This window comes from Eubalaena glacialis, chromosome 1 (assembly GCF_028564815.1).
Source record: "Eubalaena glacialis isolate mEubGla1 chromosome 1, mEubGla1.1.hap2.+ XY, whole genome shotgun sequence".
Taxonomy (NCBI): domain Eukaryota; kingdom Metazoa; phylum Chordata; class Mammalia; order Artiodactyla; family Balaenidae; genus Eubalaena; species Eubalaena glacialis.
The window spans coordinates 25,235,653-25,379,831 of NC_083716.1; the positions used below are offsets into that span (position 1 = coordinate 25,235,653).

General features: G+C 38.5%; 2 protein-coding genes across 3 annotated transcripts; one reads left to right on the forward strand and one right to left on the reverse strand.

The window, feature by feature from the left end:
- Positions 1-6,421: 6,421 nt before the first annotated feature.
- On the forward strand, positions 6,422-109,921 carry CFAP43 (cilia and flagella associated protein 43). Its single transcript, XM_061193573.1, has 38 exons — positions 6,422-6,575; positions 7,961-8,214; positions 14,129-14,225; positions 19,470-19,637; positions 22,747-22,897; positions 28,282-28,441; positions 31,760-31,827; positions 33,503-33,634; positions 37,744-37,860; positions 44,319-44,399; positions 48,720-48,868; positions 50,445-50,548; positions 54,089-54,229; positions 55,055-55,227; positions 56,360-56,509; positions 58,568-58,698; positions 60,657-60,804; positions 63,275-63,376; positions 64,136-64,213; positions 73,280-73,405; positions 78,689-78,793; positions 80,956-81,072; positions 81,964-82,191; positions 83,774-83,980; positions 84,909-84,998; positions 85,296-85,376; positions 86,002-86,127; positions 91,741-91,860; positions 94,708-94,815; positions 96,381-96,467; positions 97,153-97,241; positions 98,857-99,070; positions 100,156-100,268; positions 101,503-101,662; positions 106,174-106,338; positions 108,139-108,219; positions 109,415-109,568; positions 109,755-109,921. The coding sequence occupies exons 1-38, from the start codon at positions 6,511-6,513 to the stop codon at positions 109,919-109,921; spliced, it is 5,007 nt and encodes a 1,668-aa protein (XP_061049556.1). The 5' UTR covers positions 6,422-6,510.
- Positions 109,922-113,893: 3,972 nt separating this feature from the next.
- SFR1 (SWI5 dependent homologous recombination repair protein 1) lies at positions 113,894-117,614 on the reverse strand. 2 transcript variants are annotated; one of them, XM_061193583.1, is made up of 4 exons: positions 117,586-117,614; positions 116,604-116,719; positions 115,583-115,993; positions 113,894-114,540 (listed from the first exon to the last, which is right to left on the reverse strand). In XM_061193583.1, the coding sequence occupies exons 2-4, from the start codon at positions 116,697-116,699 to the stop codon at positions 114,349-114,351; spliced, it is 699 nt and encodes a 232-aa protein (XP_061049566.1). In that variant the 5' UTR covers positions 116,700-116,719; positions 117,586-117,614; the 3' UTR covers positions 113,894-114,348. The 2 variants fall into 2 exon arrangements, with proteins under 2 accessions (XP_061049566.1, XP_061049572.1); XM_061193589.1 differs by lacking the exon at positions 117,586-117,614 and adding an exon at positions 117,264-117,349.
- Positions 117,615-144,179: the final 26,565 nt, after the last annotated feature.

A 144,179-nucleotide genomic window follows, 5' to 3' on the forward strand; every position in this document is an offset into this window, starting at 1 on the left:
TCAGACCTAGGGACACTGACAGACTGAAAGTGAGGGGATGGAAAAAGATATTCCATGCAAATGGAGATCAAAAGAAAGCTGGAGTAGCAATACTCATATCAGATAAAATAGACTTTAAAATAAAGAATGTTATAAGAGACAAGGAAGGACACTACATAATGATCAAGGGATCAATCCAAGAAGAAGATATCACAATTATAAATATATATGCACCCAACATAGGAGCACCTCAATACATAAGGCAAATGCTAACAGCTATAAAAGAGGAAATCAACAGTAATAATAATATAATAACAATAATAATGAGGGACTTTAACACCTCACTTACACCAATGGACAGATCATCCAGACAGAAAATAAGGAAACACAAGCTTTAAATGACACAATAGACCAGATAGATTTCATTGATATTTATAGGACATTCCATCAAAAAACAGCAGATTACACTTTCTTCTCAAGTGTGCACGGAACATTCTCCAGGATAGATCACATCTTAGGTCACAAATCAAGTATCAGTAAATTTAAGAAAATTGAAATCATATCAAGCATCTTTTCTGACCACAATGCTATGAGATGAGAAATCAATTACAGGGAAAAAAACGTAAAAAACACAAACACATGGAGGCTAAACAATACATTGCTAAATAACCAAGAGATCACTGAAGAAATCAAAGAGGAAATTAAAAAAATACCTAGAGACAAATGACAATGAAAACACGACAATCCAAAACCTATGGGATGCAGCAAAAGCAGTTCTAAGAGGGAAGTTTATAGCAATACAATCCTACCTCAAGTAACAAGAAAAATCTCAATAAACAATCTAACCTTACACCTAAAGGAACTAGAGAAAGAAGAACAAACAAAACCCAAAGTTAGCAGAAGGAAAGAAATCATAAAGATCAGAGCAGAAATAAATGAAATAGAAACAAAGAAAATAATAGCAAAGATCAATAAAACTAAAAGCTGGTTCTTTGAGAAGATAAACAAAATTGATAAACCATTAGCCAGACTCATCAAGAAAAAGAGGGAGAGGACTCAAATCAATAAAATTAGAAATGAAAAAGGAGAAGTTACAACAGACACTGCAGAAATACAAAGCATCATAAGAGACACTACAAGCAACTCTATGCCGATCAAATGGACAACCTGGAAAAAATGGACAAATTCTTAAAAAGGTGTAACCTTCCAAGACTGAACCAGGAAGAAATAGAAAATATGAACAGACCAATCACAAGTAACGAAATTGAACCTGTGATTAAAAATCTTCCAACAAACAAAAGTCCAGGACCAGATGGCTTCACAGGTGAATTCTATCAAACATTTAGAGAAGAGAAAAGAACACAAAAGAACCCGAATAGCCAAAGCAATCTTGAGGGAAAAAAATGGAGCTGGAGGAATCAGACTCCCTGACTTCAGACTATACTACAAAGTTACACTAATTAAGACAATATGGTACTGGCACAAAAACAGAAATATAGATCAATGGAGCAGGATAGAAAGCCCAGAGATAAACCCATGCACCTATGGTCACCTAATCTATGACAAAGGAGGCAAGGATATACAATGGAGAAAAGACAGTCTCTTCAATAAGTGGTGCTGGGAAAACTGGACAGCTACATGTAAAAGAATGAAATTAGAGCACTCCCTAACACCATACACAAAAATAAACTCAAAATGGATTAAAGACCTAAATGTAAGACTGGATGCTATAAAACTCTTAGAGGAAAACATAGGAAGAAAACTCTTTGACATAAATCACAGCAAGATCTTTTTTGACCCACTTCCTAGAGTAATGGAAATAAAAACAAAAATAAACAAATGGGACCTAGTGAAACTTAAAAGCTTTTGCACAGCAAAGGAAACTATAAACAAGATGAAAAGACAATGCTCAGAATGGGAGACAATATTTGCAAATGATTCAAGGGACAAAGGATTAATCTCCAAAATATATAAACAGCTCATGCAGCTCAATATTAAAGAAACAAACAACCCAATCAAAAAATGGGCAGAAGACCTAAACAGACATTTCTCCAAAGAAGACATACAGATGGCCAAGAGGCACATGAAAAGCTGCTCAACATCACTAATTATTAGAGAAATTCAAATCAATGAGGTATCACCTCACACTGGTTAGAATGGGCATCATCAGAAAATCTACAAACAACAAATGCTGGAGAGGGTGTGGAGAAAAGGGAACCCTCTTGTACTGTTGGTGGGAATGTAAATTGATACAGCCACTATGGTGAACAATATGGAGGTTCCTTAAGAAACAAAAAGTAGAATTATCATATGACCCAGCAATCCCACTACTGGGCGTATACCCTGAGAAAACCATAGTTCAAACAGACACATGCACCCCAATGTTCATTGCAGCACTATTTACAATAGCCAGGATATGGAAGCAACCTAAATGTCCATCAACAGACAAATGGATAAAGAAGTTGTGGCACATATATACAATGGAATATTACTCAGCCATAGAAAGGAACGAAATTGGGTCATTTGTAGAGACGTGGATGGACCTAGAGACTGTCATACAGAGTGAAGTAAGTCAGAAAGAGAAAAAGAAATATCGTATGTTAATGCATATATGTGGAATCTAGAAAAATGGTATAGATGAACCAGTTTGCAAGGCAGAAGAAGTTGAAAGCAAATTTACTGTGCTAGGAAACTACAGCTCTGTAGTACTGCTCTGCATTATAGTGAATCATCTCCAAGGCCTTTGTGGTTGTGTGTATAAGATGTGAACATCTAGATACACACTGCTGTTAGCCACAGGTAAAAGGGCACAGTAGCTGTAATTTTTGTAGCTGTAATTGTCAGTAATATTAACCTGAGGAAGCTAAACTGAACTGATTCTGCTGGTTAAAGATAAAGAGTTAGAGGTCCTTGTGGTAAGAAATAGTTTTCTTCCTTCTAAGTATCACCTGTTTTTATTGCCCATATACACCCACTTGGTAAGAACATTCTTCTGTGAATTTTCAGGAATGCAACTGGAATAAGTTTATACTATCTAATATATAAGAAATTGATATTAATGAGGTGTTTTTATACATGCTCAGGTCATGCCAGGTTTCTACCAGTAAAAACTTATAGCCACAGTACACGTTGTTTTTTGGAAAGCATTATTTCTTTTTCTCTAGTCTAAGGGAACACAGTACACAGACCCTAAAGGCAAAGGAAATTGAACGGAAGTCAGATAAAAGGATATAAAATGGAAGGTACTGATGGATTTTAGTGCTTTTAAACTTTTACTTTTGTGAGAAGTTTCAATGGAGAATTTAATGCAGATGAGACTTGAAGCTTTTGAAGAGGATCTTAAGTCTTGATGAGATCATTCAAACTCAAATCCTGAACATGTAATGATGGTAAACCACGGTCTTCAAAATTTTTTGTACTTAATGCTCTCCTAAAGTGCTATTTTAAATGCTATTTGTGCCACAATGCAAATTGTCTCCTGTTTTTGCCCATGAATGGCCCTTGGAATTCTTTAAATTATGTCCGTGTTAGAGTCCATAGATACCAGTTCTGCAAAATTGCCCCAAGCAACTTCACAAGCCTCCATGGTGAAGCCCCTCTACCTCCAGGTACCACCCGCAGGGATAAATACCTAACTTTTTGTTACACTGTAATGTATTTTATCATACTTCTTAAAAATAACCCTGTTTTCCCCTTTTATCAGCCGCTACAAAGTCTTCCTCTGACATTATTTTGTCTTTCACTAAGTACATGGTTTGTCAAACACATGTGACATAGTGCCACCCACAAATGCAGCAAGGGGTGCCCTGGCCATGGGTCCCCTGCTTTAAAGGACTCAGGCCTCTGTCATGGTAACAGCAGGTAACAGCACCCAACACTCCGCCAGCACCACTGCGACCCTAAAGATATACTGCTGTGACTAACCCCTTTCTGGCTCCAGAGTTCTCAGCTTTTTTCTCTTGAATGCTGTGAGGTTTGTGCTTTGTGCCTCTACCGGTATCAGTAAATCTTTCACAGTGAGAACTGGAACTCATTTTCCTTATTTATCTCTCCCAGTCCATTCTCTGGGATAGTCTATCTTTCCTCTTCCCGACTAAGAAAGAAAGGCCACTCATCTTCCTCTGATCTGCATGGTGCAGAGGTCAGGGCACCTTCTCCTGAATATCAGCCACAGATATTTCCCAGAAACCCAGCTGGAGACCTCCGTTTTCATCTAAAACCCAGTCAGGATTTCATGGAGTAAGATAGCCACAAGATTGCTTTTTCAGTTTGATTCTGTTCAGTTCCTCCTTTGCTCTAGCACAGGGCAAGTTCAGATTCCCAGAGTCATAGCTGATTGCAGCCAAGGTCAGTATTTGTTTCCCAGAGTCCACACTTCCTGCCCACCTTACATCTTCTACCTAACATTTACTCTGGGAGCAGTGGCAGGACTTGCCTCATCACATTCTTCTCTAGTGGTGGCTTTAAAATGCTCAGGTTGTAGTTAAAGGTATATTGTGTTTTGGGGGGTGGTGCATGGAGAGCTTGATGGAAACACAAATAAGCCAACTAGTGAGGGAGTAGCAACAGAAACTGCCCAGAGCTTAAGAAGCACTAGAGGAGAAAGCTTGACTGTTGTCCAAGACACTTCCCCCTGTGACTCAGCAATGTGGGATTTTGTCAGCCAGTTTTGTGTTTGGCACTCGATCTAAGCACTGCCTGTGTTTGGCACTCGCATTTCAGCAAAGAAATTCTTCAGGGCAGAAACACATAGCTCCACTCCTTCCTCATGCCACCTCAGCAAAGGACACAACCATCTCTGACTGTGATAATCAGACACCCAGGAGCATCCTGGATTCTTTCTTCTCTCTTACCCCTCTTTATCAATCCATCAACAACGTCTATAGGTTTTTACCTTTAAGATATTTTTAACACATGGACTCAACAGTAGCTTTCAACTGGGTGTGATTTTGTCCCCCAGGGGACATTTGACAATGTCCATAGATAATTTTGATTGTCACAACTGTGGAGGTGCTCCTGGCAGGGATGCTGCTAAACATCCCGCAAGGCATGAGACCCACCCCCACCCCCATCCAGTCCCAAATGCCAGTAGTGCTCATCCTGACAACCCTGCTTTGCTTCCCTTGTTGGGACCATGAAATCGACTCCTAGCAGATCTTCCTATTTCTAGTCTCTCTACTCTCCTACACAATTGATAATCCTCCTGCAGTCAGAATGATCTTTAATAAACATAAATCTGATCATGTCATTCCTCTCTTTAAAACCATTTAATGTATTTCTGTGGCTCTTAGTATAAAGACCAGAATTCTCAACTTGGCCTTTACCTGGTGCTTTGCTCCTTCTCCAGCCTTCAGTGTTTTCTACTGATCACCCTCTGTTCCAATCACACTGCCCTTCCCAGTTCATACCATCTGTTTTCCTGCCTTAATTCCTTTACAAAAACTGTTCTCTGCCCATTCCCCATCCTCTACCCGCAGCAATCACTCCTCATCCTTTAAATCTCAGTGAAAACAGCACATGCACACGGAAACCAGCTCTGACACTGCCCATCCAACCAGGAGAGGACCACAACATAAGCCCTGTAATATCATGTTCCTTTTCTTCTTAATTCAATCTGTGATTCCTACATTTGTGTAATGGAGTGGATGTCTATCCCTCACTCCCTGGGCCCCACCAAGAAGGAAGTTCTTCTAAGTTCCATGAAGGAAGGCACTGTATCTGGTTTGCTCACTATTTTGTTCCAAGCAACTAGCACAATGCACAGTAATACTGGGTAAATATTTGTGAATGAATTGAAGAGAAGGTGGCAAGATGGGAAGGAGAGACCTAAAGAAGGGAAGAGGAGAGGACTGGAGAGAGGGGAGGGCAGAAGGAAAGTAGAGGAGGGCAAGAGAGTGTATGAGAGGGAAGGGAAGAGGCAAGGAAAAACTGCTGACCTTTTGATCAGTTACTTCCAGAAGCTTTCTGCCTCCTTGAAATAGTTGAGGGTCCATTAGAGTGTGTAATAAGTAATTAAAGGCTTGAAGCTCTAGATTTAGACTAGATCTGGCTTTAAGTCCCACTCAGTTTTGTAGCCTTGGACAAATTAATTCTCTTATCCTGTTTTCCTTTTCTATAAAATGGGGCTGATTGGGGGGTTTGAATATTAAATGAAATAATATCTGACCGCGCTTGGAAAGACGTCTGGCACGGTCACCACTCAATATTAAAGTCTGCTACTGATATTTATTAATTTTGTAATTATATGACCCGTAGTGGGCCACTCCAGCACCCACCTTGGGGCCAGCCCCTCGCTTCGTTCTACGCTCTCCCATTGGTCAAGGCCCGTCAGCACTTCCACCAATCCGCTTGGCTCGAGAGGGAGCAGCTGAAAGGACAGAGCCAATGGGCGCAGGTGTTGCGGTCTCCCGGATACGGTGTAAACAGTGGAGACCGCCCACCCAGCAGCCAGGGGCCTCGGTGTAACCATTGCAGACACTGGCCTGGGTCCGGCGTTTGCTGCCCCCGGCCCGGCTGAGAGACACACGGACCATGGCGCAAGGCCGGGAGCGAGATGAAGCCCAGAACGTCGCCCTCGGCGCGTCCCTGTCCGTGAGGTGCGGCGTTCGCGGCCCCGCGACTGACTCGTCTAGTGGAAATTCTTCCCTCAGAACTGCATCCTCTCCCTATCCTCCGCTTCCTCCCGTCCCTGTAGACCTGCTTTCACGCAAATTCGACCTCTTTTCCTTCAACCCCCAACGCCTTCCTGCAGGCTTCCTTTCTCTGTGACTTCTCTCCATTCCCCTCGTCCCCTTATTCAATGACCACATTTCCAGCTCTTTCCACGCCCCCCCCCCCGTCCCTCACTATTCTGTGACCCCAACCCTCGCTGGCTTACCCAGTACTGCTCTCCTCCACTCTCCATTTCTGCCTCCTCTTTTTGACTATTACCTTCAGTGATCCGTTTTGCTTTCATATATATTCCCCACTCCCCACCCCCATCCCAATGACAGCCCTCCTCCCATCCTAGTGGTCTTTGGTGATTTTCCCCGAAGTTAGGGCCATCAATCCCTTCCTTCTATCTCCTATCCACCGACTCTGGATTTGTTTGCACTTATACTGGCCTTTGAAAAGCATAAAGCGCTGCCCAGGTGTAAGTTAGTATTGCTCTCCTTCCACATTCTAGAGTGTTACCTGCACTATGTTCACACAGCAACCTCCACCAGTCCTGGCTGTACTCTCCATTCCCATGAAGTTTCTCTCCAAACCAGTGTCTTTCTCTTGCCCTCTCCACCATCTTTAAGCATATCTTTACTATTTAAATAGAGGTAGACTCTCCCCCTCTTCTCAGTCCCTCTCTCCTTGGTCTAGCTTACACTCACCAAACACTCCTTACTTAAAAATATGTTACTTTTGTGTTCAAATCTTTTCATTCATGTTGACTTATTCCTTTTACTTTCTGCATTTATCTCTACATTTTAGATCTAAAATATGGCTACACATGCTCCATCTTTGTAAAGAAGCAATTTCCCTACTGGGCTCACAACCATAAAGCAGGCAGTCCTATTCAAAGTTGTTTTTTTAACGTTTATTTTAAAAATCAAAACTAATTTTAAAGGTAAGGACCAGGATGCAACCTGTTTTCAATTAGGATCAAGCTCTTTTCTCTCTCTGTTGTTTTTACTTTTTCTTTTCCAAGTATACAAGACCCCAGAAATCCTTCTGAGATTTTTTCAAGTTTGAACAGAGGTTGTGCTTCACTGGAAAAGCTCTCTGAAGAAGGTTCTTGAGACCTATGGAACTTTAGGTGGCATTTAAGTTTCTGTAGTGCCTGGACTCAAACTGGTCTCACAGCAACCTTGTGTGTTTGGGCAGAAAGGGGGTGAAAAGAGAATAGATATGTTTCAAAAATTTTGATGATCTTTTGTTTACTTTGTTTAAAAAAGAAAAGAAAAAGTATTTGAAATGTATTTTATTGATGTTGATGTGTCTTTTCCCAAAGATGGGTGCAAGGATTCCCCAGGCAGAATGTTCATTTTGTCAACGACAGCACCATTTGCTACCCTTGTGGGAATTTTGTAATATTTATTAATATTGAAACCAAGAAAAAGACTGTACTCCAGTGTATGAATGGAATTGTGGGTGTCGTGGCAACTAACGTTCCTTATGAGGTTGTGGCTTTTTCTGACCGGCGGCTGAGACCCCTCATCTACATATACAACTTTCCTGGATTAACCAGAAGGACCAAATTAAAAGGTATCTTACAAGACCCTTCCTCTGCCATGACTGAAGGATTTTGTTTTAAGGTGTGACCAGATCTAGCTCTTATAAATGAAGTTTGTTTTTTTTTTGAAGGATTGTTTTTTCAGTTTTGGTGGGTTTTTTATTTGTTTTGTTTTTTGGTAATACACATTTATAAGGAAGGAATCAGGCTGATCACTTAGAATTTAATTAAGTAGGCTAGAACCTTGCTACTTAATATGTGGTCTGCTTACAATTAGCATTGCGTTGCCTAGGATGCTTATTATAAATGCAGAAACTCTGCTCTCATCCAGGACCTACTGAATTGTAATCTGCGTTTTAACCAGATTCCCTAGGTGATTCATACGCACGTTAAACTTGAGAAACACTGGGCTAGAACACTCTATTAGAGCACTAAATGTTGTTCGTAAACCTTTTTCAGAACAGTATTTTCTTTCCTTATGATTTATGGAAAATCTAACCGAATGGATGTTGTATAACTTCTAAAGATAAGTCTCTGAGCCTCAATTTCCTTATCCATGAAATGGGGATAATGGTATCTACTGTTAAGGCTGTGGTGATAATAAATGAAATTATGTGTAACATATGTAATTATATAATACATTTCATATATATATATGAAATGTATATATGTATAATATATATGTCATATATACAATGTCAATCAGTGTTTCCTACCATTTAAATTATTATTGACTCATTCATAGATACAGCTGACCCAGGCTGGGCTGTTGCACATATACTAGGGCCTCCATGTAACGATTCCCTCATTTAACACATCTTGGACAGAAAGCTTAGGAAGGCTTGAGGCTGGTCTCAGTTCTGTAGCTTATGATAAAAGAAGTGTTTGGATCATGCCAAGGATATTCACTGTAATTTAACATTTTATTTGTGGGGAAATTTGTCTGTGTTCTTAACAGACTAAAACAACATTTAAAACATAACCCATTCATACATTGGGAACCGTCTACAGGCATGTCTTGTTCTATTGTGCTTTGCTTTATTATGCTTCATAGATACTGCATTTTTTACAGATTGAAGGATTGTGGCAACCCTGCATTGAACAAGTCTATTGACACCATTTTTACAATAGTATTTGCTCACTTCTTGTCTCTGTGTCACATTTTGGTAATTATTGCAATTTTTCAAACTTTCCCCATTATTATTATATTTGTTTTGGTGATCAGCGATCTATGATGTTACTATTGTATTTGTTTTGGGGTGCCACAGACTACACCCAGATAAGATGGCAAACTTAATCTCTAAATTTTGTATATGTTCTGACTGTTCCATCAAACAGCCATTCCCCTGTCTCTCTGCCTCTCCTCAGGCCTCCCTGTTCCTTGAGACACAACAGTATTGAAATTAGGCCCATTAATAACCCTACAATAGCCTCTAAGTGTTCAAGTGAAAGGAAGAGTCGCACATATCTCACTTGAAATCAAAAGCTAAAAATAATTAAGCTTAGTGAAGAAGGCATGTCAAAAGCCCAGATAGACCGGAAGCTAGGCCTCTTGCACCAAATCGTTAGCCAAGTGGTGAATGCAAAGGAAAAGTTCTTGAAGGAAATTCAGAGTGCTACTCCAGTGAACACACAAATGATAAGAAAGCAAAACAGTCTCATTGCTGATATGGAGAAAGTTTTAGTGGTCTGGATAGAAGATCAAACAGCCACAATATTCCCTTAAGCCAAAACCTAATCCGGAGCAAGGCCCTAACTCGCTTTAATTCTGTGAAGGCTGAGAGAGGTGAGAAAGCTGCAGAAGAAAAGTTTGAAGCTACCAGAGGTTGGTTCATGAGGTTTAAGGAAAGCAGTCATCTCCATAACATAAAAGTGTAAGGTGAAGCAGCAAGTGCTGATGTAGAAGCTGCAGCAAGTTATCTAGAAGATCTAGCTAAGATAATTAATAAAGGTGGCTACACTAAGCAACAGATTTTCAATGTAGATGAAACAGCCTTATATTGGAAGAAGATACCTTCTAGGACTTTTATAGCTAGAGAAGAGAAGTCAATGCCTAGTTTCAAAACTTCGAAAGACAGGCTGACTCTCTTGTTAGGGGCTAATGCAGCTTGTGACTTGAAGTTGAAGTCAATGCCCATTTACTATTCTGAAAATCCTAGGGCCTTTAAGAACTGTGGTAAATCTACTCTGCCTGTACTCTACAAATCCTGGATGACAGCATATCTGTTTACAACATGGCTTACTGAATATTTTAAGCTCACTATTGAGACCTACTGCTTAGAAAAGAAGATTCCTTTCAAAATATTACTGCTTATTGACAATGCACCTGGTCACCCAAGAGCTCTGGTGGAGATGTACAATGAGATTAATGTTGTTTTCATGGCTTGCTAATGCAACATCCCTTCTGCACCCCATGGATCAAGGAGTAATTTCAACTTTCAAGTCTTATTATTCAAGAAATACATTTTGTAAGACTGCCATAGATACTGACTCTTCTGATGGATCTGGGCAAAGTAAATTGAAAACCTTCTGGAAAGGGTTTACCATTCTAGATGCCATTAAGAACATTCGTGATTCATTGAAAGAGGTTAAAATATCAATATTAACAGGAGTTTGGAAGAAGTTGATTCCAACCCTGATGGATGACTGAGGGGTTCAAGACTTTAGTGGAGGAAGTAATTGCAGATATGGTGGAAATAGCAAGAGAACTAGAATGAGAAGTGGAGCCTGAAGATGTGACTGAATTGCTGCAATCTCATTGTAAAACTTGAAGAGATGAGGAGTTTCTTCTTACGGATGAGCAAAGAAAGTGGCTTCTTGAGTTGGAATCTATTCCTGGTGAAGATGCTATGAGGTTGTTGAAATGACAAGAAAAGGTTTAGAATATTACATAAACTTAGTTGATAAAGCAGTGGCAGAGTTTGAGAAGATTGACTTTAATTTTGAAAGAAGTTCTACCCTGGGTAAAATGCTATCAAACAGCATTGTGTGCTACAAAGAAATCGTTCATGAAAGGAAGAGTCAGTTGATGTGTCAAACTTCATTGTTGTCTTATTTTAATAAATAGCCACAGCCACCCCAACCTTCAGCAATCACCACCCTTATCAGGCAGCAGCCATCAACATGGTGGCAAGTCCCTCCACCAGCAAAAAGATTATGACTCACTAAAGGCTGAGATGATGCTTAGCATCTTTTGGTAATAAAATATTTTTAAATTAAGGAAATTATTTTTTTAGACATAATGATTGCACACTTAATAGACTACAGTACAGTGTAAATATGACTTTTATATGCACTGGGAAACGAAAAAAATTTGTTACTCGCTTTATTGCAATATTTGCTTTATTGTGGTGATTTGAAACCAAACCCATATCTCCAAAGTATGCCTGTACATGGACCATAACTACCCTTCATCTTTAAAATTTCCGCAGGGACTTCCCTGACGGTCCAGTGGTTAAGACTCCACGCTTCCAATGCAAGGGGTGCAGGTTCAATCCCTGGTCGGGGAACAAAGATCCCACATGCCACACAGCACGGCCAATAAATAAATAAATAAATAAAATTTCCACAGCTTTACAGAAATAGAGACACAGATGTAGAGAACAAACTTATGGATACCAAGGGGGGGGTGGGGGTGGGATGAACTGGAGTTTGGGATTGACATGTATACACTACTATGTATAAAATAGATAACTAATGAGAACCTACTGTATAGCACAGGGAGCTCAGTGCACTGTGGTGACCTAAATGGGAAGGAAATCTAAAAAAGGGGACGTATGTCTACATATAACTGATTCACTTTGCTGTACAGCAGAAACTAACACAACATTGTAAAGCAATTATACTCCAATAAAAATTTTTTTAATTAAAAATAAAAAAATTAAATTAAAAATAATTTCCCCAGCTTTATTATTTGGCTGTAGCCCTGTACAAGCAATTGAAAGTTAATTCAAACCAATAGCCAACATTAATATTGAATAATGAAACTCTAAAGGCACTTATAATAAAATTAGGACTAAGTCATCAAGGATGCCTGTTGGTACCACTAATATTAAAACCAACGTGAAGTTTCTAGCCAACACAACAAAATATGAAACTGAAAAATTATACCTATGGGAAAGGGGTTAATGCATAATAGGGTACTGGGACTAATAAAATACTCAGTAAGATGCTGGTTTCAAAATAAATAGATTATTAGAAGTATACAATTAGAAGATTTAAACACTTAGGAATACTCCAGAGAAGAAATGTGACTGACCTTAATGAAGAAAACTACAAAAATCACTGATATAAAATATTTAAACATAGGCATATTCCTGCATGGAGAGTCTGGTTATTATAAAAATATTTCTGATATCTTCACAGAGTATAATTCATAGGTTTATCATATGTTTTAGAGAGCCAAGAGTACTTAAATGAAATGACTATTCTTCCAGAACAAAAAGTAGAGAATGGGAATAATTTGAAAGAGATTGATGCCAAGGCAGAGGGCCCTCTTAGCATTATGGTGCTATAGTCATGTAGAGTGTTGTATTGGTGCAGGGATCACTCCATCAATGGAAGAGTTGAAGGCTAAGGACAGAGTCTAGAATATATACAGCTAAGTATATGATGAAGATGCTCCCCTACACATACACACACAGTAGATGATATGGATCATTCAACAATGGTATTAAAACTATGAGAACAAAAGTATCAAGTTAGGTACTCATGTCATACTGTACATCAAAACATATATCAAACAAAAATAAGAGTTCATTATAAACAACAAACCCATTGAAAAGTAGAAAAAACGTGGTAGAAAACTGAAATAATTTGAGGATGGGAAAGAACTTTTCACACGAAGGATAAAATTTTAAATAGAAAAACTTATGTTTTTGATTACATACAAATTTAAATCTTATGAACATCAAAAATACATGAAAAATTAACAGGCAAATAATAAACTGAGGGAAATATTTGGAACAAGGATGACCAAACATTTTCAGAGCATTTATGAAACAATAAGAAAAAAGACAGATATTCATTAGAACAATGGAACTTGCCCAAACCACAAGACTACCAACGACCAAAAACATAAAAACTCTTCCATCTCAATATTCACTTTAAAAAGTGTCTTTTAAACCAAGATGAGGTTTTTCTGCTTATCAAGGTCACAATTTTTTTAAAGCTCATAATTGCTAGGCAGAGTGCAGTGAAATTGATAGCATTCTTTTTTGTTGAAGGTGGGGGTAAAAATTAATACAAAGACATGAATGTAAAGACAGACACAGGAGAAGGCAAAGCTTGCATCTATGGAACCACACTGAAGAAGAGCAGTTAAAGGAGGGGAAACCAGAGGCTCGTATGCAAGGAGTCAGAAGCCGACACTTCCCTGTTTTAGCATCCTCATGATGCACATTTTAAACACGTTGTTCCTAAGACTTTTAATGTCACGTTTCATTTCTTCAACTGTAGATACAAATGAGAATAGACCTTTTATAGTTGTTCTAAGAACTGGAAGATACTAAGCTAAGGGCCAGGTATGGCCTAAGAGTCAGAGATATGGAAGTAAGGTAGAATTACTACAACTCCCCAGTGTTTTTCAAGTTGTTTGAAAAATTTTTCTAATTACCATATTTCATATATTTATGGAATATTTTATGGTTCTTGGGTCGTTTCAAGCCAAATGGGGACATACATGGTGCAGTATGCTCAGTTTTATACTGAAGACTAGAGAGAGTGATCTTGTGGTCTTAATTCACTCTAAAATCTTTTAAACATGGATCTGAACTTAGCTCATAGCTTTCTGTTAATAGTGTTAGAAATCAACCAAGACATCTCTTATTCCAGAAGCCAAATGCTTTTGAATTACGTAAAAATTATTAGATAAGGGAAATTAAACTATAAGACTGTAGTTAATCTGAACATAATGATTAAATCCTTGTAATGGATTTTGTATTTTAGGCAATGTTCTTCTGGACTACACTTTACTTTCGTTCAGTTACTGTGGCACCTACCTGGCTAGTTACTCCTCCCTCCCAGAATTTGAACTGGCCCTCTGGTAAGTTGCAGCCTCCTGCAGAATTCCTTTCATTGGGTCACATTTTAATCTTGTCCTTCTGGATTGTATCAAAGGACATATACATGAAAAATCCAGAACAAGGAAAAATGGAAGGAATAAAAGTCCTAATCATAAGGTTTAATATAGTCACTACTTTCAGGCAGAAAATTGGCAGCGCAAAAGCTAAAAGAGATTAATTACCATCTTTCTCTTTTTGTTAACCTGTTAAAATATTTCCTTTGTCAGGTAAAGAACACATGGATAAGTACATAAAGTTTCATCTTTTCTTAAAACAATTGGTACCTTTGAATTATTTTCATATTTTCCACTAATGTTGAAATTAAGATTGTCTCTATATTAGAGCTCAGTTTGAGTAATTGTTTTTAGGGACATTGGAACAATTATATGTTCAGAGAATGGAACATTATATCCCATTTTCCAGCTGTAGAGGAAATACTTGTGAATAAGACACATTTTTTTTTTTTTTGGTTTTTGCAGGGTCACTTTATGTGGCCACCTTCAAAGATGCACTCACTCTTCCATCCATAATATAAACTGCTTCAGGGGGGAATTTGTCTTATTCAGGGGAAATACAGAATGTTCCACGAATGATTGAGGACACTCCTTACATACCAGCATTTCTCAGGAAAAAATGTAATAATCTAGATTCCGAGAACAACATTTAGTTTATGCAGAGTTACTTTTTTTAAAAACAGCTTTACTGAGGTATGACTGGCATATAATATACTGCTCAAATATATATATACACACACACACACACACACACACACACACACACACACAACTTGATAACTTTTGACTTACCCATAAAACCATCGCCATAATCAAGATAATGAATATATCCATCATCTCCAAAAGTTTCCCTTTGCTCTTCAGACCCTTCCTTACTGGCTCTTGCCACACATTCCTGTACACCATCGTTGCCCTGCCCCTTGCCCCCAGGGAACCACTGATGTGTTTACTCACATTCTGGATTACTTTGCATTCTCTAGAATTGCACATACATTATATACTCTTTTTTTTGGTCTGGCTTCTTCCATGCAGCACAATTATTTTGAAATTCTCTCATGTACTGTGTGTTTCAATAGTTCATTCCTTTCTATTCCATGGTATGGATGTACCACAGTTTGTTTACCCACTCACCTGTTGATGGTTGTATTGGTTTGCTAGGGCTGCCATTAACAAAGTACCACAAACTGAGTGGCTTAAACATAGAAATTTATTGTTTCACAGTTCTGGAGGCCAGAAGTCTGAGATCAAGGTGTCAGCAGGGTTGGCTCCTGCTGAGGACTGTGAGGGACAATCTGTTCCAGATTGTGAATAACTGTCTTCGTGTTCACATGGTGTTCTCCTTGTATGTGTATCTGTCTCTTAATTGCCCCTTTTTATAAGGATACTAGTCATATTGGAGTAGGGCCACCCTAAATGGCTTCATTTAATTCAGTAAAGACCCTCCTTCCAAATAAGGTCACATTCTGAGATGCTGAGGGTGAGGATATCAACCCTTGAATTGTGGGGGACGCAGTTCAACCATAGCAATACTTAAAGGATGAGTAGGAATCAGCTTTGTGAAGAGGAAAAGGAAGAGGATTCTAAGCAGAGGACAGGCATGTGCAAAGGCCATGAGGTCAGAAAATATGGAGAGTTTGCAGATTTAATTAAGAGATCATAATGATGAGAACAAGAGATCAGCCATGAGAGGCAAGCCCAGAGGGACAGTCTCAGGCCAGCTCATGAGCAGCCTTGTAAATATGTGACCATGTAGTTTACCATCCAAATCAGGACACTTGTGAGAGTGAAAGGGGTATGTTATCAATAATTAATACAGAAGGATACTCACCCTATGTATAAGCCATGCTAGTAGGCACGTCCTTTATCCTAGAGACATTGGGAGACTATTAAGGATTTTAACCAGGGATGTGACATGATTAGATCTGCATGTAAGGAGACTCCTTCTAGTCACATCATGGAAGGATATTGGAGGGAAGTAAGCCATGAACATCAATTAGGAGGCTGTGGTGGTCCAGATGAGAGGTGGCTGTGGCATGGATTGGGGTGGTGAGTATAGGGACAGAGAAAAGTGGAGATGTTTGGGAGGTGTTTAGGAGGCAGCACCATGAGGCTTGGTGACCGACTGAATGTTGGGCGTGGTGCTGAGGGAGAGGGACAGTTGAGGGTTTTACCCAGAGTTGTGACTTGGGAAACTTGAGGACATTGTGGTGCTTTTCAGAAAGATATAGAGAGCATGGGTGGAGGGAGGTTGGACGAGGCAGTGGGGAAGATGAGTTGGGACAGCTGAGTGTGCCTGAGATAAAGAAATGGGGATGTCTAGTTGGCGGTTGATATATCAGTTAGGATTTAGGTTCAGTTGCTGTCACAGAAACCCAAATCACCCTAAAGAGGTGGCTTAAACAAGACTGAAGTTTCTTTCCCTCCCATGCAGCAGTCCGGGTATGAGCAGCCCATGGCTGGTCTGGTGGCTCCCCAGTGTCTGGGACCCATCCACCCTATTTTGTTGTTCTCCTACTCCTAGCGTGTTGCCCTCATCTCTAGTCTGAAGTGGGGCACCAGCCATGTATTCTGGGGAGCCATGTGGAGAGGAAAAGCATAAGGGGAAGGGCACAGACATTTGTTGGAATGCCTAGCCTGGGAGCTGCACACGCCACTGCCACTTAGATCCCACTGGCCAGCTTAGTCACAAGTCAAATCAAGCTACAAGGGAAGCTGGGAAATATGGTCCTCACTGCGGGTGACATGTGCCTGGCTAAAAACCAGGGGTTCTGTTACTCAGAGGAAGAAGTGGAGAACAGATGTTGAGAGACACAATTTGTCACTGTCCTAGATAGCCAGACCCAGAGCACAGGAGAGAGGGCTGGAGATTAACACTTGGGAGTTGTTAAATCAGATTAGTAATCAAAGTGCGAAGAGTGGATTAGAGCACCTACAGAGGAACCTCAGACAGAACCTAGAAGAAGACCAATAAAAGGGACTGAAAGAGGCAGAGGAATCTCATAGGACACTCAGAAGGAGCAGTCATGGAGCAAGGAGGGGCAGAGGCATGGAGGTTCCAGAATATGCCTCAGCCTGGATTCCAAAGAAAGCAGAGCCTGAGGCAGAAGCTCACCAGCAACTTCTTTAGGACGGAGTAAAGTTCCAGGTGGGAGGCAAGCTGGAAAAGGGGGCAGGGAAGGGGATGAGCCAGTGTGAATGCACATTACTTTACTGGGCACCACTTGGCTGCTCTGTCCCGCGGGTGGTCTTCTGAGAGGCCGTAATGGACTACTGTGAACATGGACAGTCCCTGGGCAGTGACGCAGGGGGCTGTGGAAGGGAGAGGAAGATATGGGAACTTACCCACCTACTGCTGTTACCTATCGATCAAAGTTTCCCTGCCCAGGGTATTAACTCCGCCACACTTTCAGATTTATTGCAACCTGGGATGGCCCTGGGCGTGTGGAGCAGGCATGAGGTGTGCCTGTGAAGTTAGTTGAAGCCTACACTGCTGGACAGCCACCGAGTCGGCTAGGCAGAACAGGTGGTCCAGGTCCCAGAAACAGTGCGAGGCCGACAGGTATGGGGTGTCCCATAAGAGCTGTGTGACAGAGAGTCCAAGAGTCATCCCAGAAGGTAGTTGTGGTGAGCAGAGTCCAATCCTGCAGAAGTGAAGTTAGACAAGGACGGAGAAGTGCCTGCTGGGTTTGAGATGAAGGTGGATGTCAGTGGATCTTGGAGACACATAGCTATGTCGATGGAATGGTGGTGATGGGATGCAGATTTCCTGGAATGAGGAGAGAGTGGGAGTGAGAAAGAGGAGGCTGTGAGTTTAGAACAACTCACTCAGGAAGTCTGGCTCAAAGGGAGGGAGAGAGACGTGGAAAGGTGAGACTGAGGGAGGGCTTTTTTTTTCCCTTAAGATAGTACAGATGAGCGCTTAACTTAAGTGCTGAGTGGGAGGAGTCAGAAGAGAGGGAGAGTCTGAAGATGCAGAAGAGAAGGAATAATGGATAAACTAACATTCCTAAGAAGTCAGGACCTGTAGGGTCCAGAGCACAGGTGGTGAAATTGGCCTTAGGCAGGAGGAAGTATATGCCTTCATTGTAACAGAAGAGGAGAGGGAAAGAATGATACAGATCCTGGCAGGTCATTACACTCGATAGCAGAAATTTGGAGGAATTCTCAGCTGATGGCCTCTGTTTTCTTTGTGGAAATCAAAGCCATTTACTGAGAGTAAGAAGGAGGTGGAGGAGTTTGAGGCTTCAGGAAAATGGAGAGTATTAAAAAATCAGCACTTTAGAGAACAGGAGAGAAAACCAACCAGAGAAACACAGCAGGATTGGAGATGGTATAGAGGGTCCCTGGGGGTGGTAACCACGAATTTATAATGTCACTGACACACATAGTCCTGTGATCTTTCTTCTTTTCTCTCAACTGCCCAGGCTTTCAGTCGTATCCATCCAGGGTTGATGGGTTTTCCCAGGCATCTGAGGCAGAAAGTCAAAAAATCCAGGGAACTGGTGATACCAGCAAGAGAATGGTTGATATTGATGAATGGGACCTTTGTGACTGGGATGGAAAGAGGTGGAAGCAGCAGGGAGCTGATAGACAAGACGAGCTCCACACCTTTTAGTTCCAATTTGCATATCACAACCCTGAATGGAGTTCTGGCTCCATTCAGGAGCCAGACAGCTCACATTAATTTTTTTTCTGTATATGTCATCTAGCAAAGGGACTTGCTCATGATAGGCATTCAAGATATTCTCTCAAATAGGTAAATGATTTAGTCTGTTTTAAGGTACTAGTACTGTGATTTTAAAAACTCAGTAAATGATCTACTGGCATCAGTGTGTACAGCGCGTCTCGATCTATGAGGAGTACTCATGTGTACTAAGAGGTTTAGGTACCTACACTTACTTTTCAGCAAATGTGATGATATATTCCATTTTCTACATTTGAACGGGTCAAATCCAAATTTGATAAGGAGGATAAAACAGCCTTAGTAGCATATTGAAGAGTAATATTTTAAAATAGTTATTTTGCCTTCCTAGGAGGGCACACTATAATGATAAGCATAATTATTTATAAATTTGATATTAAGATCATAGATTAATAAATTATATCATAAATTCTCAATTTATGTAAATTGTTTTCAAATAATTAGATAAATGTTCTCAAGATATGAAATTCAAACGAATTATTTTTCACCAAACTCAATTTTCCTCTCAGGAACTGGGAATCAGGTGTCATTTTGTGCAAGAAATCACAACCCGGTATAGATGTGAGCCAGATGACCTTTAACCCCATGAACTGGCACCAGCTGTGCTTGTCAAGTCCAAGTGCAGTGACTGTGTGGACAATCGAAAGAAGTAACCAGGAGCATTATCTCAAAGCAAAGTAAGAGACTTCATTACAACACAACAAAGTGGGGATTTTTGTTTGCATTCATGTAACGTGATTGGATCAGTTTGGTGAATTAAGTGGCTTTATACGTGCATCCTTCTTTTTGTTTATTTGTTTTTTAAATGTTTTTAAATTAAGTTTTATTGGAGTATAGTTGATTTACAATGTTACGTTAGTTTCTGCTGTACAGCAAAGTGAATCAGTTATACATATACATATATCCACTCATTTTTAGATTCTATTCCCATATAGGTCATTACAGAGTATTGAGTAGAGTTCCCTGAGCTATACAGAAGGTTCTTTTTTTTTCCTTCCTTATTTATTTATTTATTTATTTTAAGCAGGTTCTTACTAGTTATCTATTTTATACATATTAGTGTATATATGTCAATCCCAATCTCCCAATTCATCCCACCACCATCACCCCACCCCCCTGCTTTCCCCCTTTGGTGTCCATACGTTTGTTCTCTGCATCTGTGTCTTTATTTCTGCCTTGCAAATGGGTTCATCTGTATATACGTGCATCTTAACTTAAAACGTTCTTTCTACATATATCAATATAATTTCCTTGGGGTGGTTGTTTGCATTTCGAAAGGATTCTCTGTGCTTTGATTTCCCACTGAGTTTCTTTTAAATATCAAGCTTTTCCCACATGGTTTAATTTTCCAAAATTGTATTTGCTCTTACTATTTCAAAACATGCCTATTGTGTATATATATATATATATATATATATATATATATATATTAAAATGTCATGTTTTCACTTTTTGCTCCTATTACTTTGATGCCCAATTGAAATCTCAAAAATAAGAAATTTTTATTTCTTACTATGGGAAGTGTGTAGATTATACCTTCAGCCACATTATCTGTAAACAAAAGGGTAGTTGCATGTGGTGAAGTTATGGAATTGCCTGTTTAAATAGAACTGGGTCAAAGAGAAGTTCTATGAGCAATGTCCTGGTGATAGCTGATAATAATGGTACCTTTGTTGAAAAGAATTCAAAGACTCAAGGTGCCCCTGAGCTGACCATTCTCATCATACTCCCCAAAGTCAAAGACTAAGGAAACGTTGGACATACACATCCTTGAAATTGCAGTTTTTGAAAAACTGCCTTCTTAAAGAGCAATGTAAAGCTAGTAAATGAAGTTTTCGAATGGAGAACCCTAAGAGAGGCACTTCTTTCTCCTCAGTATTCTTTATGTCTCAATTTCATTTTTACAAGAACCCACTGAATAGCCAAATCTGTCTCAAGGCAGAGTTGACAACATTGTACCTTTCTATAAAGTGGGTAATGTCTCTATCAGATCCTTGCCACGGCAGGCAAGTAATTTATCACATCTTTCTCTCCTTTTGCTTCCCTTGAATATTCTTCTTCAGTTCTGAATGTTGAGTTGTGATTTTTCTGTAAGCAAATAAAGTGGGAGGCAAAGTGAGTGGATTGTCCTGGATCAGAAAGCAAGCAGGATTTGAAAATACTTAGTTAAGTCTTGCATTTCAGTAGTTAGTACTGTTTTTGTGTGATCATTTTTCAGAATTATTCATCATTCATAAAACATAACCAAAGACATTTTGAGTTTAACACATAAAGCCATGAATTCTCTAAACTCACTTTTACAGCCATGTTGTGGTTTAAAAGTAAATATTTGGCAAATCTGAAAATAAATTCTTGATACTAGAGGTTGTAAAGGTAGCTGAATACAACCTACATTTACGTTTTTTTTTGGTCCATGTGTGTTGCCAATATTTAAAATTTGAGAAATTTCTCATAAATATACAGATTATGATTTTCTCTTGAAATTTTGGAACCAAAGTTCTCACAAGTCAGCAAACCGTCTTGGTTGGAACTGAGTGGTGCCTGCCAGCTTTAGGGGGTGTGTATAGAGAAAAAAACTCAGATTTTCTTTTTCTATGTAGGGAAAAGCCTAGTTCTTCCCTACTGTGTTTTTCTTCCCCATGAGTCTCCTTTAGTACTCACAGTGAACACTTCAATTCTGACATTTGTGGAGGAGGTTTTTCCCGGCACCAAGCAAGTCTCCTCAATACCAGCTGGGTGTCTTAGCATTCAACTCAATTCTGACGCTATCTACCCAGAGACAGAATCAGATTCCACAGGCCAAGGGTTCAGTCCTACAAGACTGTCCTCCCCTTTCTGCTTCAGATGCTAGCTGCAGCCCAGGTTGTTACCTGTACTTCTGACTAAGTGGCTATAGATTAGAGGTTTCAATGACCCCCTCCTTGGGTTCCATTAATTTGCAAGAGCAGCTCACAGAACTCAGGGCAACACTTACTTACATTTACTAGTTTATTAAAGGATATGATAAAGGATACAAATGAGCAGCTAAATGATGAGATACGTAGGGCGAGGTCTTGGAGGGTCTTGAATGAAGGAATTTCTGTCCCATGGAGTTGGGCTGCATCACCCTGCCAAGTGTATGTGTTCACCAACCTGGAAGCTCTCCAGACTCCCTACCATTGTGATTTTATGGAGGCTTCCTCATGTCGCATGATCAATTATTTGCTCCATTTCCAGCTCCTCTGCTCTCTCTGGAGGATGGGAGTTGGGGCTGAAACTTCCAAGCTTCTAGTCATGGCTTGGTCTTTCTGGTGACCAGCACCCATTCAGGAGCCATCCAGGAGCCCACCTAGAATCGCCTCAATAGCACAAAAGATGCTCCTAACGCTCTTATCACTTAGGAACTTACAAGGGTTTCAGGAACTCTGTGCCAGGAAACTAGGAAGAGACCTATATACATATTTTCCACTGTCTCACAGGAGGGAAAACACTTTGCCATCTGCCACAATCCTATCTGGCCACACATCACCTGCTTAACGCCTGTCAGTGTTCAAATTTACAATTCCTGCTTTACATATTAACTTTAAAATTTTTTGAAAAATCCCTATATACTTAATTTATGACTGTGTATTACTTGTACTTTTATGATATATATTTTTAAATCTAGTATTTGGTTTCATCTGGTTTTTCCTAGGTTTTTTTAATGAGTTGTAACACCTCCCATTTTGCTTACCACTGGTATGCAGCAGTTCCATCAGTGATTTGTTTCTGTTAATCTGATTATTCTGATGTCTCTTTTTTCCACAGGTCAGTAAAACTGCCTATGGAAGATGGGTCATTTTGTAATGAAACAGATGTAGTTTTTCCCCAATCATTGCCCAAAGATCCTATCTATGGACCTGTGCTCCCCGTGTCAGCCATTGCCGGACTAGTGGGCGAAGAGGCAGAAACTTTCAGGGTAACGACCTGGCCCCTCTCCGTGTTTGCCTATTTGCGTTCATGACCATCCCATGAGACGTGCAGGATAGAGAGGATCTTCCTGGTTTTTATTTCAGGCTAGCCCTGGAGGCCACGAGAGATGAAGGCTCTGGAGTTTTGAGTTTGGGTGACTAGGAAGATGATGGCCTTGCTAACTGAAACAGGGGGCCCAGATGTGATTTCAGTTTTGGACATACTGACTTTGGAGTGCTGGGCAGCATCCAGGTGGAGATGCCAGGTGGAAGCTGGCAACTTGGACCTAGTGTCAGGGAGGAGAAGGCAGGGCTGGAGACACAGTGTGTGGTCAGAGTCATTTCCCCAGAGAGGATAGTGGGAGCATGGCGGCGGGCAGGGGATAGGGGGTGAGGAAAAGGAGAGAGAGGGTGTCAGGGAAGAGAGCCGGAGAGGAAGGAGTCAGCCAAGAGACAGGAGGAAGAAGAGGAGCCTCAGGAGGAACAGTCACAGAAGCAGGAGCAAATCCAGGAGAAAATGAGGCCATGGAAAACGGTGGAAGAAAGCTTCATAAGGGAGTTTGCCAAGTTACTCATTTTTTTTCATTCAGCAGATACTTACCAAGCTCCTTGTAGGTAGCAGGCACTGTTTCAGGCAACAGGGTCGTATGGCGACCAACCAGGCATAACCCTGCTTCTTGGAGCTTCCATTCTACCAGGGAGACAGAGCGGCAACGCCACCAACACCAGAAGTAAAGAGATACAGCAAATCGTTGCGAAATGTGACAGTTATTACAACAGGATAAATGAGAGGTGGGCGTGGGGTGAGGGAGAGATTAACATGCTGCTCAAGGAAGGCCTCTGGGGAGATGACTCTGAAGGACAAGGAGGCGTTCCTCCGACTGTAAGCAGGGTAAAGAGTGTTCAGGCAGAGGGAACTGTGCCTGCAAAGGCCCTGGGGGAAGAAAAGAACTCAGCATGTTTGAGGAGCTGAGAAAAGAGCCCTGTGGCTGGAGCAGAGTAAGTGAGGGGGAATGAGGTGCCGTGATGGTCGAGAGCGAGGCAGGGAGCAGAGAGTGACACATGCAGGGCCTTTGGGATGAAGGTAAGGAGCTGGATTCTGCTGAGCCTCTGGAACTTGCGTTATGTGAATGCTTGTGTGAAAGCTCCAAGCCCAGGAGAACAGAAGTAGAGTTTCCCCAATGTTTCTGAACACTGCAGAGAATTAAGCTATATATGTTTAAAATAGTTCCATGTGATAAGTAGTTTATCAAAAAATCTCTGGCCAGCAAGGGAGAAGGTTGTATGCTCTTAGTATTTCCTCTAAAGGATGACAATTACTCACTTTTTTTAAATTACAGAAAATAACTAATTCCTTTTAATAGTACAGGTCTTACCCTTGGAAATGCAACCACATTCAGCCACAGTGGGGCAGCAAAGTAAAAACAAACACATCAGCCATCAAGGTTTACAACTTGAAACAATGTTTCTATGCTTAGTTTTTGATGCCAAAGAACATTTGATGCCCACATTTTCAACCATCTCAAACTTGTGTGTGTGTGTGTGTGTGTGAGTGTGTATGTGCAGCAAATTTCTGTGGGAGCCCCCATCATTCACCCTTTGTGCCAACTTGATGGATACTACATAAAACATTTAAAATTCAAGCAATTGTTCTTGTTATTTGAAAAATGCTATGAAATGCCTCCTTTAAATAATTAAATGTGGAGTTACAATTTTTAAAAAATGCTCATAATAAACAGACATCTTTATTTCCTAGGACTTTTGTAACTCAGTGCATTTTAACCTTTTTCTGAAAACAGAAATTTAATATTAAAGTATGACATCTCTAAATCATACAAGGAATATTATTAAAGCCATTTACTTTACATTTAAATTAGAAATCAACTTTCCCAGTATTTACTTCTTTCATCTTATAGACAAATAAGGTGAGAAAAATTGCTAAAACATTGAGTAATGTCTATACAATGAGTGAAAGCATAACTAAACTTAGATCTCAAATGTCTTGATTCTATTTCTTCCTTTGAATGAAATTTCTTGTGACCCAGTACCAATGGCAAAGAAACCAGTAATGACTTGACCTATTTAAGGGTCTTAAAAATTGACAAATGTGGATTTTTATAAAATTACAAATATTAAATACTCCCCTTATTTCTCTTACAGCTAACACTAGAAAGGCACATGATAGGACTTTAAATAGGCCCACATCACGTTACACAACTTATTTGGGGCATTAGAAATGGTATCCAGTAGTAGCATGGGGGAAATCAAAGGCAGATGTTATCTGGGAAGAAACTGGATCCAAGATAGTGAATTTAATCTCAAGGGTCCAGTTTTCTTTTTCCATCTACTTTTCTTTTTTTTTTTTAAGCAGAAGTTGCTAAATAGAAATTCCTTTTAAAACTCAAGTATTCTGACACATATTCAGATGCTTACAATTTCCAAAGCAATATTAAGTTGGGCTTGAGTTTTTTATATTTGGTCCTCAAGTGATCAAAATGTTTGATTCCAGAGGACTGAACAAGGAGGTGGTGTTACCAACAAATACTTTTAAACACTATTGGCACCTTTTCTTTTAAAATTCTCAATTTCCAGGATTGAAAATTATTGTTTCTGCTTGCACCACATAATATTACATTCATTTTTAAATGGCACAGAACATATTTACTGATGAAAGAAAGTAAAAGGAATACAAGCCCAGGTTTATCTTAAAGTAAGAAAAGCCACACACAATACTAGTTTAATATACCAAGGCAAGAAAATTCCAAGTTTTAATCCTCACCCTCTATGGCATACATACAGATTCGCTGGTATTGTGAGAACCAGATATGTGTGGTTTTTTAAAGATTTTTGAGCCCATTGCCATACGAGGTAAGAGTCTGTCTTTTTGTGATTTATTGTCTAAGGTCATCAAGACAACCCTGGCAAATTTTAAATAATGATGATTAAATAATGGTAGTCAGTGAGTAACTCTTTTCCCTCTGAGTCAAATCTCAGTTTAGATACCACAAAAATGTCATTAATCAGCAACAGTTTAATCCTTTCCAGTGGTTTTGTCCCCTTTTTTTTCCTGCCCACTGGGTGGCGAAATTGTTACTCAAGTATTTATTTTCTAACAATCCAAGGCTATGAGGGCATGAAATAGGCCAATCATACAATTAAAGACAATGTATCCTTTAAAAAAATTATCATGCGGAGTGCTCCTATGTATGATTTCTGCCTTAGTCATATTTCCAGGTCCATCCCAAATGATAATTCTCTCTCTGTCCACTTCCTTCACTCCACCAAGAACAAATTGCTTTCTCATAGATTCTCTTGTAATATTTAAACACTCTTCTACTATAGCCTACTATGTTTTCTGATTCTGATGTTTGTTGATACTACTTCTTCCCTCGATAGGTGATTATCCTATTGAGAAGAGGGTTCTCTTAGCATTTGGCACAATACCTGCTATATAATCAACACCCAATAAATGTTTGTGGAAATATCAATTATGCAACAAATTTATATCAGTTGGGAATCCAGCAGAGTAGTTACTTTGGCAGTGCTACACCTGCTTTACCTTGAACCTGTAAACCTTTCCTAAATTAAAGAGCAGTATATATTATTCAAATAACTGAGTATTTATTACAATGGTGGCTTGCATTATCGAAGAGTTTTGAATGAAAAAATGGCTGTTTATATAGGTTTACAGTATTCCCCAACTATGAAACCTATTCCACCTTCCCCTGCTTTATTTTTCTCCCACAGCACTTTCAACACATAACATTCCATATATTTAACTTCTTAACTTATTTTTACTCTGTTTTCCCTCACCAGGATGTAAGCCCCATGAGGGCAGGTTTGTGTGTGTGTGTGTGTGTGTGTGTGTGTGTGTGTGTGTGTATTTTGTTCACTGCTACATCCCTGTAATTAGAACAGTGCCTGTTATGTAGCGTAAGTATTTGTCAGATGAATGAATAAAGGAATGAAATACATATGGAGCTCTCAAGGAATTTAAGAATTCTGTTAATTTGGCCATTAGCTTATTAAAAATGTTTTCTGTCCCAAATAAGGATGTACCACTTTTATAATTAGAAACAAATAAAAATATTATTAAAAAATGTTTTCTGTTCCTATGGCTGTAAGGATGCCTAAAGAAAGCAAAGATGTTATGTTGTAGCTAATGCAATTCTAAATAATAGTATAGCATTAAAAAAAACTAATATAGTACTAAATGTTATATTATAAGCAAATACATCTGTAAATAGATAAATAAAAGTAAGGTAGTATGTTTGACTTGTTTAAATAGAAAGGAAAGAATGCCATGTTATGTTATGGTATGGTATGGTATGGTATGGTATGGTATGATATGCCATGTTATGGTACCCTGAATTCAGGATCTTAATGAGTGCTGTGGAGGGCACATGCCCAGAATAGCTACCATGGCTATTTTGACCTCTGGAAAGGAAAGCAGGTGGTCCAGGACTTACAAGGAGGCCTGCCCTGTGTGGACAGAAAGGAGGAGTGACCTCTCCCCTGCTGGACACAGTGTTTAAGGCTGCGGGGGGCATAACACTGAGATATTATCATCTAAGGCACAGATCAGCAAACTGTCACCTGCTTTTACATGGCTTCAAGCTAAGACTGTTTTTTACATTTTTAAGTGATTAAAAAAAAAAAAGGGATATGTGACAGAGACCTATGTGGTCCGCAAAGCCTATTCTCTACCTGGTCCTTTACAGGAAAAATTTGCCATAGACCCTTGGTCCATATTATTTTTAGTTCCCCAAACCAACATTTCTTCTAGGTACGTCCCAAAGATTTTGTGCATTTCTCTCTGAGTTTTCCATGGAATCAAAGTCAAGTAGGATGTTTCATGAACTAGAGAGGCTACCAGAGGCAGACAAAGTGTCCTCTTATTCCCCGTGACAGTTAACCAAGCCGAGGATCGAGGCCAACCTCTCCATAGCCACTCAAGGAAAATCACATTCATGTCCCCCTGCAGAACCAGGAGGGGAAAGGTTGACCAAAATCTTCCTCAAATGGTGTGATTTTAGCTAAACAATGACTTTCTTAGATCCAAGATATCAAAAAGTCCACCAAGAAACAGTGTAGAAGTTATTACTCAAGAATTTTGTGGGACTTCCCTGGTGGTGCAGTGGTTAAGAATCCGCCTGCCAATGCAGGGGACACGGGTTCGAGCCCTGGTCCAGGAAGATCCCACATGCTGCAGAGCAACTAAGCCCGGGCACCACAACTACTGAGCCAGCGCGCGTAGAGCCCGTGCTCCACAACCAGAGAAGCCACCGCATATTCATCTGTTTTGTCTTGGAAATTGTTTTTGCTGAGTATTTCTCTGGCTCTTAAGCTATGACTGTTGTCTTAACACAAGGTTTTAAATCTTTCCTTGAAGCCTAAAGATGATCTATATGCTTTGCTTCACCCGACTATGCACTGCTGGACTCCAACAAGTGACCTATATGTTGGCTGTGAAGAGGGTCATCTTTTAATGATTAGTGGAGAAAACTTGAAGGTAACTGTGCTTAATAAGATAGAAGACGGACCACCAAGGGGTAAGAAACTGCTTTGCTTTATCTTCCCAGAAGTGTAGCCATTGGTGATGGTTTTGCACTTGACAATGGATGTTGTGTTCACTATTTTTCTCTTTCTAGAGACATCTTTGATTCCTCCTTCTTTATCCTCTAGTTTATTACCGAGCCCTCTGGATGTTTCTTGTAGCTAACATGTTTATTGAGTGCTCTATGCTCTAGGCTTTCTGCTATCACTCTATATGTGTATTTCACATAATCCTTAAAACAAATTTGTAAGGAAATACATTTTTATCTTCATAATATAGATGAGGAAATGGAGGCATTAAGAGGTTAAGAAACATGCCCAAATTCACATAACTAGTAAATTATGGAGCTGACACCTGAACCCAGACAATGACTTCAGAGTCCAAGTTCTTAGCTACTATGCTATATCCTTTCCCATACATATGCCTGTTGTGTTTAATCAGCTAATATGCCTTCCACAATGACCCTTTCTCCACAAGACCTTCTTTTAAGACCAACTGCCATCTTGAAAATTACTTTTTGTTGCTTGGTTAGAACTTCTGAGAGAATCTGACCTATTCTCCTTGGATCTGGTGTCCATTCCTGGTCCCATCAGCTGTGGCCAGAGTTGGGCCTGAGTCAGAGAAGCCAATGTCACCTTGTGGGGGGCTACGTGTAGACACTTTGAGAAGGGATTCTCACCAGGGCAAGTTCTCCAACCTGACCAAGGCACTCTCCACTCCAATTCCTCTTATTATTTCACACCTTGATTTCTGCAGCAACCTTAGGGCTGACTTCATTGACCTTAATCTGCAACTGACCCAAATCAGGCATCTCATCCCTGCCAAACTGCGTTTCTTGAAGACCATTTTCAACATATAACTCAAGGACTACTTTGCCTTGATTTCAAGCCCTCTCTAATCTGATCTTACCTGCGCCATTAATATTATTTCCTGCTACTCCCCAGTATGAGTTTCCTGATCTAGCCAGTCATTTCTTCCCATCATTTTACAGACATAGCACCCAGCTCATTCCCTTGCCACCTTACTCTCTGAATCCTCCAGTTCCCAGCTCAAACACCACATCCTACAGCAAGTTTTCCCCAGCTGCATATCCCTTATCTGCTCCCTCTCCTGTTCCCTGACTCACTCCACGGAGAAAGTGAAGCCATTAGGTTCAACTTTCCTACCCCAGCCCCCATCTCTCTTCCCTTTACTGTCACCTGTACTCTCCAGGCCCAGTCCACCCTCTGGTCTCATGTCCACAATGCCATCCCTCAGCTCTCTAAAAACTAAGCCTCTTTTCTGGCCTATCTTTCCAGTTTCAGCTCTCCCGCTTGATCCTTTTAGAAGTTCTCATCATTCCTGCGCTCTCTCTAAATTCTGCCTGCTGGCATTGGTAGTTACCTTTGTCTAGGATGCCCTTCTCTTCCTTGTCTACCTGGCGAAATTATCCATTCTAGAGCCTTCCTCTGTCCTCACCCCAACCTACAGGCAAAATCAGGTGCCCCATCTGGGGTTCCATCAGACTCACTTCTTTGTTAGAGCCTCATCCTGTGCTGTTACAATACAACGCCCCATGTGCCTGTCTGTCTTTGCCACTAGTCACCAACTCTTTGAAGTTAGGAACTGTGACTTACTCAAACTTTGGCTCTATAGTTTAATTCCAGAGATTGCTAGGGAGTAAATTGGCACTTCTGCGTGTTTGTAAAGTGAATTATCAAACAATGTTTTGCATTTCCAAATCCCTATCACACTTATAATATTTTATACAGTTTAGGACTTAGTTGTATGTAGTCTTTCTTCTTTTGGCCACACCTCGCGGCATGCTGGATCTTAGTTCCCTGACCAGGGATCAAACCTGCGCCCCCTGCAGTGGAAGCGCAGAGTCTTAACCAATAGACCACCAAGGAAGTCCCTGTATATAGTCTTATATTGTTCACTATTTCCTTCCTGTACACTATTTCTTATTATTTTCATGATACATTATAAATACTTTCAAATAAATACTTATCTAGCTTCTACAATGTGGAGGACACTAAGCAAGGTGCCTCCGAGTTGACATAGGTGGCAAATATATAATCTCATAATCAGCACCTTCAAGGTGCTGATTTATATTTTATTAAAGAGAATAAGACAAGTTGACAAACAATTGCAGCCAGGAAAATTAAGATGTGAGGAGAACTTCATAAAGTGCTATGGGAATTCAGATGAGGGAAAACTGCCAAGTTAAGTCATTTTGTAGGTGGCATTTAAAATAGCCTTTAAAGGATGGGTTCACAGACAGAGATGAGGGTAGGTGGAATTTGGGGCAATGGTATCTGCATAAACAAGAAAACATGGGGAAGGCTGAGAAAAAGAAGTGGTCCAGTTTGTCTGGAGCATCGAGTGTTATGCAGGAATAGTGGGGAACAAAGGGACATCTATCTGATACCATATCTGACCTTGAATGTCTGACTAAGGCATTTATACTTAATTCAGCTGACAGTGGACTGACATCAACTCCTGAATGGGGATGTACCCCAGTTGGAATTGTGCTTGGGGAGATTAATTATCCATAGTTCAGGGAAGCACAATCCTAGAAGCGGGTGGCTATTAGTAGCAGGCACCTAGACTAGGCCAGGAGTCATAGCAACCTGGACTCTAGTGGCAGTTGGATTGGAAAGAAGAGACTGCTGGGGTGAATAGTCTTTGGAGAAAAGGACAGTATGTGTCTTAGCATCTGGCAAAGTGCCAAGCATGTAGTGTTCAGTAAGTAAAAGTCTGATACATGTCTCTGAGCCTTTGATCCTGTAGTTCTTGCGGTTTATCTACATAAAAGGTAATATGCTTTTTGTTACTTTCCCCAGGACAATATTTTATTAATAACAAAGTTCTTATAGATCACTTTTTCTTTTTACTTTTTTAAGTCCACTGTGTTTTATTTACTGAGGTATAAATTTATGTACCATAAAATGTACAAATCTTAAGTATACAGCTTAATAATAATATAGTTTTTGTCTTTTTTCTTTCTGACCCCTTAAAATCTCTGATAATTGCTTTCCTAAAAAAGAAAATATATTAACTATATAATTCCACAATGTTACTTCCATAGATCTGATGATACAGAACATTAAAAAAAAAAAAAACTTGTGTGATTTACATCAGTAGTCATTGCAAAGCAGCTTTTATTCTTCATTGTTTGAGAAGCATAGCACATATCCTGATAGGAAGTTGATTTGTGGAAAGAAGAATTACAAAGAAATGAATAGTCCTAGGAAAGCAAGTGAGATTAATTACTCTGCACAGCACTTTTAATTACGTGTCACCTGTTTTACCTTGTTTTTCTTTTCCAAAGTTGGAAGAAATCTTGTCAGTCCAGTCACCATGGCATATCAGAAGGGAGGCGTGCTTGCTTCTGGAATTGTAATGTATTTTTTTCTTCAAATTTAATTGCTTTCAAGAAAATATACAAACATCTGAAGCTAACACAACGTTGTAAATTAACTATACTTCAATTAAAAAATGGTTAAAATTTTATTTCAAATAGAGAAAAAAAGAAAATATACAATTTCCATTTGCTGCCATTTACTATGATGAGCCATAATTTGGGATGTCAAGTTCTGTCAGATTATTAATTAAAATTCTGTTTGGGGAGATGTTTATTGTAAAACTTTTTATTATGAAGAATTTCAAATATATACAAAATTAGAGATAACAGAATAATGATCTATCATATGTCTATCTTATTGCAAATAAGCAAAAACAGGATTAAAAAATCCAACCCCCCAAACACACACACACACACACACACACACACACACACACACAAAGGAGTCAAGTCTTACAGAGTTCACCAGCCAGTAAGTGGAGAAGCTGGGACTTGAACCCAGGTGTGGCAAACTCCAAAGTTCTTGCTCTCATTTATTAGGGCACATAGCCTCAGTAAGTATGAAAAGAGGTCAGATCAGGTTACATTTCCATGTGGTTGTAATCAATGCTAAGGTTTGGTGCCGACCTACACTAAAATCTCAGGTCTACTGGTAGCCGTCCCAGAACACTGTTAGCTTTGTGTCTTCTTTTGCCACAGATCACATCTCCAGGAACCTAAGGGCAGCTAGGCAATGATGTCAGAATGAGAGATGTAGCTCCACCAACAAGAAACAATCTGGAGCTCATTAACCTACATGTAGCTTGTAATCTCCTCTCCCCAACCTTGCAACGGACTACTTCCTCCTACATTTAGTCTGCATTTGTCCTTCTCAAGGCCACCCTTGGTGTGTTTTTTAACCTAGTTTAAAGGAGAGATTGGAGCATCTGCTCTGGTGAGGGATGGAGAATGATGATGGGCTTGGAGAAAGCACCTTGCACATTTCTCCCCCCAGGTCTCAAGTCTGAACCCAGCCATCTCACAAATGCCTACTCTTAGTTATTATGGGGTCTAATCTAGAAATGATAGGTGAATTTGCCCAAAGCCTTTTCATTACTGTAAAAATAACTTAAGTTTTTCTTGAGAGTAGTTAAATTAACCTAAAGCTGTTTACAACTAACTGATCAACATTTAACCAACCTTTTTTTACTGGATATTTGCCCTGTTTCTAGCACTGTGTGAAAAACTAGAAAAGAAAATAAACAGCACACTCCCTACCTTTGAGTCATTTAGAGATTTAGGAAATGCACATAATGATGATTATACATACATTAAGGCTAAGGTCTTTGAAGTAAGGAGACTTCTGGATACCAGCCACACGATAAACTCTGCCTCATCTGCCCCACCTCCTATATAATGAAGAATGTGTTAAGAAGATAAATGCTAAAGAAGTTCAAAGAAAGGAGAGATCAGTAAAATTTTAGGTAATTGAAAAATGTGTCACAAAAGAGATAAAATTGAAAATTGACCAGGAAACATGGTTAAAAGTTGGCTAAATAAAGGTAAGAAGCCAGGGCATTCTAGATAATGTAAACATAGATGATGATTCCAAAAATGAATAGTAGATGGTAATCAATAATTCTTAGCTTGTTTGATGAGGAAAGTATATTGAATACTATGCATTGATCAAGACTAATTTTATTCATTTATCTCATTGTTTTTGGTCTCTAGGATGGCTTTGTGTATTCTTTTCTTATTAAAGATACAAATTACAAAGTAGAGGATTTTCTTGAGGTTGAAGGGCCTGTGGAACATTTGATGTTTTCTCCCAGTTACAGAATGTTGCTGATTCAGACAGACAAGGTATGCTAGATGGTGGTTTCTTGACATGAAATTTCAGATATTATTATTATCATCATTGCATGACAGGAATGAAGGGCAGAGTGTGTTGCAGAATGATACACTACTAGTCAGGACTCTTTAGCTTGCAAATGAAAAAATACTCAATTTAAAAGACCTAAATAACAGAGGGATGTTTGTTTGTTTGTTTTTGTGTGTATAACTGAAAGCAAGCAAGGAATTGATATAAATCCAGGAGCTCCCATGGTGCTGCATGCCTTGTTTTTCTGCCATATCTTGGCTCTGTTTCCTCTCTGCTTCCTCCTTTTCTATGCAGACTCGCCCCTGTGGTGTCAAGAGAGTCTTCTGCAACTCCAATTTTGTATTTTTATCCTCTTGGTGACCCTGGTAGAAAGATACCAGTTGGAAAAAAATGTCCTGGAATCTAGACTCATTGTACTAACTTGGGTCACCTCTCTACCCCTGGGTCAAGTACTATGTCCAGAGGGATTCTAAACTCTCATTGACCAGGCCTAAGTCACATGTCTACCCTTGGACCCTGGGTAGAGTCAGTCCACCCAAACATGAACTGAGACTGGGGTCATGGGTGGTTCTCTAAGGAAAACACAGGTTCTGTAAGAGAAGAAGGGAGGGAAATAAATACAGGATAAAATCAAATGCCACCTGAATTATACTGTTGGGAAGACTCCTAGGTCAGGATGTATTAGTTTATATTGTTAGGCAATGATTTTAGATGAATTACAAGTAAAGTTCAATGATTTTCTGCCTAAAAGAAATTTAAATTTAAATATGGAATGACTTAAGTTTCTGTAATTACCAGAAGTTAAACTGTGCTAATGATGTTTTAATAAATGACAAATTTAAAATATCTATGGAGAACAGGAAACAATAAAAAAGTAACATAACAGAAGGGAGAAAGACAGAAATAGAAGTTCTAAAAAAGAAAAATATACTAACAAAGAAAAAATTAAATGAATATGTCTGACAGAAGACTGGAGAATCAATGAACTGGAAGATAGATCAGAAGAAGTTGTCCAGAATGAACCCAAGAGACAAAAGTATGAGAAATACAAAAGGGAGGGTAAGAGAAATGAATGATACAGTGAAAAGATCTAACATGTATTTGATTGGAATCCCAAAGAGGAGAGAGAGTGAGACAGAGGTAATATTTAAAGAGATATTTTCCAGAACTGATTAAAGACATGAATTTACAGCTTCAAGAGGCCCAGTGAATCCCAAGCAGGAAAGATATACACACTTAGACTTAACAAAGCGAAAGTTTTGAAAACCAAAGACAAAGAGAAAATCTTAAAAGCAGTCAGAGGAAAAAACAGATTATTTCAAAGGACTTTCAGTTACACTAACAGCTGACTACTCTGGCAATATGTAAGTAAGAAAGAGTGGAATGAGATCTTCCATGTAGTGCAGGGGTCAGGAAACTGTGGACCCATGGGCCAAAACCAGCCTGGTGCTTGTTTTTGTAAATAAAGTTTTGCTGGAACACAGTCAGACCCACTTGTTTATGTATTGTCTATGGCTTCTTTCACACTACAATGGTAGAATTAAGTAGTTGTGAGAGACCACATGGCCTGCAAAGCCTAGTATATTTACTAGCTGTCCTTTTATAGAAAATGTTTGCTGACCCCTGATTTAGTGAAATAAGGTTACTACCACCTGGAGTTCTATACTCAGGGAAAATACTTTTCAATACAGGGGTAAAAAAAGACTTTCTAGACACTCCAGAATTGAGAGTTTGTTAGCACATCATCACTAGAGAAAATTCTAAAGAATGTACTTCAGGCAGAAGGAAAATGACCCCAGGTGGAAGGACTGTGATGCAAAAAGAATGAAGAGCAGTAGTAAATGTGTAGAGAAATGTAAGTGAACACTGACTGTATAAAACAGCACAAATAATTCAAAGTTGGGTTTAAAAATAACATTGAATTAAAATTCCAGACAACAAAAATGTAAGTTGGAGGGAAAGGAGTAAATGGAATAATGTATTTCAAGTTTATTTTATTGCCTGGGAGGAGAGTAAATGTTTTAAGTAACTTCGATATTTATAAGTTAAGTATGTATGTTCTGACTGCTAAGGTAACCATAAAAGAACTGAAACATCATATGAAATTTCCACATCATAGAGGGGGGAAGTGAAATGTTAAAAAAAAAACAACCCAAAACAAGGTAAGAAAAGAGAGAAAGAGAAACACAAAACAAGTGAGAAAATAGAAAGCATAAATTAAAATGTAATGTTTAATCTCAAATATACTAGTAATTACAATGAAAGCAAAACAGAATAGTTGGTCTAGTTAAAAGGCAAAGATTACCATATTTGATTTAAAAAAAATCCAAACCTAACTGCAGTGTTTTCAAGTGACATATCTAAAGCATAAGATTGAAAGTAAACTTTTAAAAATACAGTAACATTGAAAGTAAATTAAAAATTGAAAGTAAATTTAGAAAATGGGAAAAGATATATCATGCAAACATTAACCAAAAGAAAGCCTTTGGAGATATGTTAATATTAGGCAAAAAAGACTTATGGGCAAAAATCATTACTAAGAATAAATGGGCTTATTTTAGAATAGTAAAAGGTTAAATTCACTAGGAATACATAAACTTTTAAAATATATATGTACCAAATAAAATAGCCTCAAAATATGTAAAGCAAAACATGACAAAATGACAAGGAAAAACAAAATCATGATCTCAATAGGAGATTTTAATATACTTTTCTCAGTACATGATAGAATAGACTATGTGTACTCAACATAGCAGCCGAAGTAAGCAAAGCATCTCTCTCTACTACTCAGAGCCCTCCAGTGATTCCCCATGTTATTCTGAGTAAAAGCCAAAATCTTCACTATGCTTTACAAGGCCCTTCATGATGTGGACTCCATTCCCCACACTGGCCTTATTTCCCATGACTCTTCTTCTTATTCACCCTGCTTCAGTCATGCTGGTCATCATGCAGCTTGCTTATACGCACCAGGCATGCTCCTCCCTCAGAGTGTTTGCACTGGCTGTTCCTTCTGTCTGGAATGCGTTTCCCACAGAATCCACATGAATCCCTTCCTCATTTCCTTCAAGTCTTTTCTCTAAACACACCTTCTCTGTAAAGCCTTTCTTGGACACTCAGTTTAGAATTTCACCCTCTTATTTTGCCACGTCATATCCTCTTTCCCTGCTTTATTTTTTTCTTCTTACAATTATTGCTCTTTAACTTACAATATATATTATTTGGATATCTTATTCATTGACCAAATTACCCAGTAGAATGTAAGCTCCATAAGGGCAGGGAACTTTTGTCCATTTTGTCCTCTGATGCAGCCCCAGCATCCAGAGCTGTGTCTGGCACAGTGTATCCACTCAATATTTGTTGAAGGAATTAATGAAAGGTAAATGAATGAAAGGTAAAATCAGTAAATACCTACCAAATTTTAGACCTTACAGAGTTGTATTTTTTAGATAAACAGGAATGAAAATATTCATGTTTAACCCAAGTAAACTTGAAGAACTTGTGATCAGTTGAAAGCAGACTTCTTATTGCTAGTTAAATAAACATACCGTACTACAGTTACTTGGCAGGGATGCATAATGTACAGGATAGATTTTTTGGAGAGGTGAATTTGGAACCTGAGAATGATAAACAAGTCATAAGTAACAGCTTCAGCCACACCTCTACAATTTTCACAAATGTACATTTAAAAGTTTTTGTTAGTGCCCACCATGGTCTAGTATGTGATAGAAGTTAGTTCATCTTAACAACTTTTCTGGTTTTCTACATTTTCCAAATTTTCTGCATAAATAGACATTATTTTTAAAGTCAGGAAAAAGTGCTTTGTTATGTATTGTAATCTTAAAAAAATGCTTGGAAATGGAGAAAAGAAGAAAGTCCTATTAATTGATTATTTTAATTGAGGAATGAATGAATGAATCAATAAACATTTATATTTTAAGCTCCTCAAGGTCAGGGCCTTACTGAGTTTATCTCTACTTTCCCACTACCTTTTCTCACACAGTGCCTTATTCACAGTAAGCATTTAATAATTATTTGTTGAACTGAACACACAACAATTGCATTATTTTTTTCTTCTTTGGTATATTTATAGGGATCTATTTATATTTACACTTTTGATGAGGAGCCAACCTTTGAAAAACTCCTAGCGGCTTGTGATGGGAAATTTCAGGCAACAGACTTTATCACACCTGGAAATGAATACTGCATGGTAAGGAATATTGTATTGTTTCACAGTACGATTTATGGGTAAGATTTTGGAAGTTCATGTGCAACCTGTTGTAAATCCCTGCATTGGGATTGGAAGCACGACGTCTTAACCACTGGACCACCAGGGAAGTCCCCCGAGGGTACTCTTGAAGATGTGGTAGAAATGCCAACCACTTCCATCATCAAATCTACTCCCCAGTTAGAATGACATTGTCATATTGTGACTTCATAATATTAAGTCTCTGAACATGACCAAAGCAATTAAAATCTTAGGAGCCATCCTGTTTGTTTGTTTTTATTTTTTAAACTTTTTATTTTATACTGGAGTATAGTTAACAATGTTGTGATAGTTTCAGGTGTACAGTAAAGTGATTCAGTTATACATATACATGTATCTATTCTTTTTCAAATTCTTTTCCCACTTAGGTTGCTACATGATATTGAGCAGAGTTCCCTGTAGGAGCCATCCAGTTTGTATTCACCATCCAGGCTTTCCAAGCCAGATCATCAAACACATTCATTGCTAATGAGTTGTCAACACTTATTAAACTATTAGTGTTTACCCTCTCAGAGTGATGCAGCCCGATTTGAAAATGAAAATGAAATAGTTACCGTGCACAAAACATGTATTCAGTCTACTTAGAAAAAAAAAAACAAAAAACCTTCCCTCTACATGCAGAAAAGAAATTTTTTTTCTGGTGTTTAACTGCTTACTTTTAGTTGATCTCAAGAAACATATTTCACTTTTCATATGATTCATCAACAAATCCATTAAGATTTTGGGAGTTCTAGCAAATAAAAAAACACATAGACTATGGAATAGGAAACACTTAAGGTTTCTTCCAATCTTCAGATTCTGATTATGTGATTTTTCTTCCAGATGTTCTCTGATAAGAATTATGTCTGTTTTTAGGGTTGTTTCAACTCAATAAAAAAGTTTAATACAAGATTTTCATGTTTAGGATTTAGATACTTGATCCACAGTATCATGTTACCCACTCCCTAGTGTTCAAGAAACAGAATTTAAATTGTATCACATTGCAGTTACTTTAAGCTGGTTTCAGTCTTGATCCTGTGAAAGAGTAAAAATTATCTGTAAAAATGAATATGAACTTTGGGTTTCCAGTCCAGCATGTAAAGAACCTCACAACAAGAAAAAAGCTGAATTGGGCTTCCCTGGTGGTGCAGTGGTTAAAAATCCACCTGCCAATGCAGGAGACACGGGTTCGAGCCCTGGTCGGGGAAGACCCCACATGCCGCGGAGCAACTAAGCTCGTGCACCACAGCTATTGAGCCTGCACTCTAGAGCCCACGAGCCACAGCTACTGAAGCCCATGTGCCTAGAGCCCGTGCTCCGCAACAAGAGAAGCCACCGCAATGAGAAGCCCGCGCACCGCAATGAAGAGTAGCCCCCACTCGCTGCAACTAGAGAGAGCCCGTGCTCAGCAACAAAGACCCAATGCAGCCAAAAATAAATTAATTAAATTAATTAATTAATATATCTTAAAAAAAAAAAAGAAAAAAGCTGAATAAATTTAAAATCAACAATTCCTCTTAGACCCATCAGAGAATTGAGGTCATAGGGAAAACCACTCCCCCCAAAATTATAGAGACAGACAGGCAGATGCAAAGAATTACAGCTTACTGGAGCAGATGCCCAGAAGTAGAAACCACCACTGGAGCCAGTACCCAAGGGGATTACAACTGGAGAAACTGCACATCTCAGACCAAAACAAGGACACCAGAGGAAATTTTAGTTTCTGACACATTCAGCTACAGCAAACAGTAAACACAGTCTAACTCCTAGCCAGATAAACATAAAACCTCACACTACAGCCTATTTAATTCATATTCTTTTACCCAGTACATCATGTCCAGCTTTGAACAAAAATTATAAGGCATACTAAAAGACAACAACAGAAGAGACAGAGCAAGCATCAGACAGAGCAAGCATCAGCTAGACTCAGATATGACAGACATGTTGTAATTACCAGGCCAGAAATTTAAAGCAAACTATGATTAATATAGTAGGGATTCTTATGGAAACAGCGGACAACATGAAAGAATGACTGGATAATATGAGCAGAGATATGGAAACTCTAAGAAAGAAAAAAAGAAATATTAGAAATAAAAAGCACTGTAACAGAAATGAAGAATACCTTTGGCGGGCTCATCAATAGACTGAATATTGCAAAGGAAAGAATCAATAAGCTTAAAGAAATGTCAGTAGAACCTTCCAACACTGAAATGCAAAGAGAAAAAAGAATGAAAAAGAAAGAACAGAATATCCAAGAACATGGGACAATTATAAATGGTATAACATACACATAATAGGAATACCAGAAGGAGAAGAAAGAAAGGAAGGAACAGGGAAATGTTTCAAGTAATAGTAGCTGAGAATTTTTCAAAATTAATGACAGATCCAGGAAGCTCAGAGAACACTAGCGGGATAAATACCAAAAAATCTACACCAAAGCTTGTTATATTCAAACGATAGAAAATCAAAAACAAAGTAAAAATTTTGAAAAAAAGCCCTTACCCTTGAAGAAACAAAGATAAGAATCACAATGGTCTGCTCTTCAGAAATCATGTAAGCAAAAGTAGAGTGAATATCTAAAGTGTTGAAAGAAAGAAAGAAACAAACAAACCCAGGATTCTATATCCAGCAAAATTATCCTTCAAAAATGAAGGAAAAAATATTTTCTCAGACAAATAAAAATTGAGGGAATTTGTCACTAGCAGAACTGCCTTGCAAGGAATGTTAAAAGAAATTTTTCAGAGAGACAGACCAGCAGGCAGAAGATCAAAATCATAGGTGAATTGAACAATACTATCAATCAACTGGATCTAATTGACATCTATAGACTACCTCATCAAATGATAGCATAACATACATTCTTCTCAAGCTCACATGAATTATCCACCAAAATAGATCACATTCTTGGTCATAAAACATACCTTAACCATTTAAAAGAAATACGTTCTCAGGCTACATGGAATTAAATTAGAAGTAAATAACAGAAAGGTAGCTGGAAACTCCCCCCACCCCAAAATAACTGGAGAGTAAACAACACACTTCTAATAACACATGGCTCAAAGAAGTCTTAAGAGTAATTAAAAATTAGAACTAAATGAAAATGAATGTACTACATATCAAGATTTATGGGATTTTGCAGTGAATACAGGGCTTAGAGGGAAATTTATAGCATTCAATGCATATATTAGAAAAGAAGAATGTTTAAGATCAATAATCTAAGCCCCCACTTTAGGAAATAGAAAAAAAAAATCCAAAGTAAGCAGAAGAAAAGAAATAATAAAAATGAGAGCAGAATGCAATGAAACTAAAAATAGGAAATCAGTAGAGAAAATCTAAGAAACCAAAAGCTGGTTCTTTAAAAAGATCAATAAAATTGATAAACTTCTAGCCAAGTTAACGAGGCAGTGGGGGGAGGAGGGAGAGAGAGAGAGAGGAGATACAAATTACTAACATCAGAAATGAAAATTAAAGAGGGGTCATTACTACTGACCCCAGGGACATTAAGAGGATAATAAAAGAGTACAGTCATCCTTCAGTATCCATGGGGGATTGGTTACAGGACTCCCCGTGGATACCAAAATCCACGAATGGTCAAGTCCTTTATATAAAATGGCATAGTACAGTCAGCTCTCTGTATCTGCAGATGCAGAGCCCACAGATAAGGAGGGCCAACCATATTATGAACAACTCTATGCTTACAAATTTGATAATTTAGATGAAATGGACCAATTCTTTGAAAGATACAATCTACCAAAACTCATACAAGGAGAAATAAATAATCTGAGCCTATATCTATTAAATAAATTGAATAAATAATTAATAATAACATTACAAAACAAAACCTCTCAGCAAACAACAAATAGTGGGTAACCTCTTCAATCTGATAAAGGACATCTTTAAAAAAAAAAACCTTAATGAAATCAACTGGAAGTCCTAGCTAATGCAATAAGACAAAAAAAAAAGGGGGGTGGGGAATAAAAGGTATTAAGATTGTGAGGGAAGAAATAAAACTTTGTTCTTAGATGACCTGATTGTCTATGTAGAAAATCCCAGAGAATCAATAAAGAATCCTTCTGGAGCTAAGTGATTATAACAAGGTTGCAGGGTACAAGTTTAATATACAAAAGTCAATTGCTTTCTTATACAAGCAGTGAAGAATTGGAATTTGAAATTTAAAACACAATACCATTTACGTTAGCACTGAAAAAGTAAAATAGGAATAAATCTAACAAAATATGTACAAGATATATATGAGAAAAACTATAAAACTCTGATGAAAGAAATCAAACAAGATCTAAATAAATGCATAAATATTTCATGTACATGGGTAAGAAGACTCAGTATTATTAAAATGTCGATTCTTTCTAACTTGGCTTATAGATTCAATGCAATTCCGATCAACATCCCAGTAAATTATTTTGTGGATATCAATAAACTGATTCTAGAACTTACTGATTCTAGAACTGATTCTAGAATTGGGTAGGACTAACACTACCCAATTTCAATATTTACTATAAAGCTACAGTAATCAAGACAGTATGGTATTTGTGAGAGAATAGACAAACAGATCAATGGAACAGTGTCTAGAAATATAGTCAACTGACCTTTCACAAATATGCAAAAGCAATTTAATTGAGAAAGCATAGTTTTTTTCAACAAATGGTGCAGGAGGAAATGGACATTCACGTGCCAAAAAAAAAAAAAAAATCTAGTCACAGATCTTACACCCTTCACAAAAAATTAACTGAAAATGGATTGTAGACCTAAATGTAAAATACGAAACTATAAAACTCCTAGGAGATAACATAGGAGAAAAATGTAAGTGACCTTGGGTTTGGTAATGACTTTCTAGACACAACACCAAAAATGCAATCCATGAAAGAAAAAATTGATAAGCTGGACTTCATCAAAATTAAAGACTTCTGCTCTGCAAAAGACACTGTTAAGAGAAAGAAAAGACAAAGCACAGACTGGAAGAAAAATCTTTGCAAAACATATATCTGATAAAATACTGGTATCCAAAATATACAAAGAACTATTAAAACTCAACAATAAGAAAATAAACAACCCCACTGAAAAATGGGAAAATAGATCTGAATAAATACCTTAACACAGAAGATATACAGGTGGCAAATAAGAATGATGAAAAGATGTTCAACATTTTTCGTCATTAGAGAATTGCAAATTAAAAGAATGCTACACACCTATTAGAATGTCTAAAATCCAAAACACTGACAATACAAAGTGCTAGCAAGCATATGGAGCAACAGAAACCCTCATTCACTACTGAGGCAAAATGGTACAGCCCCTTTGGAAGACAGTTGGCAGTTTCTACAAAATTAAACATACTCTTACCATATGATTCAGCAATTGGGCTTCTTAGTGTTTACCCACATTAGTTGAAATCTTATGCCCACACTAAAATCTGCACGTGAATGCTTATAGCATCTTTATTCATAATTGCCAAAACTTGGAAGCATTCAAGATGTCCTTCAATAAAAGAATGAATAAACAAACTGTGGTACATCCATACAATGGAATATTATTCAGTACTAAAAAGAAATGAGCTATAAAGCCATGAAAAGACATAGAGAAACCTTAAATGCATATTGCTATGTGAGAGAAGGCAATCTGAGAAAGCTGTATGGTTCCCTCTGTAAGACATTCTGGACAAGGCACAATTGTGGAGACACTAAAAAAAAATCAGTGGTTGCCAGAGGTTCAGTGGGGAGGGAGGGAGGGATGAAGAGGTGAAGCATAGAGGATTTTTAGGGCAGTGAAACTATTCTGTATGATACTGTGATGGTGGTTACATGTCATCGTACGTTTGTCAAAACCCATAGAATGTATACCACAAAGAGTAAACCCTAATATAAACTATGGCTTTAGTCCATAACACTGTATCAATATTGGCTCATCAATTCTAACAAATATACCACAATAGTGCAAGATGTTAGTAACAGGGAAAATTGTATGGATATTGGGAAGGGCAGGGAGGGAAGTGCAACTCTCTACTTTCTGCTCAAATTTTCTATAATCCTAAAACTGCTCTTAAAAGCAAAGTCTATTAATTTTTTAAAATACCAATTGTGATTTTCTATTTCTAGGCTTATTCACTAGGAAATTCATTGAATTTCCAAGTAACTTATTTCAATTATGTTACACAGAAAAAAAAAACTTTATTTCACTTTTCTAATCCTAATTAGTTATTATGTGTTACTTAAATTGCATTAAAGGTAATAGTTAATATTTGTTCAAATCAGAAGTATTGACGTTGAAATTGTAAAGTAATTTTGATCCACATAAATAAAATGAAATTTTATACTAAATCATCAGATTGACATACTAGAAAGGAATTTAGGACATACTCCCATAGCAAAGTCTTGTTTTCCATTTGAGATTTCTTTTTCTTTCTTTTACAGACTCTCACACAGTCAGGAGAAGTTTGTGTTTGGGGTATAGAGGATGGTGCTTGTGTCAGCAGGATTTATCTGAATATCCCAGTAAGTGTGCCTTATAAATGAATTTTAAAATATATATATTGAATTCTACTCCAACCTACTTTTTCATATTCACATGTCAATAGTCTGTGGAAATACTCATTACAGAGGCCTTATTGCATTTTTACCTTATATATTAGAGTAATTCTTGTGTATAAAGTATATTCCACAGCCCAGAGGGTGGAACATAAGATACTGTATAGGTGTGCGGGAAAGAACAAGATTTTCTGTGGTGGCAGTTATTCCTGAAACCCTAATGGTTTATATCTCACTCAGGCTGTAAGTTCATTGTGGATTGACAGGTTCTCTGCTCCACACGGCCTTTCAGGGAACAAAGTCGACAGAGGCTCCACCAGCTAATAGCTCCTCAGTGCCATGGTATGGGAAGAGTGCTGGAAGGTCTTGAATTAGCAGTTAAGCACTTTTACTAAAAAATGAAACATCTCCTTGGCCATAACTAGATAAATGGCCCCATCTAACCTCAACACGATCCGTTAGAAATGAAAGAAAGGGACTTCCCTGGTGGCGCAGTGGATAAGAATTCCGCCTGCCAATGCAGGGGGACATGGGTTCAAACCCTAGTCTGGGAAGATTCCACATGCCGCGGAGCAACTAAGCCCGTGTGCCACAACTGCTGAGCCAGCGCTCTAGAGCCCGCGAGCCACAACTACTGAGCCCGCATGCCACAACTACTGGAGCCTGCATGCCACAACTACTGAAGCCTGCGTGCCTAGAGCCCATGCTCCACAACAAGAGAAGCCACCACAATGAGAAGCTCGTGCACCGCAATGAACAGTAGCCCCGCTCGCTGAAACTAGAGGAAGCCCGCGTGCAGCAACAAAGATTTTGGCGTGTAGCCAAAAATAAATAAAATAAACAAACAAATGAAAGAAAAGTACCACTCTAACCAGCTTGAGCCAAAAATTAAAAAGTGGGGGTTATTGACTCAATCAACTATAAAGTATAGAGTTTGTCTGGGCTCAGCTGTGGCTTGATCTAGCGACTCAAATGATATTACCAAGGATCTTGTTTTCCTCTCTGTCTGTATACTATGTCTTTAGTTTCATCTTAGGCTTCATTTAGTGGTACCCAAATGCCACAGGTATCAACGTCACATCAGATCATCAGGGAAGAAAGCCTCCTACAGTGGGAGGAGGAAGAGAAGAGAAGTTTCTCCTTTTCAGAAGTCTTAGTAAATACCTCCTAATGTCTTAATAATAACCCTGAACTAATCACTATAGACAGGGGGATGAGAAATGCTAACTGGCTTAAAATCAGCCATGGAAATGGGAGTCAGATCTGTTCCACTCAACCCTGAAAATAGGGGAGAGATGGTTTCTCAATGGATATTCAAGAAATTTTCCAGAAGGAAGGTGTATTGATGCTGGCTGGCAAACCACAATTCCTTACCTAAACCTAACCCTAACCTACCATAAGGTGATACCATTCTTTCCACCATGTTCATGGTGCATTTTACATAACATAATATTTTTAAAAATATAAAAAGACCAAGAAACAGTGGTAATGCTATTTTTTCTTAAATTATCATTTTCTGTATTACACAGTTCTAGATGAGATATGGATCTTGGTAGTAGGAAGAGAAGTTACAATCCTTCTCTGTTATAAATTAAAATCTCAGTTATAATACAAGATGAAGCGTCATACCTCACATAAGAGGATTACAAGATGCAAAAGGATGCAAGAGGATTACAAGATGCATAAAATTCAATGAGATAAAAAACTCATCCTAAAAAGTAAAGATAAAAGTTCTTACCTGAAAGAATATGTGTAGACTCCATAATCTATGTGACAAGGTTTATATGTATTCATTTCTGTTAGAATTACTAGAACTAGAAAAATCTTAAAGCTCATCTGATCACACCTCCTTTTACAGATGAGAGACATACAGATGTTTAACAACCCACCCAAGGGTCTGTATAATCAGGACTTACCTTGCACTTCCTGGCTAAGGAGGGATATAGGTACCACCAAAAGGCCCTCTTTCTGCTTCAGATATCTTCTCTTCCTCTGATCGGAGGGGAGAGATTCGGACGACTGTCACAGTTAATTAGACAACCCTTCACTGAGCTCCAAACCAGGCATTGTACACTCATGTAGTTCAGCTCTTATTGGGGAGAGTCAGTGGTTTCTCCTTACTGGAGGATACTGCTGCCCCATGGGGAAATAAGTGGATTGACCCAGCAGTGCTGAGGCCAGATCTCCCTGCCTGTGCCGGGGACTGTGTTCCCCGTGAACATTTTAGGCAGTGGTCCTTAGAGAACCCTGCTCAGTGTCATGATGGCAGGATGCCTGAACACTACTAGCTTCCCCTGATGGTGCCTGCTAGGGTAACTAAGACCCCTCCAAATATTGCTGTACGTATTTAGCCTAGTCCACAATAGCCCTGGAATGGAGGGTAATTTCAACTGATTATTTTGAGGAAACACAGACACACAGGCACACACACACTGAGATCTCCCATAAAGGCTTTTAGCTAAAAAAAACAAACCCTCACCACTTCGTTTCCAGTTTCATACTGAGATACCACTAAAGACTCAAACTGGTTAAGGCTTGGAAAATTCACTTTAAAAAATAAAATGAAAACCTGCTCAGTGGGGAAACCATGCATTCTAATGGGGCAGGACACCTGAGTTTTCCTCTGAGCTTTGTTACAAGCTATGGGATCCTGGGGCAAATTGCTACATTTTTCTTTGCCTCCATTTTCTAGTCTGCAAAACAATGATCTCTTTAAGATCTTTTCTATTTCTAACATTCCATTATTTTATTCAAAATAAACTACAAAATGTAATTACGTTACCAACCCTTTCGAGTTGGGCCCCAGTAGGGGTCCTCTTCTCTGGCGTTGCCCGTGCCGATAGATTGAGACTGAGTTTGGTTCAGAAACAAAGGAAAGTTTTATTCTTTGATCAGAGAACGGAGAGGTGGGAGCTCTCGCTCTAGAGCACATGTGTTTGGGACAGGGGATGGGTGGGGATGCTCTATAGGGTTTTCCTCATTGCGGGGACGGGGTCGGGGGTTGGAGCTCTCGCGGGGCTAGTGCAGCTGTGCTGCTCTGGCTTCACATCCAAGTTCTGGGTGCAGTGTCTCTGCGCACTGCCTGCCACTGCCACCATCTTGAATTGAGGTGTCATTGGCAGCACTTCTCCACACGGCCTCGGAGTTGAGGTGTCACTTTCCTGGTCTGAAGTGCTGGGTGCAAGACTGCTGCACACAGCACCCTATGAGCAAGTGAAACTAGATGAAGCACAAAAGAAGAGGTTAGACCTTATCACCTAGATTCCATCTTATTTTTCCCAGGAAACCCAGTGGGCTTTGTCAGTGACAACTATAGAGGAATGAATCTGATTCCTTAAGTATCATGACAAAAAATTTATTCTCTTAGACATCATCTTCTGTAAATGATTGTGACATAAGCAGGAATCTGTGATGCATTTCTTTGGTGACAAGCCACATGGTCCAGTGATATATTGGGTTGGCCAAAAAGTTCTGTAACATCTTATGGAAAAACCCAAACAAACTTTTTGGCCAACTCAATAGTTATTTTCTTAAGTCTTCCTCAGTTATGCCAGCATCTCAGGATCTACCATTATCCAGCAGATGAATGCTGATTTTTAAAAATCGCTAACATTCTATAAAGATGTCCAAAAGATGCTAGGAATATATTTTAAATTTCTTATTTTATTTTTCATTATTATCAGGTATAATCATTTCGCAATCATTTAAGGATAAAAATGAAGCCATGGTTTAAAGTTCAAGCAATTTCCTTATATTTTTATCATTCTAATTTTAGGATAAAAGAGTATGATGTACAGATTGCTGTGACTTCTTATGCTATCGATTAGCTGAAGAATGTTGAGTGTATAATTTGTAATACCACACAACACTTGCCACTCTTCTTGTTCTGCAGGCTTTTCAAATAAACTGTAGAATTCTTATGTGAGGGAGAGCAGGTTTCATTTTCTGGCACAGTGAAGTTGAGCATCTGGGGGGTTATTTTATTTTATTTTATTTTATATTGAAGTGTAATTGATTTACAATACTGTGTTATTTTCAGGTGTACAGCATAGTGATTCAGTATTTTTGCAGGTTATACTCCATTATAGGTTATTACAAGATAGCAGGTATAATTCCCTGTGCTCTACAGTATACCCTTGTTGCTTATCTGTTTTATGTATAGTAGTTTGTGTCTGTTAATCCCATACCCCTAATTTGTCCCTCCCTCCTTGTCTCTTCCCTTTGGTAACCACAAATTTGTTTTCCATATCTGTGAGTCTGTTTCTGTATGGCGTTTATTTTAAACAGGCAACAGTTCTGGCTTGCTCTCCCTCCTCCCTCTCTGCAGCCGTGGGGACCGAGGGTGGCTTTGTCCACTTCCTCGACATCCAGGACGTTGAATCCCCTCACTCAGTTCATACGGCCTATCTCTCTGAATCGCCCGTGCAGCATCTTCTGTAAGTAATGCCTGCTTCTGGCAGCAACTTTGTCAGGCCTGTCTGTTGAGAATTCCAGTGAAGCCCTAATTTCTTTTAATTTTAAGTTTTACATGTGTTGTTTTGAAAATTAATATATTGACTCGGTTCTACCTTCAAGAAGTACAGAGCAGTGTATGGTACAGTTTCCCACGCTTGTCCCTGAATACCCAGTTCTCCTCGCTGGAGGCAGCCTGTTACCAATTTCTCATGTCTTTTTTCTGGATATATTTTATTCACAAACAAGCAAAAAAGATAAGTACTTCCTTTTAATTATATGAATACATATCAAGCATTTAGAGTGTGCCAAGCACTTCTGTTGTATTAACTTCATGAGATAGGTATTCTTATTGTGTCTATTTTAGAGATAAGGAAGATGATGCACAAAGAATTTAAATAATAATTAATATTACACGCATAGTAAATGGCAAGTTTTAGGATTTGAACCGAGGCAATTGGGCTCCAGAGTCATTGCCTTGGCTCTTACAGGGCAGCAAACCATATACAATGTTCTGCACCTCAATTTTTTTTTTTTCACTTAATGGTATGTCTTAGAGAAAGTCTTCTATCCACACATGAAGACCTTCCTCATTCTTTTTTACAGCTACATAGTATTCCATTATATGGGTATACCATAATTTTTAAAAGACAATATACTGATGGACATTTAGTTGATTTCAAATTTTTTGAAGCAATACTTTTAAGAAGACAGCATAGAGCATTGGATTTAGATTCATGTTATTATTCTTTCTTTCGTTATATCATAATAGTAAGTATTAATAAGAAATGACATTTATGCCCTGCTTTACAGCTTGAGGTGCTGTCACACATTGTAGCTTATTGAGTGTGATATTTGCCACACATTCAGAAAAGTATTATGCTTGTTCCTATTTCACAAGCGAGATAATTTAGGTTCAGAGAGGTTAAGAGAAGCATTTGCCCAAGATTACTCAACTAGTTCCGGGAAGGGCTGGGTTTCCACCATCTGCGTTGTTCCTACAAGCTCTGCTGCCTCTGGCTCAGTGGGGAAGGATCCGTAGTCTCCTTCCATTTACATTCTGCTCCTCTGTACCATATTTTTTGGTGCTCCTTTTTCAGATCTTTCTCTCACCCTAATTTGCATTTCCCACTTGTTCCAATTTGATGAAAGGATAGAAACATTTCACTACATTCTTCCTCTTTCTGCCAGGATGGGTACTGAGAGGCATTGGAATGTTCCACTCATCACTAATTTGACAATTGCTTATGTCCACTTGCAATATTAAGAAAGCTTTACTGTCATATTTCATTTACTTATGATGAAATAGTCACCCATTTTTAGTGAATCTTCTTGACCATGTACTTACAAGTTGCAATTGGGAAACAGTATTAGCCTAGAATGTAATGATTATGTTTATATATAATCACTTGCCTTTTATAAGGTCTGATAATATTAAAAATCACAAACCATAAGAATAAATGGTTTTGGATGTATCTCCACGCTGTCATTCAATAAATTTGTTTACCATCTTATTAGTGAAACAAGTAGAATCTGATAATCAGATTTCTTCTTTTCTAGGTATGACCAGAGAGGAATGTATCTATTAGTTGGAACATTAGAAGGACACGTCTTTGTTATCAATGCCAAACCCTCAAGCTTATTTCAGATTCTTGGATTCATAGGTACTTACGTAGAATGCTTATTAACTTAAAATATTGGTCACTTTATTCCAAAGAATTTAAAGTTGTGAAAATGGGGCTATGGTGAAACAATTACTTGTAGCATGTTTTCTAAAACAGAGACATTTAAATAACTGTTCAAAGTTACTTAAGAGAATTCCCACATCATATGTAGAGGTTTCGGTACATGTACTTGATACACAGTTGATGGTAAATAAATCTTCTTGAATCAATTAATGAATTAATGAAATGGCTAAATGTTTCTAATGTTACTACAAAGGAATGTTGGGTTGGTTTATCCCTGAAATACTTTTTAAATAACATTTGATCTCTATTTAATTAAGATATCTAAAGAAAGTTTTGTTCCATGTATCTTTATAGTTTCCTCTTTAAACAAAATGTCATCCAGCTTTTGCAGTAATGTGCATCCAAATGCCCAGGTAAACCACAGATTTGGTAGGTGAGATAGCACTTAGGTGATAAATAATAAGAACTAATACTTTTCTTTCTGACTTTACATACCAAATATGTATGTATATTTTAAAATCTATGTATTGATTTTTTTTTAATAATGTGCTCCTGTCCTTTGCCCAATATTCTGTTTTCTGTTAGATTTTTTAAAATTAATTAATTAATTAATTAATTAATTATTTTTGGCTGTGTTGGGTCCTCGTTTCTGTGCGAGGGCTTTCTCTAGTTGCGGCAAGCGGGGGCCACTCTTCATCACGGTGCGTGGGCCTCTCACTATCGTGGCCTCTTTTGGTGCGGAGCACAGGCTCCAGATGCGCAGGCTCAGTAGTTGTGGCTCACAGGCCTAGTTGCTCCACGGCATGTGGGATCTTCCCAGACCAGGGCTCGAACCCGTGTCCCCTGCATTGGCAGGCAGATTCTCAACCACTGCGCCACCAGGGAAGCCCTATGTATTGATTTTTAAAAATTGAGTGCCTGCTAGGTGTAAGATGCTGAACCTAGGCTCTGTGGGAGCATGGAAAGGTCAAGGAGACAATTTAGTGGAAGAGGAATAGCAGAGAGCTGCGTAGGCTCAGGGAAAGAAGCAATTAATTCTGCCATGTGTGAAGAAAGGAGTGGAAGTGATGGGGTGGCACAGAGGACTGGGGGAGAGTTTTCCAAAGACTTAAAGTAGTGGAGGATGGGGCTTGTTGGTATTCTACCTTGGGACAAAAGTTTCAGCAAAGGCACTTGGAATGGTAAGAAGTCTGGTGTAACAGGTAAATAAGAGTTTACTAGATGATGATCATGGTGACAAAGTCTGAAAGGAAGTGGAGCACACTGAACATCATTCCAAGGAGTCTGGACTTTGTTCTGTAGTTAATGACACATCATCAGATGTTTTCAAGATGGGACTGGTGTGATTTGGCTTGGTTTTTAGAGGACGACTCTGGCATCACTGTGAAGGCTGGAGCAGAAAGGCAAGAGAATGGAATAAAAAAGACGAGTTTAGGAAACTATAATATTATAGTAACTTAGGCAAGAAATGATATTAATCATAACAATAGTCAACATTTGTTGAGGGATTCCTTACCATGTGATAGCCAGTATTCTAAGTACTTGGCACGTGTTCATTCATTTAATTCTTACAGACAACTTTTATGAGGTAGAGACTACTGTTATGCCCAATTTAAACATAAGACAACTGAGACACAATGAGGTTAAGTATTTGTTCAAAGCCATGAAGGTAGGTGGTGGTGGAGCCAGGACTCAGACTCAGGAAGACCGGCTTCAGGGCTTGTGATCTTATCCACAATGCACGAGCCCATGCAGCAGTCATGGGAAGAGAAAGGAGGGGACAGCTCTGAGTGATGGAATTGGTAGGACTTGATAATTGATTATATGTGAAAGGGAGTGATCAGCAATGACTCCAAAGTTTCTAACCTGGATGGTGGAAGTTTGTGCTGTCATCAATTGAAGTAAAAACTCAGGGAAAAAGAAAGTTATGGAGGTAGAGGGATAGGGTGAGCTGACAAGCTCTGTAGAGTTGAAGCCAATAAACTCTTCATTTGGGAATCTTTACCGTAAATTTGGAAATGAAGATTTGTAGTTCAAAGTTTAATGATAGAAGTCTGATCTTGAAATCATGGAAGCTGATGAGATGGTTTAAGACAGAGTTGAAGCAAATCCAATTGTTTAATGAGGTCAAACAGGTAACCTAAATATGTAAATTAGATGACATGGAGTGTGGTAGGACCTATGGCTGACCTCAGAATGGGTACCAGTCCTGCCTAAATGTTACATTTTTCAACATATCTGGTCAGTCAGAGTGTGGGATGGGAAAAGCTACCTGCTCTGAAGTTGTGGGCAGAGGAAGACAAGGCAGTGAAGAAAACTAAGGATGGGCCAGAGTAAAGAGAGAACTGAGAGTCACCCACTCGAGGAAGAGCTTGAAGAAGGAGGGCTACGTGAAGGGGTGGATTATGGCAGAAGTGTGAGTGGGGTGAGGGCTAGGATGAGGCAGTCACTGTGTGAGCCCAGGGACAGCTACTCCTCTGGAACAGAGAGACAAAGAGGTTCAGGAGGGAGTGGAGGTCAGAAAAGGAAGTCAGTAAGTAGCAACTTCTGTTCTTAGAAGTTTGCAGTGGAGAAAAGAGAATTAGTAACTTCTAAAAGAGAATTAGAATTAGCAGGGTTGAAGGAAGGTCCTAATTTGAAGATAGGGGAGTCTTGAGGACTGAATAGGGGAAGCCATACAAGACACAAGAAAATTAAAAGAGGTAATTGATAGCACGTGGTGTAATAGGATATTGGAGGTGTGGGCTCAAAATCACAGATGGAAAGGGTTACATTTTGTTCCTACAAAAATGTCAAGAAATGAAGCGGGAAGATGGGAACAAACAGAGAGAAAATGTGAGATTCAGGATAAGAAAGTTGAGGTCAAGTTTGTGTCAGATGTTTTCTGTCTTCCTCGTTAAGTAAGAGGAAAGGTCATCCAGTGAACACCTGAGGGGAGGGGCTGAGATGGGGCCTGAGAAAGTGGACACATGCTGAACAGTCCCTGGGGAGAGTGGCAGTAGTGAATCTGGAGAGAATCCAAGGTGGGCCCCAAGCACCTTGCAGAGGTCAGATTACCTGGGTTTCTGGAGGACAAACTCACAAAGGCATGTGTAATCCCACCACACCCGCAAAACCTTGACTACAAATGCAAAGAACACTGATGCCTGAGTTTATTCAGTATCGGGAATGGGCAGATGGCTGGAGTGGACATTCAAGAGGCCAGAGCATGCAGGTGCTGCTGAGTGGGGTGGACATGGCAGACTCTGGAGGCCTCTCTGGCTGGAAAGAAGCTGAGTCCAACCGAGCTGGATTGAATCTGCCAACCCAGACATCTAATATGGAGAAGCCCCCATCTGTTCATCAAAAATGTTTCCATCACTTATGTTTAAAGGTCACTTAAATATCCAGTAAATAAATTTGGATCTAAAGATTTAGTGAAGGCAGTTCTATAATGTGATATCTTACCTGGGAGTATAAAAGATTCTATGAACTTATCAACGATGACTTGTGGTGTTGATTTCCATTTGCTTTCAGAGGTGGGCAAAGGCATTTTACAAATATCCACAGTGTCTCCTTTGGAAACAGATGTAGTAGAAGTGATGGTGCTTTCCCCACTTCCAGAAACAGGAAGAAGCAGGCTGGAAATATTTACTCTGCCTAAAATACTACCACAAGGTAAAGAAAAAAATGAGCAACAAATTCTGTCCTGTGCGTCCAGTTGAATAGCTGCTATAGCTTTCCTTCTTTTTTTTTTTTTTTTTTTTTTTCTGGTGATAGCATTTTTTTTCGTTTTAACATGTGAAGAGGTTAAAATGGCCACCACCTTTTCTGTGTCTTACAAAGTGAAATTGATGTGGCTGCTAAATAACATGAAATGTGGACTTTCCTCTAGGTCCTGTCATTCATATGAATCTGTCTTATTATCAGAGAAAAAACAGGATCAACTGTCACTTTTGTCAAATCGATTTGTCATTTTGTGATGTCTCTTTTTTGTAGCCTTAAACATACATAGTCAAATTCAGATAGGTTACTGTGTAGTTGCTTTCACTGATAAAATTATAAAGAAAGCTTTCGGGATAAAAAGGTCTGATAAAATAGACACTTTCTTTGTTTTATCAATAGATAACAAATATATCTGGTTAGCTATTTTGCAAATATATAATTATAGAGTATAAGAGAGTCAAAAACCTCAAAGTACTTTTGTGTCTTAATTAAGACTCTCTAGACCATCATGAGTTTCTTTTAATGCTGTGTCTCTACTTAACTGATAAAATTAACCAAGGCTTTATAAAAGATATTTTACTCACTATTAGTCATTTAATACTCAAGTATTTCTAACGGAGCCAAGTTGCTTTCCAATCATTTTTATCTCCTAATAGTTTCTACATTAATTGAGCATTTAACTTTTTTATTTTGCTTTTCATAGTTTTCATAACAATTTTTAAAAAATAAAATCAATATATGGTGCAAGTGATTTCTCTTCTTCCCCAAATCTTATAGTTTCTGCAAGCTTTGCTGATGAACGAGGGAGGCTGAGAGATGCCTTCATTCATAAGTTCGTGTATGAGATAGAGCACACTCTGTCCTCCGCTGTCTTGAACTTTCAAAGTAACCGAATATATGGCTTCTGTAACCAAGTGCCATACATCTGCAGCTATCTTCTTCCTGAAAAAGTATGTCAAAGCTTAAGCGTGCTATCATTTTTCTTAGCCGTCAAGATTGACACATCGTATCAATTAGACGTGATCCATGCTTTAACACTCTAGTCCAGTTAACAAATGTCTTTATTATAGTAACATAATTTCTTTGAATTAGATATATGTTAGCATGATTTGTTAATTCATCATAAAATACATTTGAGCAACCTCACACAACATCATACTTGTCAGATAAAAGTGCAGACGACACGATATTAGTTTAGTGCCTTTCAAAACTATTTTTAAAGAATCTATCATTAGAAAATCTATTCCACAGGTGTCAGGAGCTACAGGATTGATGATTTTCGGTGGAACTTTGTACCTGAGTCCTAAAGAAAATTGCACAAAATACCTAAACTATGTTTCTGGCATCCTTTTATCATACTCTCTTCAAACTTCTCCCATACTGTGTCATTTCCTGCTACATACACTGACCCAGATTATCTATCACCCTTCCTTTTCTAAATCCTTCAATCAAAGGGCTACTCTCCCAGAGTAGACAATGTCAGCAAGGTCTGAGACAAAGACATTCAGAGACAGAAGAAATGGTTTATCGTAAGGAGGATTCAAGAAAAGCTTCCTGGTGGAAGTAAAATTTGCACTGGACTTTGAAGAATAGGTCAGATTTAGACATGAGAAATATTGCGTACAATCTTGGCAGGGAGGTGGGGTTCCTGACGTAGGGAGAGGGGCCAAATTGGTGGGGATGGGATGGGGAAGGGCATTCCAGACAAAAGTCACAACACATGCAGAGGTTTGAAGGTGGGCATACATGAGAAACATGGGGGGAAATTGACTCATTTATTTTGACTTGGGCACAGGGGTATATGAAACAGATTAGTGAGAAATAAAGATTGTCAGTTGTAGGCTGGGATTTTTAATGGCAGCTAACATACAAAGAAGACTTTTCTTAGTTGGCCAAAACGAACTTTTACTTGCAATCAGAGATGGAAAATGTGGTGCAAATACAGGTGCCCACTTCATCATGTATCAGTTTCTTTCCAATGACAGTGTTTTTGGATTTGAATCTGACTATATATGCACAACTGCAAACCCCAAGTTACCGCTCCCCTGATCTTTTCTATAATGTGGTCATTTTCTTTGGCAGGAACATAGTGGTATTTGCATTCTTAAGTCATACCAAAAAGTACAAAGCAAACAATATGGACCTGGAATGCTCTCTCTGTCTCCACATGGATTGTGGCTCATAACAATAGCTAAATGTGGAATTCTGTGTATCCGAGATATTCATACTTTGGTAAACTCCTTTTTTTTTTTTTTACAGTTATGGGATGTGTGTCTTGATCTCATATAAGGAACGAAAGCTCTTACAATAGGAATTGGAACTCTTAAGTAAATTGACTCACAACTTATTTAGCCCTAATGGTGTTAATGATTCCAACACTGGGTGTATTTACGTGCTAAGGTTTGAGTCTCTAAGGGAGGAAACGCCAACAAATAGACTGAGATCTTGCAAAGAAGGAACACGGGGCTGGGGTACAGTAGGTGAGCTCCATCCCAGCTCCATCACCACTTACTGTGTGTCTTGGAAACTCACTGAGCCTCACTGAGCTTCAGCTGCTCCTCTGCAATTTTAGGGAAGCCTTGCTTGCTCTCACCCTGTGGGATTCTGGTGAGAGCTGGTGAGAGGGTACATGCAAAACTTCTTTGGAAATAGTGAATTGCTGTGCAAACCTAGGGTTGATTACGGCTAGCTCCCTGGCCTGGAGGGCCTCTAGGCTGGTTGCTGCCACCCCCCCACCTGACTCTTCATGTGATGCTAGAAGAGCATAAGGGAGAAGGGTGTGGCCCTTACTGAGTCCTCCCCTATCACTTGCAGACCTCGACGTCACCAGTACCACTACCATTTCTGATTTCCATTTTTCTCAGATCTCTGAAAAAATAAAAATAGTTTCTTCTCCCAAAAAAGTGAAAGATCCTTTTCTAGGTTTTGAGACCAAGTAGTACTGGTTGTCAATTTAATTTAATTCGGTCAGTTATTTTTACCCAGGGATCTACCCCACACACCTGAAGCATCACAATCACCCCACATGACACTCTCCCATGGGGCCACAGGTAAACTGGGCCCTGGCTGTGCATATCCAGCTCTCCTTGCTCACTTGTGCAAGAAAGCATATTTGGAATACAGTTGGGCAAAAGTAATATTATTATTATATAGGAAAAATCTTAAATCCCTTAGAAATTATTTTTAGGTGAACAATGTGCAAACTCTGCTACATTGTCTCTTATTCAAATGATTTGTAAATGTATGCTACAACTGATAGTGGCAAGATGTCAGAGTTTTTCTGGGTGATTCTATGCAAAGTACCTCATATAGGAGGTTATTCATGGCAGTACTGTTTGTAAAAGCAACCTAATGTCCATCATCAGAGGACTGGATAAATAAATAATGGTACATAAACAGTATATAAATAAAGTATGGAATATTACGCTGTAATACAGAATGAGGAAATCTTTATGAAACGATATGGAAAGAATCCCAAGATATATTGTTAAGGAGGAAAGGCAAGGTGTGTAATATACGTATTATGTTATAATTTATGTTAAAAATTGTTTGTATAAAAATTTGTTTATGTACATTAAAAAAACTGAAAGGATATTGAAGGTACTAATAATATTGATTGCCTTTGGGAGGTGTTGGGGAATGGGGGCAGGAAGGAGATTTCACTGCATACTCTTCTATAGTTTTTAAATTTTGAAACATTTGAATGTATTGCCTATTCAAAAAATTAAAAAAATTTTAAAGGCATCATGGTTGATAACTAGTGTGACAAAGAAATCTCAGTTTTTAGTCAAAGAATTTAAACCATTGCACTGTATACCAATTAGTGATTTGTTCAGGTTCTAATTAAACTGGTTTAATTGGCATCCTCTGTCATTCTTCACAGAACCCATCACCTTCTCTCATCACACTCAGCCTCTCTGCACATAAAGGGAACTTGCCTAATCCTTGAAGGCATCTGAATTTGCCCGCACTGCTTGCTCAAGGCCCCTTCTCGTAGTCTTCAGCAAGTCCATTCACTCTCTGTGTCTGATTTTCCTATTATAAATTGATGATAATCCCTCTTCTTCCATATTACACAGAAGGGAGAACAAACCAGTACTGGTGAATGTATTTTGTACTAGGAATTTTCAGTGCTATGTATGATTAAGAGGCTACTCCATACCAACTAAAATGCTGTTAACAAATAGAAAAAGGTTTATCCACAAGCAAAAGTGCACATAACCCCCTTAGAAAAACCATGTGGTAGAATCACATTTGTAATTTCTGTACTTTGTTCCTAAAACTATTAAGGAAACATTTGTTTGGTGTCGGAGTCATTCTCACCAGGGGCATGGAATTCAATCGGTGAGAATTTCAATGGATGGACAAAGCATTCTGGTGAATGGGAAGTATGACAGCACCCTTGTTAACCTGAGATGGAGGTAAGTTCAGTATACAGTAAGCAACCTCACATGATACGGTGTTTTAAAATAAAGATGTTGTTATTATTTAGGTAATAGCAAGACCAACACAACAGGAGACAACTGCCATTGAAAAGATTGTTATACTAATGATCCCAAGAGGAGGGGATATGCCATGCTATGGGGGGGGGCCACATGGGGAAGCACCAGGGAGGGTAAGGAGGCAGAGGGAGCAGGGAAATGTGGGCAAGTGTCTTCATTATGGTTTCTATGGGAAGGAGCAGGCAGGTTTAGGATTGACTAGTTTGGATAATTTCAGTGGGTTCTGGGCCATAGGGGCTGCTGCTAGTTTTCTGGCACTTGACCCAGGGATGATTAGGATAGAAATAGTGGCCCCAAGTGTGAAAGCCCAATAGAGGACTTGGTTGGGGATGTGGGCTCTGAGTTAGTGGGTTTGCATTTGAAAGGTGAGCTCCAGATGAGTTGTTTACCATCTCTATGAATTGCTGGTCCTGGGAGGGGCATTTCCTCCAAGGTTATTAGTAAGACCCCAGATGTCAAAGCATCAAAATACAAAAAATAAAAAGACCCAGTTAAGACCTATGAAGTGACCAGTCCTCCCTTTCATAACATCTGTTGGAGGAGCACAAGGAATGAGGACAATCCTGAACAGTAGATCATTTTTAAAACTCCTATTTATCCCTAAGAAACCTGACATAGGTATGTATGTATCTGTAAACACATACACGTTTACTTTCCTAATTAGACTTTGCCTAGACAATACTAAATTATTTAGACTTTGCTTAGACTAAAATTAAAATCCTAAATAAACAAATATTAGCCAAGCATACAGATAAGGGCCAGGGCATAGAGAACATGAAGGTGACACCCTGGACTTGAAATGTTACCTTGTTTGATCTGCCGATGCACATCACTAGTCAATGTGCAATTCATTTCCACAAAAATACTATTTCACGGTGCCTCCTGTGAGCAAAACAATAATAAAACATGGCGTATCTCAGTGACACTGTGAAATGTTACATATTATGGAGATTCTATACCATAGCAATTTTGGTCGCCACTTACTTCAAACACCCATTTGACGACTGACTGTATCATCATGCCCATTTTATACGTGGAATCCTGAATAAAACACTAACCTGTATCTCACTATATAAATCCTAATGCATTCTTTGTAGTAAGGGATCACATAGCATCTCAGGCAACAGCAAACATGTGCTGGAGCCCTATTCACGGCAGTGAGGTCATTTCCATCCATTGGCAGTTAATCTCATGGACCTCTGACTCAAAAAAAGTTGAGTTTGAAAACTTGGTCCAGCACTTGTGACCTTAGGGCACCTGACAACCCCTCTAAATCATCTGTAACCATGTTATTCAAGGTGGGATCTGCAGCACCTGTGAGCTTGTTAGAAATGCATATTCTTGGGCCTCATCCAGACTTTTCGAATCAGAATCTCTATGGGTGGGGCCCAGGAATCTGTTTTAACAAACCCTCCAGGCCATGCTGATGTGCCTGAAGTTTGAAATGCCCTGGTGTATTGAGTGGAAGTAATAATACTTTCCTGAATGTGGGGTGGGGGCTATGAGGACTGAATGTGGTGATGTGATTATATATGTGAAGCAGCACAGCACCTACTATCTCCGAGGGTTCAACCAGAGCAGTGGCTCTGCTGCGCAATGACCGGGGCGGATGGGTACAGAGGGCATGTAGGGTAAGGGTATGGGGACAGTGTGAAGAGAGACGACCCCAGAGAGGTCAAGAAGTTTGCCATGTCCTGGAGCCCATGAAAGTACTGTCCTCTAAGAAGCAGAGTCCTAATAACTACAGGGCACTGCGGAGAACTATCCACATATTTCTTTGCGTAGAAATGGTTAGGTATCTGGAAATAATACTGCTAAATGTGTCTTTTTCAAATTGTGATTTTGTAGCCTATGTGTTTTCTTTTTTATTAATATAGGCAGTTTGGAGGAAACTTAGCCAATGAAATTCTTGAATATAGCCAGCAACTTTCAACTTACCTGAAGAACACCATGGATGAGGAGAATGATTATTTAAGTATAGCAAAAAAAGATTCCTTGGATTTGGGATCAGAACCTGAACATGCAGTTGAGTTTCACTATAGTTTTCTTTCTCTTTCCTTCCTCCCTCCCTCCTTTCTTTCCTTCTTTTTTTTTTTTTTTTGAATTTTATTTATTTATTTATTTATTTTGGCCACGTTTGGTCTTCGTTGCTGCATGCGGACGGACTTTCTCTAGCTGTGGCGAGCGGGGGCTACTATTCCTTGTGGTGCACGGGCTTCTCATTGCGGTGGCTTCTCTTGTAGCAGAGCATGGGCTCTAGGTGTGCAGGCTTCAGGAGTTGTGGCATGCGGGCTCAGTAGTTGTGGCTCGCGGGCTCTAGAACACAGGCTCAGTAGTTGTGGCGCAGCAGCTTAGTAGCTCCGTGGCATGTGGGATCTTCCCAGACCAGAGCTCGAACCCCTGTCCCCTGCATTGGCAGGCGGATTCTTAACCACTGCACCACCAGGGAAGTCCCTCTTTCCTTCTTTTTTTCCTTCCTTCCTTCCTTCCTAAATCAGATATCAGTTTTCAGCTTGTGGTTTTCTTCTAGCAGATATTTTAGTAATATTCCTCTTTATCCAGATATCTCATGATTTTCAAAAAGAGCATGCACTACATTTAAGAGAAAATATTCAGCCTTTCTCAAAGCAATCACAAATATCACATTTCAGATCTCATTTAAACCATAGTACAAGATCTGTCTGGGCTTGCTTGAAAAAAAAAATCTACTACAATTCTGGCGCTTGTTCAAACTAGTCTCTCTATACTTTTACATCACATACATTATTTAGGATGTGTCTAGCCAGAGAACATTTATTCACTCAATCATTTAACGAATATTTATCGAGTGCCTACAAAGTGCTGGACTCTGGGGGATACAGGCATGAAAAGATAAGAAAAGTTTCTGCTTTCATGGAGCTTACATGCTAATTGGGGGTTGGGTGTGAGCAGAGAGAGATAGATAAATAATCAAATAAATAAGAAAACATTAGGTAGTAACAAGATCTATTTACCAAATAAAAATGGTTTGATGTGGTAGTGTTTGGCTGGAATAGCCCCTCCACGGAGAAAGGCTATGATCTGACTTATGAGAAATGTGCCAATATGTGGGCAAGCACTCAGGGTAGAGGGAGAAAGAGCTTGGCATGTTTGAAGACCTAAAAAAGGCCTGTGCAGCTGAAGTGAGCAAGGGACAGAGTGGTAGGGGATAAGGTCCTGGAGGTGGGAAAGAAACAGGTAAAGAAGGACTTTGTAAACCAGGTAGCATTTGGACATAATTTTACATGTAATGAGAACCTATTAAAGTGTTCTGAGCAGAGGATTTACAAGATCTTATTTACATTTTTGAAATGATTACTTCCGCTGTGTGGAGAATGATTCCTGTAGGGCACAAGAGTAGAAGCAGAGAAGGAGTTAGAAGGCTTAGGTGCCAGTGATAGAGGTGCAAGAGTGTTGTGGAGAGGTGGTAGTTTCCAGGCAGTTTGCAGAGGTAGAGTTGACAGAACTTCTGATGAATTCGACATAGAGGGAAAGGGAAAGAAAGGACTCAAGGATGACTCCTAGATTTTTTACTTGAAGAACTATGTAGAAGAAGGTACCATTCACAGAGAAGGGGAAGACTGTGGAGAGGGGAGCCACTGTGGGGAGAAAGAAGGGAATCTAACATCAGTTCCCTGGACTGAGCATGAGAATACTGTTAGACATCCAAGCGAGATACCAAGTACGCCATTGTGTAGATGTTCTGGGGAGAGTCCAGGACTCGGGATGTTGATTTGAGAGTCAAGGGCATATGAATGGAATTTAAAGCCATAAAACTGAGTAGGATCATCATGGAAGAGTGGATGGTGAGAAACAGAAGGGGACCAAGATAGAGCAACTTCTAGAACTCCAGGAGAAGAGTTCAGGGAGGCGAAGGAGATTGAGAAGGGGCGGCCAGTGAGGTTGCAGGAGAACCAGCAGAGTGTGACATTCCAAACTCTTTCAAGATTTTTTGCTGCAAAGGGGAGCACAGAAATAGGGCGGCAGCTAAAGGGGAATGTGGTGGTCAGTGGAGAGTAGCTTTCCTGGGACAGGAGATTCCAGAGCATGTTTAGATACTGTAGGGAAAGATTCAGTAGAAGGCAGAAATGGATGATGCAGAAGGGTGATGGAAATTTTTTTTACGTGCAAAGCCTTCAAGAAGGAGGAAAAGATTAAGATCCTAAGCACAAATGGTGGGGCAGGCCTCGATAGGCAGCAGCATTTGGTCTACAGTAACAGGAAGAAGGCCAAGAGTGATCTGGTGAACGTGTGACCTGTCTGATCATTGCTGCTTTCTTAGTGAAAAGTGTGGCTGATATAAGCACAGAATGGAAGGAATAAAATTAACTAAACATTACATCTTGAGCAGGCAAAATGCTTGGTAGTATATTTTAAAATGCAACAAGTGAAGAGGGATTCAAAGCAATTAAATGAAGTAGGGTGGGAGGAGAACTTGATGAATTTTTAATTTAAGATATGTTTGTCTTCTTCTAAGATAAATGAGAATGTGAGGTTAAGCATTGACTCATTACAAGAGGAATTAATCAAAGTTGATAATACGGCGGAAATTCCCTGGATACAACAAAAAAGCCAAGAGGTATTTATAAAACATGAGAGAAGTTTGAAATAATGCTTTGTAGGGGTGCCAAATAGATTAGTTTCCTGTGAAACCCCTTGGAAAGTTAGAAAGTGGAAAGAGATACTACTTGGCAGACCATTACATCGTATAAGTGTACCTTCCCTGAAAGCAGGCAAACACACTAAACACGGCCCAGTCTTTTCGATTAAGTTATATGAGCTTTAAGTGCTGTACTTAGGCTAATACGAAACCTGAGAAAAGTGTCCAGGTAGGCCAAAGCAAAGAATGAACTAAGATACCTCATGCTGAAGTACATTTGGGGGGATGCTGCAAGGTAGGCTTAAATAAAAGGGGTGGGCCCGGAACAGAAGAGACATTGTGGCTTCTGATGTGCAGAAAGGTGACATAGGTGGCAGCTTGTGTCTGGATTTAGCCTGCTTATCTAGTCTCACTCAAGTTCCCAATAAAATAGCAGACTAGTTTTCTGTTATCAACTGTTCTTTAATTTTTCACTAAATTATTTTCTTTCTGTTGGCCTTATCATTGACCTCAGTTCCAAGTTGCTTCAGTGGCCACTTACATAGCAGCAATTTAGACTTAAGCAAAGTATTGCAGTGGTATTATTTCATGTACACTTTATATTATCAGTCTTTAATTTTTTTCCTTATTTCTGTTTCTAGGGAAGTGTTGTCTATGTATCTAAGTATGTACATATGTATCTATCATCTCGCTATCGTCCCTGTTGCTTGTTTAAATGATGTACTTTCTCCATTCCAGGCCATCAAAAACGAGGTTAAACTGTTTTCCAACAAAAGGAAAGAGATAAAAAGAGGAATCAAAGCACTTGCTAAAACTGTAAGTGTTGCGATTCCATATACTAATACATTTGGCCCTTGGTCTAAAATTACTTTTTGAACTTTATTTTGTTCAACCCAGCAGGAGACACTACACCCCATTTTTTTCTCTGCCTGGAAGCTTAGTTGTCTGGGGCACTTTAATAGGGTATAATTTTTATCATACCATACAACATATAAACAGTGGTTTTCTTCCCTGTCTTCCCCAAATACTGTCTTTAATATTTTTGTCAGTTATACATTTACATTTTTACAAATTAAATAATACAGAGTTACGTAATTAAAAATAATGTTTTTGGGGCTTCCCTGGTGGCGCAGTGGTTAAGAACCCGCCTGCCAGTGCAGGGGACACGGGTTCGAGCCCTGGTCCGGGAAGATCCCGCATGCCGCGGAGCAACTAAGCCCGTGCGCCACAACTACTGAGCCTGCGCTCTAGAGCCCGCGAGCCACAACTACTGAAGCCCGTGCGCCTAGAGCCCGTGCTCCGCAACAAGAGAAGCCACCGCAGTGAGAAGCCTGCGCACCGCAATGAAGAGCAGCCCCTGCTCGCCGCAACTAGAGAAAGCCCGCGCACAGCAACAAAGACCCAATGCAACCAAAAATAAATAATAAATTTAAAAAAAAATGTTTTTCTAGCAGCACCTGCTCTACTTTTCTTCACTATGATTCCTGCAATCCTGAGGTAAATGTTTTCAGTTCTTTCAACCTTTTTGTTTGGATATTTATCTCCATCTTTGTAATGGTCTTCTTAATACTGCTATTTCTTGATATTTCTATTTTGACACTCGCTGTGGGCTTTCTGGTATGGAAGATGAGTACTCAGTTTCTTTTACACCCTCCACCACTACTGTATGCACATAAATCAATACTCAGTAGGTACACTATTATAGTTACATAAATATTCTTCAAAGCTGAGCCACATGGTATATTATGATTACTTTTCCATTTTTACAACTTTATTTTTCCTGGAATTAATAATTGCCTTTGTTTTAGATTAAGCCTTTCTATTCAAACTCTCTCAAAATGCTAGATACCTGAGGTAATCAATCTGTCAGTGCATTTGTGTGTGTGTGTGTGAGACCTCCCTTCTAGAGATTTCTATCTTCCAGAGCTAGTCTACACACCTTGCTCTCTAGACCAGGCACACAGCTGCTGTTCTAGGGACTTCTCTTGTCCATCTTCCTGGGAAATTGTCTCACCTGCCTCCTGAGTTAGAGCCCCTGTTTCCAGAGTCCTGTGTGTTTTTCTTTGTCTTCTTGGTGTGCACCTTCCAGTAGCTTTCTAAGCAGGACTGCTGTGCAGGCCCATACTTGGGAACATCATTTATCATGCAGCTGTGCTAGTGTCATTCAAATGTAATACAGTGTGAGTGGTGCCTGCCCCCTAGAGGTGTACAATGCTTTGGCTCTGTTCTTGAGAAAGGGTACATAGGAGGTACATTTTTTGAGACGTGGTTTTTCTCAAATACAATGATTTACCCTCAGAATTTTGAAGACTTGCTCCATTGTCTTTTAGCTTTCAGTGTTTGCTTTAGAGAATTCAATATCTTTTTGATTCCCAGTTCTCTAGGTAACCAGATTTTTATCTCTGGAAACTTACAGGATCCTTTCTTTTTCTCTGGTGTTTGGAAATTTTACAATATGCACCTTCATACCTTTGATGGATATTCTTGATTTGCTGGTGCAGACATACTCTTCACCCTTTTTCACCCTGCTCCTAGCCCCAAGAGGCTGGCCTCTGTGGATGGCATCAGTGAGCTCTCTTGCCTCTGTCTTCTGTTTGGGTTTAGACAGTGAGTGGCATCAGCAGACGATCAAGGGGCAGGAGAAGACAAGATCAGGGTCTTTATTTCTCCAGTTTCCTCTCTGTGGTGTTATGAGTTGGCAGTGACTGCTAGCCCTCTCCTACAGCTACTGATCTCCCCAGGTTCTAGTAACCACTTTCCATCCTTGCCTTTCAGACCTGGGAGTGGTGATAGCTTCCCGTGGTTGCTCGCCTGAGATGCTTTATCATGCCTTGCTGATTTCCCTTACCATGCCAAATCTGTTTTAAAGGTCCCTCTCCCCATTTATGCCGTTTGAGTGCGTCATTCTGTTTCATACCAGGACCCTAGTTTGTTTGGGCTTTCTTGTCTCTTTCATGTGCTAGGCACTGGAGCACTTTTAACAAGAAACCTTTCTCTTTCAGGTCTGGGAAATGTTCTTTAATTCTTTCTTTGGTAATTTCCTCCCCTTAATTTTTGTTTTCCTGATTACTAATGAGGTTGAACATCTTTTCATAACTCTGAAGACTGAATTTCCTCTTCTATAAATTCCCTGTTCATGTCCTTTGCCAATTTTTCTATCGGGTTGCTGGTCTTTTTCTTGTTGATTGTAGAAGTTCTTTATTTTTATTTTTAACTTATATTTCTTTATAATAATTAGCATTAGCTAAGCTGTGATAACAAACAAACTCCAAAAATATAATGGCATAGGGATGAGAAGTTTATTTCTTCCATATATAATCATTCTGGGTAGGTGTTCAGGTCAGCAGCTGCTCTGTTCCATGCAGTCATTCAGAGACCCAAGGTGACAGAGACTCTGCTGTCTCTAGCACATGGCTTCTAAAGTTGCCTTGCTTGATCTCATCCCACTCAGCTGGAAGAGGAAAAGAGCATGGAGGCGTGCATTGAGCAAATATGGAGATAGCCCTTATTATTAGGTTGAACCACATGAGATTGCTGTTTTATATGGTTCAGCCCAATATACTACAAATATTTTCTGTTTTGTCTCAACTTTTATACTGTGCCTTTTTATTTATTTTTTAATATAAATTTATTTATTTTATTTATTTTGGCTGCGTTGGGTCTTTGTTGCTGTGCGCGGGCTTTCTCTAGTTGCGGCGAGCCGGGGCTACGCTTCATTGTGGTGCGCAGGCTTCTCGTTGCGGTGGTTTCTCTTGTTGTGGAGCACGGGCTCTAGGCGCATGGACTTCAGTAGTTGTGGCATGCGGGCTCAGTAGTTGTGGCTCACTGGCTGTAGAGCGCAGGCTCAGTAGTTGTGGCGCACGGGCTTAGTTGCTCCGCGACATGTGGGATCCTCCCGGACCAGGGCTCGAACCTGTGTCCCCTGCACTGGCAGGCAGATTCTTAACCACTGCACCACCAGAGAAGTCCCTATACTGTACCTTTTTAAATGCAAAAATTGAAAATTATGATCCTAAAAAAAATAAAAAATAAAAAATAAAATAAAATTATGATCCAAGTGTATTGATCATTTATAACTTTTGCTTTATGTGCATGATTTTTAAAGGCTTCCAAATCTCACGTATTTTCTCCTGATACTCCTTTATTTCACCTGTAATTTATTTTTGTGAATGGATATGAGGTATAGATCTAACTTTATTTTTTAAAATAAATAGCACATTTCACCAATGCTTTTTATTGAATATACCATCCTTTTCCCGCTGATTTGCAGTGCCTCCTTCATCAATCCCTGGATTCCCATGAATACGGAATTATTTCTAGACACTCTATGTCCTGATATTGAGCATTGATCCTTTCCTTAGCCAATTCCTAACTATTTTAATTGCTATAGCTTTATAAAATGTTTTTATATCTTGAAAGTAATTCTCCCTTCGCTCTTCACTTTCAGAAAATGTTGCCCTCTTTATGCACACTTACTTTTTCATCTGAATTTTAAAATTAGCTTGTTGAGCTCTGTAAAAATCTCTGATTTGATTTTAATTGAGAATAACTGCTTACAGTGTGATTTGGTGAAGAATTTATTTGCCATCTCTGAAATTTAATACATATATATTGTATATATTTATAAAATATATAAATCTTATATATTATATATTACATATAAATAAATATATATCTTTATTCAAATTTTTAACAAGTTCTTTAGTGAAGTTTTATAGTCTAGAAGTGACTTTGTATACATCTCTTATGAGGTCTTTTGTGAGTGGAATATTTTCTATAACATTTTCTAATTGGATACTACTGGATATGAATGTTACTAATTTTATATATGACCACCTTGCTGAATTCTCTTTTTAGTTCTATTGCCTTGTCAATTGATTCTCTTGGACTGTCTAAGTAGACTATCATATCTTCAGAATATCACGTGTCTCTTATCAATCTTTATATTACTTTATTTCTTTTTCTTATCTTATGGTAAGGGCTTCTAATGTAATAGTGGTCATTGACAGTGGACATGCTTGTCTGCTAACCTTAATGGAAATGCTTCTAACTTTTAAGTGTGATGCCTGCTGTAGTTTCTGCTAGATAGCCTTTAACAAGTTAAAGAAATGCCATTCTATACCTTGTTTTCTAAGAGTCTTTTTTTTGTTGTTTTTTTGTTTTTTGTTTTTGTTTTTCCTAATAACAATGTTGGTTTATTCTGAGGGTCAAGTGAAATGATATATTTTAAAAATCTAAGAGTTTTTATTGTGAATTTTATTGTGAAATTTATCAAATGCCTTGTATTCTTTGTATTCCTCAGATAGACATTGGTCATTTTAAGCAGTACACCACATTCAATTTGCTAATATTTTATTTAAGAATTTTTTATTTCTAGTTGTAAATAATATTGGGCTAATTTTCTTGTACTTTCTTTGTTTAATTATGGTATCAACATTATCAAGTGATTTGAGTAGCTTTCTAATTTTTTTCCCATTCTCTGGAATAGTTTGTATAGAATGGGAATTCTCCTTTTCTTTAAGGTTTGATAAACAATGCCCTCCTGCCCTCCCACACACATATAAAACTATCTGGGCCTGATGTCTGTTGCAGAGTTGATTTCTTCTGATTGTGTCAAGTTCTTCTGTGGTCTTTAGTCTTATCAAGTTTTCTATTTCTTTTCAGGTATAGATGTGATAAATTATATTTTCTTAGAAAATTGTCCATCTAAATGTTTAATATAAAATTATATAATATTCTATTTTTTAAGTCTCTTCTGATTTTTCAGTTATAGTTCTATTTTATTCCTAATGTTGTATGTTTATGCCTTTTACCTTTTTTCTTGATCACACTTTCCAACAGAATTTCTATTTTATTAACATTTTTAAAGAAGCAGGTATAGTTTTATTGATTTGACTCTGTTATTATAAGAGAAAATTATACAGAATTTATACCTATACACTTTATAAATTTAGGATTTGATCAATTTAGAATTTTATTCATTCTTCCTTGCTTCATTCAGGTTTATTTTTCCTCATTTTGTTACCTTTTTTAGTTGAAAATGTGGTTTATTTCCTTTTTTTTTTTCTATTATGCATGTGGCCATAAGTATTCCTCTGAGTACCACTTTGACTACATTGCACTGATTTTGATATGCAATTTCTCATTATTGCTTAGTTGTAAATATTTCTAATTCCATTTTGAACATATCAACCAAAGGGTTTTCTACAAGAGTGTATGTATTTTTCTATTTTTAATTTCTAGATTGTTTTGTCTATTATAGATTGTTTTGTATATCTTTCTGTTGCTAACTTTGAACTTTATTTCACTATGCTCAGTAAATAAAGCTTGTTGAGATTATCTCTGTGGTCTTGTATCTGGTCTTTTGTGAGTGTTCCATGTGTTTTTAAAGAGTATTTATTCTCTGGGTTTTTGGAGGGGGAGGGTGGGTAAAATGTTCTTTAAATTCCTATTAGATCAATCTAATTTTGTTAGTTAAGTTAGTAAAGTTCATGTTTTTGCTATTTAAACTGTTTTCTAGGATATGATTAGCAGTTTGGCAATTTATCCTTGTATTTTTATCATATGTATGTTAGATACAAAAATGTACATGACAGATTGCCTCGGTAGATTGTTTCTTTTATCCTTATGAATATTTAGCTTTGTCTCTTTAAATGTTCTTAACTCTACATTTTGATTTAAAAATTTTTTATTATTATTTTTTTTAATTTATTAACTTTTTTGGCTGTGTTGGGTCTTCGTTGCTGCGCACGGGCTTTCTCTAGTTGCGGCAAGTGGGGGCTACTCTTTGTTGCAGTGCGCGGGCTTCTCATTGCAGTGGCTTCTCTTGTTGCAGAGCACGGGCTCTAGGTGCGCAGGCTTCAGTAGTTGTGGCACGTGGGCTCAGTAGTTGTGGCTTGCAGGCTCTAGAGCGCAGGGTCCGTAGTTGTGGCTCATGGGCTTAGTTGCTCCGCGACATGTGGGATCTTGCTGGACCAGGGCTCGAACCCGTGTCCCCTGCGTTGGCAGGCGGATTCTTAACCACTGCACCACCAAGGAAGCCCCTTGATTTTTTAGATTAATATTTTTTGCTGTATTTCCTTTTGCTAGCACTTATTTACGTATCTTTTTCCATTGCTTTATTTCCAAGTTTCTTCTGTGCTCTAATCAGTATATAGCTGGATTGTTTTCTTTAAATCCTATCTAAGAGTTTTAATAGGTGAGTTTAACCATGTTTATTATAATTATTGTTTTGTTTACACATAATTCCTGCCATTTGATTTTGGGCTTTCTGTTTAACCTATTTCCAAGTTTTTTCTTTTTCCCTCTTTCCTATCTGCTTGGATTGCTTGTGCATTTTTTGTTATTCTTTTTTCTTTTTTCTTTTTCAACTATTTTGGGAGTCATAAATATATTCTTTTTATAAAATTCTAACTCACATGCTTGACCTCCTATTTTTTTTTAACATCACCTGGTGCCTTCCTACTCAATGGTATAGAGCACAGAAGCATTGACACCACCTGGGATTTTGACCCCATCCCAGATGTCCTGAATCAGAATCTGCTATTTTCACAAGATCCCTAGGTGATTCATAGGCACATTAAAGTTGGAGAAGCTCTGGTTTAGCGTGTATCATACCATATCTGCCCTCCGGATAAGAGCTCCAGTATGCTTATGTTGTTCTCAGTTTTTACGTTTTCATCTCCTTCTGCTTCCCCACTTTCTCTCATTGATATCATTTAGAATTATAGTTTAAATTGGTACCTTTAAAAGCTCTTAAAAATGTGTAAATCTTATTTAGACTTAATAAGTCTTTCTGCCTACCTTCCCTCTGACTTCAGTACGTCCTTAATAATCCTTTCAGAGGTGTAGGTATTAGTGAACTTTCTGAGCCCCTGAATTTTTACAAATGACTCTACTCTATTTTGACCTCACACTTGAATGATGGTTTGATGACTATAGAATTAGAGATTCAAGGTTTTTCTTTCACTTAAAACTTTGATCCAAAGCTATTGATCCATTGTATTCTTGCATTCAGTGTTGCTGATGTGAGTTCTTCTATTAGTCTAGTTCTTCTATTTTTGTGATACTCTTTTCCTCTTCAGAAATGTTTAGGATTTGGTTCTTTAGTTTCCCGACATTTCTTTCTCTAGACCTGGGCCGGCTCAACACTTGTTATACCCTTTGAATCTTGAGTATTCATGCTTTATTGTGTCTTTAAAAAATCCTCCCTTATTGTTTCTTTAAACATCATGGCTCCTGTTCTCTTTATTCTCTCCTTCTTAAAGTCATATTAGTAACAGGTACTTCTAGATATGTCATACATGTTTATTAATTTTTCTTTCACATTTTCATCTTTTTATCCTTTGTTACACTCAGGGAGAATTCTTAACTGACTTTTACAGATCATTAATTATCTTCAACTGTGTCCATTTTGCTATTCAGCCCATCTGTCGAATTTTTTGTTTGTTTCAAAGATTAAACTTTTAAGTTCATAATCTCTTGATTATTTTATGATCTAATATTTTGCATCCCTAGTTACTGTAAAATTCTACTCTTCTTGCTTCATTAACTCTTTCTCTTTGCATAACAAGTTTTCTGTTTATTGAATTTATTGTCTGTCTTCAGTGGTCTTGTTGTTCCCCAAATATTTTGTGATCCATTTTTATTTTCATTATTGCATGCTCATCTTTTTTTTTTTTAACATCTTTATTGGAGTATAATTGCTTTACAATGGTGTGTTAGTTTCTGCTGTAAAACAAAGTGAATCAGCTATACATATACATATATCCCCATATCTCCTCCCTCTTGCGTCTCCCTCCCACCCTACCTATCCCACCCCCCTAGGTGGTCACAAAGCACAGAGCTGACCTCCCTGTGCTATGCGGCTGCTTCTCACTAGCTATCTATTTTACATTTGGTAGTATATATAAGTCCGTGCCACTCTCTCACTCTTTATAATTGAAATTCCCTATTATAATTTCACTACACCAGTTCAGCAAGCTTGGGAAGAAGATGTATAGGAGATCTGACTTCAGCAGGTATTACAGTCTACCTTTTGCTGAGCTCTGTCCTGGGGACCCATGGGGCCATGATGCATCATTCGGATCCAACTGATTTTCATCCTTCAGACTTTACAGTTTCCATGCTATTGAAGGATCCTTTTCTTTCCCCTCTTAATTGCAGTGTTGGATTTATTGATTTATTATACACTTTTTTTCCTCTTAATTTTATGGATTGGGGCAAGAAAGGAAGATTGTAAAGCCCATTCTCAGTCCATTTTGAAACTGAAGTCCTCATTTTTTTCTCTCATATTGTCTTTGTTTATTTGTAAGGGCTCTTTATATTTTGAAGATATTAATATTTTGTCATATATGTTTTAATGTGTGCCCTTTGTCACTGAATTTGTTGAAGCTATAAACTTTTAAAGATATTTTTATTTTAGAAATGTTCAAATATATATAAAAGTGGAGGGAATAATAATATAATAAATCTAATCACCAATATTTTTTCCTCTATACATCATCCACTATCCTCTCCCCTGATTGTTTTGAAAAAGACCCCAGATGTCATATCATTTCACCTTTAATTATTTAAGTATATGTGTCTAAAAGATAAGAACTCTGAAAATACTTAATAATAATACTACTAGCACACCTAAATATCAGTAATTCCTTAATATCATTACATATTTTTGTTGTTTTTAGATGAATGAGCTTTTATGGATTAAACCTTAAAACCTAAATAAGCCTATAACCTAATTCTTTATTTGATAGTTACATTTAGATAAACAGAATATCTTTTTTTTTTTTTTATTGGTTGCTGTCTGAAGAGACTCAGAAAACCATCCCTTTAAAGTTTAATTCTTTGCTTGTCTCCATCCTTTACTATTGGAAAATTCAGATTCTGGACATGATGGAAGAAAATGAAGCAGTAGATAATATTGCAAAATTAGAGCAACAAGAATTTGGCCTGGATCTTGAAGAACTGGAAAGACTCCACGATGAAAGTGAGGAAGAAGTGGCAAAGGTATGGAAAAATCTGATTTAAGCACCATAAAGATTTAATAAAGAAAGTAAAAAGAAAATAGGAAGGAGAACTTTTCTAGGATAATGCAAATAAAACAAACCTTTTCCAGCGTGATGTGAATACAGCAAATTTAGTGCATACAAATGGAATGAGTCAGAGAATTATTGAATTTGGGAGTCAGGGGAAAGAAGAACATCTAGACCAGCCAGACATCTGATATTTGTCTCTCCCCCATGACATTAATGCCAACCATCTTCCACCATATATTTGAACATTTTTAGAGATCTCCTCAGCCACCTCATACCAACTTCAAACATTTTTGGTTTAGTAAGCCCTTTCTTAATTAGAATTGAAATCTTTCTCCCTGTACTCACTGATTCTTCTACTCTTTGAGCACCATCTACTCTATAACCACTGTGAAAGTGGTTAGAGAAGACAAGCAATTACCATAATTCCTATGTATCTTCTCTTGTCTAGGCTAACTATCCCAGCTCCTATGATATCATATACTGTAGTTTTATTATTATTGTAGTTTTCCTCTAATTTCATTTTATTTCTGTATGGCACCCACAAAAGAATTTTAATTATTATCTTTCCAGTTTAGAGAAAAGCATAAACTGAAACCTCCATTTTTCCAGGTACTGTACTTCTATTAATTCACCCTTTGCACTGTTTTGTGGCAGTCACGACACATTGCTTACTCATATGGATTTTATTTTGGGTAAAAACCTTTAGAGTGTTTTGCACAGGATGTTCTTAAGCAACCTCTCTCTCAACCTGCACAGTACATTTGATTCTTTGAGTGTGCAAGTATAAAAACATTTTCCCCACTGAACAAGAGAATTAAATATAGCTGGATATAAGGACATTTAAGTGGATTATAGTTGGTTAAACAACTACACCAAAAAGAGACTTGTTATTTGACTGATGATTCTAGGAGAGAAATCTCCAATCATGTGCCCCAGGACTCTGTCCTGTTAAACACGTTTATTAATGACTGGAGTGAAGATGTGAAAATGAGGCAGATCTGTCCAAATGGTAAATGACATGAGGCTGAGAAGGAGAGGAAATATATTAGATAACAGAATTAATACCAAAAGTACCTCAAGGGACTAACTCAAGGAGATAAAATTCACCTGGATGTTCATTCGCCCATCCATTCATTCATTCTGCAACATTTATTGAACACCTATTACATGCCAGGCACTACTGTAGGTGCTGGGGATACAATGAATAATACAGATAGGTGCCACCCACATGGGGCTACTCTAGTAGAGAACAGAGACCGTAAACAAATCTCTATATATTATATGATGGAAACAAACCAGATTCGATAATAGATGCGGGGGATCTACTTCTGTGGTCAGAGAAGACAACTTTAAAGAGGGGACCTTTCAGTTGCAAAGTAAGAGAAGAGAGGGAGCTGGCTATACAAAGATCTGAAGAAAGAGAATGTCAGGCAAAGGGAGCAGCAAGAACAAGGGCCCTGAGGCAGAAATTGCTCAGCGTATTCCAGGGCCAGAAAGGCCAGAAAGGCTGTAGCACAGTGGACAGGAGACGGCCTCACGGAATGAGGTGGGAGAGGTAGGCAGAGGCCAGCTCTGAAGACCTTGTATGTTGTGGTGAAGAATTTGGCTTTTGTTTTTAAACATACAACAGGAAGCTATTAGAAATGATCCCTTTTTCTTATTATAACAGACAGGCACCAATCTAGGGGCTTCTTGAATGTTATTTGATCATCACAGCAATCCAAAAAGGTAGGTTATTGTTTTCCCCACTTAAGGAAACTAAGGCTTAGGTGCTCGAGTCACTTGGCTAGGAGCCCACAGCTCGAGTCTGAGCAGGTAAGCAGTCCTGGTCTGCCCACCGGGCTTCTGGCTCATCCTCCTCGGCCCTGGCCTCACAGGCCTGGAATGCCACCTCCTATTCTGGCACCAGCTTCTCCCAGCCCATTCATCTTGATCACTCTAAAATGAGTTCGGCTTAGGTGCCTGCCCCCATCCTCACCCTCTCATTGCTTTTTTCTCCAAGCTCTTGTCTGACCACTCGGCCCCATGAACCTGCTCCTCTGGACTGTTGACCTACTGACCCCTGATGAAGCCACTCTGCTCACCTGACCCCCACCCTGTGCCTCTGCCCCAGATGCCTCCGTCCCTTGCTGCTTATCAAATTCCTGTGCATCCCTCAAGGAGCCTCCTTGATCCTCTGTCGCAGGCTTTGGTACAGAGAAAGGCTCTTCACATGCTCATTTCCCTCATGTTGTTTAGTTTTCCTGGGCTCTGGGCTTTGAAGAGATATCAGCCCTAGATTGGGCGTGATAGTAGAACCAGACAGTCCAGGACAGAACAGTGTTAGCAGGTGGCGCCATAAATCCACCTGCGAGCAGAACACTAACCCCTGGGAAGAGCTAAGGCTCCCAATCCTAAAGGGACCAGGCTACTAGCCACCCTGGCCAGGATCTCAACAACAGGGCAAAGACCAAAGCCCAGCAATGACCACCTAGACACAGTATTAGCATTATTCTGGAGGGATTGAGCAAATAGCCTCAAGAGTAGCAAGGGGAGGAATGGAGGAGCCTGGGAATCAGACAGGTTCTGACAATTAATATGCCAAAACAGCTGTTTAAGAAAAAGTAATTTAATTTAATACTACAAAGCTACAGTAATCAAGACAATATGGTACTGGCACAAAAACAGAAACATAGATCAATGGAACAGGATAGAAAGCCCAGAGATAAACCCATGCACCTATGGTCACCTAATCTATGACAAAGGAGGCAAGGATATACAATGGAAAAAAGACAGTCTCTATAATAGGTGGTGCTGGGAAAACTGGACAGCTACATGTAAAAGAATGAATTTAGAACATTCCCTAACACCATATACAAAAATAAACTCAAAATGGATTCGAGACCTAAATGTAAGACCAGACACTATGAAACTCTTAGAGGAAAACACAGGAAGAACACTCTTTGACATAAATCACAGCAAGATCTTTTTTGATCCACCTCCTAGAGTAATGGAAATAAAAACAAAAATAAACAAATGGGATCTAATGAAACTTCAAAGCTTTTGCACAGCAAAGGAAACCATAAACAAGACGAAAAGACAACCCTCAGAATGGGAGAAAATATTTGCCAACGAATCAATGGACAAAGGATTAATCTCCAAAATATATAAACAGCTCATGCAGCTCAATATTAAAAAAACAAACAACCCAATCCAAAAATGGACAGAAGACCTAAATAGACATTTCTCCAAAGAAGATATACAGATGGCCAAAAGCACATGAAAAGCTGCTCAACATCACTAATTATTAGAGAAATGCAAATCAAAACTACAATGAGGTATCACCTCACACCAGTTAGAATGGGCATCATCAGAAAATCTACAAACAACAAATGCTGGAGAGGGTGTGGAGAAAAGAGAACTCTCTTGCACTGTTGGTGGGAATGTAAATTGATACAGCCACTATGGAGAACAGTATGGAGGTTCCTTAAAAAACTAAAAACAGAATTACCATATGACCCAGCAATCCCACTACTGGGCATATACCCAGAGAAAACCATAATTCAAAAAGACACATGCACCCTAATGTTCACTGCAGCACTATTTACAATAGCCAGGACATGGAAGCAACCTAAATGCCCATCAACAGACGAATGGATAAAGAAGATGTGGTACCTATATACAATGGAATATTACTCAGCCATAAAAAGGAACGAAATTGGGTCATTTGTAGAGACGTGGATGGATCTAGAGTCTGTCATACAGAGTGAAGTAAGTCAGAAAGAGCAAAACAAATATCGTATATTAGCACATATATGTGGAACCTAGAAAAATGGTACAGATGACCCGGTTTGCAGGGCAGAAACTGAGACACAGATGTAGAGAACAAACGTATGGACACCAAGGGGGGAAAGTGGCGGGGGTCGTGGTGGTGGTGGTGTGATGAATTGGGAGATTGGGATTGACATGTATACACTAATATGTATAAAATGGATAGCTAATGAGAACCTGCTGTATAAAAAAATAAATAAAGTAAAATTAAAAAAAAAAGAATCAATGAAATTAAAAGCTGATTCTTTGAAAAGATTGATAAAATGAATAAGCCTATAGCTAAGCTAAGAAAAAAAAGAGATAGATACAATTACTAATGTTAGGAAGAAAAGAGGGACATCACTACAGATTCCATGGAAATTAAAAAGGAATAAAGGAATTTTATGTTTTTGAAGATTCTATTGTTACATTCTCTAGCTCAGAGATTCTTTCCTCAGCCATGTCCAGTCTACCATCATGTCCAGAGCCCATCAAATACCTTCTTTATTTCTAAATAAAGAACATTTTTGATCTCTGAAAAAAAAAAAAGAAAAAATAATTTAAAACTATATTAGCCATTAACTCAATGGGTAAAATCAAAAATAAATAAAACGCAAATTAAACAAGGTATTTGTTCAGACAATAAAATAAACATGAAAAATGAGTAAGTGAATGAACGAATAAATAGACATTTTCTAATATGGGAGATACTATTTTCAGCTAGTTTGCTAATGATCTGCCAACAAAGTGAAATGCAAAAAAAAAAAAAAAAAGGTTCTGTACAACATTGTAAATCAACTATACTTCAGTAAAAAAATTAAAAAAATAAAAAGTTTCTGAAGAGGACCCTAAGGACTAAGGATTGTCGGGTGTCACTTTCATGCCAGCTCTTTTGGCAGACTTTATTAAAATAAGAATACTTAATCACTTAAGGAGATAAAACGAATTGAGGTAACATGTTTCTAAATGGCAAAAGGTACATCATACGATCCCCAAGAATAGTGGAACATTCATTTCACAGTGGACATAAACAATAGAAGAATTTAGTGCAATAAAGACCCCAAGACAGAGGTCACAAAATGCCACTTCAAATATGCATTGACAAGGATTAAGCCAACATTTACATATTTCAAACTTTTCTAATAAAACAGAAAGACTTGGCACAGTGGGTTTGCTTTACCACCTTGTGCCAACCAGCCAGATCTGTGATGATGTGTGTGTTAGCTATCCAGCTACCGTGGCTGTGCAATTGCCCGCACGCCTGCCTTGGCTCCTGTGTAGGACCTGCCTGCCTTAGTGGTGTTTGTGTTGACACCCTAGTCCTCAAGGAATGGAATTCTAAGCCTCCAGACTAAACCAAAGACAGGGAAGTATCCTCCTCCAAGTGCATCTGGTTTTTACAATTGAGATTTTTTTTTGAGGCACATTTTCATTTTTATTTTTCCCTTCATTTGTGTTCCTTAAGATAAGAAAGGATGCTGAGATGCAAAACCTAGCCAAGAGATATTTGGCTGAACTTATCAAAGAAGAATGCTGGAATTCGATGGCTGTGAAAGGCCGAGCTCTTAAGGTAACAGATAGAACTTCAGGTACAACACCTTAGCCAATTAAAATTTTCATGCAAAGTCTCATGGCAGAAAATTTGAAAAAGAAAAAGTTTAAGAAAAGCCATATATAGGAAAGCATTCAAAGCACACCTTGCCCCTTCTTGTACTGACTCCACTCGATGTGTCTTTTCCCTTGTCTCGTTCTTTCCTCTCTACTCAGTCCCCATGTGCTTCTAAGCCAGCATCTCTTAAGCTTTGTTTCAGCACCTCTTTCCCTCTTTCCTCTAGGACACCACCTGCATCCGGGTCTCAATATCTGTCTATTCCAAAAAGCCACTTCACTCACATTCCACACAGATTGAAAACTAGACATAATATTATTCACATTTTAAAAAATATATTTATTTTATTTATTTATTTTTGGCTGTGTTGGGTCTTCATTGCTGTGCGCGGGTTTTCTTTAGTTGCGGTGAGTGGGGGCTACTCTTCGTTGCGGTGCGTGGCTTCTCATTGCAGTGGCTTGTCTTGTTGTGGAGCACGGGCTCTAGGCGCATGGGCTTCAGTAGTTGTGGCACATGGGCTCAGTAGTTGTGGCTCACGGGCTCTAGAGCACAGGCTCGGTAGTTGTGGTGCACGGGCTTAGTTGCTCTGCGTATTATTCACATTTCTACCTGTACCTGCCTTCACATTTTCTTTTTCTTTTTTTTTTTTTTAATATTCACTGTGAGATTTTTATGATCTTTTTTTTTTAATTTATTTTTTTATTCTTGGCTGTGTTAGATCTTCATTGCTGCGGGTGGGCTTTCTCTAGTTGCTGTGAGCAGGGTCTACTCTTTGTTGCGGTGTGTGGGCTTCGCATTGCGGTGGCTTCTCTTGTTGCGGAGCACGGGTTCTAGGCACGCGGGCTTCAGTAGTTGTGGCACGTGGGATCAGTAGTTGTGGCTCGCAGGCTCTAGAGCGCAGGCTCAGTAGTTGTGGCGCACAGGCTTAGTTGCTCCGCGGCATGTGGACCAGGGCTCGAACCCATATCCCCTGCATTAGCAGGTGGAATCTTAACCACTGAGCCACCAGGGAAGCCCCTACCTTCACATTTTCTAAAGGACTGTTTTTTGTGCCTTTTTATTGAGATTCCTCCCAACACAGTTTCCCTCTTTGTGTAGGGTGACCAAGAGTCCCAGTTTATGCCTGTGGTCCTAGAGTAACTATTAACAGCACCATTTTCACTTTCAAATATGCCCCCTGTTTAGATAATGAAGTATTGGTCACCCTCCATTTATGTGATTGAGTATTGCTCTAAAACAGGGTTTCTCGAGAACGGCACACTTGGGGCTGGATAATTCTATGTTTTAGGGGCTGGCCTAAGGATTGGAGGATTTTGCAACATCCCTGCCCTCTATCTACCAGGCCCCAGCAGACTCCACCACCCCATCAGTGACAATCAAAAATGTCTCCAGACATTGTCAAATGTCCCTGGGGGGCTGGAGAGGATGGGGACAGGGGCCAGCAAAATCACTTCTGGTTGAGAAGCACTGCTCTAGAAATAAATCTTTCGCAAAAGTACAGTATTTTTTATACAAAGTTTACACCAATACTGAAGGCATACATTGTTTTATTTTATTTCTTTTTTTTAATTGAAGTAGAGTTGATTTACAATGTTGTGACGATCTCTGCTGTACAGCAAGGTGACTCAGTTATACACATGTAGACATTCTTTTTTTATATTCTTTTCCATCATGGTTTATCACTGGATATTGAGTATTGTTCCCTGTGCTATACATTAGGACCTTGTTGTTTATCTATTCTAAATGTAATAGTTTGCATCTACCAACCCCAAACTCCCAGTCCATCCCTCTCCCTCCCTCCTTCCCCTTGGCAACTGCAAGTCTGTTCTCTATGTCTATGACTCTGTTTCTATTTTGTAGATAAGTTCATTTGTGCCATATTTTAGATTCCACGTATAAGTGGTATCATATGGTATTTGTCTTTCTATTTCTGACTTACTTCACTTAGTGTGATAATCTCTACATTGTTCTATTTTAAAGAAAGCTTCCATCGGCCATTTCACTCATGCATGATGATAACCTATGGATTAATTTTGATCAGAGAAAATATGCCCCACTCTGCCCCGGATACACACAATTGTTCTAAAAATGGATTTATTTCATTTTTCTCGTTTTTTCCCAAGTGCTTTCACATCCCATGTGTGGTTGAGAACTTCCCAATGAAAGAACGCACAGATGAAGAGTTGAAAGAATTGAAGAGAGTTGTGCAGCAAAAGAAGATTGAAGCAGAGTGTCTTAAAGTACAATTTTAAATATATATGTGTTTATATAAGTGACGTGTTTTGTTTCAGGATTTCCTTCATACAGATTTGAGTTGGAATACTACTTAAGATACGTTTAGATATTAGTTGTGTTTATATTTATATTCCTTGTTTATGTGTAGAATATATTCTAATGAATATAGGAGCCTATATCCACGTTAAGGAGCCTATATCCTAACAACATTGGCTATCCCTCAAATGTGATGATATACTTTTAAAATTGAGACTTGGGATTTTGTTCTTGTCCTGGTCAGAAGTTCTTCATCCACACATACTCTTTTTATCACCTCTTATCACTGGGGATTGTGTTTTAAGAGAGTTGGCCAAGGATGAAGTAGAATCTGTTTTGATGGGATTTATAGTTTTCCTAAAGCAATCCTAGCTTTTTTCTCCCAGCAATCTCTGTCAAACCACTTAAAAACACTGCCCAATTGGTGTAGTTTCATTTTGGCCAGAACTTTGCATCCATTCTTTTTCTAAAACTAAAATGAAGGCATGCTTAATTATTTTTACATACACATACCAGTCCTATGTGAATAAGTTCCTTTTTAAAATATGAAGAGAAAGTATATTTTTTAATGCTTAAGTACCAAGAAAGACTCAAAATATTTACAAGCAACTGTCATCCTGACAGAAAAATATGAATATTACACACTATCAAGAAGAATTTTTACTCTTATGATTTATCTACAGTCTATCAATTTCTGAGGCTTTCTCTTCGGCAGGTTCAGGACATCACTTTAAATTCAGTTGTTGGCAAGACAATTAACATCTTAAAATGATTGTTGAAATAATTAAGTTGTCCCAAAATTGCCCTTTAGAGAATTCTTCTTATTGCATAACTTTCATTTCATCTTTTTCTATATTTAGCTACAGAAGGAAATTGTAGAGGTTCAGTCTGCAATTACCTTGGTTAAAAAGCATCATGAAGAGGAGGATGAAGAAGAGGAAGAAGATGGGACAGCAAAAGATACCAACTTGCCCAATTACCTGCTTGGTAGTCTGAGTACTGATTTTAGGGTACATACCTCTTTGTTGTCAAGCCAACTGGAACTTCATTCCAGAGAGGAGAAAATCAACCAAATTATATTACTGAAAGTGGGTGAATTTTTTCTTTACCCTTGAAAATCTCTAAAACTTTCCATGAGGTGTCTTGCAAAGGCTCAAATTGAAATCTAATGCCAATCAAATGATGTCTTTAAAGTACACAGAGAAATATCCACATGGCTAGCATCCATGTTCTTTAAACAGAGCTCGTGGACAAGAGTTGTTTTCATCCATTTGGAGTGGGTTCTGTGATACCAGGTTTTCTAAAGAGCACCCTCCACTGGCTAACACCGCGAACCATTTTTCTACTTAGATCTTCGGGAAACTCAAAGATAAAAGAAATCCTTGAATGCCACCTTCTAGGTAACCCAGATGTCAGTTAGGACCTCCTTGTAAGATCAAGATGTGAATGCTTGTCTATCTCCTTAATCTAGGAAAATACAATTTCCTCTCTAAGATTTCTGTAAGTTCTGGGGCTCAGGGATAAGGTATGGTGTCCTTCAGGCTCTAAGCTCCTACTCCTTGCTTTCAACCAAACAAGTCAGTTTCAGAACACACCTGTACATGCCTACTGAAGGTTTTTGAAAACTCAGTAACTGAGATTGCACCAATGCAGATGGTTTGAAATTTAATGTTTGGCCATTGCTGTTCCTGAAGATACTTCAGCCATGTCTGCAATTTGAGTTCTAGCCTCCTGCTGTGTTACTCTGCTCTCCCTTCCTATCTTTTTCTCTTCTTTGTCTCCTCCAATACCTGAAATTCCTGTGCATTTATACTGAGAACCGTTGAGTTATCCCTTTTGTTGCTTAGCTTCTGCTGACCTATGCCCTCAGTGTCTCACCTTCCTGCTGCTTTATTAAGGTGTTTTCCTACAAGAAAGTAATTTCAGCCTAAGAGAAATTCTGGTGCCAGCCGTTAAGATCATTTTCTACCCTGCTTTAATGGTTTCATCTTCAGTAGGATAGATATATAGACTGAACTCTGATGGTAAAGTCAAGTCTACTTTTAGTTTGACCCATCATTCTACTCATCAGCAGAGCTAGGGGCAATCCAGTTGGGCCCACATCCACCTTAGTAACTGGCTGATCCAACTGGACAGCTTGGGTTCCGTTTCTACCTGAAAATGACCTGTCCATACAGAGGAAGAATATTGTGTGTAGTTGTGCTTCTCTGGAAGATTCTCCAGACCTCTATAGGCCATCTTTTCCTCACCCCCTCTCCCCAAACCTGGTTCCAAAGAAAAGATATTTCCCAACTTTAATACCGAATATTGCTTTTTAAATATTTTTATGATGGATTTTTTTAAGAACATACACAAAATTAGAGAGAATAGCCCAAAGAGCCTCCAAGTATCCATTACCCACTTATCAATACACCTGCACACTGAGTTACATCGTACATTTCTGGAAGTACGTTGTAGTATAACAGTTATGCTGTTGCTTAACCCTACCCGTGGTGGGATGCCACTATAGATTACTGGACCAATAAATGACTTAATATAAACAGTATTTTAGAAAGATTAATTTGCTTATAATTTGTAAAGTGATTTTGGAGGGAAAGTAAAACTGTGGGACCATGTTGCCAGTAAAGGTATAATACATGGTGTGTTTATAATAACATATTGATATTTCAGGATATTATTTACAAGGTAAAAACTGCTTTCAATAGTGAGTTTGATGCGGCATATAAACAAAAAGAGATTGAAATTGCACGTGTGGAGGAAAAAAATGTAAGAATTCAAGAAATTGTTTTAGATCTGGAGTTGGAAGAATCAGTCTGGCAACCAGAAGTTGAGGACTGTGAGAAGCCAGAGAGAACCCTTATTGTGGAAAGTACTGAGGTACGATTATCCGTACATCATCTCTTCCCTTCTTTCTTGTGACATTTTCCAGGCTCTTATTTATTCTCCTTGTTTTTGCTACCAGAAGCAACTGTATAAGGTAGCATTCTTGGTTACAAGTAACAAAAACAGTTAACATAGCCCCAGCAATAATGAGGATTTCTTCTATGAATGCCATAGAATCCAGAGAAGATTTGGACACCAAGCCTAGAAAGAAGCAGGAACCACACACTGGAACCTTGTGGAGAGTCCAGAAGTGCTCTTTCTTCATCTCTTGACTCACTTCTCTCTGCATTTCAGCTGCCTCTAGCAGTTTCTATGTTATATTGCCTATGCTCAAGAGAGCAACTTGTCCAAACTATAATCTCTTAGTCCTAGTTCTGGATTCACCTGGGAAGGGGCTTCTTGGCCCAACTTGGGTCCAGCACCTGTACCCATGGAGGTTGGGTCACATAATGGGAATGAGGCTGATGGAGCTCCAGTAATTATCTAGCCTTTAGAGTAGTATGAGTCCCAGAGAAAGGGACTCACTGGACAGCCTTCTTAAAAGGTGTTTGGCACAAATGCAGTTACAAGTAAATGCTTAAAGAAAACAATTCAAATATAACCATATTTCATTTATAAAAAGTAACTCAAAGAGAATACCCTTGCTCACATGAAACCATCTTGATTACTTTGGGGCAAAAGATAATAGTGTTGCTTAGAAGTAATAACAAACACTTATACAGTCCCTGTTAACAGTAACCATCTATTTTTCTAACTCCCTCATTTTGGACCTCATCTTCATTCCAAGATAGGAAATTGGTTGCAAAATCTGGATAGTCCCTCTATCTCCTTAATCCCTTCTAACCTCCTCCCGGTGTGTGGAAAGAAAGTATGGCTTGAATTTTCTAAGAATAACAGCAGGAAACCACATTTTCTCTTTCAGATTACAGCTCAGAGACATATTAATCCATGGCAAAAAGCCAAAACAGAATTGCTTGTGACCTGTGAAATGGAGCAATTGCTTCTGTCACGGGTATGCAGTTTTTTTCAAATGGTACCTAAGACCCTTTTTCTTTTAGGGATATTTGTTCCTAATTTGGTTGAATAGTCTTGTACTCCACCATAGAAACACATCAAGGCATTTGTCGTGGTCAGAGGTCACTGGAATCTCAGTGGCCTCCTCTTCTCCCCTCCATGCATGCCACTGCCCACCCTCCCCAATCCTAAATGCAGTCATTCTAACATTGGGGACAGGGGGGCAGTCCCCAGTGCCACTGGAGTGTCAGATCTCTGTCTCAGTGACCCTCTCTGACCTTGGCTCTTTCCCAAGGGCCCCAACACAAGACGCCGAGCCCTCATGGACATGATGGGAGGAGTTCTGGAAGTCAAGAAGGAAGACATTTTGAGAATGGTGAGATTCCTGGCCATCCTTGTGGAAGGTGGAATGGGATGGAAAGAGCTACTTAAATGTGACCATTTTTTCCCATGTGAACCTGAGTTGTAGAAATTCTACAGCGACAAATATACCACCCCCCAGTACCTTATAAACTTACCACATCAGGCAAAGAAGAAGTTTGAAACCCCAGGCTTGCCTTCCAATCTGATGAAAAGTAAACAAATGAACAACAACAAAAAAAAACAACCACAGTTGTTTGGGTCTCTACAGAAAGCAGGGATAATACTGCACCTCTAATTCTCCAGATACACCAAGAAACATTCCCTTTGATACCTGACATAGGTATCCCTGGAGCTCAGGCATAGTTCTAGCTATGAAGATATCAACTCACACTTCTGAACTTGTCACCTAAGAGTCAGGGTACATCCCAAAATGCTTGCCCTCGCTTAAGTCACAGAAAAACCATTGTAACATTTTTTCATATCCTTTGGTCAAAGTGTTAGGTCATTGCCTTGCCAATGTGAAGAACTATACCCTTTTAAAGGGATCTTTTTTTTTAACTGTAACAATAACTCTGAGTTTTACTGTATTGCTATATTTATGTTTAACCTAGAATATATGCTTTCCTTTATATCTTCAGGTGATTCCTCAACCTGCTTTCATGTCCAAGCCTGATGCTTTGTGGTCTGAAGAGGAAAGGAAACAATTCAAAGCGTATGAGAAAAAAGTCAAGGAATTAAATGAAGAAAGAGATAAGTATAGAAAGGTCAGAAGAGCAAAGAATATAACCTACCTTATCAAGGGTTTTGTTTCAGTATCTTTTCAAATGAAGTGCTCTTTATTTTCTCAGTGTCTTTAGCAGCCTAAGGATGGTGTTTTGGCTTAAATTCTCAAGAGAATTTGAAGAAGGGAATGGAGATAAATTTAAAGACTTGGGACAATTTAAAACGAAAAGAACATACAGCAATTTTTTAAAGTTCTTATTGATTTCAAATTTCACATCATTACAGTTCATTTGGTCCTTCATTCATTCTTCAAATATCTAATGAACACCTATGATAGTATGTTCAAGGCACTGCAAGGTACTGCTCTCTATTGCCTACGTCAATTTGAGCTGTATTCTCTTGCTTGACTTGCTCTCAATTTCAAGGAAAAGACTTGAGAGAAAAATGACACAGTCAATAAAGTTCTAATTTGAGATTTTTGCAGTGCAGGTCTCCCACTTTTATCCTTCCATCACAAAGAAACATTCCCACATTAAAAGTGCTTACAATTATAATAGAGATGTAAAAGGTGATGGTATACAACCAAGTAAATGATATTTATTCTTCTGTGAAGAAAGTAAAGTCATACCATCATTTGAGGCAGGGCAGTTTGTCAGCTTTATGGTAAACAATTCCTTTGAACATATTGTTAACTTGTCCCTGCTTTTATTCAGTGCAGTCCTCTAACAATGTCTTTGTATTTTATCCAAAATGAGTAGTTTTGAATGCAGTAAAGATTTCAAGAAGTTATGGAGTATAGATGCCTAAAGTGGTGCCATTTACTCCACAGTCTTGCACTGTAAAATAGTCTGCTGCCTACACCTTCACCCCCTGCTCCTTGGCCATGCTCACCTGGTAAAACCTCAGCCTTGATTAAACCAGGACTCAACCTTCTCTGCACCTGCACCATGCAGTGGGTAAAGGAAAAACACTGACTGGTTTCAGTCTAATGACCTTAATCTTTATTGGGTCCCTAAAGCTGCTCAACAATGCTATTCCCCCTAGCTTTCAATTTCCCCCTAGCTTAATCCACATCACCTGGGGGATCTTTTTTAAAATACAGATTCAGAGTCCGTCATTCTGAGGACATAGAAGGACCCTGAGATTCTGCATTTCTAACAAGTAACCACGTGGTGCAGCTTCTGCTGGTGGGTGGACCACAAGATCCCAGCAAGATCCTAGAGGACCACTTCATGTGTTCTCCCCTATCCTCAAACCTCCAACACCTGACCCTCAACTCACTCTCACCTTATTTTCTTTTTCACTGCGAGAAGAGAAGCAACTAAAAGAGATTTTCCTTACGCCTCTCCCACCACATCTACCACCCACCTGCCTTGAATCCAGAGATCCTCCCTGCCTTCTGTTCCTTATGGGTGAAATGGCCTTGCAGCTGCCCAAGCCTGGTCTTCGACTCGTGCACTAGGTCCCATCCCATCTTACCTGTTCAGTGCTGTTACTCCAGCAATTTGCCCCTTTTCCCTGCATTGTCAGTTTTCCCCCTCTACTGGATTTTTCCATAGACACGTGCTGTAGTCTTACACATTGTATACATCTCTCATCTTATACAAAAGAAAGAAAGACTCCCTTGAACGGGATTCTGGAGTTCTATTACTCTTGTGACTTTGGGGTTAGTCTGAATTTATTTCAAAATAAAAAGTTAAAAGAAAAGAAAAAACAAACACTCCCTTGACTCCACTTTCCTCTCAATCCACTGCTCAATGTCTCCTCGAAAAACTGATGTTCACTGTCTCTAATTCCCCTCTTTTAAAAGAACCTTTTTTAAAAAAAATTTTGTGTTATGGAAAATGTCAAACATATATAATGACCCCCTTATGCAGCTTCAACAATTATTGACTAATGCAAATCTTATCTCATTTTATACCTCTACCTACTTCCCTGACACTGAATTATTTTTTCAGTCATTTAAAAAAAATTTTTTTTTAAATTTATATTTTGGCTGCGTTGGGTCTTCGCTGATGTGCACAGGCTTTCTCTAGTTGCAGCAAGCGGGGGCTACTCTTTGTTGCGGTGTGCACGGCCTTCTCATTGCGGTGGCTTCTCTTGTTGTGGAGCATGGGCTCTAGGCGCATGAACTTCAGTAGTTGCAGCATGCGGGCTCAGTAGTTGCAGCGCATGGGCTCAGTAGTTGTGGTGGCCGGGCTTAGTTGCTCCATGGCATGTGGGATCTTCCTGGACCAGGGATCGAACCCGCGTCCCCCGCACTGGAAGGCGGATTCTTAACCACTGGACTACCAGGGAGGTTCCGGGAATGGGAGAAAATCTTGATGTGATGGATTCTACATTGTTTATTCATCCTTCCTACTTGGTCTCCCATCTCTCACCTCCCCTGCTTCTCGTTTCTCAGCATCTGATACAGACATTTTTAGACAAAATTAGATTCCCCCAGGAAAGTTTGAGGGAAACTTGTGTTTTTAACCAATACTCCTTGAGTTCCCACTATGTACACTATGTTAGATCCAAGGGACACGTGGTGAATAGAAAGACACAGCCCTCAACCCTCAGTGTTCACTATCTGGTGGTGAAGGGGGTTATATATTAACTGGACATTCACAAAATAATTATTTAGCTACAATGTGATAAATTAGGAAGGACAAGTTCAAATGCCATCTATAACAGTAAACACAGAGGCACTAACTTAGATCGGGGTGTTCACCTGGTCCCCTTTACAGGCTGGCATGCCCATCCCTTCGCTGCTGTGAGTGCTGCAGCTGAAGGCTTATACCCAAGGCCACTGGAGTCTTGTCCTTGGCTGACCAAGGGGACATTATTGTCCAGAGACACCGCAAGGTTATACCGCTGCTCCCACCCAGAACAGCCAGCAATTGACTGATGAGATGGGGGTATGAAAGTCCAGCCCTCTCGGCTCAAATTGGGACAGGTCAGCAGAGCCTCTCTATTACCCTTATACCCCTGAGAATCAGGCCAAGGCTGGGCCACCTGAGAGCACATCATAGCTCAGCTCCTGCCCCTTCCTACCCGTTTCCCTCACCCCCGTATAGGTGTCAAAAGAGCACTCCCTCCAGAAAGCATGTGCACTGGAATCCTGTGCCAGACTTTGCTGCTAAGACTCAAGATAGTGCCCAAGACAGGACCCAAGAAAGGCTTCCTTGAGAAAGTGGCATTTGTTCTCACATTAGAAGAATGAGAAAGAATGAACAGGTTGAAGAGTGAGGAAGGGACAGCAGGCAGATGGAAAAGCATGGAGAAGGGCCTGCAATGAGAACAGTGTGGGGCATTTGAAGAATAGTTTTAGCAAAAGGCCGTTTTGATATCATAAAAAGTTCCTTTCAGACCAGAGAGCTTCAAAAGCCTGAAAGCTCAGTGTTTTAAAGAAGGGTGCATAGGGGACCCTTGGACAATCTGGCCTCAGGAGGCTGAGTCTTTGGCCATTTGCCATATAGTGATGCTGCCATTATCCAGAAACACCTGAACTTGATAAACAACTACTAGGAGGCCACAATTCATAGGATTTTTCCATTCCTATGAGATAGTGTCATAAATTATTATAAGCAAATTGGCCCAGAGCTATATTTGTTTTATTTTTAATATTTCCTCATTGCTTAATTAGCCTAATTTAGGTGGTGTTTCTCCTTGTATCATATATTTCTATACATTTTGCTAAACTTCTCTCTCCATAATCTTCCCAGGGTTAGTCTCTTCCTTTATTAAACCAGCATAGAGAAAACTTGGTTTTTTAAAATAAATTTAAAATAATAACAACATTCTACCAGCATAGTAATAATTGATTCAGGTAAGAATTATCAATGGATGCTAAAAGTTTGATGAGAAACAAGATTTTTTACATAGTCTCAAGTATTTTCCCACAAATCAATTACAAATGGAAAAGCGGGAATGGTACAATAGAGAAACTAGCAGACGCTACCTAACCCAGTGATCACAGTTAACATCAGCCAAAGTGAAACATAGCAGCATTGTGTCTCCTGAAGCGGTGCACTGGGAAGGATACAACATGATTTGTGGAGCATTCCTGCTAGAAATGTACATGCTGGTCTAAGCATAGGAAACGCCAGACAGACCTAACCTGAGTGGTAGACCCCAAAATAACTAGCCTGTATTCAAGTGTCTGCAGCTTATTCTGAAATGGTTGAGAGAGAGGAAGGGGGGGAGACTGAGCAAGCGATAAAGGAAATGGGGTAGAATATTAACCGTTGATTAATTTGGTTAAAAGCATATGAGAATTCTTTGTCCTATTCTTGCATCTTTTCTGTAAATTTTGAAGTTATATCAAAATTTAAAAGTTACCAAAAATTTCTAAGGTAAAAATAGTTTGTAACAGTATGTCTAGGTTTGATCTGCAGATGTCATTCTCTTTAAAAATATAAATTTCTATCTTTCTACTTACCTACTGTGTGCTTAGTGCTAAGTCTTGTCGGAATTTTAGAGAAGGAGGTGGTACTTTTTCCTTCTGATGTAGAACTATTTGGAGAGAGAAAACATACAGAAAACAAGAGAGAGTATAAATAACGTAAATATGTATATATACAGTTCACCCCTAAATGACTCAGGGTTAGGGGCCCTGACCCTCCTCACAGTCGAAAATCCGAGTGTAATTTTACCGTTGGCCCTCCACATCTGTGGATTCAACCATCTGTGGATGGTGTAGTACTGTGATATGTGGTAGCCCCCAAGCTGTAAGCTTAATCAGCTTTCTGCTTTCCGGAGAACTGCTTGTCTCTTTCTTGGTATGCACTCCTGACTCTGTGGTTTTGAGCGTAAAAAAGGAAAATGGCTGGAGGCCAGTTTCGTTCCAGGAGTCTGCTCTGGCCAAAGAGCCCCTGGTTAATCCCAGGAGTCTGCTCCGGCTAAAGAGCCCCTGGTTGCTCCCCAGAAGAAGGACGTCCTGCCCTGAAGGGACGGTCTGTAACTCCAAAGAATGGCCCACTGGGCATGCTGACGCATAGTCAGGTGGCAACAGGATCATGTGGAAAACAAGGTTTACTGATTTATTGCCTTCTTTCTGTTCCTTAACTAACCTATATATGTGATCATGTTCTTTGAATAAACTTGCCTTGCAACCATCAGTTGTCTTGGCCCTTCTGATCCCATACTGGTGCTTTTCAGTTCCTTACCCCTCACCGCCAGGAACTCCCAGCTTTCTGCAGCCGGTCTGCGGCAGTGATACATATTTGTTGAAAAAAAAAACTGTGTATAAATGGACACACACAGTTCAAACCCATGTTATTCAACCACCAACTGTATTCATAACTTAAAAAAACAAATCAAGATTTCTTAGGGCCAGATTGTGTGCCTGGAAATTTCTGTCCTGTATAGAGAGTCAGAATTTTCTGGAAAACTTTGCTGCAATTTGTTGTACTAGACCTCTGTCTGCTTGCATCATTAGCCCTGATCAGTGATTTTAACTATTTTTTTCCAATGTAATCTTTTTTAAGCAAAAATTTCAGATTCACAATATAACAGACCCAGCAGAAACATCTCTGGTTAAAGGGGGAGCCCAGAGTACCTCACAAGGCCTGCCCTCCACCTGCCCCTTTCTGTTAGCAAAATGTAAACAACCACTTCCTAGGAACATTTGATGTTCCTAAATGTTAACTTTGCTGTTGATTTCCTTTTAGTCATTAGAAACAGAAATGAAGAAACTTCAAAACTCCATTCAAGAAAGCACACAGAATTTTGATGAACATTTGAAAAGACTCTTTGAAAGGAGAGTGAGGGCGGAGATGGTTGTCAGCCAGGTAAATAAAAGCTTTACTTATATGACTTGTTCTTTAAAGGAGCCTCCGGGGCCTCTCATTGCTCTTAGGACAAAGACCAACACCCTGTCTGGCATCCAGGTCCTGCACTCGCTGGCCGTGACTCCTGCTCCAGCCTCATCTGTGCCACCCGCCCCCTCACTTGCCATGCTCAGTTCTCTGCCTCCCGTTCACATCTCCTTCCTCCCAACGCGGCAGTAAGACTCTGTCCACTTCTCTGCTTCCTGGGCTACATCTACTCATCTGTCAGGTCCCAGACTAGGTTAGATCTTCTTGTTATATACTCTGTTCTTTTACTTCCTATCACTTGTTACAACTGAATTTTAATTTATTGTGAATCACTTTTTAATGCTCCCAAGACTATAAGCTCCATGAGGGTAGGGACCGAGTCTGTCTTGTTCATTTTTGTATTTCCAGCAACTAGCAAAGGGCTGGGCTCATCCTGTATGTTGAATGAATGAATAATATACATGCCCCAAAAGATCAGATGAAAAGTCTGACTTAATTTGATTCAGCAGTAAGAATATAAATGAAGCATACCATAACTTAGAAGCAAGAAGACCAAGAATGAAGGCTTTAAATTCTGAGGGAAAATTATTCCTAACATTAGATTCTATACCTGACCAAACTATCAATTGAATGTGAGAGGAGAATAATATTTTGAGAAATGCAAGGTCTCAAAAATTTATATGCACCCATTCTCTGGAAGCTAATGGAAGATGTATCTCACCAAAGCAAAGGGGTCAACCAAAAAAGATGAGAGAGGTTAAGGAACCTCCAGGAGGATGTCTGTATTGTCAGGGTCCTAATAGGAATGGTACCCTGAAAGGGTTACATTTAAGAGAGGTAATGCAGGGACTCTTTACTGAGGTATGGGCAGGGTTAAGAGAAACAGTAAAGAATGGTGAAACAGCCGGAGACTAGAAACGATGGGAAGCCAGTGTCATCCCTAGAGTTAAAGAGGCAAGGGAAGGGCACTATTACCAGGACCCAGCAAGACCCAAGACCCGTAGCCATGGGAGAGGGGCTTGTTCCTCAGTTATCATGGCCACAGATAGAAGAACATAATCACCGGCCCAGCAGGGAGGGGATGTATGCATATGGTAGTTGGGTGGGGGGAGATTGGGAATGAATGCTCCAGCATTAGTCTTAAGAGTGCGTTAGTCACAACGGCCAAAAAGTAGAAATAATCCAAATGTCCAACAACTATGAATGGATAAATAAAATGTGGTTTATCCCTATAAGGGCATATTATTCAGCTACAAAAAGAATGTAATAATACATTCTACAGCATGGATGAACCTTGAAAACATGCTAAGTGAAAGAAGCCAGACACTCTAGGACACATATTGAATGATTCCATATATATGAAAGGTCCAGAATAGGCAAATCCATAGAGACAGAAAGTTAATTAGTGGTTGCTTTGGGTGGAGGCGGGAAGGCCTCTGGGAGGTGCGGGGAGAAATGGGAAATGGCTGCTAATGGATTTCTTTTAGAAGTGATGAAATATTCTAAAATTGTGGTGATGGTTGCACAACTGGGAATCTAATTTTTAAAAACCATTGAATTACAGACTTTAAAGGAGTGAATTGTATGGATTGTGAAATACATCTTAATAAAGCTGTTATTTTAAAAAGATATACTTAGAACATCTTTTCGTACAAGACAATGAGGAAACTATCAAAGACTACTAAGTAACATCAAAAGGACTCAGGAGTCAACTTTAAACGCTCCCCTAAATGGGACAATTTAAGATTCAACAATAATAATAATTGCAATTAACTGAAACCTATCAAATTTGTTAGATTAATGAATGTGTGATATTTTAAAAATAAAAATGCCATCAAAGGATAATCATGAATTTATTATCTAAAAACTAATAAAGAGAAAGTGTCAAGTATTTACTGTTTTCCTGTATGAACTACACTGCTAGGTAACCAAATAGATAGGGAGAAGCATCCCTTTATAAGAGGATTTCAATCAGTAAGTGAAAAAGGAATGATAGAAATATAACATCACCATTTTGCAGCTCCCAATGGATTAATGGACCCGGGCATTGAGATCTACAGCTGCTAACATCTCAAAAAGAAAGACAACTTGATACTACCTGTTTCCTGATCAAAAAACACAATATCCTTTATGGTCTTCATAAAAGGATCAAACATAGGTCTGATCTGTCCTCTGATTCAGCTGCCAATTTTCAGGAAATACATGGGATAAAGAACTCTGATAAACTTGCCATAAGTATGCAGATAGCAAAACCCAGACTAGGTGAAACTACAGATAACTGCAAATAAATGTGAGGAAAAGAAAGGGCTGAAAGGGAACCTGTGGATTTTAAGAGACTTTTAAAATGTGACAGTTTTTTCACCAGCAAGTTATACAATAGTGCCTAGAGATACATATTTGGGTAATAATACTGCAAAGAAACATAAAGAGGTGATTACTATAAAAGTCAGGACAATGGTTATTATCGGGGTTGAGATTAGAATGGGGACACGTGGAAAGGGCTCTGGTAAAGTGGTAAAGTTCTAGTTCTTAATTGAGTGGTGATTACAAGGGTGTTTTGCCTTTATAATAACTCATTCAACTATACATTTGTTTTACGTATTTTCCTATGTATATGTTTTATCTTACAATGAAAATTGAAAAAGGTAAAAACAACTGAGCAGTTATTGCAAGTTTATATTCCCTTTTTCTTAAAAAGAATTTCTCTTACTTTTATGTCATAAACTTGCTTGATGAGTGCCAAGTCTGTGACCCTCAATAGGAAATCCTTTCAAAGGTAGGAATATTGATCATTTTCCCCCTTTTAAAATATTTCTACAGGAGGAATTGAAAATAAACAACCTTGTTTTTTCCTTACTGTTGGATGAAGAAATAAGCTCCAGAGAAGCCTTCCTGAACAACTACCTTGCAAGGAAGCAGGAGGAGAAAGTAAGTATAGTGTCTGATACCTGAGTACAAGCATCTTCTGACAAAGGGGATCCCTCTTAACGAGAGCTCACATGCCTAGCCCCCTCCTTCCTTCTGCATTCCTACTCAACTGTGTGCGTTCCTTGGCTCCCTGTCTGGGACTTTGCTCCAGGGTCAGATGAAAGTGCCCACTCCAATCTGTTCATAAAGTTATGTGATTCTGCGTCTGCAATCATTTAGTCAAATGAACTATGTAACTTTCATATGACATATGGTTTATAAAATGAGGCCATGTGGCTTCATGGTTGAAGGGGCCCACTTTTAACCACTGACTAGCTATGGGACCTTGGACAAGACACATAACCTTTAAAGCTATTTTCAAGCTCTTCTCTAGGGAATATTGTTCTCTCTGGACCATTTGGCACCCTAAGTTTCACTAACAATATAAGTAATGGGTTAGCTTGTAGAATGAAAAGCTGTCATATTTTGAAAAACTCAAATAGGAGCATGAATAGATATGTTTCATTAAAGAGACAATGAATACAAAATACATGTCACAGAATTTTCAAAAGATGTCAGCTTTTATTAGTATTAATAAATGACATTTATGAATGAATGATATAAAGTATCAAATGACATATGTAATTATTGTTGCCAAGAGTCTGTTGAAGAGCATATGCAAAGCACCTTCTAAATACAACCCTACTCATAACAACCCTACAGAGTATGGGATTTCTTTTGTAGATGAGGAAGTCCATCTCAGAGAGACTGGTAACAAGCTAAGTCACTCACTAGTGTGTAACATACCAGAAATTGGAACTGTAGATATAAATAAAGACCCTCCAAATGAGAATAAGCAGACTATTTATTCAGAGCTTGGTATGGTAAGGGAATCAGCCACCATCACTTGTGTTTGGCAGACACTCAAAGGAAGGCAGGGGGTTGAGAAAGCTTTATAATGAAAAGAAGAGAGGGCTTCAGCTATTCCCTGATTCGAAGTTGTTGGCATGGAGAAGCCTGGGGCAAGTTAATTAGAAGCTTGGCAACCTATGTGCTTGGTTTGGGAAGCAGCTTTGGCTTACTCTGGTTGGTCCTAAGTTGAAAATGGTGGCAAAAATTAGGAAAGCTGAAAGTTATTGACCAAGTCCTGGCAGTTTAGGGCCAATCGCTGCAGAGGCTGTGGTTTCACTTCCTGGCTGGTTGTAGGTTATGGGTCAGGGCTCTATCTTTATATACGGTCTGGCCGTTGTCCATTTATATATTCAGTCTCTCAGAACCAATGTCCATGCAACTCCCAAGCCTGTGCAATTTCATCATCCATACTGCCCTGCCAAGAGTGTAGTGTGCTCCCTGGTCACTTACACACTCACATACAGAGCTGGCTACCCTTCGAAACAGGTGAGTGGATGTTTGTCCTTTCAGTCTCCAGTCAGTTTACTTTCTTCTGTGAATGTTATCTGTAATCGATACTTCACTTCACATTTATCTTGTACTAGGGAATTCCTTGTTCTTTTCAGTATCCCCAATATTTTTGTTTATCCTGAAAAATCTCCAGTTCCAATCTTCTATTCCTGATGTTATTATAGAGCCAGACTACAGAGGCCATCCGGAAATCTAGAGAAGACCTCGATATGTACAAGGAACACTATGACAACTTACTGGCGGAAGACAAAGTGAGAGCTGTTGTCTCACCCACTCGCTAATGCAATAGAGTTGCTGCTGCCTGGATTTGGGGAAGATTAAGGGGGATATAATTTAATTTCCTCATAGATTTTTCTCCTACTGTAATTCACAATTACGGGTGTACTTCATTCTATGCCACTGTGTATTTCTAAAAATCACTGTGTAAAATAAATTTTTAAACTTCTCTCGTTTAAGCTTTCTCTTGTACGAAAAAGAGAGAGCTCATCTAGACTTTGGAGCTTTTTGAACTTCAGGTTGCAAGCCCCATTAGTTGGTTATGAAATCAATTTAGTAGGCTATGACCAGCAGATTTATAATGGAAAGGAATAGGATAGAAAAGCAAACAGAAGAATAGACTAGAACAGAATGGAATAAAATAGAGGTAACTTGCATGTTTTACAGGTAAATATCATTTTGTGAAACTTCAGTTCTGAATGATTTCTAAGACCTCTTATATGAAATAATGTTTTAAATTTACTGAGGTGCTTCTTGTTCAAAGTAAATCTTTGTTAAATCCTTGCACAGTGAGTGGTCACCCTCTAACAAGGTTATAAACCAAGTTTTCATGGATTTTTAAAATCAAAGTGATACAACCTATATTTTAAAGAGTATTGTCAACAAATAAAAGCCTTTGGAACAAAGTTGCAATCCTGTCAATGATATGTTTTCCCTTAGGTTCTAGATCGCAGCTTTAAAAAGGAATTTTCTGAAATTCCCGGTCATCAGGTGGATATACTCTACAAACTTTTTAAACGCCGACCAAGGTTTGTTTCCTCTTTGCTGTCATGTGTTTGAGAAAAAAATTTGTAAGCGTTATTAGATGTCAGCTTTTTCTCCCGATTAGTTCGTAATATTCAGTGTAACATCTTTTATGTGAAAATGTTCAAGTGTCTTGATCATAACTCAGTTTGTTAAAGATCATTCTTATATCTTACAGTAGGCAATGAAGACTAAGGATTTCTTTTTACTATTTAAAAATAGTTAAGTATCTAGGTAATCATAGTGCTATTATAGGTTCTATTTTATACATGAAAGTAGTTCCTCGTAAGACACAAATGGCAGACAGATTTATAAACTGTTTTTCCCAAGATGTGTTCCAGCAAGTATGAGTCCCTTCCAGTATGAATGGAATTACACATAAAAGTCTTCCAGGACAAAATAAGTTTAAGGAAATACTGGGTTGAAAAAGATAAAGTTAAAAGATTTTCTTTACTGAAGAACATTTCAGAACTTTTTGTAGCCTTTGCATCCCCAAGTATAAGAAATAGAGTAGGAAATGTTTTCCAGACTTATTCGACCACAAACACCCTTTCCTCAGAGCATCTCATGTGATTTGTGTTCAAGACAAAGTTTGAAAAATGCCAGTATAAATGATTGAAAATAACCATTATCAGAAGAGTTCCAAAATATCTGATTTTTATACCTAGAGTAGCATTAAAATTACATTTCACAGATTTCCAAATTTTTATCAATTCAGATTTCCATAATTTTTAATCAGACATAACGTAGGAATCATGGAGTTTGTCACAAAGATATAGGCTCATTTGTGTCTGAGATGCAAACTCATTCCCTCACCTTTGACACGTTACATGCAACCTGAGGAATTCAGCCTAGAACAAGCCTTATGTCTTTGTTTCCCTATTTTTAAAGGAGTGAGTTACATAAGCCTGTGAAGAAAGAAGTGAGACCTTCCATATAGTGGGAGGCAGCAGTGGAAAAAGCATAAACTCTATTGTCCAACAGAATTAGCTTTAAATCCTAACTCCACATCTATCAGACCTGTGGCCTTGGCCAGTCACTTCTCTCAGAGCCTCACTTCCTTCATCTAGAAAAAGAGGATAACAATAGTAACTTCAAGGCAAATTATAAAGCAGCTTGAGAATGAGTGCCTGGTACAAATCTCTGTACCCTTCTCTTCCCAGCCGCAGGCCAGGGAAACAAAACTAATCCATTAATGTAGATAAACAGAGGCACTTCTCCAGTTGCACGTATATCTGAACATTTTCCAGGCTACTCACCTGCAACAAGGATACCAGCAGAGGATGTATGGGGCAGAACCAGGGGACATCCACGCTTCCCTCAGGCATTTACTTACCTGCTTAAAATGCCCAGAAGGGAGACATTTTCTAGTGCAGGTAAAGCTGCCAGTGCTGACAGCAATTGGGGACATCTATAGTCCAGCCGAGGTCATGTCTGGGGATCCAGAGAGGATGGAGGAAGGTCCAAGTGGGTGCTTTTCTCTTTGGGGTAATCCACCCACTAGCCACAAGAAACTGTCATGCAGTGTCAGACCTCTGCTAAGGGTTACATTAATTTAACAGTGATTTTTTTTGTATGTGAGAATGTGAAAGGTTGATGGGCTTTTATTGGTTACACCAGGATTCACAAACAAAAAGTGCACTCAGATACGACCAGTCTTGTGCCTTTTGGAGAGCGACCAGGATCTGGGAAATTGAATAAGGATGCCTTTGCCCAGTTAATGAAAGCCATGGATGACTTGGACAGTATTAATAACATGCCAGAAGGCTTGGACCCCTCCGTCTGGGAACATTTTTGCATGACCAGACGAGCGAAAGTGGAAAATGAACAGAAAGTATATAATAACATTTTATTATTTTATTTCATTTCATTTAGTGTACTAGTATCAAATATATAGTTTATGGTGGTCAGTGCTTCTAGAAAAGCTAGTTATTTAGGTTTTCCCACTAGGGTAGTAGTTAGTAATATTAATAATACTGATAAAGAAATAAAATATTAACCTCAGTCCTATTGAGGGCTAAGTACTTATAGGCCCAAATTGATGGCCACTAGCCACATGGGGTTAGTTTTTACTTGAAATAAATGCGGACAGTCCTAATTGAGACATGCTGTAACTGGAAAATACACACAGATTTAGAAGACTTAGCATGAAAAAAAGAATGGAAAATGTCTTAATATTTTTTATATTCCTTACAGGTTGAAATGATAATGTTTTGGATATATTGTATTAAATAAGATAATAAAATTAATTTCATCTGTATCATTTCACTTGTATAATGTGGCTCCTACAAAATTTAAAATTACATATGTGGCTTGCATTGATGGCTCACATGACATTTCTCTTGGACAACACTGTTGTAGATACAACTTCTCCTGTCTGCTCTGGTCCTGAGTAGTCCTCATCCCTTTCTGCATAGATTAGAATTATATAGTTTTGCTAGAATATTTTGTTAATGTAACAAAGGGTAGCAACTTGAGAGTGTGTTTAATTGGGAAGAGACTCCTTCCTCTTGCTGCTTCTTGACCACACCTTGCCCCCTGGCCCTGCTGCCAGATTACCTAAATTGTGTGCCGCATGCGTCAGGCTGTCATATTTTTGTTAAAGTATCTATGATTGTAAAACTTTATCTAAGATGATAAGATATAAGAAAAATTCTAGTTGCTTGCATATTGTCTTTCAGTGAGAAGCAAATTTGATACTTTTCTAATTATTCATGGGATGTACCATGTTAAGTTTTGGGTTTCTTATATTACATAATAGCAGGATTTAAATTTTTGTTTATTTCTTAGAAAGTTGGACTTGTTAAGGTTTTGTAACAAAGTTAAAAGATGTATATTTTTTAAAGTTCTTTAAAATTAGTTTGCTTTTATTTCTAAAGCTCCGTATGTTCTGAGATGTTGGTGGTTTGGTTTCTTCAGGTAAAGCAGAAAGCAGCTGGCTTAATAGAAATGGTGGCTTTCCTCCAGAGGAGAACTGAGGATGATGAGAAGGTGCAACATGAAATTGAAAAAGTGTTCCATGAGCTCATCCTGTAATTTGAACCTTTCATTCATGTTCATTTATTCAAAATTTAGGGCTAAATTAGGCTGTGTTATCATGGGGAGAGAATGCTGACTCACTGGTTTACAGCTGGCACTGGCTTACCTATATTCATGGCTTTATAACTTCTCTTTGAGAAAGTGCATTTTGTTACGTAAGACCTTATTTCAGAATGAAACTTGCCTACATGCTCCACTGTTCTTACTGCAAATGGTCAAGTTTTTTTTTACTCTTCAATTTTTTTCCCTTTTTTAAAATTTGAAGCATAATTGACTTACAAAATTAGTTTCAGATGCGCAACATAGTGATTTGATATTCCTATACATTACTCAATGATCTCCATGATAAGTCGTTACCATCTATCATCACACAAAGTTATGACAATTTTATTGACTATATTCCCTATACTATACCACACATTCCTGTGACTTAATCAAATAGGCAAATTTGGGGAAAATCTTTTATTTTAATCTCCTTCCACATGAAAATACAAAGAACATGTTTCTGCTGGTAAGTACTTTTAAGCTCAAGCCACACAAGCAAACTGTGTGGAAAATTAAGCAGATATCCAAGAAATTTCCATGTAGATGCCTAAGCAGCTAATATTTTTTCTTCAGGGGAGCTTGTTGTATTTTCCGGAGTAATTGGGATATTGTTTTAAGTCCTTGCTTCACTTTTGGCCATATTCACAGCCACATGGATAAATACTTCTCTGATGTTCCCAAATTCATCATTAAACATCATTTTCAGATCTAGGTGATGAGTAGGAATATGAATTACCTAAAAATAGATTTGATAAGTAGCATGCAGATTAAACATTGTTAATATAATATCAGAGATCAATACATAAAGTCAGAACTTTAACAGATTTGTTATTTGGTAGCATCTCTATTTTTTCCACTTACATTCAAAACCATATTAATCTTTTCTTAATCATGAAGTAAAACTTTATGAATGTGTTTCTGTCCATACCATTCTTTGAGCGGTCCAAGTGTAATTCCACAGTAAGAAGAGGTACCATAGAGACCTCTAGGAAAGCTTGTCATTGGGAAAATATTTTCCACATTAATCTCCAGCATGTTTTCCTTCAACTTAAGGAAAATTAATTTTGAATTTTATATTCAATTTTTATATCAGATATATTTTATCGAATTTATATATCAGATGATGAAATTTGGAATATAAATATATTACAACTACTTACTTTAAAGTCTTTTTCAATTTAGATTACAGGAAGACAAAGTGAAATTCCAGTTGAATTTGACAATCCAAATCCTCCTTAAACAAGGGCAAGTAGAACTGGAGAATTTCCAGTTACTGCTGGATTATTCTGATGCAATCCTCATCAACAAGAACATAATTGAAGACTTGAATTCTGTGATTCGGGTAATTATCATGCTTTAAGGAGAAAAAACCAACATATCACCCGCTGTACCAAATATTTTTCATATTCTCCTATTTCTATAGTAAATCATTTTCATTCAGTTGAACCAGTGGTTGCTAACTCTGACTCTACATTAGAATCACCTGAACAAGTTTACAAATGTGTCCAGACCCCACCCCTAAGCATGGATATTTTTTAAAAGCTTGCCAGATAATTCTAAGGTAAAAGAAGTTCAGGACCACGGAGTTAAGTGTTCGTTCTAATATACATACTATTATTTTGTTAGAGTCAATCTCCTCACCTAATGATAAGTTTGATAAGCTTAGAGAATTGATTTCAGACCTTGCTTGTTTTCTGATATAAACATTTAATGTTGTAAGTTGCCTTCTAAGCACTATTTTAGCTGCATTCTGCAAATTTTGATATTTTGTATTTTTATTTTCTTTCCATTTAAAATATTATCTAATTTCCCTTGTAACTTCCTATTAGAAGTTACTATGGGTTATTTAGAAGTGTGTTATTTAATTTCCAACTATTTGAGGATTTTGTGCTATTTGGGAATTATGTGCTAATGTTGCTATACATATTACTTTTATAAATGCTCTTAACCCACAATATATTGTTATTATTGTTGCTGTAGATAGTTATCTTTTAGAGTGATGAAAATAAGAAAAAAGCATTTTCTATTCCCTTTCAATTTCACTATTTCAAGAGATCTTTCTTTGTATAGATTGAAGTTTCTGTCTTGTATTATATATACCTTCTGCTTAAAAAACTTCTTTTAACAACTGAATTGCAAGTCTGTTGGTAATAAATTCTCTCTGTTTTTCCTTGTCTGAAATTGATTCACCTCTATTATTGAAAGATATTTTGCTGGGTTCCCTGGATTGACAGATTCTTTCTTTCTCCCTCTCATTCTTTTCACTTTAAAGGTGTTCATCTTCTTCTGGCTTACGGAACTTCTGACAAGATGCCTACTATATTTTTTTAATCCTTGTTCCTCTTAAAATAATGTGTCTGCCTTTGAGATTTTTCTCTTTATCTTTGGTTTTCAGCAGTTTGAACATATGTCTAGGAGTGTGTGTGATCCTTTTAATGTACTGTTGACTTTGGTTTGCTAATATTTTGTTCATGATTTTGGCATCTCGGTTCATCAAGGATATTGACCTGTAATTTTCTCTTCTTGTGCTGTCTTTGTCTGGCTTTGATAATCAAACAGGGTAATGTTGGCCTCATAAAATGTTTGGAAATATTCCCTCCTTTTCAATTTTTTGTTAAGTGTTTGAGAAGGATTTGTGTAAGTTCTGGTATGTTACGTTTTCACTTACATTCATTTCAAAGTATTTTCTAATATCTCTTGTTATTTCTTTTTTGACCTCACTGATTATTTAATAATGTGGTGTTGAATTTCCACATATTTGTAAATATTCGAGTTTTCTTTCTGTTATTGATTTCTAGTTTCATTCCCTTGTGGTCAGAGCAGATACTTTGTATGATTTCCATCTTTTAAAATGTATTAGGATTCATTTTATGGCCTAACATGTGATCTGTTCCATTTGCACTTGCAAATAATGTGTATTCTGCTGTTATTGAGTGATGAATTCTGTATATGTCCCTTATGTCTAATTAATTTATAGTGTTCAAATCCTCTATTTCTATATTGATCTATGTACTTGTTCCACCCATTAGTGAAAGTAAGATATTGAAGTCTCCAATTATTGTTATTAAAATGTCTATTTCTCCGTCAATTCTGTCAATTTTTGCTTCATATATTTTGAAGCTGTTTTTAGGTGCATATATGTTTATAATTGTTATATCTTCTTGAAGGATTGGCCTTCCATCAGCATATAAAAGACAATTTTTGTGTTAAAGTTTATTTTGTCTGATGTTAGTATAACTATTCCAGCTGTTTTTTGGTTACAATTTGCATGGAAGCTATCTTTCCATCCTTTCACCTTTAAGCTACTTGTGTCGTTGGATCTAAAGTGAGTCTCTTCTAGACAGAATATTATTGGATCTTTTTTTAATCCATTGTGTCTATCTTTGCCTTTTAATTGTAGGCTTTAATGCATTTACATTGAACATAATTACTGGTAAAGAGGAACTTACTGCTGCCATTTTGGTATTTGTTTTCTGCATATCATATTTTTTGGTTGTTCAGTCCCTCCCTTATTGCTTTCTTTAGTATATAATTGGGTTTTTTTGCAGAGAACCATTCTGATCCCCTTCTCTTTTCCTTTTCCCTATACATTTCCTTTTCCATATGCTTTCTTAGTGGTTACCCCTGGGAATTACAATTGACATCTTAATTTTATAACAGACTAGTTCAAATTAACACCAACTTAGTTTCCATGGTATGCAAATCTCTGCTTCCATGGAGCTCTGTTTCTCCCCCAGTATGTTATTATTATCATGAATTACATCTTTATATACTATGTGTCCATTAACATAGATTTTTAATTATTATTTTATGCATTTTTCTTTTAAACCACACAGGAAAAATAGAGTACTTGCAAACCAAAATACAAGAATACTGGCTTTTATATGTACCTATGTAGTTACATTTTTTATTTAGTTTTTTTTTTTTAATTTATTTCTTCTGGCTTTGAGTTACTATCTACTTGCTTTTTATTTCAGCTTGAAGGACTCCCTTTAGCAATTCTTGTAGAGCAGTCTAGTAACGATGGACTCCCTCAGTTTTTGTTTATCTCAGGAAGTTTTTAATTCTCCTTCAATTTTTTTTGTTAGGGTAGGAGCAACAATCATCAGATTTGTTGATGGACTGAATGTGAAGGGTCAGGTAAAGAGAGGGATCAAGAATAATTCTTAATATTTTGGCTTTTGAGCAACTGAGAAGGTGATGGTGTCATTCACTGACATGAGAAAGACTGGGGAGATGTAGCCTTGGCTGGGGACATAGGATGAAGAATGTTGGCTTTTGTTAAATTTGAGATACCTATAGAACACCCCAGTGGAAATATCTAATAGCCAGAATTCAGGGTTGAGATATATATTTAGGAGTGTTCTATATGTTGATCACATATATTTAACTACATATGGATTATTACATATAGATATCTGCATAGAGATAATTTATGCCACAAGATTGCTTGAGACCACGTAGGAAGTGGGTAGATAGGAGGAGGGCATTTGGGCCAACACCCGAAGTCCAACTCTGAAAGATCTAGCAGAGAAGGAGTTAAGTGAGGAGACTGAGAAGGAGCTGCCAGTGAGATAGAAGGAAACCTAGAAACCATGAGAGAAACAGTTCCAAGGAGGAGGGAACCATGCACTATGTCAATTACTTGACAAGAGCAGTCTCAGTGGAGGGTTGGGGTAGGAGGTCAATTGGTGATGGCTGAAGAAACAATATGAAGTGAGGAAGTTGAGACCGGGACTATAAATAAATCTTATGACAAAGTTGACTGAAAGGAAAGGAGAGAGGAGATGTGGTAGTTCGACAGAAGTGTTTCTCAACCTCAGCACTACTGACATTTTGAGCTGGATGATTATTTGTTGGGGAGAGATGTCCTGTGTATTGTGTGAAGTTTAGCAGCCTCCCTGGCCTCTACCCACTAGATGCCAGTAGCAATGCCCCCCTACAGTTACGTCAGCCAAAAATGTCCCCAAACATAGTTGAATGTCCCCTGGTGGGGCAATATTTCCCACGTTTGGGAAATACTGCTCCAGAGAAATGCTTGACCTTAAGATTTTGGAGCTGGTGATGACAAGATCAAGGGTATGATCATGGGAGCTTGGTGGCTGAGCAAGATAGAGAAAAGACCATTGAAAGTGGGAAATTCAAGGAACTGAGTCCAAGCAGTGACCAAAAGATGAAAATAATTTTTAGAAAGAGTAGCAGTTGGTATAGTCTAGTGGCATGAACTTGAAAAAAGCTAAGTTCTTGAAGGAGAAGGGAGGAAAAATATAAAACATTAACTGATGGAACTCACATACAAATTTATTTTAGAGACATAGTAGTTTCACTGTTAGCAATCTGGGAAAACAACTCCATGAAAATATTCCTGAACTTCATGTAGGCAATTTGAAATGAAGTACAAAACATCTAGGTGTTTAAATATCATATTTAACCCATTGAATTTTTTTGCTTTTCCACTAGCTACCAACAAGATACTGCTGTGCCTAGCTGCATTAAATTACAATCCTTTATCTATAGTGTCAAGAAGCAGGGCAGACTAGGGGTATAAATGCATACAGATTGGTAGATTGGTGATGGCAAGAGGAGTTCCTGCCTAATCACTGACATAAAAGTAAATTGGCTATGCCATTCAAATGTATCTTATAATCCCTTCTGTTTATTAACTATCATGCTTTATAGTGATCAGATTGTGCCCATGAAGTAATTTTTTAATATCTGCTACATTTTAAAAAAGAGGATAGAATTATCTCTGCATTCCAAGTGTTTTCTAAGAAAAGCATTCAGCTTCAAATATTCTGTATTCTGTATGCAGAATCATATTACATGAATATCAGAATGTACTTTTTCTTTAAGACCCAAGGACAAAAGAAAGTTGCTAGCATGACGGAAAGTAAAGAAATCCACAAAGGAATATTTCAGATCGAGTGGGAACATAAGAAAATGGAGATGGAAATGGAAGATCTAAATCAGAAGGCTTGGGATATTCAGATGCTGTTTTTTTCAAGAGATCGTCAAAAGGTAAGTTCTCCCTGCCCCCCACGATATAATTTTAATTTCATTCATTAATGTATTCATTCATTCAACCAGTATTTAATAAGAAGCCTCTGTGACGTCAAGCATGTTCTATGCCAGAAGTAGTTCATAATGTGACTATGAATTCTGTCTGTTTCTTCTGATAGTTTACATTTGCTGCCTCTGGTTCTTTGTGACCCATTCAGTAGTATATTTCTGTCTTGCAGTTCACCAAGAATTTCCTAATTGTCAAATCTAGTGGTCCCTTTCCCAGTCATAACCATCCCTGTAGCATTTGTCCATCTTCTTTTTTTTTTTTTTGGCCGCGTGGCATGTGGGATCTTAGTTCCCTGACCAGGGATCGAACCTGCAGTGGAAGCACGGAGTGTTGACCACTGGACCGCCAGGGAAGTCCATCCATCTCCATTCTTAATTGCCCATTGTTTTGGCTTTAATCATCCCTGTTTTCTCCTGTATTTCTTCCAACATGTCAGACCACTCTGCCTCTTTTCCCCATTTCTCTTTTGTTTCTCTTAAGTATAGTTATTTTTAAGATTCTGCCCTCAGCTCTGTGTTTCTTTCCATGCCCTCTCCTTCGATGATTTCTCTTTTTCTGACTTTCATGATCACTGCTAAAAGACTCATCCAAGCTTTCTGGATTCCAATTAAATTCGAATTCCAATCTAAGCTCTCTGAACCTGATCTTTCTCAAGCTCTATTTCTGTATTTCCCACCTCCCAACAGCTCCTCTTCTTATTTTGCTTATTTCTGTTCTTTCAGCCATTCACTCAGGGTTAAAGTTGTTGTCCTCTTTGATTCCTCTCTTTCCCTTGTCTTCCGAGTCTTGACTAGTTTATCCATTTACTCCCTCATTCTCTATGCCCACTGCCTTTACCTTGCTTCAGTCCTTCCTTTTCAATGGTTTAGAGTATTTTATAATAATCTCCTAACTAGTCTCTTGACCTTGCGTTTTTCTCTTTCTAATTATACTGTATACTGCTGTCACATTCCTGTTCAGGTCTAATAACATTACTACTCTGCTCAAACATTTTAAAGTTCCTCTTCTTACCTGGCACATGAATTCTCAAATCCTTAAGTGGCGTTCGGTGTCCTTCAAACTATCTTTTGAAATTCATTCCCACTGTTCCTCTTACACATCAGTATTCTCAAACCAAACTGATTTTATTTTCTAGGATTCTACCTCTGTGCCTTTGCTTATACTGGCTCTTCTACCTGCAATATTTTTCCGCATTTTTTTTTCACATCCCTAATCTATCTATTTTTCAAGGTCTGGTTTAAATGCCACCTCATCCATAAAGCCTTTTGATTTCCCCAGTTCAGAGAAACCATAGCCCAACTCAAACCACCTTTTAATTTGCATGTCACCTTACATACATTCTGGCAACTAATCATACTACATGTTCTCTTTTTCTTGAAGGCTCTGTCATGTTATCTATCTTTGTTATCTCCCTCAGTATCTTTAACTGGGACATTGTTAATATGGGACTTAATGAGGCACTCTCAAATGAGACACAATAAATATTTGGTGAGTTGAATTAGTGAATGAATGAATGAGAAAATAAACTCTAGGCATTTGTAACTATTAGTATATAGATGAGTGTATCAATAGCCAAATATAAGTAAATAGCATGACACTAAAGTCAAATCAATCCTAACTTGGATAGATAATTTTTATGAGAAACAGTAACTTTCAAAACTAAGATAATCTTTATAAAATTATCTACTGAAAGAAATAGAGAAAAAATCCTTAAATACATTGTGGGTTTTTTTTTTTTCCTCTTAAAGTACCTAAATGAACCAAACTATGAGACTCTGATTGCCATTCAGATTGGAATAATGGAGCAAACCATTGCTGTTTTAGATAAGGTAGGTCTCAAGGATACTGATCATTATAATTCCAGTAGTTGTGAATGATTTGAACAAAGTAATAGTTTGCAAATCATGAATTCAATAGAACCTACCAAAATCTTGGTCTTTTATACTGATATTAAGGATATAATTAGAGGTCTCTAAATAGTGTCTTTGCAACTGTAACCAATGTGGTAGCCTGAAGCACTTTTTTTTTTTTTAATTTTTATTTTATATTGGAGTATAGTTGATGAACAGTGTTGTGTTAGTTTCAGGTGTACAGCAAAGTGATTCAGTTATACACATACATGTATCTATTCTTTTTCAAGTTCTTTTCCCATTTAGGTTATTGCAGAATACTGAGCAGAGTTCCCTGTGCTATACAGTAGGTCCTTGTTGTTTATCTACCTTAAATATAGTAGCGTGTATATGTCAATCCCAACCTCCCAATCTATCCCTCTCTCCCTTCCCCCAGTAACCATAAGTTTGTTCTCTAAGTCTGTGAGTCTGTTTCTGTTTTGTAAATAAGTTCATTTGTATCATTTTTTTAAGATTCTGCCTATAAGCGATATCATATTATATTTATCTTTCTCTGTCTGACTTACTTCACTTAGTATGATAATCTCCAGGTCCATCCATGTTGCTGCAAATGGCATTATTTCATTCTTTTTAATGGCTGAGTAATATTCCATTGTATGTATGTACCCCATCTTCTTCATCCATTCATCTGTCAGTCATTTAGGTTGTGAAGCACTTCTTTTAACATTTGAATTAACCCCTTGGGAGGTATCAGAGTGTAGGTAAATTTCCAGTTTCACATTAGGTTATGATTTATGTAGTAGAAGTGTTGATAGCCTTTCCTTTGCATCGTAAAGGCTTTGTTTTACCCTAATTGCCTAACAATGCTCAGTTTTGAGTGTTTAACATATATAAGATGGAAACAAAGTAATCTCAAGGCTATGTGTTTTTAAAATCTTCTCTCATTTCTAAGAATATACAAATTTTTTTCTAAAATGTGTATTAACATACCATTCTATCTTTCAACAAATAATTTAAGTACCTACTATGTGCAGGCATTATGCTAGGTACTAGGGATATGATGGTAAGATATCTTAATGATGACAATGTATTTAAATTTTAAGAATAATGTCTTTATAAAATATATTTTTTTCAAAATTATTTCTGTGGGGTGTCATGGGAACAAAAATTTCAGACCCACAAAAAGAATGTGGAAAACTGCAAAAAGCTGCTTAAAAAACTGAGAAGGTGCAGCAATCAAAAAGATGTAGCAAATTATACCCTAAGCTGCAATTTACGAGAAGAACTGGTGGCTGTCTCAGAGAGAAAAGACATCTGTAATGCAGTGGGTAAGATTTTTTTCTTTAATCAACTGTCAGTTTCTTTAAAAGTGATCATAATTCCTAAAATCTGTACAGTGGTTATAAAGCTACCAGTATTTGTTCCATATGTTTAATTGATTCTGAGTGCTGTTTCTGCATTTAAAAGTATAGATAATAATCCAAATAATTCCTTCTTCTTCATTCCTGGGATAGGGTCTACACTGACTTGTGAAAAGATTGCCAAAGAACGATATGAAAACATGATGCAACACCAAAAGTTAACAAAAATTTCAAAAGAACAAGCTGAGCAGATTTCAATACTACAGGCTGAAGTTGAAAGATTAAGGATGAAAACATTTCCTGCTCTCGTTCAAATGTAAAAATGCCGGTGGGAAACATAAGACCAAATCAGTCATTTTAAAAATAATTTCATTTGGTTAAAATGATTTCTATTTCTCTTATATAAGGGAATTTAAGTAGAGTCTCCTCTTAGTGGCATATTTTTAATAGCAAATTGTTTGATTTTAGCCTTAGTCATTATAAAAATGTTTGTCCTGCATGAATAAATGTCTAAAATAACATGAATGATTTTTATTCAAGAATGAACAAGATTTTAACTCAGAATATATTCAAGATCTATTTTATTAAGTCTTAATTTGATCAAAAATTATTTTCACAGTAGTAGTATAGAAAGTCTTAAAGACAAAATATTATTTTTAGCCACTACTGGTATTTCTAATTTTATAAAATTACCAGAAATGTTATGAGATTATGAATGATTTTTATCTTTTATACTTTTCTATATTTCCCATTTTCTTCAGTAAGCATTTCTCTATCATCAGAAAAAAAATTAATAGAATGTTTAAGATTATTCCCTGTCCTACCAATGGGAACAAGGTGAATTGTTTACTTTTACCAAGCCCTAAATCATTTGTAAATTACAACATATTTTCTTCTACATAAATGTTCTACATAAACATGACATAATCTTCTATACTTCATATTTATTGGAACAGAACTTAATTTTGTGCCCCACACGATAGAGTTTAGTAAACAGAAAAAAGCATTTTCTCATTTTGTGATATTGTGATTTATAATAAGAAATATATATATTTGGTCTTCGACACCATTCCTGGCACAGAGATCCTAAAACCCCTGGAATTTCCTAAGTGATGAGAGAGGTACAGGTGTCTTGTTATGTTAGTGAGGTGACTTTTGGATTGCACCTAAGGATGGGGGCTGTTTGCCAGGAGAACCAACCCTGTGTCCCAACCTCCCATCCACCCCCCAACCCTTACCCACACCCACCCCCCCACCCCCACCTCTAGGAAGGGTAAAGGGGCTGGAAGTTGAATTGATCACCAATGACCAATGATTTAATCAATCGTGCCTATGTAATGAGGTCTCCATAAAAGCCCAGAAGGACAAGGTTTGGAGAGTGTGCCCAGAGAGAGCAAGCAAGCTCTGAGCTTTTCACCATAACTTGCCTTATGCATCTCTTCCATCCCGAGGTTCCTGAGTTAGATCCTTTTATAATAAAATGGTAATCTGATAAATAAAATGTTTCTCTGAGTTCTGTGAGCCACTCTAGCAAATTAACTGAACCCAAGGAAGGAGGGAATCTTGGGAACCTCTGATTTATTGCCAGCCGGTCAGAAGCACAGGTAACAATCTGGGTTTTCAAATGGCATCTGAAGTGGAGGGTGGTCTTGGGGGACTGAGCCCTTAACTTGTAGAATCTGATGCTATCTCCAGATAGATGTGTCAGAATTGAGTTGTAGGACAATTGTAGGACATCCAGATGGTGTTTTGAGAATTGCTTGGTGTGGAGAAACACAGACACACACAAAAGAATTTGGTGATCAGAATTCTTACATTTCCATGAAATAGTTTATCACTTTATTCATGTAGATGATGATAAATAAGTAATGAGAAGATTAACTGTTCAGAAAACTGCTTTGCCTTTCCATAGCCTATGGACTGGTGCATTTCAAGGTAATACCATTGGGATCATTAACCACAGTCTCCAAAGGGTGTCAATGTCTCAATGTTCTGCAATTTGTGAATTAAATGTTAAGTTTAATTCGTAACACCATATCCAATGTACACTGGTGTAGGTAAAGCAAGAGAGCAATTATAAAACATTCTGTTTAGAAAAAAAAAATTAGAAGTTTTAAAACCTTCTATTTAGAAATTGCCAGGATAGTACCATAATTGATCACCTGTATAGTGATCAGTGGTGGGAATGGTAAGGAAAATAGAACCAACATCATTTTGACAACTCCCCCCCTTAGACCTAGAATGATTCCTGAAGTAGTCGATTTGGCTGATTAAGCAGGGTAGTGCCTATTGGTAATATTTCCATGTCACCTAAATTAGCTGCTGGAGCCTCCATTTGCTACTAAGGCAAGGCCACAAATTTCACTGGACAGTGCTCTGTGGATTCCCGGGTCTTAACAGCCTGTGTCGTTTCTGTTTCTTAGTGTCTACCCTGAGTGATTCTGGCAATGCTCCTTGCTTGAATGCCTCAGCTTTGAGGCGTAAATAGAGTGGAGGTTAGCAAGAGCCTCTTGCCCCCAAGCTGTATTCTAGTAGCAGCACTTTCAACAAGAGACATCTTCTGCTTTGGGGGTATTGGCAGGTGCTTTGGAAGGGCACATGGGTCATGGAACCCAGTCCTCTCTCTTGATATGTTCATGGTACTGATTCCTCTCAGCTTCTGCTGAACTAAGAGCAATTATATTTGTATTTTTATAGCCCTTTAAAATATTATCTATATTATCAAGTAGTAATATATATAATTAATTGGGTCAAACATAACATGGTTATGAGCTCTGTTGCTGGGTTGCTTGGGTTCAAATTCTGACTGTCACTAAATAACTACTTAATCTTAAAATTTCCTCATCTTTAAAACTGGGATGTTGATAATTGTAAAATTCAAATGAGTTAACATACTTTTAAAACTGGCACAAAGCAAGTGCTAAGTGTTAGCTTTCATTTTAATGAATAAAAATAATTCTTATTCAGTAGTTCTTAATAAATATATCCTATTAAATGGAGGTGAAATTCAATAGAAATTATTAAAAAGGGGACTGCTTCAGGGGCATCCCTAGGCCCCACACTCTCCCATAAGCCCCATCCATACTCCATGACCCACCTCCTCTTGTAGAAGTGCCCACTGAGCTGTTGGAGCCCTCAGCACCTAGCCAATGCCTTAGAAATCCCCATTGCTATACCACCAACTGCTCTCCAACTCTCCCAAAACCAGAGTCCCACTGATGCTGTAGTTCCCCCAAATGGACATGTAAGGGTGACTCCAGGGGATGTGCTAGTCAGCAGTGGGCAGCTGCAGTCAAATGCTGGCACCATCACCAGGGAAACCACTTCTCCTGCCACATTTAGGACCTCTGGCTGAGCAGCAAGAAGCAATGGAGGCTGGTCAGCACAGCTTCCCAGGGATGCCCATCTGGGAATCCCAGAGCCAGGGAAGGCCCATGTGAGGGCTGGGCCAGTCCTCTTGTGTTCACAGAAGCCAATGACAATGGCAATGTCTAGAAGGCAAGAATTAGGGCCGGGGTGAGGGGTAGGTTACTGGCACGGGCATTAACAATTAGAATGCATGCAAGAGCAGGGTCTTGATATGCCAACATTAATAGTTTGTTGGATCACGGGGAAGGACTGGGCTGAAAGTAAGGAGCAGTTGGGGGTGGAGGGGGGAAGCTTAGGGTAGTGGCTGTTTACCAAGTAGTAGGGAAGTACTTTTTTTTTAAGATTGGGGGAAAAAAAAACCCACAACTAAGTAAAGCTGTCTCAGCCCTTAAAAGGACCCAAGAGACTGGAAACCAGAACCAAGAAGCCACTGACCCACAAAGTTCTCTCTCTGTCATCTCTGCCTTGCTCTGTAAGGGCACACTTAAGCACACCAGCTTTTCTGCTTTCAAGTTCACATACAACAGCTCCAGCCACAAAAAGAGATGGGCTTTCTTTTCTTGAGCTCAATTTCGAATTCTCAAGGACTGGGATGCTTGGGTCATATGTCCATCTATGGCCAGGATGACAGATAACGTACAACATGGCAGCCAGAACCCCAACCCAGTGAAGGTGGGTTTCTGGCTGAGGAGTCACTGTTAATGGAGTAGATACGCTAGCTTTTACCTATTTCACAGATAAAACTAGAAAGGTAGATGAATGTAAAAGGCCCTGTATGCCGTGATGCCTTGAAGTGGGCGATGAGGATATGTGGTTTTATGAGAAATAGATGATCACTTCACTGAGATGAGGAATACACGTAACAAATTTGAAGAGACAGAAACTAATGTAATTTTGAACATATGAGTTTAATTACCTGCTAGACCATCCAGATGGAAATATGTGGTAAATGGGTGGAAACAAAGGAGGGCATAAACTTAGGAGAGGCAGGCATTTTCAGACAAGTTTAGGTTTAGACATTCACTAGATGGACTGTTTTTTAACATTTAAAATAAAACTTTTACCACAATAAATAAAACAATGTATTAAAACTCACTTCCACAGTTGTCCAAATTATTTTTTTAATCATGATTTAATTTTTAAAATTGTTTTCACCTTTCTTTAACTGTCAAGTTTTCTTTGGCAAATTTATTCAAAACACTAAATTTTCATTTTAGAACCTAGTTTATACTTATATAACAGAGGCCCTAAATTGATCCAGGTTCACCAGGATACCTTTCTCTAAGCCCTAATGGTTTACATCTTCCCTTTAAAATGTATAAATATCTTTTAATTACATTGTCATCCACAAAGACATTCTGGAGAAAAAAATTATAAATTAAACACCTATAAATTCTTCTTCATTTCTGTTATAGTGTAGCAATTTATCATCTAACCCATAGTGGTCTATCAGCTGAGTAAGGCTTAGTTTCTTGTTCTCCTCAGACATAGCTGACTGCAGCTCATAAAGCAATAGCTGGCTACAGCTTCTCCACTTCTTTATTAACATCTGTAACTGAGACAGGTCATTCTGAAACAGAAAAAAAAAAAAAAAAGACATAAATGTATGTCAATAACTAGATAGTCATCCTAACTTACTTAATGAAAGTTGTCGATGAGTAGTAGGTTTAAAGGGTAACACGTTTGGACATGAATGGGACTTCTACCCAGGAAAAAAGTAGGATGGTTTTAAGTAACTATCACTCAAATTGATTTCTATAGCTGTTTTGTTTGGTAGAAGCTCTGGGCTATCCTCACCCTCAGGGAAAAATCGAATCATTAAATAGGGCAAAACTATGTAAAGAAGCAACAATATGGGCTAAAAAAAAAAAATCTACTTTTTCTACCACAGCTGTACTTTAAAAAATGATATTCAAATTAATATTTTTCAATGTCACTATCTCATGAAACTCAAGTAGTTATATTTAGAGAAGTCCTAAAAATTCAAGAGAGCAAATAAGATACAGTATTCCATCATTTATTACACATTGCTGTGGAAGAAGGAGCAATTGCAATATACATGAATGATCCAGGTAAGTAAGGGTCATCTTCTTCCAAGTGCCCAAATTCTATTTTCTTCAACCTTATCTGGGTTGAAATCTAAAACCTAATATATATTTGTTGTTTTCTTAAAGAAAATGCTCGGAACATTTTAATAATTTGTTACAAATAATTGAATAACAAAAGATCATTACTAAAAATACTCATTGTACTCTGTGGCCCATTTTTAGCTTTTTTTCTCATTCACTGTCGCTGTTGCTTCTGTTCTCATTGCCACTTGCAGCTAACATTTGAAGCGTCTAATACTGCTGTGGGCTGGAAACTAGAGAGAGAGCTTCAACTGCATATTAAATAAGGGCTGGGACTTTTAAAAGTTATACCTGGTGTTTAGAGGCCTCTTCTGCTCTACTCTAAATCTATGACATATTTGAGTTAAAGTTTTTGGAAGCCAGGTTTCTGGATACTTGGCTTATTTCTTATTATGCTAAAATAAACTTTTCTTTTTGAAATACTTTCCTACCATTTATCTAAAAATAAAAAAAATTAGGCAATGGTTCTGAAAGTCTTCTCACCTTTGATCTATACATTTTGACTAGTTTTAGCCTCCGAAGAAGGTCTTCTTTCTCCTGAATCTGCTTCACCAATTTTGCTTTTTCTTTGTTTAATCCATGTTTGGGAAGATTCTCATTCATAAAGTCATTCCGGAGATCACTGCATGACTCAGAATCAAGTGATTTAGATGCACATGCATTGATATTCTTGAAGGTATTTTTCAAATATGTACTTTCTTCAAATTCACTGTCTGTGTGTTTAAAATTTTCTTGAAATTCCAAACAGTTTTCTTCTGTTGAAGGTGCTGGTTTCTCTGAAAAGGTCTGATCATTTTCTTCACTCTCTACTTTAAGTCGTTTTACCACACTGTAACAGGAATTGAATGAAAATCTAGTTTTCCTTAATCGTTCCCTAAGGGTTGCACTCATAGGCTGAAAAAGGCATCAAACGTTAATCATGTTAAGAAAAACATTCTTGATATAAATAAATCTACTAGAAATCAAGACCTTACGTTTCTATGGCAGACACCACTAGATGACTTTCTGTCTGCATATATCTAAAGTAACCATCACAAAATATCTTTAATTCCTGTAAGTGCCACTAAGTTTTAATCCCTTTTTATATTAGCAGAGCCGGCACCCTTCTAAAACAGTGCTGAAACACTTATCTCAGTAATCACAAACATTTGTTCAGCAATTGTCCCAAGCCTGACATGGTTAGGTGCTTCAGAGTTACAAATTAAGGAAACGACCTAGATCTTTCCCGCAAAGACCTTCATGATGTCAGATTCAAACTTCCTGTTTGGAATGCTGTAATAACTTGAACTGAAACTAAATGAAAATAATTGGGTCAAGATGAAAATTTGAGGGGAAGGTCCCATACATTATCTAAGGGGAAAGACCTAAAATTATGTTAATAAAATTTTTACTTACTAATTTACACATTACGTTAACTGACAATGTTCAGTAGACTTGAAACCACCATTGCCACAATACTTAGAAATACATAATAGATCCACTGAAAGAACTAAGATTTTCATACTTGTTTTCTTGAACTGCTTGTACGGGGAGATGGTGGATTGGCCCCAGCCTGTGGAGTGCTAGGTAACACCACAGCTGAGTCTGATGGACTTTCCATCTTGAAATCTTGCTTTACTTCTAAAAAACAAAAAATAATCACAAAACGGAAATCAAATTAACCCACACCTCTATATATTCCTCAATTTTTATGAAAGAATTTTTTATTGTTTTACATAACATCAAGTAAGCCAGCCAGCTTCCTTCTTTCACTTAGTTGTGATTCATTCTTGCTTTTTTTGTTGTTGTTGCAGTTTTCCATTTACTTTCCTAAATCGGATTGTGTTGGTCATTATGGTGACTACTAGTTTTTTTCATGACAAGTTAACTAGCTAGCATCTCATATGAACAACTCCACATTTGTTTTTATTGATGGATAAAATCTGATAAAATCCTCAAAATCTGCCATATTGGGGGGGGGTGGGTTGGATAACAACTTTGGATAGTCAGGAATTCTTTAATTTCATTACGCCAGCTTCACAATGAAAGGAAATGTAACTGAAATCCTGACTCAAAAAAACATAATCAGACCTGTCACGCTACCCTAAATCCTAAAGGCTGTGTGCCTAAAACTAATGACCCTCCAGGCCTGAGGAATAAGGAGCCCAAGCACAGATAAACTTACTCCTGTCTGCATCGTTTTCGATTAAGCAGTGAAGAGACCCTGAAAAGGAGAGACTGAAGTTTCCTTCTCAAACAAAGGTCATCAACTTTACTGGGAAAAATACCACAGGGAGTCCTCCCTCCCCTCCCGCCACTACAGCAAGCCCACGCGAGCCCTCAAGAGACCCCAGGCCTGAGGTGGAGCTGAGAGGTTCCCTGACCGCGGAAAGGGAGCGCTACTCGACTCCCCACCCAATCCCCGAAGAAGTCCAGTTCTCAGACGCCCACTCCACGCCCAGCACGCTACCTCCCTCCGCCATCCCCGAAGAGCGCAGAGAACTAACCCAACTGCTGCCGGCAACCGGGAGTCTCAGAGGCGGGGCCGCGCGGGAGGCGGAAGAGACGCGCGATTGGCCAGTTTGACTGACGCGCGCAGCTCCACTTAGCCCTGCGCCCGGAGAGGCGGGACTGCGCGCGCGCGCGGCCGTGAGCCGCCGCGAGGGGGCGGGGCGAGGCCGCGCGGGAGGGGCCGAAAGCGTGATTGGCCAGGTTGACAGAGGCGCGCTGCTCTGCTCCGCCCAGCGCCCGAGAGCTGCGGGACTCTGCGCGCGCGCGCGGCCGCAAGGTTTAGCAGCAGTCGGGCGCTTTCCAGAATGAGCTTAAAACGAGTAACCGATCTCGAGAGGGGCGCGCTTTTTTTTTTTTTTTAATTGATGACTTTATTGCTCTATTTTTAAATTTATTTATTTATTTATTTATTTTTGGCTGTGTTGGGTCTTCGTTTCTGTGCGAGGGCTTTCTCTAGTTGCGGCAAGCGGGCGCCACTCTTCATCGCGGTGCGCGGGCCTCTCACTATCGCGGCCTCTCTTGTTGCGGAGCACAGGCTCCAGACGCGCGCAGGCTCAGTAGTTGTGGCACACGGGCTTAGTTGCTCCGCGGCATGTGGGATTTTCCCAGACCAGGGCTCGAAACCGTGTTCCCTGCATTGGCAGGCAGATTCTCAACCACTGCGCCACCAGGGAAGCCCGGGGCGCGCTTTTATTCACGGCTTCCCCTCCCTCCTCTCTCCTTGCATCGCCTTCCCTTCCTGCTTCCTTGTTTTTGTGTGTTTGTGAAGGACGCCTGAGAATGCCCCTCCCGTTCTCCTGGCTCCCGTCAGTCCCTTCTCCGCGCTCCCCCCAGCAAACGCCTTTCTTCAGACTCCCCGGGACCCAGAGCCGCGGGGCGGGCTGTGTGTTAAATTTACAGCTTGTAAACTCCAAAGGCAGAGATCACGAAAGAGCAGCGCGGGGTTCAATGGCCTGTTGACAGTCAAACACGTTAGCAGTCTCTCTGAGAGCCCCGGCGCTCGCAGTTGAGCTCTTTTGTAGCCTTCGCTGCCGCAAACTCTGCGGTCCCGCCACGGGTTTTCTGCCGGATCTACCTCAAAAGTTAGATTTCTTAGCTTGGCTTCGAATCTTGTCGTCAAATCTGAGAGAAAACGTAGCCCAAGGAAATCTGTTGTGGTGCAACACAGGAAGCAGAACAATCACTTAATAAGATTGGGTTGGTCCAGAATTGGGGTGATTGAGGCAGATAGGGCCCTGGCTGAATACTGAGCAGAGGCATCCTCAGTCTAAAATAATCCTCCTCGTTTCCTGTGTGGTGATGTTCCGTTGCTGTGAAACAACGAAGTTAACTAAGTTGGGTGGAGCCCTGGGTTTAGGAAAAGACAGTTGAGTAATTTCTGAGTCGCGTGGAAGTTGGGATTTTAATGGGCCAGTGTTTCGAATCCCAGTGAATGGCCATTTTAAACGTTGACCCTGTCTTTTTACTAACATCTGATAGTAATGGCTTAGAGGTAGCTAGGATCCAGAAGGAATTCACTGAGTGCTAAACAGTGGGATGTAAATATAGAACCTGAAGACAACCTAATACAGTGATTAAGGACATAAATGTTAGAGTCAAATTGCCTAGGTTCAAATCCCAGCACCATCATTTTGTGTGCTTTGTAAGGTAGTGTCGCTGTGCCTCGGTTTCCTCATCCATAAAGTGGGGATAATAGTATCAACCTCCTAGGGTTTGGAGAATTAAATGAGCATTCATGACAGGCAGTGAAAAGTGGCAATAGGTATCTAAGAAGCACTCGATAGTTATGCTAGAGATGCAACTATATTCACCATTCCCTAATTGATCTAAAGGAATGCATCATATAATCCTTTCACCCCTTCACTTACCTCCCCAAAAAAAGGCCACAGATTTTTTAAAAGATGCTGTGATGTGTAGGACACCTCACCATGTAAGCCATAAATAGCAGAAAACTTGGAGCTTCCATATATAATTGATAATATATTCTGATCCTTCTAAATTTTTCAAAAAGTATGTAAATTAATCTCAAGGAATTTACAAAATGAGAGAACTCATGATTTTGTGTTACAGGTGTTATTCACCTCAGCAAGCCACAGGTCCCAGTCTGTACATTTATTTCTCCCTTTACTCATCCATTGGCATGAGTTACACTGAAAAAAAGCGGAGTGATTTGTCCTGACATTAGAAGCATAATGCACACTCTGCATATTCTTTACACTTTGGGTTGGGTTGTTTTTATGATTCCCTAAAATCAGCTGCTCCAAAAGCCTTTTATCATTATAACCTAAGCTTAGAGCTGTGTTTTTGCTGGCTCCATAAAGGAAAACAACATCTTGCCTAGCAAAAGTTATGACTTGCTTATTATGTGAACTGGTATATTATAAGGGATTGTTTTAGCCAGATTTTCAGAGAACTTCAGAACATGTACTCAGAAGAACCTGTATTTCAGAAATGTGCATTTGTTGACCTACATCTCTGACTTCCACGTGTTGTTAGAATTGAATGATTTTCCCAAATACAAGTTTGCATTTTACTTACTCCCATTACGTAGCAAAATGGAAACATACCTTTCACTCTCAATTTAGTGTAAGGGATCTGGAATATAGCCCGTATAGTTTTCATTGTACCTTTAGATAAAGCCTAGCAACCATTTCCATGTCTTTAGGAACTTGAAATCTACTGGCCTATTAGGAGTTTGTTGTTTCTGACACATGACATTGTATGTTTCATCTGAAACTTTTTTTTTATCTTTCTTTTTTTTTAATTTGTTTATTTTATTTTTGGCTGCGTTGGGTCTTCGTTGCTGCGCGCGGGCTTTCTCTAGTTGCGGGGAGTGGGGGCTACTCTTCGTTGTGGTGCGCGGGCTTCTCATTGCGGTGGGTTCTCTTGTTGCGGAGCACGGGCTCCAGGCATGCGGGCTTCAGTATTTGTGGCACGCGGGCTCAGTAGTTGTGGCTCGCGGGCTCTAGAGCGCAGGCTCGGTAGTTGTGGCGCACCGGCTTAGTTGCTCCACAGCGTGTGGGATCTTCCCAGACCAGCGCTCGAACCCGTGTCGCCTGCATTGGCAGGCAGATTCTCAACGATTGTGCCACCAGGTAAGCCCCCATATGAAACTTTTCAGGCAGGGAAAAATACTGCCCAGAGAACCAGAAAGCAAGGACTGTTTACTCCACCATAGAGAATAATTTGAGCAATAGAATTCAATGATAATAGTAATTAATACTAACCTAAGGCAGGCTTTCTCTGTTTTTAACTTTCTTCAGTACCCAAGGCTACTTATTCACCACTTTGTTATTCATCAGGGTGTGGTAAAATGCTTCTTCCGTTCATTCTTGTCTGTGATTATTGTTGGTGGGGTAATGACATAAACCTAAAAACCTTTATGAGGGTTTTTTCTTTTTTAATAACGAGAATAGTGAATAGTGTCTCTCTCCCTATCTCTCTCTCTCTGCCTCTCTCTCCATACAACCAAGCATACACACACGCACACACTTTCAAGCCACAATTTAAAATTTTATTGCAGTAATTTTTGTAAAAATTCTTAGCTTTAGCATTACTTTAAAAATCTTAACAGTAATCTCAGGATGACCTAAATTCCATTCCATTGACTTTTCTGTATTGATAGGTAGTATCTGTAGCTATTTTTAAAGCAATTTAAAATATACATACACACTTTTAAAACTGGAATTAAAATCCACTTGGGTAAAGAAGAACTATATAAAATCCACATGATTAAGTTGATTTATAAAGTCCATCAGGACAAGTTAAACTAAATTTATAACACTCACAAGAAAGTCTACTAAATTCTCTCAACCGGCTTTCAGTATTTCTAATGACACTGATATGTAAGTTGAAAATCACCTTCAGAAACTCTCCTCTAGGTTTCTCTTGCCATGAATTCAAATCTCATTCTATAGACCTATCCATGGTGAAGAAGACGTGTTTTAGTGCTCTGTCATCTCGTAAATTTCCCTTTGAATAATAACTGACAAACTCATTCTATTTTTTTCTCTATTACCTAAATATTTTATATGGAATTTTACAGTGTAATTGGTTCACTTGTAGAGACTGTTGAAGACTTTGTTACCCTCAAAAGGTGACTTTTGAGGGTAAACTGTTTAATATTTTTTAGTCAAGTTAAACAAGAAAGGATTTTATTTTCAACTTCAAGGTGAAAGAGCCCTTGACTTAGCTATTAGGCATGCCTGTGAGGTTGCCACACTGAATAGGATGGCTACTTCGAGCCTGGAGATAAGGGGAGGGTCAATGATAAGAACCTGTTCACCACCAGGTAACCAGAAAGTTGATCTGGGAACTAATATTGAGGGTAATATACTGAACAAGAACCTAAAGAACTCCTTTCACGTGAAGTTCCTATCCTTTTATTCTATTAGATCTGGCATTTCATCAAGTCCATTAGAGACTAGAGAAGTAAGAGTATCTATGATTCACTGCTATTAGTGGGGTGTGTTCTCTTGGAGAAGAATAGAGTGATTCAGGTTAGATTAATAACGCAATGAGGAAGGGGGTAGGATGTGGGTGAGTGGGAGGGTCATGGCAGAAGAGTTAGATGGTGGGAAAGTAATGGTAATAGAAGTATTGCTCAAGGTCACATCTTTCTCAGATCCTTTATTAACTCAGAAATGTCATTTGGAGAAAAAAGGCAATAGATGTCAGCAAATCCTTAAGCAACAGAACATGTCTTATAATCATCTTTAACCACCTGAAGTTTGAGAGGTAACAACTCCCAAGATAATTTCACAGTGTTGAAACCTTTTTGAAGTGCCAGCAAGAAGTCAGTTCAGTGTTCTAGCCTCACCTCTCATTACTGTTTTGGTCTTGAGAATATAAAAGGTTTCTTTTTGGTGATGCTTTTTTAATATGGGGGAGTAAGAGTGTCTATTAGTACCAATAAAATAAGGAGTTAAGATACCATTCTACCATATTCTAGGACACTACTGACCTTTCGGCTTCTGCTCTTCCACACCTTGGCAAAATTTGATGATAAGAACAGTAGTAGAGTAGATCTGTGCATTAGCCTATAACCAGGAATTTTCTGGCCCAGTTCAGGATCTAAGAGCTAGACTGAAACTTAATCCCTTCCCACCACTCCCAAAGGCAACACAAAATGTTTTCATCAGGGACCTTTATGAGCAGTACCAAACCCACTGAATGCTAGAACCCCTGACCAAGAGGTCTGACCCCCCCCAGGGAGGATCCCTTGCAGAGGTATGGTCAAAGGTGGGGAAGGCGGCTTGAGCAAAGGTACCTCTTCCTTGATCCTCTCCCTTTCCATCTCCAAGATCATGCCTAGTGCCCATTAACCCCACACTGTTTCTAAATTACACCACTTGTCAGTGATATCAGCATTACCCACCTCTTCACCTCTGTGGCTCCCAAGAAATAATGTGTGAAGTTTAATGATGATGCTGGTGACCCACACTTGGCAAATGATATCACTGTTTTTTATAGTAAAAATATATCTTTCCCATGGAAAAGAAGCTCTTGGAAAAGAAGCATAGAATGCAGCCTACATTCACCCTCACATGGTTATCCAAGACTTCACTCAGCTATTTAGACTTTGTTAACGTGAGATTAAGACAGATAATACATTTCCTTCAACAATGAACACCTTTAGCTCGAACTCTTCCCAACACTTCCACCTCCCAAAATTTCCCCTTATGTGTCACTCTGGTTATTATTATAGCAGCTATCAAGTAACGATATCATCTCAGTTATTTTTCACTTTTTGTAAGTGCCTAGCTCTGAGTCAAATTGTACTTTTCTTATGGCCACTTTCCAACTTTTATCTTTTTTTTTTTTTTAATCAAGAGAAGTTTACTTAATTTTTGCCAGTACTCCACAGTACATGGGAATGTTGGCTTACTCTACCTCCATTGTACTCTTTACTCTCTTTCTTACACTTTTTTATAATGTGTGAATCTATGCCCTTTTATGAATGCTGGATATTGAAAACTCAACCTCTATGCTGCTGAAGATCTGCTGTGAGTGGAATTCATACCAAGTGCAGGAATAACACTCACCAGCAAAGATGGTCTTCTTGACTTTTGAAAGCCTATCATTTGGCAGATAGCATCCCTTGATATCAAAGAACACAGATTCGGGTTTTGGAGGGCAGAAAACTAATCACGTCCACATTTGTTAAGCAAATTCCTAAGAAACTATAAACTATAAACTGCCCATAGTTTAAATACAAACAAACAAGCATTACTACAGGTTGGCATTATCTGAAATGCTTTCCTAGCTTAACTCTGGGCCATTGAAATAGGGTATTTTGAACCTGCACGTACAAGTTTAAGATTTTTGTAAAGCCGCCAAATCTTTAATATAACAATAGTTAGCATAAAGCTTGTGCAGTTAAGCTGCCCCAAAAGGAATGAGTTTGAATCTTTGGCAAGATGCTCCTCTTTTTAAAAAACAGTTTCCCAGTGACGTTATTTTCACTCAGTGCTATTTTCCTCAGGTTTTGAAGGTATGTAAAGCTGATTTTGTTTCATTCCAATAATTGTCTACAGGGATAGCAATTTATTTTCAGTCACTAGCTTTTAGGATGAATCAATCAACCAATTTTATCCACCCATACAACCCTGTCTGCTATGAATACACTACCAAAAAATACACTATTTTTTGCTGGAGAGGGTGTGGAGAAAAGGGAACCCTCCTGCACTGTTGGTGGGAATGTAAATTGATCCATTTTTATAGTTTGAAAGAATCAGGCTTACTGCTCCCCTCAATCTAGATAGAATTCTTCCGCACTCAGAATGGAATTAAGTCCCCAAAATAAACTCTAGGAAGAGAATTCATTTCAGAAAAAGAAATTCATGTATATCAATGATATCAAAGATGTGGTGAGCCAGTACCTGAAGTAACTTGATTTTAAGGAGTGAAAATAGCATGTTATCACAGGTTTGAAAGACTACAGGTAAGAATTACGTGGACTATTGAGAATACCTACGAGGGGGAAATTGGACATTTACATACTAAATAGCAGCTCTCAAGGCAAACCTTACAAACCCACCACCTTTCAATCAATAACTGCTCAAGCGAAGATTACAGGAAGCTTTCCTGGACCACTGCATTCATAACTGAAGCCGTCCTCAAGAGCTCAAAATTCACTGCCAAGAATTATGTAGGAGGAGAGGGAAGGAGAAGGAAAGGGAAGGGAGGGAGACATTTTTACTATGTGTTTCTTGCCCTTAAAAAAAGCAGAACAAAACTCTTGTATTTTAAAACACTGTTTTTTGCTGGGGAAGGTGTGGAGAAAAGGGAACCCTCCTGCACTGTTGGTGGGAATGTAAATTGATACAGCCACTATGGAGAAGAGTATGGAGATTCCTTAAAAAACTAAAAACTGAACTATCATATGACCCAGCAATCCCACTACTGGGCAAACCATAATTCAAAAAGAGACATGTACCACAATGTTCATTACAGCACTATTTACAATAGTCAGGACATGGAAACAACCTAAATGTCCATCGACAGATGAATGGATAAAGAAGATATGGCACATATATACAATGGAATATTACTCAGCCATAAAAAGTAACAAAATTGAGTTATTTGTAGTGAGGTGGATGGATCTAGAGTCTGTCATACAGAGTGAAGTAAGTCAGAAAGAGAAAAACAAATACCTTATGCTAACACATATATATGGAATCTAGAAAAATGGTACTGATGAACCTAGCGGCAGGGCAGGAGTAAAGATGCAGACATTGAGAACGGACTTGAGGACATGGGGGGGAAGGGGAGGCTGGGACGTCGTGAGAGAGTAGCATTGACATATATACACTGCCAAATGTAAAATAGATAGCTAGTGGGAAGGGGCTGCATAGCACAGGGAGATCAGCTCTGTGCTTCGTGAAGACCTAGAGGGGTGAGATAGGGAGCGTGGGAGGGAGGCTCAAGAGGGAGGGGATATGGGGATATATGTATGCATATAGCTGATTCACTTTGTTGTACAGCAGAAACTGATAAAACATTGTAAAGCAGTTATACTCCAATTAAGATGTATAAAAAAATTAAATAAAACACTATTTTTTACAACAGATTACAGACTACTAGGCTTGTTTACTCCATACTACAAAGTATTCTGTAGATTTAACCTGGGTTTTGATGTCCAAATAGCAGATCAAACACCACAAAACCTGGGCCCACTTAATTAGGGCTAAATTCTGAGAAAATCATGATTTCTTCCTTAACGAGAAATGCATACTTCATGTTCTAAAGACCTTTTGATATAATTGACTGAAAAGGATTATGGAAGTTCATGATTCTATGATTAACATTTTATGATGTAAATATGCATTTAGTAGATATACGTGTGTACTTTCTTAGGGCTGATAGAGTATTGTAATAATCATGTTAAACTTGATTGTATGTTGTAAGTGAGATAAGCCACATTTTACAGTAGGTGAAGTTTTAAATGAGTAAGGCTGTAAAGCCACAGACCTCACCTACTTGACTTTTCTTTGGCCTTCCAAACCCTTTCTTTGCTGATTTTTGTTGCTGTATACAGTGAACTGGAATTGGCTGTGGTCGCAAATTGTGAAGGTGAGGTTGCTTAAATCTGTACTAAATATGACATAATCATGAGTTGTCAGTTTAAATTGGGGAAAATTGGGAAGCCACTTGGGATTTTTGTTTGAATACAAGTTTTGGTGAATACATTGATGTTTACAACTTTTTTTCTCTTACCGTAAGTTCTCAACAAATATGTTTTGAATGGATAAATCTAAGGATGGATGGATTAATTATTTAATCAGTAGCTCAAAAGGTGAGAATTCCAAACATGTTAAGAAGAGAGAGTGACAGTGTAGCAATCCAATAGAGGCAGGGACAGGGGAATATTAACAGCAGACAGAACTTTCACTGTGCCCTTTAAATTACTGATAAATTACTGAATTTATTCTTCTTTAAAAAAAATGATGAAAAGATAAACTAAATAAAGTCAATACAAGCAAAAAGTCTAGTGACTTTTATGGCATGGTGAATGAAGAGTGAGTTTTGGGAGAAGCAGTTGTAAACCTCCCAGGCAAAATCCCTTTTTCTTTTATTTTTTTTTAAATATCTTGCATTGGTGGTAGGAATGTAAAATGGTACAGCCTCTGTGGAGAACAGGGTAGTAGTTCTTCAAAAATTAAGCATAGAATTACCATATTGTGAGATATTAGAAAATATATATATTGGTCTCTACCCCCCTTCCCCACTTCTCTAGAGAGGGGAGAGGGACTGGAAATGGAGTTAATAATTGATCCTGCCTAAATGAGGAAGCCTCCATAACATCCCAATTAGTAGGGGGATCGGAGAGCTTCCAGGTTTGTGAACACATCCACGTACCAGGAGCGTGACACACCCCGACTCCACGGGGACAGAAGCTTCTGTGCTCAGGACCCTCCAAGACCTCACCTTATGTATCTCTTCATCTGGCTGTTCATCTGTATTGTTTATCATATCCCTTGATAAGCTGGTAAACGTAAGTGTTTCCCTGAGTTCTGTGAGCCACTCTAGCAAATAATCAAATCCAAGGGGGAAGAGGTCATGGGAACCTCGAAGTGTAGCCCAGTGGGACAGAAGCTGCGGGTAACCTGGGAGCCTACTGATAGCAATTGGCATCTCAAGTGGGGCAACAGTCTCGTGGGACTGAGCCCTTAACCTGGGGGATCTGATGTTACCTCCACGTACAGAGTGTCAGAATTGAGTTAAATCATAGGACACGCAGCTGGTGTCACAGAGAATTGCTTGGTGTGGGGAAAAAACCCCACTGCTGAGTGACCAGAAGTGTCAGAAGTGTTGTGAGTGTGGTAGTGGTGTGAGATTAAAGGAGGCACACAGGAAGAAAGACTGGATTTTTTCCTTACACACATATGATCCACCAATTCTACTTCTTGGTATAAACCCAGAAGAATTGAAAGAGGGACCTAAACGTATTTGTACACCGATGTTCATAACAATATTATTCACAAATAACCAAAAGGTCAAAACAAATGCCCATCAGCAGATGAATGGATAAACAAAATGTGGTCTATACACACATATACATACAATGGAATATTACTCAGCCTTAGAAAGGAATGAAATTCCAATACCTTCCACGACATGGATGAACCTTGAAAACATTATGCTAAATGAAATAATGCAGGCACAAAAGGACAAATATTGTATAAATCCACTTATATGAGATACCTAGGATAGTCAAATTCATAGAGACAGAAGGTAGAATAGTGACAACAATGTGAATGTATTGATACTTAATGTTACAGAACTGTACACTTAAAACTGGTTAAAAGAGTAAATTTTGTATTATGTATACTTTACCATAATCCCCAAAAAAATCTCCAGGGAAGAATATTCTCTAGCATAACTGATACCCATATTGAACAGCTTCTCTGAGGGGAAAACTGTTCCTCAGATCTAATCTACACCTTTCAGCTTCCTGTCTTATTATTTCTTATTGTTGCTTCTGTCATTGGACCAGAAAGCCTACTTGGAGACAAACACTAAGATGTGCTCCCTTTCTGGGTGATGCAACCAGCCCTCTTTGGAAGTGGTGCCTTTGAGTTTCTGTATTCACAATGGGATGGGTTTTAACAGGCTTGTCTTTTCTGCCCCTTACTCCATCCTATTGTGAAAGGCAGCATAATTTTCAGTCTGTGTAGCCAGGGAATAGAGTAAAGGTTAAGTCAGGTTCATGGAAATCCACCCATAACTTCAGTTTCGGGGAAACGAGTCAGGTAGTGCAACAAGAAATGAATATATGTTGGGGTGCTTCAAAGAACACTAATTCTATTAAATCTGCTAATTGTGCTTTATACCAGTAGTACAACCTCTCGAAAAAGTAGAGAAATGTGAATCTTTCAGGGACAACATAAGAAGTTAAATAAGTTTTATTTACTTGAAAAACTGAGATTACTTTTATTTTGCCCCATTTATTCATGTTATTTGCCTAAATATGTCTTGTATCTCACTCCTCCTCTTCAACATCACTGCCACTGCCCAAGCTCAGTCTGGCCTGGATGCCTTCAAGAGTCTCCTGACACCTAGACTTGCGCCTTGCTTTCTCTGTGCATCTCATTTCCCAGGCCCATCTGTTCTTTACATTACTGCCAGGATGATCATTTCAAAGATCTTAAAATCTTCCAATGATACCCAAACCTCTTCATGATAAAATCCAAACTCCTCACCAAATCACTTAAACATACTTTTCCAGCTTGACCTGGTGCCATTTCTCAGCACACACCCTGCACACAAGCCTTCTCGAATCACGTGCTTGCAGTTCCCATAACAGGCCAGGCTCCTCTCCTCCTTATCATCTAGCTTGGTTCTTCTGCCTAGGAAACAGAGGCACATGTGTATGCACGCACACACGCACACCTACGAACACATACACACCTCCATCTGCCTGATTTCTACTCCCACCTGAAGACTAGGATCAAGGGTCATAATCCCCACTCCATCTCACTTCCTTCCCATTGGCCCACGTTCTCCTTTTTTCCCCCTCCCTCAAGTCTTCTACCTAGAGTTAAATGCTTTTCCTCTTTTACAGCACCCTGTAGGTATCATAATACACATTTCACCATGAGCTATTTGAGAGTAGGGACCATGTCTTTGATCTCTGTATTCCCAGCACCTGCACAAAAGACTTAGCAGATTTTGGTGGGTTCAATTGCGAGATAAAGTGCTAAGGGTACAGGGAAAGTGCTTAGGGAGTTCCCAGAAGGTTGAGTCAAGGAAGGCTTCATGGGAAAAAAATGGTATATGAACTATATGTTATTGTCTTCACAACAATCCTGATAGAATCTTCCTTCTTACTTTTCAATCAACACCTCTTTTTTAGAACTAATTCTGTAAAATATATTCTACAAGTATATAAACCTGATTACAGGACACAGATACTCCTTGGGTAATATAGATTTATGACTGAGAAGTTTTCGAACACCAGATTTAAGGGCTTATTGACAGGCTTACAGAATACAATGGGTTGTTATTTTCCACTCTTATTGCTATATATTTGGTCATGAAGGAAGCATAGGTAGCAGTTAGGAGAATGGATAGTGGAGTCAGACATACCTGGGTTTAAATCTCAACCCTGCCTTTATAAGCCATGCTAATGATAACCTCATTAAAAGTGTTTCCTCATACTATATCACATGGGTAATAATATCTACTCCATTAAATCTAATGAAGCAGATAAAGTGCTTAATATGGATATTAACACTGAACATATGGTTGTGAAGGTGTTGATTACCTTAAAGCTGAGGATAGAGGCAGGTGGCAGGGGCAGTACAAGAGAGCTGCTTGATGAGGGAACTTTTCTCATCTCTTTCATTTAGCCAGAACTTCTCAGATTGTACTCCAAGAGTACATTAGTGTTCTATGAGCTGGTCGGAGGTGTTTCACAGGTAAAATCAAAATCAGGGTGATCTTTTCTAAATATGCAGGAAACATTAAAATAGAAGTAGAATGCTTCCAGTTATATATTTTGTTCTGTATACTCTTCTTAAAACTGTAGTGTCTGCCAATGGATGACAGATAACAGGATGAATAGGTAGAAAATGAGTATTAAGAGGAAACATCAGTAAATGATTTATTTTAAATGTTTATTCAACATTTAACAAATACTTGTTTTATAAAAGCTTTTCTTTCTTTTTTTTTTTTTGTTAAAGACATGTAAACATGTAGTTTGGTCATTTTCTTGCTAATATTATTGCTCCTAGTGCCAAAATTAAATGTGGCTTTATCTCATGCTATTCTGCAAAGAGCATGAAATCCCCAAATCACCATGTCATCCGATGCTCCACCACTTGCAGAAGCACACGGTCTGTTATTGCCAGCATCCCACTGTCTGAAGCTTTAGAGTCCTAGTTTTTAGGGCACCCCTAAGACTTCACTGAAGTATCCGTGGAGAGCCCAACCATTCACCTCTTAACTCCCTCTTATATTAGAGGAACACTGCCTTACAAATACAGAATTTATAAGAAAAAAGTCTTATCTGCTACACATTTCTGTTATTTATGGTATAATATATACCATGAATGAATAAGTACATCTGTACCTCCTGGAGTTACTGTATAGGAGGATATCCCAAAGAGTGGGAGTAGGAAATGGGAAATGTAGAAGAAGCATGTCGTGTTTTAACCTGTGCTCTTCACCAGTCATTCTCAAGAAGAGAGAATGGTAAAGCTCACAGCTAACGATTGAACAAGGTAGGTGCTCAAACTATGGAAAATACAAATGTTTAAATCTTGACTCATCTTCCTCTCAGAACTCCTCTGAGGCTCAGAGTAACTTGTCTATTTCTTGTTCTTGACAAGTAGGTGAGTCTAGCACATTTCTAGGTATTGACTGGCATGACTGATTTCTGAGGACTGCAGGAAGCCAATCTGCTAAGTAGCCTTGGGCAGCCCTCATCTCATGGTGGGGCTGCAGTGTTACTTCTCCCATGTCTACCCTACTAAGTCTTCCATGTTTATTCAGAGGCATGGAAGAAAAGGATTTGGAAATCTCATTATCCAGACACAAATAAAATGGCTCAAAGAACATGGCATGAATTTGGGGACCCAAGTCTAGGTTTCTCCAGGCGCTCTCGTACTGCTGAAGGCCTGGTTGGACACTTCAGTTCGAGTCAAGTTTCATTTTGCAAGTAATGCTTCACATTCAAGGATGTGTCATAATTTTAATTATATTTATTTTTACTATTTGCTTATCTCAAGTGTTGGCTTCATTGCTGTGATGTAGAATATGAAATGCTAAAAAAAAAAATTTGGAGTATCAGTCTCTCTTCCTAAGGCTTCTGTAACTCAGACCTCAGTTGGATTTACAAGAAAAGCTTGATGGTTAGCTTTAGTTTTAAGGTAACAAGCATTTCTATGTATTAGCTATGTTAAATATATATATATGTATATATATATGTATACACACACACACATATATATAATTTTTTAAAAATCCTTGTAGTATGAATAGACTATTTTTAGAGCACTTTTAGGTTTACAGAAATATTGAGCAAAAATTAACAAGAGTTCCCATAATACCTGCTCACTTCCTCTTCCCACCAACCACATAGTTTCCTCTGTTATGAACATCTAACATCATTAGTGTGGTACATTTGTTACAATTGGTGAGACAGTATTGATACATTATTATTAACTAAAGTCCATGGTTTACATTAGGGTTCATTCTTTGGGATGTACATTCTATGGGTTTTGACAAATGTATAATGACGTATATTCACCACTACAGTTGAATGGATTTTTAAATTTCTTTTTAGTTTAAGTTGGTATTTGGTTTCTTAGCTTCATACAGCTTCCGTAATGATTATTCTTTCCCATTGCTGATTGATTTTGTCTTCTTTATAATTACAGCTATTTTCCAGATAGGATGTAATTTTCTTTTTATGCTATTAGCCAATGGTTTGAATTAAGTAATAATCAAGTTAAGGATTCAGGGTCAAGTACTTGGGCAAGAGAAGTTGCTTCTTCTACCTCCCGCTTGTCTTTGGCAGTTAGAAGGTGTATCAACATTCTGGTGAAAGATTCTATTATAATGTTTCAAGGAAGACTTGCCATGAGCCATTCTACCCTCAGCCCCTGCAGTGAGGATCACTGAGTCACGCTCTGAATCAACACAAGACTCAGGACAGGATGTGCAAGTTCTTACTCCTGGCACAGTCATCTTAAAAGGCTTAGTACACCCTACCATGTGAATATCAATCATACTCACCTGGAGAGGGTCTGGACAGCAGATTTCTCCTCCACTCCTTCCCAGGACAGCACCTCAGAAATGACTAATGTTATGACAGGAAGGGAAGATAACTGTTCTCACCTGCCTTAGTTTACTAAGAAGAAGCAGGCAGTGGTGGTTTCTAGTAAGTATGCAGGGCTAACGGGGAAAATCTAAAGACTGCATTTTGGTCTTAGAGTGAACTTTGCTGGATATGTAATTACGAGCACTGGATTAGAGAAAAATCCACTTTTTAGTCATTGAAAAGAACAACATACTGGGAGTGTCGATTATACGTTGGAAGAAGATAAAGCAGATACACTCAGAGGTGTTCAGAAACAACCAAAAAATTTGTCATACAAACACAATCCACAAATAGAACTAACAAAATCCAAAGTCAAGGATCACATCAAAGGCAGCTCAAAGTTGTCATGAGACAGGATGTGTTTTCCAACATTTTAAGCCAGATAATACCAAAATTACCACTGGTACAGTCTCATTTTAATACTAAATTTTCAAAATCAGAACTTGAGGAAGGATTGGATTGACATGTAATGATCTTAGGTTTAATGAACTTTTTCTTCATGGAAAATATTAAAATGATAAAATTATGGGGAATTATTTAGGGAAATCATTTTTTAACTTTTTATTTTATATTGGAGTATAGTTGATTAACAAGGTTGTGTTAGTTTTAGGTGTACAGCAAAGTGATTCAGTTATACATATACATGTATCTATTCTTTTTCAAATTCTTTTCCCATTTAGGTTGTTACATAATATTGAACAGAGTTCCCTGTGCTATATACAGGAGGTCCTTATTGGTTATCCACTTCAAATATAGCAGTGTGTACATGTCAATCCCAAACTCCCTAACTATTCCTAATAAAACCATTTTGAAACACTTTAATATCTACTTGTATACCTACAAGCATGATGACAATTACCTAGTCACTAAAATAGTGTCTTCAACCACTACAACAAAGCAGTGTGTTACATGAGTTTAAGGTACCACAAAGCAAGAATTACATTCATTAATTCTTGTTGTCTCCTATATTATACTCCTGTGCATGAAGCTTATGGGAGTTCTCAAAGTATCCCGAATTATATTTTTTCCATCACTCATCTTTGTTGTTTCCATCCACCAGATCACAAATCTTGTTTAGAAACAGCAAATATATAGACATCTCTTTCTTTTCTGAAAACGTGCTTACCTAATGATACATCATGACCTGCTGGTTCAGGTGTGGCTGAGAAAGTCTCTGAGATACCAATAGGCTTCCCCATTCTGAGGCCAAATCTGTCCTCTGGTGAATCCTGTTAGCTGCTTTCTGAAATGCAAGGTTCTCAGATGTGTTTGGGTAAATCAAGCTGCACAAATGTAAACACTGGTAATGGAATGCAGGGTTCATCCATAGAGTTAGTGCTTTGTGGAATATCACACTCATCTAAAAATAAGCTGTGTACTAATTTCATGTACTGTGTGGTAGATGTCATTTGCTTTATTAAGATTGAATGCGTTGTTCTTATATGAAAATGATTCTTGCCTCTGAACTCCAAATTTTTAGTACAACCTTTTGAGTTGTATAGGGATGTACTGAGCTCTAATCTATACTGTTTCCTAATTGCCTTGTGAGTACCACGCCTGAAGGCAACAAGCTGAACTGTGTTTTTATATTCATTGATATTAGAAAACTCTTAATACAGTCTGTACCATGTGAATAAGCACCAAGGAGTGCTTGTACTGTTTTGTTTAAAAGACTGCAAAAAAGAATATGCTTCAAGTCTATGGGCCAGGGTTTCAGCTGAAAGGGACCTCCTGCTGTTGGTTTTCACATCCTGCCTCATGTGTTGACTAAAGGGAGTTAGTTCACAAACTCTTGCCCATTTATATTTCAGTGAAATCCTCCATTCCAATAGAAAAACCTCTGCCAGGGATCCCAGGAATCTGGGGTGTACAGATTGATACTCAGCATGTGAAGGCAGCTGCCTTAGGAATAACAGGTGCTTTCACTTGTTTAAAAAAAAAAATCACAGGAGTCCTTTAAGCCTCTTTTTGGAACAACTGTTGAAAACAAATAATTTCTTTGGAAAATGCTCTTTTCATAGATCTAAACACCCTTCAAAACTACCAGATGTCAGCATGATTTTACTAAGCCCCTCACAATGACAGAGTATTTCTTACACATTTCCATGTAGGTTAGAATGTACCTCTCACAAATAAAATCAAGGAGTGCCTGCATCTTGCCTTTACCTGAAAATGTCTTGGGGTTACAGTTATGACATGTCATCACTCAAAGAGATTAGAGCATTAGACTTAAAATAAGCTGGCAACAGAACCCAAAAAGAAAACATACAAAAAGTTACAAGACTGCAAAAACTCCAAGACCAGAAGAACAGGCAAGATCTTGTCCCTCTATATACCTAAGGCAAAATAGGGAATCATTCCCCATGGGAAAAACAAATGAACCTCAACCCCAGATCTTTATTTCAGAGCTTCATCCTGAGAACTATGAGGTTAGGAACAGGCTTCTGATCACACTTTTTATTTTTGCCGACTGGTATACAGAATCCTGCTCCATAGTGGAAAATGGCCCAGCCACTCCTATTATCTACATGTGCAGGAATGGCCGAAAAGGTGGAAACATACCCCTTAGTCCCTTCTATCATCACACTCAAAAAACACTGAAGTCTAATCCAAACTGGAAGCAGTTAATACAACACTGGAAGGGAAGAGGAATAGTTGGAAATGTGTTCTAGTTCTTCCGTAGAGGGCTCAGGATGCATTCTATCTCTCCCGATTTGAGGAAAACCAATCTAAAATATCCTTGTCACCATCCTATCCACCGTCGTCCTCTCCTCTTCCCTCTTTTCTTTGTTACCTTCATGATTCCCTTCTTTATTTTACTACTTTTTCCTCATACTTCTCTTCTATTGTCTTTTTCCTCATTTCTCTCCTCATTCCACTTTGAATATTTTCTGAATACTTACAGGGGACTTGATACAGACCGTGCCCTGCAGACCACCACAGCCATGACTGAGGAGAGTTAAGGGGAGGTAACAGGTCTGGTTTTTAACATGGTGAGTTTAAGTGCCAGCAGGACATCTATGGAGATACACAGTAGTAGGTGTAAATACTAATCAGGAGCGAGAGAGAGAGAGAGAGAGAGAGAGAGAGAGAGAGAGGAGTTTTATTGAATGCCTGTTATACTACAGGCACTGTGTTTGGTGTTGGGAATACAGTGAAAAGATAAAACCCATCCCATTTCTCCAAGGACTTTAAGAAAACCAATATATTTGAAGTGTTTTAAGAAAATTCAAGTGTTAGAGGTGCAGAGAGAAAAGTATGGGCAGTTGCTGAGGACATACACAGGACAAGTGGTCAGAGGTACCCCAAGTGAGGGAACAGGGTCAAGTCAGACTCTCAGTTTCGTTAAGCAGACCAGCTAGGCTGGTGTCCATAGGCATTAAATTTGAGGTTGGCCCTTGAAGCTCTATCGGTACCAAATTGTTCCAGCCAGTCTCACCCATGGGGTGTTAGCTTTTCTGATTTGTGTTCTTCTTTCTTTAACTGGGTACTGATGTCCGAGTAGCAGAACAGTCTACACCTTTATATGGGGAGGGGAAATCCATGGCTACCTGTAAGGTCTCCTCCCCAAGTTGTTAAAAGAAGACTGTGTTTTTTAGCTTTATTGTCAGGCTTATCACTATACTGATTTTTCAAAATAGTCAGTGATCTCTTTACATTTCTTCCCATGAAATTCCTGGGCCCTAGAACAAGGCTGAGGGTATTCTGAGATGATAGAGCTGGCAGTCTGAGGGGCTGTAAGAACTGGGAGCACAAGTAGATCATTACTGTGGAGTTTTTCTCTGGTGTGAGATGAGATGAAATTAACTTTGTATTTCAGACTTTCCAGCTTTTGTGATGAAATCCCCTTCAACTATTAACTTATCAGATCTTGGAACTAATGGAAGTGTCTTTCCACCCTACCCTTCCCCCAGCCCCACTTGTCTGAGCATCAGAGAAAACTCTCTTGTCTTTCATCAGTCTCCCACTTGTGTCTCTCTCTCCTCACCTAAAAAATCCTCATAGGCTGATTAAGTATGTTAAGGTTCATGTAAACAACTTAACTCACTCAGTCCTTTCTCAGATGCCCGAGTTAACCAAGACAAACCAAAAATGGAAAACCAAAGGTCACATACCTGCTGCATTTTTATCCCTTTAAAGGGAAAGTCCCCTTTTGTGCTTTTCCTGTGCCAAGAACATTATTCTCTACCCATGAGTTATCCCTAAGAGAACAGGCAGCCTTGAATATTGGCAGGGCTTCTATATATAGTAAATCAATATGGCCAGCCATCAACTGGGATATTTCTTCTCAGTCTGGGTTTGTTTTCCCAGGTTTTCAATTTAGATTGTCGACTTCCTTCCAAAACTACCTATTAAAATGTTATTTAAGTTATGGTAATACATTATTAATTGATCACTTCTTGAAACTTATTTATAATACTCTTGCAAGTTACATAGGATTATTATGAAATACTTTTATTGAAGTTAAAGTTGCTTCTTGTTAGTTCTGGGGGAAAAGACTGCTTATTGGATCTTTATCTTTTTTTGCCATTTAAAAGTTTAAGTCCTCTAGCTACTCTGAAGAGGTGGAGTATTTGAGATAATCAGACATGATTAAGTTTTAGTACCCCATTTCAGGTACTCTTCCTGCTGTGGCTGTTCTATTTATATAGATGAAATGAATACAATCTGATAAATGTAAAGTAGGTGGCAAAAAAATTATCTTATAAAACATATTTGATTTCATGCCACGCTAACTATCCTGCCCTTTCAAGTATCCTGTTAGTATGTAGGATAGCTGAGCCCACTTCTTCCAAGAGAAAATAGTGGGTGGTAAAAATCATCAAGAGCAGGGTTATTCTGTTTAAGTTCATAATTGAGAATTGTTAAAACTTGCACAGGATTTTAATAGCATAGATTTGGGCCACATATTTTGGGTAATTCTTCAGGTTCCTCAGTATTTAGGATAGTTAAGAGCATCTTAAACAACTTTCCCAAATGCCATAGCAAAAAGAAGCAAACAAAAGATCTGTATCCTAGTCCTGATTCTACCGTTAACTACCTTCAGTAACTTATTTAGTTTATTTGGTTCTCAATTTTCTCACTTGCATCATCATTATTTGATCTCTAAGTCCTCTTTGAGCTCCAAGATTTTATGATATTAATATTAGAACTATGCCCATTTTTAACTAAAATTAGTCTCAAAGAGTCTAGCGTCTTCTGAGAATGTTTAATTTCTTCATGGTACTTGTAAAAATTAGGTGTCTGTGTGGTCTTCACAGTGAGCGAGCTACATTTAAGCCTGCATGAATCACCCTCAACCTTTGTAAATGTAAATATCTCTTCTTACGGTCAAAGTATTTTGTAGAGTTACACATCATGATACTTGTACTTTTGGAATAAACTGATTGAAAAATTAGGCAATTCCAGAGGGCTACTTTGACTCCAATAACATTAAAAATGAACTTGTGTTTTATTATTCACAACAGCATCTACACATATTTAGAGAATACTATTACTTATTATGCATCTATATTTGGAGAAAACTATAACTTATTATTAGGTATCAGTGAGGACGCTTTCAACTCCAATAACCATACTGGCTTAAATGATAAGGAAGTCTATGCTCGTACATGCAAGGGATCCGGAGGTAGGGTGGCTCCAGGACTGTTTATTGAGGTGCTCAAGTGTTGGCACTGAGGAGCAAGGATGTTTTCAATTCTCATCACCTCACTGTGGAGATTTGACTCTTGTGGCTGTAGTGCTTTAGCAGTACCCAGATAACAAGGTCCTGAAAAAGAAAAGGGTTGTCTCTCTTTTGTCTCCTTAGAAGCAATAAGTCCCTGGACAGGCTTTCTTCATATACCAATGGCCAGGAATGGGTCATAGTTCCTTCAACAAATCCATTACTAACAAGGGCAATGGATTAAGATGAAGTTTGGGGAAGAAATAGGGAGGCAACCACCATGACCACTATAACAGGTAATACATTCTCAGTCAACAGTGTGCTATGCACAGAGCTGTGGTAATAACCCTAAGTGTACTGCCCACTTCTGGAAATGCTTGGTCCATTCCTCTCTATAAGACCAAAGTCCATTAACACTCACCACACTATTAATGATTTGTATACCTCTATGGGGAAAAAATGAAATTAATAGTTCTGAAGTGAATCACCCTAACTTGTGTGTGCATCTTTCCTAGAGGACAAATCTCAAATATTTCAACAAATATAATACTATGTACTGCTTTCTTACTAGTTAATGTAAAAAAAAAAGCAAAAATCTGCCCACTGAACCAGTCTCAAATGAGATCACAGAGGTTATGGTTAGATGTCATCACTGCCAATCATTTCTGCCACAAGAGTGGTAATAAAAGAAGTCAGAACATTTTTTTTTTTGAAGCAGTCACCTGATAGCAGGCAAAACCCAATGCATCTACTCCCAGTCAAAAAGTGGGTATTCCAGAACATCTAGGCAAAAAAAGAAGAAATCTCATTAGCCGGGAGCTGAAACACATACGAAGAAAAATTTGAATGATTTTAAGTATTGTATTGGGAAGATAATAAAGGAACAATGGACCACCCTTTGATTGCCTAAGTCTCTTGGTGTCCTAAAATTCCCACTCTATTTTTTTTTTAACTTTAGGGTTTCCACATGTGCCTGGAATGTAAAAGCTGAAATGAGCATTGCTCCCATACTAGCAACAATAAAAATCCAGATGAAATATAAAATCATAAATTTGCTTCAACCTCTCAGAATGCTGAGTTTGCAGGGCAATCAAGCAGCCTGAAATTAAGGAAAAGCAGGGCTTTCTCCCAGGATATGGGATACAAGTACTGGTCACCTGTAGCAGGACGCAAGGGAAAGACCCAATCACCTTATAAGGAAGTAAGAAAAATTCAAGTAAAATTTTACTCAGTTTCAAAAGTCTTTTTTCAAGACTTTTTCCCAGGACATAAAACAAACCTCAACAAATTTAAGGGAATTGCAGTCATACCAAGTATGTTCTCTGACCACAACATAATTAAGCTAGAAATTAATAACAGAAAATATTTGGAAAATCCCCCAAATATTTTAAAATTAAATTACTCATGTGTCAAAAAGGAAGTCACAAGGGAAATTAAAAGCTATCTTAAATGAAATGAAAATACAATATATCAAAATTTGTGGGATGTAGCACATACTTAGAAAGAATATTTACTAGTAAAGTTTATAATAGATGAGAAGAAATATCTCAAATCAATTATCTAAGCTTCCATCTTAAGAGACAATGAACAAGGAATTCCCTGGAGGTCCAGTGGTTAGGACTCGGTGCTTTCACTGCCGAGGGCCCAGGTTCAATCTCTGGTTGAGGAACTAAGATCCCGCAGACCTCTCGGCACAGCCAGAAAAAACAAAAACAAAAACAAAAAAACTAGAATCAAGCAGAAGGGAGGAAATAATAAAAGAGCAGAAATGAATGAAACTGAGACTATAATAACGATAGAGACTTCTGGTTTCCAGTTCTGCATGTGAGGAGTCATCATCCTTGGATTCCTAAGAGAGGGAAGGACACAGGGCAAACCACTGCAAGATTGGAGAGGCAGACAGGTGAACACAGGGAGTCAAAGCTTACTGGAGCAGAGACTCATGAGAAGAAACTACCCCCGGAACCAGTGCTGGTGTAGGAAAACCTGAACTGTGACCAACCAACTGCTAGAGACTCAGTGTGGACAGCTCTGAGAGTTGAAAACTCCAGGGGGACCCAGTCAAAGGGGTCCCCACAATACTGTGAAATTAACCTCCAGGAGCTTGACCACATTCCCACAGTAAATATTGGAGGAAAATCCCCTCTTGCTTCTGGCAGGAGGAGGACAAAAGGAACCATGTTGAAATACGCCAGAGCACTCTGTTCTTAACAAGGTCCAACCTCAGGGAAAACTAGTTAACTAGAGTCTAACCTCCTGGAGTATTTTTATGAGCCTAACTGACCTGGGGAAGGGAAATACTCAACTCCAGCCAACTCCAGCTATTCTGTCCCACCTAAATGGGGAGAAAAAATCCACATTTGTAAAGTTCACAGTCCAAAGGCATAGGCTTTAAGACTGACACCCAATCATAGGACTAAAGAATGCTCCCCCTCCCCCATACCTCACCACCACATTCCTAGAGACCTATTTACAGCAGTTCCTTTTACCTGGTACATCATGTCCAGCTAGCAGTAAAAAATTAGAAGGCATACCAAAAGGCAAAAAAACACAATTTGAAGAATCAGACAAGCATTAAAACCAGATATGGCAGGGATTTTGGAATTATCAGACTGGGAATTTAAAACTACTATGATTAATATGCTACTGGCTCTAATGGATAAAGTAGACAGGATGCAAGAACAGATGGGCAATGTAGGCAGAGAGATGGAAATATTAAGAAAGAACCAAAAAGAAATCCTAGATATTTTTTTTAAAAAGTCATAAAAGAAATAAAGAATGCCTTTGACAGGCTTATTAGTAGACTAGACACAGCTGAGAAAAGAATCTCTGAGCTAGAGGATATAACAATAGACTTCTCAAAAATAGAAAAGCAAAGAGAACAAAGACTGAAAAATTTAGGTCTGTGAGACTATTACAAAAGGTGTAACATATATCTGACAGGCATACCAGAAGGATAACAAAGAGAGAAAGAAGCAGAAGAAATATTTAAAGCAATAATGGCTGAGAATGTCCCCAAATTCATATCAGACACCAAACCCCAGATCCAGGAGGCTCAGAGAACACCAAGCAGGATAAATGCCAAAAAAACTACACATAGGCATAGCATTTTCAAACTACAGAAAATAAAAGATAAAGAAAAAATGCTGAAGTCAAAAGAAAAGAATACCTTACCTATAGAGGAACAAAGATAAGAATTGTATCTGACTTCTCAGAAACCATGCAATGAGTGGAGTGAAATATTTAACGTGTTGAGAGAAAAAACCCACCAACCTACAGTTCTGTACCCTCTGAAATTATCCTTCAAAAGTGCAAGAGAAATAAAGACTTTCTTAGACAAACAAAAATTGAGGGACTGAATTGCCAATAGACCTGCCTTCCAAGAAATGTTAGAAGTTCTTTAGAGAGAAGAAAAATGATAAAGGTCAAAAATTGGGTCTACATAAAGTAAGGAAGAGCATGAAAAAAGGAATAAGGGAAGGTAAAATAAAAACTTCTGGAACTTTCTGACACCTCAATCCAGATGAAAACCTTGCTTCTTTGAACCTTACCCAAAACCACCCAGCCCACACCCAAACCCTATAGAATGCCTCACCTGACCGTCCTTCTATTGAGATGACTCGTGGCCCCCTGTGGTGTGTGAACAACCTTTTACAACTTTTTAAACTACAGGCTGAATAATGGCCCCCAAGACATCCAAGTACTGCTTCCTAGACCCTGTGAAGATGTTATCTTATATGGCAAAAAAGATTCTATAGCTGTGAGGGAGTTAAGGATTTTAAGATGGGAAGAGTAGCCTAGATTATCCAGGTGGGTCCAATGATGTAATCACAAGCGTCCTTATAAGAGGGAGGCAGGGGGAGCTACTACTTACTACTGCAGAGATGGAAGGCGGTGTGGTGACTGAGGCAAAATGTTATACTTTTGGCTATAAAGATGGAAGAACATCCAGGAACCAAGGGCTGCAAATAATACAGCTCTAGTAACTGGAAAAAGCAAGGAAATGAATTCTTCCCTAAAGCCTCCAGAGGGAGAGCAGCCCAGCCGACATCGTGATTTCTGGCCAGTGAAACCGACTTCGGATTTCTGACATCCAGAACTGTAAGTGCATAAATGTGTATTGTTTTAAGTCACCAAGTTTGTGGTACTTTGTTACAGTAGCCGTAGGAAACTAATGCACTCATCTCTTATAAGCCTATAAAGCTCTCAGTTTCCCTCTATAGAATGATATAGCTGTCTACTCAGATTTTCATTTATTGTGTCTTCATTTTCATTTAGTTCCAAAAAAATTTTTTTATTTACTTTGTTAGTTTTTTACTTGATTGTTGTGTTATTTAAAATTGTGTGGTATAATTTCCAAACACTTAGGAATTTTCTAGATACCTTTTAGATACTGATTCTTTTTTTTCTGTTTTTAATCTTTTTTTGAGGTGTGGTTGATGTATAATATTATGTTACAGGTGTACAACATAGCAATTCACAATTTTTAAAAGTTATACTCCACTTATCGTTATTATAAAATATTGGCTATATTCCCTGTGTTGTACAATATATCCTTGTAGCTTAATTTCACAGAGTAGTTTGTACCTCTTAATCCCCTACCTCAATCTTGCCCCTCCCCGCTTCTCTCTCCCTACTGGTAACCACTAGTTTGTTCTCAATTATATACTGATTAATTTAACACTTCTGTGGTCAGAGAATATATTCCATATGTTATGTATTTCAGTATGGTTTGAAATGTATTGAGATTTGTTTTATGGCTTAGCATATGGTTTCTTTTGATGAAACGTCTTTGTGTACTTAAACTGAACGTGTTTTCTGTTATTGTTAGGCATAGTATTCTATAAATGCCAATTAAGTCATGCCAATTAAGTCATGTTAACTTGACAAGTTTTTCAAATATCTATATCCTGAGAGACTGTTTCCTGTTCTATCAATTATTGAAAGAGAAGTGTTAAAATAACCATGGTTATGGGTTTATGTCTACTTAATACCAATTTTTGTTTATTTTGAAGCCATTAATTGCATAAATATTTAGTCTTTCATAACTTCTTAAATAGTTGACTAGTTTTTTATTCTGAAATGACCTTTATATCTAGTATGTCTCATCGTCTGGAAGTATACTTTGAGATACTAAAAAATGCAGAGGTTTTCTCAGAAAAAAACCCTTGTTTCTCTTATTCTTAATTGATTTAATATATAACAGTTCAAAATAATACCAAAAATGTATTCAATTATGGATGCTTATGCATTGTGTGCATGTGTATACACACTTACGTATGCTTATATAAGTTAAATGAAAGACAGCAATGATACAAGGGACAGGAGAGAGGAGTTAGGATTATTTTGTTATTATAAGGTATTCATACTTCCCAAGAAGTGGTACAGCATTATCTGAAAGTGGACTTTAGTTGTAAACGTATATGGCAAACTCTAGGGCAACCACTAAATAAAGTTAAAAAAGAAATATAGCCAATATGCTAAGAAAGGAGAGAAACTGGAATCATAAAATACTCAGTTAAAATCACAAAGAGCAGAAAGAGTGGAAGACAAAAATAGAAACAAAGAACAAGGGTAACAAATAGAAAACAGTAACAAATATTATAGGTATTAATGCAACTATATTAATAATCACTTTGAATGTCAATGATCTAAATGCATCAGTTAAAATACAGATTGTCAGAGTGGATCAAAACACAAGACCAACTGTAAGTTGTCTATAAGAAACCCACTTTCAATATAAAGATGCATATAGATTAAAGTATGGATGAAAACTAAACAATTGAGAAAAATATAACATGCTAACACTAATCTAAAGAAAGCCAAAATAGCTATATTCATTTCAGACAAAGTAGACAAAGCAAGGAAAATTATCAGGGGTACAGAAGAGCATTACAAAATGATAAAGAAGTCAATTCTAGAAAAAGACATGACAATTCTTAACGTGTATACACCTAACAGAACATCAAACTTCATGAAGCAAACATTAATAGAATTGCAAAGAGAAATAGATGAATCAACTATCATAGTTGGAGACGTCAACATTCCTCTATCAGAAATGGACAGATCCAGCAGGCAGAAAACCAGTAAGGACATAA

Bases quoted from the DNA above. Each gene is read 5' to 3' on its own strand.
- SFR1 (XM_061193583.1), bottom strand. From the start codon at position 116,699: ATGGAAAGTCCATCAGACTCAGCTGTGGTGTTACCTAGCACTCCACAG. The intron at 115,994-116,603 runs GTATGAAAATCT...TGCCTTTTTCAG, and splicing joins CAAGCAGTTCAAGAAAACAA to CCTATGAGTGCAACCCTTAG. The intron at 114,541-115,582 runs GTGAGAAGACTT...TTTCTGTTTCAG, and splicing joins TCAAAATGTATAGATCAAAG to AATGACCTGTCTCAGTTACA.
- CFAP43 (XM_061193573.1), top strand. From the start codon at position 6,511: ATGGCGCAAGGCCGGGAGCGAGATGAAGCCCAGAACGTCGCCCTCGGC. The intron at 31,828-33,502 runs GTAATGTATTTT...TTTGGTCTCTAG, and splicing joins GCGTGCTTGCTTCTGGAATT to GATGGCTTTGTGTATTCTTT. The intron at 84,999-85,295 runs GTATGCAGTTTT...CTCTTTCCCAAG, and splicing joins AGCAATTGCTTCTGTCACGG to GGCCCCAACACAAGACGCCG.